Source organism: Podarcis erhardii, assembly GCF_964252035.2.
Source record: "Podarcis erhardii genome assembly, chromosome: 1".
Taxonomy (NCBI): Eukaryota; Metazoa; Chordata; class Lepidosauria; order Squamata; family Lacertidae; genus Podarcis; species Podarcis erhardii.
Genome location: NC_138497.1, coordinates 117303727 through 117447905, shown reverse-complemented (window position 1 = coordinate 117447905; position 144179 = coordinate 117303727). Strand labels below are relative to the sequence as shown.

At 43.8% G+C, this 144179-nt stretch overlaps 4 protein-coding genes across 12 annotated transcripts in view; all 4 read left to right on the top strand.

The window, feature by feature from the left end:
* The window catches only part of HOXD3 (homeobox D3), a 51836-nt gene extending 15322 nt beyond the window's left edge, over positions 1 to 36514 (top strand). For 2 of the 8 annotated variants that reach the window (XM_081842286.1, XM_081842288.1), the window contains exons 2-4: positions 900 to 926; positions 29581 to 30214; positions 33672 to 36514. In XM_081842286.1, the coding sequence (XP_081698412.1) occupies positions 29659 to 30214; positions 33672 to 34420 (1305 nt within the window). In that variant the 5' untranslated portion in view covers positions 900 to 926; positions 29581 to 29658 and the 3' untranslated portion in view covers positions 34421 to 36514. Of the gene's footprint in view, positions 1 to 899; positions 927 to 14267; positions 16903 to 17330; positions 20774 to 22653; positions 24897 to 25062; positions 30414 to 33671 lie in introns of those variants that run through there. The other 6 variants (XM_081842291.1, XM_081842293.1, XM_081842290.1 and 3 more) reach the window with 6 other exon arrangements.
* HOXD4 (homeobox D4) lies at positions 4799 to 7427 on the top strand. The gene is made up of 2 exons (XM_081849673.1): positions 4799 to 5540; positions 6090 to 7427. The coding sequence occupies exons 1-2, from the start codon at positions 5111 to 5113 to the stop codon at positions 6398 to 6400; spliced, it is 741 nt and encodes a 246-aa protein (XP_081705799.1). The 5' UTR covers positions 4799 to 5110; the 3' UTR covers positions 6401 to 7427.
* Positions 36515 to 67038: 30524 nt separating the features above from the next.
* On the top strand, positions 67039 to 70427 carry HOXD1 (homeobox D1). Of its 2 annotated transcripts, none has more exons than XM_081881216.1 (2): positions 67039 to 67858; positions 68823 to 70427. In XM_081881216.1, exons 1-2 carry the CDS (start codon positions 67333 to 67335, stop codon positions 69152 to 69154), a joined length of 858 nt encoding a protein of 285 aa, XP_081737342.1. In that variant the 5' UTR covers positions 67039 to 67332; the 3' UTR covers positions 69155 to 70427. The 2 variants fall into 2 exon arrangements, with proteins under 2 accessions (XP_081737342.1, XP_081737341.1); XM_081881215.1 differs by having other exon boundaries at positions 68820 to 70427.
* A 19351-nt stretch (positions 70428 to 89778) lies between these two features.
* On the top strand, positions 89779 to 128880 carry MTX2 (metaxin 2). Its single transcript, XM_081849581.1, has 10 exons — positions 89779 to 89994; positions 105215 to 105262; positions 106310 to 106356; positions 117452 to 117524; positions 120792 to 120868; positions 123972 to 124064; positions 124462 to 124500; positions 124852 to 124977; positions 126576 to 126652; positions 128361 to 128880. The coding sequence occupies exons 1-10, from the start codon at positions 89955 to 89957 to the stop codon at positions 128569 to 128571; spliced, it is 831 nt and encodes a 276-aa protein (XP_081705707.1). The 5' UTR covers positions 89779 to 89954; the 3' UTR covers positions 128572 to 128880.
* The last annotated feature ends 15299 nt before the right edge of the window (positions 128881 to 144179 follow it).

The following is a 144179-nucleotide window of genomic DNA, read 5'->3' as shown; positions in this document are numbered from 1 at the left end:
TTTTGTGAAAGAAACCAACCTCGGTTTAAGCCGGTAGATCCTTCATTACGTGTTTAATTTGCAGAGATTTCAAGGGCACTGCGTTCTGGCTGTTATTCTAGAAGGAGAGTGAAGGGAGGAACGGAACGAGAGATAAGATGATACATCGATGGAATGATTGCGCCCTGCTTTAAGCTGGTCTGGGTGTATATACAGCCCTTCTCAGGGATAGCGCAGGCAAAAGTGAAGGGGATGTTTTGCAAAATAGCTCAACCTTGGTTGTTTCTTTTTGAAAACATTGTTTAAACAGTCTCTCTCTCTCTCCACGTGGGTGATAATGTAGAATTTATTTGTTACAATAAGAGAAGAAAGACACAGACAGAAAAAGGGAAATCTGTTTAAGTAAACAATAAAATAGATTTACTGTAATAATGATGATATTTACAAGTTCATGTTGGGGAAATGGTATAGATTTTTAAGCAAGCGGGTTACTGACTAAATACTGGCCAGGGAGCTTCAGGGATACGCTGGTAAGGTTTCTGTCACTCTGGGATTAACCCAGTTGGAGGAAGAATCCTTTATATCTTTATCAGATAAAACATTTTATAGAAACATAGTTGAAACTAGCAGTAAGGATGATCGTATACAATTACATGATAACTCTGACTGAAATATTTAATCTGGCTGGCTTTTATTACAAAAAGAATTTAACAAAAGAGGCAAATCAGCAATTGGGAGGGGGGATTGTGTTGATTTGTCACCTTTATATGCAATGCCTGCCTGTGTCCTTAACATTCTCATAGCTAAATAGAGACGCAATGCGTGCATTCCGCCCCCCCCCAACTATCTATACATGGAAAAACAACAATACGAAATGGTTTTGTTTATTTTCTTTCTCCTCTTTCCCCCCATTGCAACAGGTTCGGGACAATGGAAGGGCGTCTACAGTAAGTGCACTTTTTTCCCTCTCCTTTTCGTGTGTGCAAACATCGCCTTGTCAACGTTTGAGTTTGTAAACAGAGATGGTGTGTTTCTGATGTTTCTGCAAGGCTGTTTTGTACTGGACGGCTCGTGGGGCTTCAAGCTTGCTCTCTCTCTCTCTGTCTCCCTCTCCCATCCTCCTGCGGTCTGTAGCTGCAGATCACAGCAAACGCTGATTGTGCAGTTTCTGGGGAGATAATTGCAGGTGAAGGTGCCCATCTTGTGCCTCTCTTAAGCTCTTTCCAGCTAACGAGCAGGATTAGCATTTTAACAGGATAAAGTCATGCCGCGTTTCCCTGTGCAAATGTTGAATCTATCATGTACCAGGGCAAGCACTTCTACTGGTTGGCTCCTCTTTTGGTGGAGATCCAAAATACGGATTGCGCTTGCCCTCTCGGTACTGCAGCCTTTGAGGATGAACTAATGCTCCAACGAGGAGTTATGCTCTAAATGCTGTTGTATCTCCTCCCCTTTTATTTTGGGCATAAAGGCCTGCTGCTTGCAATGGAAAGGTGCACTCCTAGTCAATACGCATAGGATCGCAACCAAGGCTGTGTTAATGACGTTATTGTTAGGCGTCAGTGAAGTGTTCCCGAGATAGAGTGGTTGACATTTATATGAAATACTGGAAGAAAGCAGATACAGACTGCTGTCTGAACGTAGGGGAAACAGGAGGTAAAAATAATACGAGAGGGAGGGTTGGATTTCAATAAAGGGGAAAAGAAGAAAGGCTATGATTAGTTCAATGGTTGCAAGTATATGTGGCATAATTATATGTGGAGCATGAGTTCTAGCCTGCTGTCCTGGGATACAATACATTACCTCCCTATTTAGAAAAAAAGGGAAACCAGTATAACCATATGTTACTCAACCTCTAAAAGCGATTATTTTCGGCACAACATCTTTCTGTCTCCTTTATGCTTTCCTTCCTTAGCTCTGAGCCATTTACTTTGCTAATTTTAAATCCCAGCCTGATACATCGATCTGCCTGTTTTAAAATCACAATATTGTGCTGTGTATGGCTTTTGGATGGCTTTAAACCACTAAGAGGGTGACTGGGATTTCCCACATTTTCTTCCTTCCTACTGAAATACCCCCCCCCCTTTTTGCCCTTGCCTCAGTTTTCTTTGGCCAGCCTTAAAACTTAACAAGAAAATAAGCACCACCTTTTCATTTTCTATCCTTCCTTCCTTCTTCTTCTTTTAAAAAATATTACTTAAACTTAGCTGCAGCATACTGATTATGAACCAGAATACAAAAACGGCCTGGTGGATCAAAAGAATTTGTACGGGCAGTTGAGCACGAGGTGAATGTTTAACGCTTTTGTTCATCAATAACTCCTTTGGCTTTGACCTGTCTGAGCAAGTCGCGCAATAAGGTGAAACGCAGGTCACAGCGTCTAACAAATATGAAAATCTGGGCTATTGCACAAAATATTCGAACGATTCTTTTAAAAAAAATGTTTTGTTTTGTTTAAATTAAAGAAAGCCCTTTCTCCGATTAGTCCTGTCCCAGGCCACCCCTTAATTCCGCTTTCCCCTAGAAGTAACATTTGAAACCGTATATTCTGTAGAATTGGACCGTTTTGCATTTCTTGCTTAAATACTTACTCATCAAAGGGAGCAAGAGTAGGGAGTACCCACGCATTCTTCTCATTAGAAATAAGAATGCCTCTTTAGCCAACTCAGAGAGCAGGTACTGATTCAGAAATCCGTAAAGTAATCCACTTGCTCTTCCATTTCTGTCCCAAGGAGACCACCTTCTGGAAAGAAAAAGCCACCCCTAATTCCATGAAAAGGAGCAGGTCGTTGCTTAAAAAGCCATTTGCTCACAGATGCTTAATGATATATATGCATACATGTCTATAGATACATATATGTGTGTACACACACATACACATATACATATATGTACACACACGCAGACACGTACATATATTCCCATTCACTCTCGCTCTGATTTATCCCAAGTTGGTTTGCTTAGAATACCCAACAGAGGGAGAATGGAAGGGAGCTGACCGCAAGACAACACAGAGGAACCGGGTCAGCCACAATGCATGAACTTTTGGAATCCTGTGTGTTGCCGTCGACAAAGTAGAAATAATGAAACGCTGGGATATGTTTGTAAATGATTTAAGATGACCTCTTGCCCTGCCCTTCACCATCAACACTATTGCATGAAAACCAAAGGACAGTGGTGTGGAGGTTCCCCCCCCCCTCTTTTTATAAGGCTCAGATACTCTCCGCAGTTAGGAGAATATTCAGCTTGAGGGTAGTGGCATCAAGGTAAAAATACAAAAATAGAAATAGAAATAATTCCATTTAGTTGTTTTCAGAAACGAATAGTTAGCTTTCGCCTATATAAAGGTCCCTTTGCATCAAGAGTTTTATTATGGGATTGAAAGGCGGATTGTTTAGATCAACATCATGCTATTGACAAAAAATAAATTAGCTGACAGCCTTTCTTTTTATTGAAACTGTACAGTTATTATTTGAATGGTGTGTTTTTTAAGCGCAAGTGCTTTAAATGCTGAAGAATCCAGAGCTATTGTCACGTAGATTATCTGAAAAACCCGTCGTGAGAACTCGTTACATCTTGAAAAAGACCAAAGTCACAAAAATGACACTTTTTTGGTATGCTTTCCTATGAAATCATTATATTTTTCAAATCCATAATTTCAGACCTTTACCCCAACAGAGAGTAGTATGAATTCCTCGCGAGCGAGTCAGAGGGATCACGACGCTACAGTGACGCTGCCTTTGTTACCCACCCTCTGTAGACGAAAGCAAAATGTTATTACGTTGTCTATATATACCCTGTAGAACCGAATTTGTGTGGTGTTTACATAGTCACAGATTCGATTCTAGGGGAATATATGGTCGATGCAAAAACTTCACCTTTCTGCAAATGGTTATAAGTTATAAACATAGAAGATGCTCAAAGACACATGCATGCTGGATGCTATTGCCTCACTCTGGTATACTAGGACATTAAAAAAAATAGTTCTATATTTGTTGCTTATTAAAAAAAAAATATTACAGTTATTTATATCTCACCATAAACCTGTTCGTATTAATATAATTAGTCTGCAAAGAATTTGTGAAAATGCTAATTGGCCAGTTAATATGTGCTTGCAGATAATAATAAAGGGTGGCTAAAGTAACTTTGATAATACCGATTTCTGTATTCGTTCCCATGCCCCAATTTTCTCCAGATTTTTATGTTAACGTTGGACGCCAATAGAAACAGTCGCCTCGTTTTCTTGTACTCTGAAATAAGGCTATGAACAATTTGAATATTGGAATTATCTTATTAAAGCTTTTTTTTTTTTAAAAAAAGCCATTTTTTTAAAAAAAAACAGCCATTATTTTTATTAAAAAAAAAAATAGGTTGAACTTTAGAGGTCTCAGGATAGTTTGTTATCTGCATGGAGTTTACAAAAACAGATTGTTTCGACACTTGCAATGTAAATTCGAAGCTAGTTACTTATTGCCTAATTTTGTTATGCCCAACTAGATGCTGGTAACTTTTGGTTGACCCCTGCCAAACAAAGGCAGAGGAGATCCATTGTACATCATATTGCCCTCTTGTTTGATGTCTTCTTCTGATTTTCTGTCCTTTCCCTGGTTTTCGACGCTTCCTTCGCTCCCCTTGCCTGAACTTAACGCTTTGGCTCTTGATTGCTGAAATGTAACCAACTAATGTTTTCATATGATCCCCGAAACTGTAAACTAAAGGGCATCAAAGGTTAAGAAAGTCAGATGAGACAAAAGGCTTTGATTTACCTGGGGGAGGGGGGGAAGAGGGCAGATGGGGTTGGGGCGTGGGTGTCAGGGAGACGGCCATCTATTGATGAATCGTGTTTTATGGTATTCATATCTCCTTTTGGAGGGAGGGAGAGGGGGGGAAACCACGCGAATCATCAGACAGCATGTGGGTCCACTTGATTACCCGTATATTATTTAGTGAAATTTGTGGAAATTATGAGGTGCACACACAAATCCGGTGATAAACCTCTCTGCCTCCCGATTGGCTGAGCAGGTCACATGGGCGCCTAACTTTATTCAGTTGACAGCAAGTAGGAGGGCTCTCTGGAAGGAGAAAAAAAGACAACACGAGAAAAATTAGTATTTTCTACCTTCCGAAATTAATGGCCATGAGTTCGTATATGGTGAACTCTAAGTATGTGGACCCCAAATTCCCCCCTTGCGAGGAATATCTGCAGAACAGCTACCTTGCTGAGCAAAGCTCAGACTATTACGGTGCCTCGCAAGGCTCTGACTTCCAGCACCAGGGAATCTATCCACGGTCAAACTACAGCGAGCAGCCCTACGGTTGTTGCAATGCCCAGGGCTCGGCAGTGCAGCCGCGGGGTCACGGGCAGGAGCAATCCGGCCCAGCGAGCCACTTCCCCGGGCAGGCTGAGCACTGTCCCCCGCCTCCAATGCCCGCCACGAGGACCTGCAACCAGCAGCCCAGCCTCAAAAGCCCCAACGGGTCATCGCCACCAACAGCAGCAGGAGCAATGAAGCAGCCAGCGGTGGTTTACCCTTGGATGAAGAAAGTCCACGTTAACTCAGGTAAGCATCCCCTTCTGCTACCCACCTCGCCCACCCCACCCCACCCCACTCCGCCTCCCCCTTCTTGATTCATTACCCCACCTCACCCCACCCCGCCAAAGTCCTTTCCAGGCTTCGCGACGCGGGTTGAAATCGAGGTAGCCAATTACACTCGCCATAAATTTTTATGGCCGGGGAAATAGGCCTCTTGGTCATGTGGTTGTGGGCATGAGAATATTCCATTTCAGAAAGATGCTAGAGATATTTAAAGGTCCGCTGTTTCTATAAGGGAAGAAGGGGGGGTTAGTGTGTGTGTGTGTGTGTGTGTGTGTGAGAGAGAGAGAGAGAGAGAGAGAGAGAGAGAGAGAGAGAGGAAGAAAGCATGGCCATCTGTTATTAGCAAATGTAATGGTGTATATAACGGCCACATGGTTACCAGAGACTCCTTTCTCTCTCTCTCTTCCTTAACGCCTAATGAGAAAGTCAAGACTAGGCTGTGGGTTTGCTGTTGTTGTTGTTTTGGAGGGTTGGTTGTTAAGCCCTGCCTGTGGTTTGTCTCTCCCCGCTCAGTGAATCCTAATTACACCGGAGGAGAACCGAAGCGCTCCAGGACAGCCTACACGAGGCAGCAAGTCCTGGAGCTGGAGAAGGAATTCCACTTCAACCGGTACCTGACTCGGCGCCGGCGGATCGAAATCGCCCACACGTTGTGTCTCTCCGAACGCCAGATCAAGATCTGGTTCCAGAACAGGAGGATGAAGTGGAAAAAAGACCACAAACTGCCCAACACCAAGGGCCGGTCCTCTAGCTCTTCCTCGGCCCCCAGCCAACACTCACAGACTGTCTCCAAGGAGCATCAGACAGACTTGACAACTTTGTAGGGAACTTGGAAGATGGTCCGTTTCAGACCCGGTTGATTCGGAACTGAACTGTCCAGGATACACAAACAAACAAACAAATATACAAACAAGCACCCAAACAAACGCACATGCCGGCTAAAAGCAGAAACCTGCACGTAGCAGCCAACAACTCCCAAATTGTCCTCATCCTGCTTTAAGGTACTGAAGACAAACCCAACGATATTATGGACTTCGTAGGAATAATGCAAAACAGCACAACCATTCACACTCAAACAAACTCTGCATCCAGGTGGTGAGAAAGTGATAATTATAAATAGATATATAGATATATATATATACAGAAAGAGAAAGAAAGAAAGACAGATAAAAGTATTTTTAAAATAAAACTCCTCTGCCGACACACAGCTATTGCACCATTACAAACGGAATCGTATTGTGTTGTTTCGTCTGGGATCTCCAAGGAGAGAGGTTTTTTGGGGTGGTGGTGGAATTGATTCCCTTAATTTCGTTATTTCTTCCTCCCCAGCCCCCAATGCCATTCCGGGTTGTGCATTTGGGTAAATCCTAAACCGAAGTCTCTGAAAACCTGTGAACTCTTCCCCTCGTCCCCCGCTCATCTCCGCTGATACCGTTAATTTTTTTTGTTTGTTTCTTAAGGGGAGGGGAAAGCGTTTCCATTCTTCTAACTTTTCAGAAATATTTAATACAAATATGATGTGAAACGGGTTATTTTATTGTTATTTTTTTGTACTGTATTAGCGTATTTATTTATTTCTTGTTTAGGAAAAAGAAAAAGTTAGAGAGACAAACCAAAAAGAGAGAGAGAGAGAGAGAGAACGCAAGTGTGTACTCTCCCTTCCTTTCAATGTTATTCAGTGTTTTTATCTCCCATAAAATAGAGATCTTTCTCTCCCCCCCCTCCCTGACCCCGTTTTTTTAAAAAAAATCTTCTGTATATAGGCAAATGTTTTCTAGCTTTTAGAGACGAGGAGCAAAACATTATTATCGTTTTTAAATGAAATGGATTAAAAACGTTTCCTTTTGTTCACGCGTTATACTTTGAGCCAAGGCGGGGTTGGAGGGAGGGGTGTTGAGTGGGAGGAGGGACAGGGCAAATTATAAACAAAAGGAAAGCAAAACGAGAAAAATGAAGTGAATATTCCAAGCGATTTGTGATATGGGGAACAAACAAACAAAGTGGCGTGGTGTTTACTATTACTATAATGTTTTGAATTAAACCATCGTGCTGGTTTTTCAAAGCAAAACAGACGAAACAAAAGCCCAGGAATGAACTGCATGTTTCGGATGGAAATGCTTGTGTTTCTTTTTTATTCACACCTAAATAAGAAATATTGGATCCGTTTAATATAATTTCAGAGGAAGCCGGTAGGCTTAGTGAGGGAAGAATATGCTCTAATAGCATAGCTCGGCATGCATCCATGCCTTTTATACTATTGTGTAGATCAACCCAGATTTGGCTGAAAGTATCTGAACCAATGCAAACCTTACATAAACGATGCTAAAACCGCCGTCCTTTCCAATTACAACTTTGGATAGGAACGAAGTAAATATAACACGCCTCCCCGCAATCAGTATGCTAAGTTTCGGGAAACTGAAAAAAGAAGAAAGGTAGATCAGCTTGTTTGTTAAGTTCGCATCCCTCTTAAATGAACAGCCAATGCCCAGGCATGTTGATTTCGACGAGAATTCTAGCACAACCCTAGACCTCCCTACTCAGAAGTAAGCCCCGCAGAAGTCAATAAGACTGACTCTCAGGTAAGGGTGCATAGGATCGCCAACCCACTCAGCCTACCGAGTGTTGCAAGAGAATTCTGAATTCCAAGAATTGACATTTCTGTGTTCTAGAATGGGGTCTTAGCGTGGTCTGTGTTGTTTCCTCCATGCCAAATAGCCACATTGGGTTCATCTTATAATCGCATAGCCCAAGTTCTGAAGGCTTTCCTTGATTAGAAAAAGAGATGGGAGGGGAGAGAAGAAGAGAGATGGATGTGTCTAAATAATAGGACGAGAGGCACATATTTAATGTAGTGGATCATGGAAGTCACGGCAGTTTGGCAGTTTCTTTTGTGCTTTTTTCCCACCAAAGTAACCAAGCAGGCTTATTTGGAAGACAGTCCTTAGACGATCAGTAGGGCTTACTTTGAGGTATTTAGGATCGGGGTCTTAGAAGGCTGTGTTCTTTTGTGTTGGGTCCTGGAGCCCCTTCTTTGTTCTCTCTCTCTCTCCTCTCTCTTTTTAGTTGAGTCTACTTCTCAGACTCTTACGGGGGCTCCCCTTGAGTATCTGCCCGTCCGTGATATTAAAGATGGATATTCCTGCATTCACTGCGCGTCATTGTCTATGACAAAAAGCGCCCAATTCATACATAGTGGAGACGTCTTCTTTTCTGACGCCTTCACGTTGAGAGGCTGAAAAGGTATTTAACTGAAGTTCGAGCTAAATTGTAGAAACAGGTTCATCCAGAGGACACGTTTTCCCCCCTTCGATTCGCCGTATTTCAGCCGGGAGGAATGACCTCTGAACCCTTAACCTCTTGGACCTGGAGTTCCCCTTCCTTTTCTGCTGGCACCGAAAAAAGTACCAAGAGAAAAACAGGGCTTGTTGTCAAGACCTAGCCTCAAATTTGGAGATCTAAACCCTAAAATCATTTTTTTAAAAGGGGGGAAGCATCCTCTCTAACCCCAGATTTTCACTGTGCTCAGATTTCATCAAGTCCCTTTCGAAATCCTCCTCTCAACAGAAGCTCTAGGTTAGATTGATTTAAAAAAAAGGGAAACCAACCGTTGTTTACATATGGCCTGTGTTGAGTCGTTTTGTCCCATGGAAGCGTGTTGTTTGGGAAAGAGAAGTCAACAACCCTAGCTTCCTTGCAGTCTAAAGCCCAAGGCAAGACTGCCTGAGCTTCGCGGGGCTTAGTAAACGTCTGGGCCCTGGGCACGTTGATTCGGAAGTAAATCCTGCGTTCAGTGGGGTATTCTCTAGTAACCGCGCAGAGTAATATCCTAGAAAGTAAGTAAGGTTGGTGTCGGTGGTGGGGATAATCTGAGAAACTGGAGGGAAGGAGAAAATGGATTTCCTTTGTGTGTCTGCGCGTCTCTCCATCCTGAACACGTTTCACTGGGAAGTTCTGGTCCATTGACTTTATTGGCTTGGACTTCTTCCTTAAACGTGCTCAGGATTGCGTTCGCGAATCCTTTGTATATTTACTCAGAAGTAGGTGTAACTGATTTCAGTGGGGCTCAATCTATGGCAAATATGGCCACTCTGCCGCTGAAGGTTGGTTTAGCAAAAGGGAAGAGGCAGTAATGCTCCAGGACTGCTTGCAAGGAAACAATCCCTATTAAACCCAGTGGAACTTGCTTCCGAGTAAACATGTTTCCAGTGGGGCTGTCAGTAGGACAAATTTGACTTCAGAATGTAGCTCATCCATCCCCAACCCAAATGACGTGAACTGAAGAACGTGTGAAGAAGAAAGGGGTGGGGGGCAGAACTCCGCCAAAGTCCTTTTGTAATGTAAATGTCCTCTGGACAAATGTTTGGTTCAAACTCTTAAAGTTGTGTTAGGGGGGAAAAAAACCCTTTGAGCTCTTTCTTCTTCTTCTTGAAGTCTTAAATCTTGGTCGCAGTGATGTTGGTCCACTCTTGAAAGAGAGTGATGGAAGTGGGAGAGTATCAAAGGGTTTCTGCTTGATGTAAACATTTGGCCAAAAATGATTTTAAAAGAAAACGACGCACACAACCTTACCATCCCATTCATTTCCTACAAACTCTTCTCACTTTTCTGGGGGTGAGTGGAGTTGTTGATGAAAGTAATTATAATGATGGTACTTGTTTTGAACTATGCAGAGATCGTCCTGCTACCACACTGAAGATTGTAGGGGAATCTTTTCTTTTCCCCTTGGAGACACAAAGTTGTATATTATTACCATGACCTCTGTGATTAAGCTGCGTTGTCTCTACGGCAGTTGTGACCCTGAGATGTTTTCTAGACTTTGCCAAATTTTTTTGCTGCCTCTGATTAAAGAACTATTTATACAAATTGTTTTCCGTCTAAGTCCTTTTTAAGCATACATGTTTGACACGCACACACCGAAATAAATACTGGTATTCTATTGTACCTCGATCAAAAAAAGCTTTGAATTGATAGCGACCCAAGAGAGGCGTGCTATCTTCTAATATCCTCCCTTGACATGTTTGCCATCTCATAGTAGAACTCTACAAACAGTAGCTAATGAAGTATGCAGGAAGAACCTATCTTATCCTATCCTGTATTGAGAAGTAAGTATCGCTGATTTCAATAGGGCTCATTTCCAAGTAAGGGTGCAAAGGCTTGCTGCCTTACATTGGAAACCCAATTATGTTTATATTAAACCCACTGGGTTCCACAGGCTTGCTTTCAAGTAAGTTTGCATAGGACCTTTTATAGTTCAGCCCAAGCATATTGACTCAGAAGTAAATTTCACTAATCCCAGCTGCAGTTGCTTCCAAATAAATTTATTTAGGGACACAGTCAGATTTGGAATGAAACCTCACTGTTTTCAGTGGAGATTATGGCTGATTAATTGTGGATAGGGAGGGGGGGCATGTGTATCAAAAGCTGTGGCAACCGCCATTTACATTTAAATGTATTTATTTTACATATTTCTATCCCGCCTTTCAGCCAGGCTCCCAGGATGGTTTACAAAAATAGGAGAAAGGAAGGGGGGAAATAAAAATATATAATAGGTGACAGCATGTTAAAATAGGCTGTGACTTTGCCTCCTTTCACTCTCTTTCCTAAGCCTTTAATATTATCAGATATATTTGACAGTATCCTACTTATTTCAGTTGGACTTACTTCCAAGTTTTCACCATGATCCCAAAAAACTTGTAACTAATTCCTTAAGTGCATATGCAGCTTGGGTGGCCTTTCTCAGACAGCAGGCCCTCCTCCAATCTCATAACAAGCTGATAGGGATTTTGAAAGCATTTTGTGTGTGTTTGTATGCAAACTCTCCCAACTTAAAAACAGGAATTTCCCTCCAGCTCAACAAAGCACCTAGGTGAGATTAATTAAGCTCTTTGGATCTGGTCCAGTGTATTGAAGATTAGAGTCCCAATTATTGCTAAAGCCTTTTAGTCAATTTTTAGGGCATCAAGTCTCAGTCTGAAAACCCATACTCACTTACCTTACTTCTGAGTATAGTGGGTGGGTGGTTGTATTCTCAGTATGGATATACTGTAAGGCACACGAGTAGCTGTAAGGGTAGCCCAATATCATTATTAAATGTCACAGATGGGAGCCTGAGGATGAAAGGTGATGGTATCCCTAAGGCCTCCTGATGAGCTCATGGCTGATACAAGCTTTGAATATTATGGTACATTGCTCTACACACCACATCTCATATTTGATTGGCAAAAGATGCAAACACACTCCCTCAGACTTAAAAAGTTTGCCTTCCCTGCTCTCAGGTGAATTGCTTCCCATAAATGCAATCCTATACTGTAGATGTCTTTTTAGAGGTAAGTTCCACTGGGTTCATTTGTACATACTCCCAGGTAACTGGGTAGTGGATGTGTTATAAGTAATGGATTTTAATAGGTGTTTTTTCCCCAGCTGAAAATCCAATGCCTGCTTACTTGGGACATATGTTTAACTGAACACCACTGAACTCACTTGCTTGAGAGCAAACACACACACAGAATTTGGATATTAGAATTCTAGCAAAATTAACTAATAAGTGGAATTTATTCTCTAGCTGTTTTTTGGTGTTTTTTTTTGGACTGCAACTTTAGACAAGAATCCACAAAACCGAGATGTAACCTACATGTCGCTGAAAAGTATGGCAGAACTCACCTTGGCTTTAATGGTTTTAACAGTTTTAATGGTGCTGGGATTAGTCTCACTCAGTTGATGAATGGAGTAGTTCCAGAATTAATGTGGCTTAATAATGTGCTGGCAACACAGGAGTCACAATCAAAAATCGAGGCCTTCAACACATGGATATCAATTGCCTTCTGTTGTACTTAAGAGCACAGTAATAGCTGATCAGACCAAAGCCCCACCTAGTCCAGCATCCTGTTCTCACAGTGACCAAGCAGAGGCTTATGGGAAGCCCACTGATAGGACCTGGTTGCATCAGCACTCTCCCCACTTGAGATTCCCAGCAACTAGTATTCAGAGGCATACTGCTCTGACACCAGTGATAGTACATAGCCCATGGCCATCTTGACTAGTAGCCATTGATAGCCTTATCCCACATTATCGTTGCTGTGTTAACTGATAGAAGGTAAGGTCAATTGGACCCATCGTACTTGTTTCTGTGTGATAGGTGGTATTGCTATATAGCAGGGTTTCCCAAACATGGGTCTCCAGCTGCTTTTGGACTACAACACCCATCATCCCTAGCTAGCAGGACCAGTGGTCTGGGATGATGGGAATTGTAGTCCAAAACAGCTGGAGACCCAAGTTTGGGAAAGCCTGCTGTATATGAATCAGAATCATTCTGTGGAGGAATAACCGCCCAAACTTGAAGTCCACACTCTGCAGATAGAAACAGGCCTCCCCCTTTTTTTGTTCCTAGGAACCTATTATCTTATATTCCTTAGGAATCAATCTGTAGACGACTTGAGCACTCAGAAAGTTCCTGTAGACTTCTAACATGAAAGGCTCCTCCTTCCTTCCGACATAAACACCCCTGACAGCAATAAAGCATTTATCTGTCTAGGAGGTCGATGGCGCTATTTTTATCGGATGTATTTTGATTTGTTTCCCCCTCGCTCCCCCGCCTTCTTCCCCCTTTTACACATGTTGACTTGTCTTCTCTTGGAAGAGCAGCCAAAACTGGAATCCAAAACCAAATCATCCAGCCTGGAAGAATGAAAACAAGGAACCCCCATCCATGTATTGGAGCGAAGTATGATCCCCCCCACCTTTAGACAGGAGAGACTGATGAGGGATTGTTGTGTGTTTGTTTGTCAGCGCACCGCCACAGCCACGAGTGGTAAAGATTCAGGACACAAATTTACGCTGAAGGCTTCTCAGCTGCCTTGTGCTCCTCCCGTTGCCATCAATTCCAGTTTGTATATTGCCTCGCCGCTAGTCCTTATGGTGCGGAAGCGGGGCGGGGCTGGGGGGGGGTGAGAGGCAGGATCCAGAACAAATCCTCTCTACAGTATAGTAAACAGGGACTTTTCAATGGAGCCCCTCAAGTAGCTTCCATCGGCCATGTTTGCCAAAGCTCCCCCCACCCCCGATTTCTTTTATTTTCTTTCGTGCGTGTGTGTGTCAGGAAGATGGTGGTAGTGGAGGAGGTGGAGGAGGAGGAGGAGAGGGTTAAATCTAACCATGTAGACCCAAATCATCTTTTGCTAGGGAAGAGTCACAGCAGACAGCCTCTCAAAGTGCAAGGAAGATGATAAGAATAGATTTTTCTCCAAGTCCTGACCACGTGATGGGCGAAATAATTAATTCAGCGCGTCCCTTAAGAAACACGGAGTCGTCATTAATCTGCCAAGCAAAGGACTCTATCAGACTTGAAAACTGAAGAGATCCCAAGAATATAATATACAAAGGGGCGCAGGCTCTTTCTATGCACACCTAGCTCTTTGGCTACAGCCGAAGGGGGGGAAATTACCAATAATAAAAGAAAGAAAGAAAGCGGAGCTTGGTAGGTACACATTTTCTTTCTTTCCTTTTATATTTCGAAATCCTTAATGAACTTAGCTGTCAAATGTTTGACAAATAGGGGCCCTTCTCCTCCTGATTTGCAACTCTGCCCTAGTCAGAAGCTGTAGTAGGCATATTGCGGGGGGGAGAGACACCCCAATGTTTACTCTTTATTATGAGATATTCCGGTACTGAATAAGGAAATGATCTTTCTATGTTCCACAGCAGAAGAGAAAGAGAGGAGAGAGAGAGAGAGAGAGAGAGAGAGAGAGAGAGAGAGAGAGAGAGAAGGGAGGTCTGGCCAAAAGCTGCTTGTGTGGGGAAATGGGTGAAGATTTACTGGTTGTTTATATCTTACTGGGAACAATGATAGCTGTCAGGGCATCTGCTGCCCCATTCTTAAATGGTGAGAAAAGGCCCTGATCTTCTTTTCAAGCGAGGGTCGTAAATTTTTTTTTCCTTTGCGTCATAATAGAAGGCTATAAAACGGAGTTGAAATTTTACCCAAGGCAGACTTTAAGCAAGAGATAATGAATTCTAAGGGCACTCCACCGCCGCCACCCTCCCGACCCGGTTAGGCTATACACTATGGTGCCGTCACACAAAGACGTGGGTGATTTCAGATGTTCCGTTCGGCATTATATTTGTGGGGAGGGATGGCGTTCTGGAACCATTGAGGGGTGGGATACCTGAAGATGGGGACAGTCCCACTGGAGTCGGCATTGGATATTTTGTAGAAGACACCCAGCCAGTCTGGGTATTGTTTTGTTTTGGGTGGCGGGGAAAAGACTCGCTTTAGCAAATGGGAATTTTGAACTGCAGTGCGTGTGTCTGTCTATGCATTTGTGTGTGTACACATAGATAGAACTATGCACGCAAATACATAGGCACATATACATATATGGGTGTGTATATCACAAAGCCAAGAGCTATCTTCCTAAGCCTTTGGCTCTTTGGAAATGCTTTGTTTTGTTTCTGGCAAGCGGTGTGGTCTTTCTTACGCGTTACTTGGAGAGCTTGTGTAATAATAATAATAATAATAATAATAATAATAATAATACATATTTTTTATTACTTCCGCTATGTGTCAGGACAAAGACAGAGTTTCCTGCGTTATGAATTATACATTCAAACAATAACGCATTAATTCAATTATTCAAAGATGACAAATGCTTTTGGTTTGGGATAGTGACTTAAGAATCAGATTTGCTCTTTCCGAATTTGTCCACGCGCGCGCGCGCGCGCACACACACACACACACACACACACGAGCAAAGTTTATATATATCTTTCTGGTTTGTCCCAGAAAGAATCCCAAACTACACAAGAGACAGAGCAAGAGACACAGACACAGAGAGGGAGAGAGGCAAAGAAACTCCGAACCTAAACGGAAAAGGCCCTTTAATGATAACGCTGATTCCTGCGTATCGCCCAGTATATTTTATCAGTTTGACAATTGCCGGGTTTATTGTTATAAATCATCGTAAGTAATTCCTGGAAGGGTGCGATGCTGATCGCCTGCGTTTGTGTGTGTGTGATGGAGGGGTGGTACGACGTGGAAGGGGGAGAAAGAGAAAGAAGGAGGCCCAGCAAGGACTGTAAATCTTTCCATTTTATTGCTCTATGAACATATGCTTGGACTGAAAAAGCCTTAGATCCTTTACGCAGGCACATCTCGGCCAAACTGGGAGTCCCCCTCACCTCCCGCCCTCTCGGTGAGCTTCACACTTGGCTTGCAGCGTTTTCAGCCTTAATTTCGTAGGGTTGTTGCTTGCTTGTTTGTTTTAGCCGCATAATTTATAGGTGGCCCTTCTGGAAGGTGCGATCTCCACCCCACCCCACCCCACCCCCCTGAAAATATTTAGAAGTCGCTTCTCCCGCTTCTTCTTCAGCATCCTTATTCCTTTTATCTCTGCTTGATTTTGTTAGTATGCGTTTCTTAGGTTAAATTATTTTTGGAACCAGCTTTTATTTCCGACGCGACAGGTTTTACAGCTAGACGAAGAGACATCTGACAGGAACTATATAGAGGGCTCCCAATTCAGCTCATATGCTTCGTTCCCACTGGAACCATCGGAGGCAATGGGATGCAATCCTGAGTACCTGGGATTTACCTGGAATTATGTCTCAGGAGCTTACTCCCCTGTGAGCATGCATGTAGTCAGACTCCAGAAATGCATAAAACGCGGCTGGATCCTGTGCCCGCAGGTTTTAAGTGACAGCAGATTCTTGAATATGAGTTTCTGCTTGAGCTTTGATAACAGGACTACAATTTATCTCCTCTTCCACCACCCACCCACCCACCCACCCCGTGTGTGTGGTGTGTGTGTGTTTGTGTTTAAAAAAAAAAAGACTGGTTTGCAAAGTCAGGATAAAGCAGAGTAATTTAGATAAATGCTACCACACACTTATGGTGCGTATTGTAAGGTAATACATTACTGTCAAGTTCCCCATGCTTTGGATGGTAATGAAATCTTAGGAGATTCTAGATTAGGTTGGGCGCTTTTATAGCTCCAAGTTACTTTTAGAGACACTAGACAAAAGAGCTGTAATAGTAATCATCGTCATCATCATCATCATCATCATCATAGTAACAACAACAACGCTGCGAAATAATCTGACTTGCTTCGGACATTATTTGTGTGACAAACTCGCGAGATGGTTGTATCTGAAGAAGGTTTCTACACAGACATAAATACAAGCGAGACTTAGGACAGAGTAGGACAGAGATCAGATGCTTCCCCAACACCAGGAGCTCTCTATTAAGCCATGAAGACAAGGTTGATCTTCAACCTTCATCGTAGACCAAACCCAACTTTGCCGAATTTGTTTGTCCCCTACAACAACAAGAAAGGTGAAAAGAACGAGATTATTCTATACAATGGAAGGGTAACTAAGACAGAGTTACAGCCACCCTCTATCGTCAGTGGATTTTACAGAAATAGCAAAGCAAGGCAAGCCCACACATCTTCCTTCATTATGAAACTATAAAAATTATTTTGAGGAGCAATGGGGAACAAGCCCCACCCCTACTATTAACATGAGGCCCCCCCACCCCGCAATTCGTTGTGATCGCGGGTTATTATAACCCTATAGAGATCCTGGAGCCAAATTTGCTGTGATGTTGGTTCAACTTGCCGCGAATATCCGACAAGGTCTGCAAACCCCCTCCCCAACCTCAACCCCAATCTCTCCCTCCCTCCCGCCGCCGCCGCCGCCCCCCACGCCCGCTCCTCCTCATCACCATCCCTACCTACTCTGTGAAATAGTTTGCTAAGGTGATGAAGCCAATGTGGATTTCTAAAGAGGGCTCTGAAAACTACGCTGTGTGTGTGATGCCCCTGGGCACTTGGACAGTGAATGGACACCTTGACTAGAGCAGGTTATTACGACTCGCTCCCCGCCCCACCTAGGAAGGTTTTGTGGGTGCCTTTGGCCCTGTGGGTTAGCCCACCCCAGCTCCGCAGCCACCTAGACCGAGGATACATGGGGGAGGATTTACAGAGGATAACCCGAGTGAAAGTTCCAGCCTTAATCAGAACCATCTCCTCTCTCAGGATCACGTGAACAAATATGCTTATATTTTAAGGCAGCGCCTGTATTTCTTATTACCGAAGGCTTCTTCGGCGGCTCTTTTTTTTTTTTTAAGATAAAATATATATAGCTATAATTGAAAAGATGATGCATATGTGGCCTCATCGCTTGTTATTTACAAACAAAGCAAAACGATAAGCTTGACCAGCTGGCTTTATTTTTTTATTCCATGGGGTTGATTGTGAAGGATTTCCGAAATTATTATTAAACCTAACGAACTCAGAATCCATTCGCCCTCTTTTATTGGAGCTGCTGCAATCTTGGCTTGCTCTTGAAAAAAAATATATTCTACCGGGAATACTGGTCTATGGAAATGCTCGAGCAGACCCGCAAGATCAGGTTTAGGAGTGTATTGTCTACAGAACAAAGGAGGAAGGCTATATCTTCCAAGCTGAAAGCGCGCAATTTCTGACCGAAGAGGACAGTTTTAGGATACAGGTAAGCGACTGCATGAGCTTGAACAAAGATGGAATCCTGAATCCCAGATCCCCTTTTTTTTCTGCCCGCCCCCCACTCCCCACCACCAAGGTAATGGGAGATGAAATAGAACGTGCTAGTAGTCTATAGAACTATATATATGCATGTATAGACGTAATAATATGTTTTGTTGTTGTGGAGGCTGTAGTGGTAGTAAACTTAGGGCTTTTCTGCGTTGCATTTCCCCAACCCAAGACATCAAGTGCTGGGGTGACCTGGAAGTGGGGGGAAAGAGGATTTTCCATTAGGCACTTCAAAGGAAGACATATATTTGTGTTCAAACAAGAAACCAAAAAGTAACAGTTTGGGTTAGGATTCATGTCCTATGGCAAGCATCCTATGTATTTCAATGGCTCTAGACTGCTCTGTTAGCCTCGGACTGTCAGACTTAATGGAATTCTCTCTCATTCACTGTGTGTGTGTATATACACATGCATATATATATATATATATATATATATATATATATATATATATATAAAATATTCTAAACACAACTAGTGGAAATCGTGTCACTGCCTATTGCTTCTGGTGGCTCTTTCTGGAAACGTTGACTCGCCCTTCATACTTCGCGTTTGTTTTACAATGAATCTGCCACCTTCTCTGAATTGTTCCCTCCCGCAAGAAACAAACAAAAGCAAAATGCTGGGGGGTGGGGGTGGGGAACCACTTTTTTGTCATACTTCTGAAATATTTTTCATGGCTCCATCTACAGCGGCGTTTCCTAGGGTCTGTGTATCTGCCTGTGTGTATGAACCACCCCATAATCGAAATAAATAAGAGCTACAACTCATCAGAGTTAGGCGCAACCAATCCCACATATAGTAACAAACAGTGCAGCCGCATCTGCGCCGCCTGTTTACTCGGAAGTAAATCCCACTGAATTCAACGGGACTTACTCACTAGGTGCCTTTGGGACTGCAACACAGGTGTACTGAGCTCTGTGCTGGACTGCGGCCAATTGCCATCAAGCAGGGATCACATTATTAAAAATATCGAGCGGGTAGATAGCTCATTTGTCTTTTACTCCGTTTCTTTACATCCAAAGAAACTCGATCCTGTTTAAAATCAGGGGCCTTAAAAGCCACTCCGGTTTAAATCCACTTTGAGAGCAATCTTGCACATTGAACTCAATGCAGATCACTCCCAGGTAAGTAAGGAAAGGATCGCTGTCTTACTTGGATTTCAGTCTAGATGATTTCAGTGGGAATTTACAACTAGCACTGCGAATAGCATCCCGGTATTCTTGAATCCACAGCATTTTTACCTGGAATAATCGAACTGATTTCAATGAAAACTTGCTGCATCGTAAGCGTGCAGCGTTCTGCTCATGCAGTCCAGTCTTAATGGACGTTCACTTAGAAGTTAAGTCCAACTAAGTTCAGTGGGACTTGCTCCCTAGGAAGTAATGCATAGCTTTCAGCTCATCGTATGATCATGTAGAAAAGGAATGAATAGACACATGATCTTTATGTCGTTCCCCCACGCAAGTTTCCACCACTCCGCACATCCTACACATAGTGTTAATTCGTATTATTTTCGCTAAACAATGGAAAGGGGAAGAAAGCAGCACTTTGGTAAATGTTCTGCGCTGGTCTCTATCAGAAGAGGTTTCGAAGCAAGCGACTTTCCCACCCCCACCCCCGCCCCATTCCACGCACCTTTAGAGTCCCTTTTGCCTCCAAGCTGCGGGCCTGACAAGTTAGTCCGCTGAATCCAATTACGACAAGCGGCATTTCATTTCTTTACGCGGCGGAGGAGTCTCCTGCTTGGAACTTCACCTAAAATTTCAATCATCTCTCTCTATCTTGGAGTGGGCGCGCTCTGGGGAATCCTCAGAGATCGGCCCTGGGGTCTCAGCAAATCCCTGACAGTCCTTGGGGGAGAGCTCAGGCTTGAGGTCTCTGTTTCTGGAAGCCGCTTCTGCTCAGGAGGCGCCCAAGGCTGCGGCAGAAGACAGGAAACTCGGGCGACAGTTTGCGCATCAAAACAAACCCCAAACTAGCATGTTAAACATTTACTTTTGCTTACTCTTTCTTTGTTTTTTTTTTGTTAAAGAGAGAGAGAGAGAGTTTCCCATCAGCATCTTTCTGCGTTGTCTTATTGCTGCTGTAGAAGGATTCAGAAGTCGATAATTAATTAGACACAAAATGAAAACTTACCACGTTAATCAACAGCGGGTAACAATGTCTGCCTTTTTTTGTATGTGCAAATAATGATCCTTCAGCTCAGGGGCTTCTCTGATGCTGACCACACTCCCCCTTCAACTTAAGCTTTCTTCTTATACTGTACACACGCACAGAGGCACTGCTTATTTCTAATGAACTGCGTTTTGAAAGGGGTTAGGGCGAAAAAAATAAATAAAACCACTTAAAGTTGACGTCCGCCCACGTGGATGTATTATATAAGACGTTTGCTGGGCACAGGCCTTGGAAGACCAAAGATCTGGTTAGAGCATCGTGTGTGACCAGCCAGCTCCACTTCGCCACAAACTCCACTTTGTCGGCATAAATTAGAGGTGGCTCGGGGAAAGAGAGAAGGAAGGGGCTGCTTTGCTTCCCAGTTGGGCTTGGAGAGGGATAAGAGAAGAAAAGTTGGAATCTCGATTCCTTGCCAGCTCTTGAAGGGGGCTTCCGCTGGTTGTTCATTAAGTGGTGAGTTATTGCTATACAAGCCAAAGGTCATTTCAAAGGCTTATGCTTGTTAGATATTTCTCTTTATAATGACCCAGGCTTCATGGAGGAGGGATTCCCCACCGCCTGCCCACTTGCCCTACCTACTAGCTCTGTTAATGTTCTTCAAAGTTCTTAGTTGGCAGATTTCCGATGCGAAATGGTAACGGTAGCCCCAAATTAATGGCGCGAGCTGGTTTTCTGGGGAGGGAGGGTAGGTAAATCACTCCTTAGCATCAGCAAAATAATAATAATAATAATAATAATAATAATAATAATAATAATAATAATAATAATAATAATAATCTGGCTGCGTCTTGCATGGAGCAGCCCTCGTGTGAAAAGTGCAGAAGGGCTGCTAAGAATCTGGAAGGGGTGTGTGATGTCCGGGTTTTTCTCCCTGTGACATACCCAAGCTCACTACATCCATACATAATGCATGAGCCTCGGGTTATGGCGCGGGGGTCTCCCTGCTAGCTTTCCATTCTTCGGAGTAGAATGCTGTTGCCTTCAACCCTGTTTTCCTTGTCTTCATACGCCTGATGCATATGGCTTTCTGGGGCGCGGGGTGTACTGGCGCTGGAGTACACCAAACCCGCTTTTTGTGGGTGCTTGTAAAGTTCCTGCTCACAACAACTACAATTTTGGGGGAGGTATTTCTTCTCCATTCTCAGCCGGGCACATAGAGATGCTATGGAGCCCTGTGCATGTGTGCGTGTGAAAAATATTCTGAAAGTTTGAGTTCAGGGCTTCTGCAATTCCTTATTTCCCCAAATGGTTAAATATTAAGGGGGGGGGGAGAGAGAAAGAAAGGCATGTATGTGTGCATGGATGCGTGTGACTCTGATTCTGTGTAGATTTGCACACAGAGTATATCCCAAGCTCAAAGTTGCTCCAGCACTTTGGGTATAATATTTCAATAAAAAGAAAGTTAGACATCATTTTTAACAAAGAAAAAGAAACCCGCTTAAAACCGTAAAGTCAAAGAGGACTGCAGCCCCTCTGCGCACCTATCTGGGAGCATGTCCTATTGCATTATACATGTATTAGCTCTGCCTAATATATACATTATTTATGATGCCCCTGGTTAAAAACGCGACGGGGGGGGGGATCCACTGAGTTTTCCCCTTTGTTCCAGGTACATCTCCACGTTTTTTCCAAAGGAATCTGAAGATCCTATCAAAAGTGTTACAGATAAAATACAGTACAAGAAAAAACGTAACTGTGGTGAGTGTTTGTTTTTTTAAAAATATGGTTTCGGCTACATTTGTTACTTTTCTTTCTCCACGTGAGGTTTACCAGTAGATGATGGATTTTAAATGGAGCAGGAAGCGTGTATTTGTGTGTGTGTGGGGGGGGAATCCTGGCAGTTCATCCCCCTAGGAGCACTAATACACATGATATAATGTAACTGACAATCGATTTTCAAAAAAAAAAATATTGTTAATATTCAGTGGCCTCAAACAAATACTTGGAGTACATAGATAAAAGGTTATTGCCACGGAGGTTATTTTGTTTTGCCTAAGCAGAATTGATATCCTATCATGCCGCTTCAGTAGATCATTATTAAAGATGGTGGTGGGCTAGGAAAAGCCTTTGATGAAGCTGTACCACAAGGATCCTGCTCGGTCCCACAAAACGCAGATGTCAGCGACCGTCTAAGGACATGAAACCAAAGGCTGGAGGAAAATGTAGTCATGATTCCGCACTAGCTAAGCATTTCAGATATCTGCCGTTGAACCCTGTTGGGTTTTAACGTGCTCCTTTTTTTAATGGATCATGCCCCGTTCCCCCAACTCGAGGTTTACTACACAGTTACGCTCGAAGTAGATTTACTCAAGGAGCATACATAGTGTCAAGCTAGCTCTCTTCCCAACACGACGTATCTTCCCCAAGGCTACAGATGAAGTCTATGCCTATATATATATATATATACAGTATATATATACATACACACACACACACTGTATATATATGCCCTTCGAGCCAATGTACTGAGAGAGCATGACTATGTTGTAGACTGCGAGTTACTGGAAACAAACAGATGAACAGAAGGAAGAGAAGCATCTACATATCATCATAACGCATGAGCTCCTGTGTACAAGCTCATAACACCGAATATACACAATGCCTCTGCCAGCATGGCGGTGATAGCCAAAATGATCCAGTAGGACGGTGATAGAATATGGCAGTTATGGTCAATTTACATCCATCACCCATTTCTCTCTCCCCCTCCCTCGAAGAATAGCTCATTTCCTCAGGCTCTTTCCTGGCGGCCGCAGCGGATCGCTCGGTTCAACCCTGCATTTCTTCCCAGCAAAGACCCGGAGAGTCCTTCCGTCAGTAGAAAAGGGCTTCTCCCGGACTCCGAACATACTTAGAGGTTGCCACGGCGCGGTGTGAATATCAGCCATGCTTTAGAAGCGGGGAAAGCGCCAAAAGGACAACGGCTCGGCCCTTTTATATACTGATCTGCCCCCTCGTAGGCTGCAAGAGAAGGGAATTTTTTTGCAGACTGGGGCATTCTTTCGCCGGTCTCCCCTTCCTACGCAGCCTGTCTTACACTCCGCCGTGCCCGGGTCTTTCCCCTCCCCCCCACCAGCCCCCTTCTTTTTCTTTCTCTCTCCTTCTCCTACTTCTTCTTCCCCCCTTCGCTGCTTTCATTCCTTACTGAAGCGTTTACTGCCCTAGCGCCAGCAAGTCATAAATTTTGCTACACAGCACCGTGACAGGTGCATTGATATGCGCAGTGAGAACTCCGGCTGCTTATTAACCACTCCTCCGGCCTCTCCCTCTCCCCCCCTCTCTCTCTTACTGCTTTTTATTTATTCGAGATCATATTAGGTATTGATCCGCAGCAGAATTAAGTGTAGTGGACGCATTAGTAGAGGACTTGCTTCGTATGAATATGCGGGTTGGGGATCCGATCGAACGCAATTGTCAGAGCCCGGGAACTTGTCAGAAGCGGAGTTTGGGGGCTCTTCTGTGGCACGTGGTGTTTTGTGCGTGGTGGTGGGGTGTGTGTGTGAGAGAGAGAGGGGTGTGTGGAAGGGGGTAGGTAGTTGCTGAGACTCTCATTCTCCGCCCCCACGCCCCGTAGTCAGTTTGATTTGGAGAGATTATTCCTCGCAGTGGATTGAGAGTAGTAGTAAGGGAACAATGGGATCCATTACTCTGCCTAATAGCACAACGGTTCAGACAAGGTTAACCTCTCTAGATGCTTGCAAAAGGAAATTCGAAACACGGGCACGGATATTTTGTGGCTTCCTAAGGCTCGGGAGCGAATTCTGCTCCCTGCTCTGCCTCCCACGCAGCTTGTAAACAGTTCGGGCCAAACCACTAAGTGCTTGGGTGTTACCTACGAAAAGAACCCCATTGCTTTTAGCGTATGACATCCTGGCAAAAGCAAAACGTGCCATTAGGGTTGTTGTTGTTGTTTTAAAAGAGAGAAGGGAAGGGAAGAAAATAAGGAAAGAGGGAGAAAATGTGTGCGTGTGTGTGTGTGTAGATCTAAAAAGATGAGCCACCAAACAGTAGAGCATTGTCCATGTGATTTATGGCCCTTTGCCTCCTTGTTAGGTTCAAGCAGAGTTCACAAGCAGTTGGTATTTCAGAAAAGAAATAAAGCTCCTCAGTTTTGCAGCAATATTCTCTCTGAAGGCTTCGTGCGCTATTTGGGAGAAACCTGGTTTTGTTGAATGAAGCAGGAGGCAGCGAGAGGGTGCTGGGTTGGAATAAACAAAAACAATTCAGAGCAGACTACCAGTGAATTTGTAAATGGCTGAGGGTTGAACTTTCTGATTATAGATGATCATTCGTGAATAAATAAGTGATTCAACGTGATTAGATACATGGAAGGAAATCATGTAACTCCTTATTGGTCTTTCTTCATCTTTGTTAAAAATTAAAAAATCCGTATCCTTCTTGTATTTCATGGCATTTTGCAACAAACCGTGTGTGTTTATAGATATAAATTTCTTCCAGTGTTTGAGGATAATACTTCATGCATCTGATGAAGGGGACTTCAAGACCAAGAAAGCTTATGCCACAATAAATGTGTCAGCCTGAAAAGTCCCACGAGACTTTGATGTTTTTGTTGTAACCAGTGGCGTAGCGTGGGGGGTGCAGGGGGGGCCGGCCGCACCGGGCGCAACATCTGGGGGTTAGGGAAATCCACGGGTTAGGGGGCGCAAATCCATGGGTTAGGGGGCGCAAATTACTTGCCTTGCCCCGGGTGCTGATAACCCACGCTACGCCACTGGTTGTAACAGACTAACACTGCTACCCCTTCTAGAAGTGCTCACTATATTTTAGATTTCTGAAGGAGGTGGAATGGATATATAGAATATGTCCTAAATTGTATTTTATTTAAAGTTGCCTTTTTAAAAAAATCACCACTCTTAGGCTGAAATTAATACTGCCTTACCTAGGAACGATTTATCATTTATCCTAAAAAGGTCTTTCCTCTGAGTGGACATGTATAGGATTACACTGTAAGGAACCTAACTGAAAGAATAAAAATGTGTCCAAACCAACCAACCCACCCAACTATTGTTCTCCAATTTAAAATGCAGGCACCTGGAATGTTTTGTAGGTTAAAGTGAGGGTAGTAGATTATGACAAAGATGAGAAAACATAGTAATTAGGAATGTTTTATGATAAATATGTTGTGTGATAAATTAAGTTGTAGCTATGACATCCATAAATGATTATTGGGGAGTCAGAAAGCATATAAGGCAAAAAGAAAGATATCCTATAAATACAAACAATGCAAAATTGTTTGGGGGAGGCTGCTAGTGACAGACATCAGCTTGTCTGGTATCATTATCAGAACACTACATTTTGTGATCATAAGCTGATTTATTCGGATGTAAACATCCAGATTCACCAGCACTCAGTCAGCTCCCACAGAGATTTTAATTTCATAGGATTATTTGGGGACCCAAAATGCAGGGGTTGAAAGCTGTAACCACACAATTAAATAATTGGAAATTGTGCCTTCAGGCTCAAAGGCTTATGAATTGCATCCTTTAGCAAACTTGCTTGAGGGGTAGCATTTCAGACAGCATTTGGAGCTGACAACTACTTGCTGGTTGTGATCTTAAAAGATGCAATTCAGTGCATACTTTAACTGTTAGGGGAAAGTCCCATACAAACTCAGTAGAGATTCTAAATAAAACAGGGGTAGGATTGGACTGTTCATCACTTACTTGTGAATAAATTTAAATTGAATTAATTCGGTATTATCTCTGAGGAATACATTTATAAGTGATGTGCTAGGAACCCAATGATCACTGATTGTAAATGACACTTTTCAGCTTTGGAAATTAGGAGTTTCAGAAAATATTTCCTAGACATCTCAGTTCTAAGCACAGATGTAAATTCAATGGACTGGCCTATTAAAAATATACTGTATGCTTCATACAAGGTATCCAAACTATACACTGATAAGCAATTATCTATTTATCTATTGAATTCTGCTCCAAAAAGCTTGGGTCTCCATACATTCCCCAATCCATTTTATCTCCAGAATTTCCCTATAAAGTAGTTTAGTTTGAGATATAGTGGCTGGCCGAAGTTACCCAGGGTGCTTCTGGGTTTAATGGAGAAAGGAACCCAAGTTTTTCCAGTCTAAGCCCATAACTCTGAGCACCGCACACATATTTTTATATTTTGGGCCACAGATATGTGTAAGCACACTCATCAGAATCTAGAAAATAAGGGGGGGGGAGTGGTCTTTCCCCATAATTGAAGAACAATCCCTTCTTCCAACACCCACAAAATGCAGGTTTTTATATACAGGAAATAGTGGAGATCTAATGCTACATAATACAGTAATAAGGGATTTCCCCAACCAGGAATCTTTCCTGCATGGTAGTAAACAAACAAGAGACCTTTGCAGCGAAAAACCCTGCCCTGCAAATCGCTTCTCTCTACTTTAGATAGCTTTTGCGTCAAAACAATCTGCAAGAAACCTTAGTTGAAATATCTCTAAAGACTAGGAGCTAAGGTAGCTGACCTATGTATTTCTTCTTTATATTGCAAATGAAAGTTATTGAATGCCCTTAGTTACACTTTAACTTCGTAGAAATCTTCCCAGGAAAAACAAAGCAAAACACCAAGAGACAGGATTTACAATAGAGATGGAATTTTCTCTGGTTTTTCAGGTTCCAGTTCTGGTTCAATCCATCATGTCACTCCTGGCTCACAAATAGTCGCGCGCATGCGTGACTTGAGGAAAAAATAAAACCCCAAGGGTGGGGGAGTGAAGAGACAAAAAAGGAACAACAACAAAATGTTGGTTAATATTTATACCAAAATGGCAAAGGGATAGAATGTAGAGCCCATAAAAAATGCCTCCGGGAAAATAAAGAGATATATAATAATTTGGTAGAAGAAAATAATATTGTAGAAGTGTTTGGTTTTCGAGCACCGTAAAAATATATATATGCAAAAGCAGTAAGAATTTGAAGGCTAGAAATGAAATCACTTGAACAAACTTATTTTTGTAACAGCTGATCCAAGGTAATTTAGCACGCCAAGCTAAATGATAATTCTTCCTTCTTTGCAAAATACCTGATCCTTTAAAAAACAAACATCCACACCCATTACATTAGGAATAACATCAGTTTATTGTAATACTAAAATAAAGTTATGGAAAGCCATCCTTTAACACTCTGTTTTTGGGAAATCAGGGGCAAACATTTCACTCCTCCTCACCCTAGCTGGACAAAGGGAGCATTGTACCTATGCCTTCCTAACTCTTCAGAGACCCGTTTATTCATTACTGTATTCGGCTTGGTTTGGGCATCTCTTTTAGCTGTAGAGTCACCCACCCCCTACACTGTTAGTTGGAGGCCGGTACAATTTATTTCAGAGTTGTACACTTCCAGTGGCAGGAGTTCAAAACCCATGCCACTGTGGCATAATGGCTCTGGGCCATTCATTTTTTTTACACCCGATTCCCGAAACCTATACCTGGAAGAGAAGAAAACCATTGATTCCAATGGATCGTGCACCCCGGTTAACTGTGTTTAAGAGCGGGGTGCATTGCTAATTGTTCTGGAATGCGCTCTTGAGAGAGAGAAGGGAGAGATGATTGGTTGTATGTAAGCGAGGCCAATGGTGAAATGCACTATACTGTATTAGAGAGCGTGCAAAAAACGTCCGTGAGAATTGGCAGGAGAGGGCACCCAGTTACTTTCTTGCTAGGGGAGAGGGAGGAGCAGTGATGAGGGAGAGGGGGAGTCATATGATAGTTTGGGCTGGGCAAGATTTCCGACAAGGGACCCAGCGGAAGAGGCGATGCAAGGATGCTGTATGAGGGTTGTTTACCACGTGGTGCATGTGTGAAAGAAACCGTGGGGGATGGGGACTGTGTGCAGGGAAGAAATAGAAAGGCTACCGTTCTGTGCAGAGTTATGCTACTTCACTGGCCTTACGCACTTCCTGCCACAACAAAATGCTTTTCTAGGGTGCTACGCTAGAGCCGAACCACCCTTCAGACCCCTGGAAACAGGGACGCCAACTTAAATAAAATATGGGGGGGGGGGCGCGCAGGTAAACCCCGACCCACATAACTAATCACATGACATGGCGCGCATACACTGTTTAAATGACAATGTCTATCAACTTTGGGAGGAGGGTTGACTCCCTCAAATATTTTATTGGGGGGCTGAAGGGACCTCCTCGGCCCCTAGGAGTTGGTTCCTATGGACCCTTACTGGCAAGGGAGAATGGGTACGAAGATCGAGTGTATGCATGTGTGCGACAAAGCAACTTTCCCCCTCTGTTGGGGAGATCGCTCGAATCTCAGAACACAGCTGGCCCACTGTATCTGTGAGCATTATAAATAAGTTTGCACCTGTCCCGAGACAGCACCTTCGCCGAGCCCTCTGGTTTTGTCCGTTTTGTGCACGCTTGAGAAGGGGCGAGGGGATGCACGGATTGCCTCTGGATTCCATCCAAGTGTACACGCGTGTGTGATTGTCATGGCGCGGTCAGGAGTGCCACATGATCAGAACGTGCCCGAGCCTGTGAGCTTGGCCCTAGTATAGATCATGAACGTATGAAGAGAATCTATACTGGTTCCCTGGTTGTGGAATGCTTCCCCCAGGGAGATTCGCCTGGTGCCTTCATTACATATTTTGAGGCGCCAGGCTAAAACGCTCCTCTTCAACCAGGCCCTTGGCGGATTAATATTCCACAGCCTTTTAAATATGTCTATGGAAAGGCGGAGTTATCGTTTTGATGTCTTGGTTTAAATATTTACACGCATTTTATCTTGTATTTTATTCTGTGAGCCGCCCTGAGATCTTGCAGGAGGGCAGTGTATTAATTTGATTAATAAACAATTAATAAGACTTGTGAGAGGCGTGCCAAATGAGGCCACGGAAGTGTTTTATGAGGTAGCCTTGTGAACATATGACTGGCATGTGTTTGTGCGTGTGGTGTGAAGGTGAAATCGAAAGAGCTTGTGCGGTGTGTGATGGCGAAACTGGAAAGGAGTGTGAGAAGGTGAAATTGGAATGGAGTGTCTGTGTGTGTGTCGTGAAGGTGAATTTGGAACGGGAAATGTGTGTGTGAAGGTGAAACGGCAACGGTGTGTGTGTTTGCATAAGAGGGCAGCTGTTCCTGAGCCCTTTGCCCTCCTAGGTAGTTGCCAGTGTGAGGAAACCACTTCCCGCTTTCCCCTCAGGCGCGCGCCCTCCCCGCTCCCTCACTGACGGTTGTCTCGTTTTCTCTCTTGTCTCTGCCACCCGCCCCCATCCCGCTTCTCTCTCTTCCAGGTGGCTTCTGGGGCAGCGACTGGCCGAGGCCCGTGGCGCGAGGGAGGCCAGGCCGCGTGACGGGGTGGGCGGCGGCCCATGTTATTTGAGCGGGCTGCCGAGGCCTTGGCGACGGCGGAGCCCACCATGCAGAAGGCCGCCTACTACGACAACGCGGGCCTCTTCGGGGCCTACGGCGGCTACAGCAAAGCGGACGCCTACGGCTACCCGCCGGGCCCTCCTCAGCCCTACGCCCAGCCCGCCCTGGACACCGACTACGCAGGCTCGGCCTGCTCGCTCCAAGGAGCCGCCGCCGCCGCCATCCGGGCGCCTCCGGCCCACAAGAGCGCCGAGCTGAGCGGCAGTTGCATGCGCCCCGCCGGAGGCGCCCAGGGAGGCCCTCAGCAGCCGCCGGGCCTAGCCGAGCAACAGCAGCAGCAGCAGCAACCGCCGCCTCAGCAACAGGCTCCGCCCCCCGCGCTGCCGTCGCCCTCGCCGCCCAGCAGCAACCCCGCCCACTCGGTTCCCGCCAAAAAGGGCAAAGGCGGGGCCAACGCCTCGGGCGGCTCGGCGGCCACGATTAGCAAGCAGATCTTCCCGTGGATGAAGGAGTCCCGCCAGAACTCCAAGCAGAAGAGCAGCTGCGCCCCCGCAGGTACCCAGTCGAGCTCCACCTCCTGGGGAGCAGCAAGGCCCTCTGTGCCCTTCAAGGGGGTTTCCCTTGGTTGCTCCAGTCCAGACACACCGCGAATCAGAGATCAAGAGGCAGGAAAGAGAGAGCAGCAGCAGCAGCAGCAGCAGGAGTCCTGCCAAGCGAGGGGCTGTAGCTCCGCTTGGCATGCAGAAGGTCGCAGGTTCGATTCCCGAGTGCCTCGCTCAGTGGTGCTGTTCAGAGCCACTGCCAATCAGGGTTTAGGCAATTTCAGGGGTGCCAACCTGAATAAAATATTGGGGTGGGAGGGGGGAGACACCCAGGTAAGCCCCACCCTGCATAATCATTCACAAGATGCGGTGCGCACACACACCATTTGAATGGCAATGTCCATCAACTTGTGGAGGCAGCCCCCTCAAATATTTTATGGAGTTTTTATGGCCCTTAGGAGTTTGCTTCTATAGACAATGCTATGAAGTGGATCGAGCCCAGTGGCTTGGGTTTGGGTTGGATGGACCCAGCTTGTCACCTGCAGAGCTCAGGGCAGTTCACAAGCTAAAAACAACAACGTAAAAGCACAAAATACATTTAAAAAAAAACCCTGGAAACAGTAACAGCAAAAGCCAAGCCTGGATAGTTCAGTTGGTGTGATCATGGTCCTGATAATGCCAAGGTTACAAGTTCAATCCGTATATCGGACAGCTGCATATTCCTGCATTGCAGGGATCTTCACTGACCACTGATCATCCCTGGTCTTGCTAGTTAGGGATGATGGCAGTTGTAGTCCAACAACAGCTGGAGACCCAAGTTTGGGAAACCCTGGCCTAGATGATTCTCAGGGTGCCTTCCAACTCTATGGGTCTATGAATCTAATCCCCTTCCCCTCCACCAGCACACCAAAGGCCCATCTAGTCCAGCATGCTGCATCCTGCAGTGTCTAACCAATGACAATGGGAAGCCTCCAAGCAGCACAGAGCAGCAAGAGCCTTCTTTTGCCATCTTACCCAATAATTGGCAAACTGTTCCTGAACTTGGAGGTGGTGCGGAACCTTCATGGCTAGTAGTCATTAATATGGGTGTACCCAGTCCCCCTTTTTAACTCCCCACCCCCCCCCAATATTGAAGGGAGGAGATCCATCTAGAACATCAGAGACCAGGCTGTGACGTTTATCTGACTCCCCCAGCCCTGCAAGATACAAGTGAGTTGAAGACATCTTGCTGGTCTTTGGGAGAGCCATGCAAATGGAATGACTTGTCTTGGCAACATTTATTTCCTCCCCCCTCCAGCTGTCATTTGAACGTTCAGCCAGAGGGCGAATTCTGTGCAACTTCAAAGCCTACATTGATGATTTCATGTAGAAATTGCACCAGCCGAAAGATTTCCTCCTTTAATATTGCCCTTCCCTTGCCCCTTCTCAAAGAGGTTAGTTACCCAAGTGCATTTAAGGGGTAAAGTCTCATTTAAATAGATGGGAATTGGTTTTCAGTAAGGATTTTAGTCTGGGGTAGGAAGAGAAAAATTAAATAAAAGTGCAAGGGCGGGGAATGGAATTTGACAAACTCCCGCTCTTTCGTCATTTCAAAGTTTAGGCTCGCAAGGATCCCCACTGCAAAACGCATTGCTAGAAGTCTTATTTTAAGAGGTGTCTTCTTTATTGAAAGTGTCATTTGTTTAAGAACTTTAAAAATTGCTAAACATAAGAAATATCCAAAAAGTGTACAAAATGCAAATGACCCAACACAATAAAAAATGAAAATCGATACAACATACAATATCACCAATTTGCATTCCAAGTGTCCAGCTTTCCTCTGGCACATTGCAGTCATCCACAGACCATAGAGCTTCCTTCTTCCCACAATTCCCACCATTTTGCAGCTTATCCATGGTGCTTTACATCAGATTCCAAGAAACAATGAACCAATAAATCCCCATCTTTATTCTAGCAGGCCGGTCTCTTCTCCAGATCCAGAGTGGACCGACCACCCTCCCTCTGTCCCTCCCTCCCTCTGTCCCTTACTTGCTTGCTTACTTACTTACTTACTGTACTTAACTTACTTAGCGTTTAGACCGCTCTTCATTCTAAAAAACCGACAGAGCGATTTACAATAAGCACAATAAAGCAATAAAAGTATCAAATCAGTTATAACTCCCCCATCACAAATAAACAGTAGCGGTTCTGAGACCTTCTGTCCCCAAGCGTGTGTGGCCTGCTTTTGGCGACTCTGTCCTCTGAAACCATCTTGGTGATGACAAGGTGGAGACCCAATCATTCCTCCCCTTATTTGGCATGCAGAAAGTTTACAGACTGTCTAAACCCGAGCAATGTCAAAGGTGTGTACAAAATGCAAACACGCAGTCTAACAAAACGTGTGTTTATTATGCAGACACGCTGACGTGGTCGCAGATCCAACCACTGCGACCTTCTCCCCTGTCTTGAAATGGCTGCTGCCAACTTTCCTGGGGAAAGGGAGCCTGGAGAGTTGTAAACCCGGATTCTCCCCCACCCCGCGCGCCCGGCGCTCTTCCTATGGGAATCCCCACTTCTGCTGTCCTGCTAGTTAGAGCACCGCCTCGGAGCTAATGAACGCGCCTGATTTCCTCTTGTTAGCTGTACCAGAGGCGGCGGCGGCGGCTCCATTGTCTTCCAAGTTTGGAGGCCGGGGCCTGCTCCTATTTGGGACCAGCCAAGAGAACCTTCCTGGGCTCTGTCAGGGATCGATCGATTCTTCCAATTAAGTTAGATGATTTACAGCTCTCTCATCTGGAACTGTAACTTTCCTAACCCTCTGAGAACCCCGGAGTTGGGGAGATCGAACCCCATTCTCACTGTAGACACTGGGCGACGGAGGGAGGGAGTTTTGTCCGCAGCTGAAAACCTCGACTGTAGCACCGCCCGTCTCAAGAAAATAAAATAAAATCCAATGAAATCGAAGGATTTGGGGGAAGTGTCGTTTGGATCACCCTGTCCCTAAATCACGCCTCTCCCGTGCGGATATGAGGCAGCGACCCTCGCTAATTAATGGCAATTGTGCACGGGGAGGACATATCCCGGTCCTTTCCCCGTCCTGTTTCAGTTCGCTTTGAATGTCCAGATTTAATACTTTGGGGAAGGTGTGGAATGGTGGGGTCTGGGTGGGTTAAAATTTCAGGAGGAGAGGGACCTTCAGGAAAAAGAAGATCGTGAACAGCTAAAGATGTTCCACAAATAGAGGATTCGGGCAGGTCTCCCGCAGTGTGGGAACTGCGTGATAATAGCGATTTGTGCGCCTCTTTCGCTCCGCGCCCCGCAAAATTGGCACCTACTCCTCTGCTGCCCCGGAGTACCAAAGCATTTCCCGTCCCTCCCCCGTCCCTCCCTCCCTCCCCCGGCCGCTGCAATGTTAATACTCTCAGGCTTTGTAAATTAGCCAGCCAGCCAGCCAACCTCCTCTCTTTCTTCTTTCTCTCCTTTTTGGACAGGAGAGAACTGCGAGGACAAAAGCCCCCCGGGCCCCGCTTCCAAGCGGGTCCGCACCGCCTATACCAGCGCGCAGCTAGTGGAGCTGGAGAAGGAGTTCCACTTCAACCGCTATCTGTGCCGCCCTCGCCGGGTGGAGATGGCCAACCTGCTGAACCTGACGGAGCGCCAGATCAAAATCTGGTTCCAGAACCGGAGGATGAAGTACAAAAAAGACCAAAAAGCGAAAGGAATTATGCACTCCCCGGTAGGGCAGTCCCCAGACCGGAGCCCGCCTTTGAGCGGGCCCAACCATGTCGGATACTCCAGCCAGCTGCCCACTGTCAACAGCTTGAGCTACGACGCCCCGTCGCCGACGTCCTTTGCCAAATCGCAGCAAAACATGTACGGGCTGGCGGCTTACACGGCGCCTCTCAGCAGCTGCTTGCCCCAGCAGAAGAGATACCCAGGCGCCGAGTACGACCATCACGCCATGCAAAGCAACGGCGGCTTCGCCAACCCCAATTTGCAGGGCAGCCCCGTCTATGTCGGAGGGAACTTCGTTGATTCCATGCCAGCCTCTGGCCCCATGTTCAACATCGGCCACCTCTCCCATCCTTCATCTGCCAGCGTGGACTACAGCTGCGCTGCTCAGATCCCAGGCAACCATCACCATGGACCTTGTGACCCCCATCCCACGTACACAGATCTCACTTCTCACCACACATCTCAGGGAAGGATTCAGGAGGCGCCCAAACTGACGCATCTGTAGTAGACTGGAACGCATTCAGAAAGAAAGAAAGAGAGAGAGAGAAAGAGAAAGCGAGAGAGAGATTGAAATGCATTCGCGTTTAAATTACCTCACTTTGCCCCTGATGTTGCAGTATTACTTTGAGTATTACAGTGGGTTTTTTTGTGTGCCCCTGGTAGAAGCTACCTATTTCTTGTTTTCTTTGGCGACCGAGTCCATGAAAATTATTTCCGCCCCATCCCCCATCCCTTGTTGTCCTCTTAAATGTTTTAGCCGTTTAAAAGCATGGCAGTGCAATATCCTTAACAAAAATAAATAAATCTAAACATTCCCTCAAGGGAGTAATAATTGGTAACGATGTACTGGAAGGTAAGTTGTAGAAATCCATTAGAACTCGGGGAAAGTGAGTCCTGATGAGGTGTTTACAACATTTGGGACCAAAACGGAGACTTATTTCGAGAGTTATAATTTATAAGATTTTTTTCTCCGGTAATGTGAAAGATTGCTTTGGACTTAAATAAGATGTATTTATTATTTTAAGAGGAACCCTCTTTTTTTTGTATCATTGATTATTTAATCTTGGTCTTCAATGTATTTATGTGGATATTTGTAGAGTTTCTTCACACACCCTTTCCCCCTTAACTTGGGAAGATTGATTCAGGTCTTTGGTGACTATACATTTTCACCTATTTAGTATATTTGGTCTGAAATAGAAAGAGTAGTTTTGAACAGTTGTAACAGTGGCTGGTGTTTGTAGTTTATGTAAGGATTAAGCAAATTGTAAGTCATAGATTAATACAAAAACTGAAACATTACACAAAAGAGCCGATACATTTTTTATTTTAATATATATCTATCCATATATATCACATGTTTATTTATTTCAGATTGTTTGGTATGGTTTTACTTAGCATTAAAAGCTACCTTATATCTCATATATTGTTATATTCTGCTATATAGTGGCCAGTTGACTGTTTGGTCTTTGACCAACTTCTGCATACATAAATTGGTTCCTTCCTATCTGTTGCACACACCATTTCGTCTGGTTGCTTGTTTATAATTTTAAAGTCTAAAATATGCAACACCTTCAGACTGACATTTAGGAGCAATATAATACTGTTGATGTAATTAGGATTTTCTTAGCAATTCAGGCTAAAACTGTTGTTTCAGTTATTATTTTTGTTACTATTATTATTATTATTTATATGATATGATATTTATGCTAACCATAAATCAATTTTGTACAAGTCACTGGAAACGCGAACTTACTTTTGCTGAACAGGGAGGGGAGGGAAGAAGAAGAAGAAGAAGAAGAAGAAGAAGAAGAAGAAGAAGAAGAAGAAGAAGAAGAAGAAGAAACTTTGAATGAAATATTGACAATCAAGTATCTACAAAGGAAAGACTGCGGTAGGGTTTAGGAGACGAAGTCCTTCTGAAATGCTCAGAATGGCTTTCGAGATAGGAAATTAGGTCTATCAATATTTAATATAGTCTTCTGTAGCAGACATTGGTACAATCCTTGTGTAAACTAATGTTTCTGCCCCAAGCCTAGAAGGGACAGGAAACGCAAACATCCTCCCCCGCCCCACTCTTCCTCTTTATTTGTATGTTGCATTTAATCTCTTACTGGGTTTTATAAAGCTTTTCTCAACATGAAAGTGGCATTAGGTACACGTTAGAAGCGATACATGCCCATTAATTCAGAAGGAAGCATCCCTTATCGCTTTAAAAAGCACTCAGTTAAGATTCAGATCTTTTGAAGTCCCACAGAACAGTAGCAAAACCTCACTTTTCAGTTTGACTAATAATGCAGCTCCATCTCTCCACGTCCTATGATGGCAACTACTGCAATTCTTTTTGTGTGTGAGAGGTTTTTACTCCTACATTTGTGTCTGTCTAGACAACGAGGATGGATATGGATATATATAGTATAACATATGTATATATATATATATATAATATTCACCTCGTTATCTTTTTTAAAAAATACCATGTTGTTAACTGAGAGAAGAGGGGGAAATGTATCGTTTTGTTAAATCTCACTTTTACCCAAGTGTTGTAGATCTGTAAACAAAACAGAATAAACAGCTTCAAATGAAGAAATATTTTAACCACTTCCAGATCTAAAGTGGCTTTCTATGGCAGTTTCTGTTTCTTCCAGCATTAATCAGAATACAATAACTAATAATACGCACAACTGGTGAGCTGCTACAACCACAACAAAATGATTTTCTAATATGTCTTCCAGGGAATTCCCGGCAACTGAATTGATAAATAAATAGTGCATGTAGATTTTATTTTTATGTTCTTCCTGTGAGGGCATATTTCACATACTACTATAAATCAAAACAATGCACAAAGAGTCGAACCCTGTGGGCCCTTTATGGTCTAGTGTGTCACTCAGAAGGCATCCGCTGAGTCTGCGGGACTGGGAGGCCCAACGTGTTATCCACAGCTTAATGTTTTATGGGCTCGACTTCAAATGGTGCCTTGGCTGGCTTGCATTATTATTCCCTCTTAAAGTCAAGTAAAGGGGACACGATAATTTATAAGCATCGCTGGGAAGGATTATAAACTAACACACACACACAGTCTGTACATACGTAGAAAAATTGGGATAGCCTTTCTCAAAATATTCATAGCACTCAATTGGCACCCTCTCAATGGGGATTTGAAGAGACTGTGCTATACATATATACATTATAGCCTTCATAAGTGAGTCTCGAAATCATACATTTCAGGACAAAACAAAATAAAAAAATTCCTTCCAGTAGCACCTTAAAGACCAACTGAGTTAGTTCTAGGTATGAGCTTTCGTGTGCATGCACACTTCTTCAGATACACTGAAACAGAAGTCACCGGACCTTTCTAATTTCAGGGGTTGTGTAGGAGTATATTGTTAGAATTGGCATAGGCCTCCCTTTAAAGCGTAACCCAATTACTGTACTGGGCAGTGACGTCTCCCCTTGGCTCTATTTCTGGTCCCCCCCCCCTTGACTCAGGAGGCCAGCCCCGGAGGAACACGCCGAGGCTAAGCAAATTACTTGGCCAGAAAGCCCCATTGATTAAATTGGCGCTTACTTCCAAGTAAACAGCTGTGGGATCCGTGCCCGAGAACGAGAGAGAGAGAGAGATGGAGGAGAGGAGGGACTCTTCATAGAAGTCAATGGCAACTCTCCCACGGATTTTAATGGCTCTGCTTTAAGCTCAAAGACGTTTCTGGCACAACATCCCTTTGGCTTTCGCACGCATTTCGGATCGTCATAAATGATATACAACCCGTTTCCACACCTAACATAAATCTTGCTCCGTTTAGCTTCCTGAATTGCTGGAGTGTTATCTGAATCAAATACAATGTGCTGTAAGCGGGTCCAAGAATATTTCTCTCTCTCCCCCCCCCCCGCACCCCTTTTTACAAAGAGTCAACAGTCCTTCTCCCCCGGAGCATCTAAGCCCATGTCTTTTCAAGAACATCAGGAGGAAGGTTGCGGGGACTTGCCTTTAAATGCATCTTCATTTTAGCTGCGCCAGATTCCTGGCCAAAGCCAAGAATGTGCTTTTGGAGGACGCCAACATTATCCCCCTCCCATTTTTTCAATGGTTAAGGTGAAAAGAAAGAAAAATAGGGACGAGGCTACCTTAACAAACTCCCTTCTCCCTTCTTAAGGGGAAACAAAGTCTAAATTTTGAAATAGTCTTCCTCTTTTGCCCTTGATTTTATTGCGTAGCGCGCCTTCGCTTTTAATTTAGACTTACCCACTCACTGCACCCCAAAGTGGTAAACTCGATTGTGGCTTATTGTGGTATTGCATGTGGGCAGAAAGAGGCTAGGGCGACAAGGGAAGATCCGCGTGGGTGTGAATGTGCGCGCGAGAGAGCCTGAGAATCAGAGGCACATGCCCCCACAACCCCAGTTCTCTCTTTAGGGGTGCAATCCTAAGAGAGCTTTCTGGAAAGTAATATTGGGTGAAGTCAGCTGGGTTGACTTCTAAGTGAACTTGCTTAGCATCGGCCCCATAAGTCACCAAGTCACATAAGTCACCATTTGTTTTCCTCTCCATTCCCTTCAGAAGGGCATCCACCCCCACCCTCCTTGACTAGGCATTCCTACTCAGAAAAAAGTACCATTTCGTGGTACTTACTCCAGGGAAAGAAGCGGGCATGGGACTGAACCTAATGTTTTGACACCCAAGGAGCAGCCAACACGGATCCGTAGTAGCCTCCTGCCGGTCGATTCGGAGGCGATTCCAGGGCTCCGGCTGTTCTAAGCAGGGGAGGAAGGCAGAGCGAGGAGCAAAAATTTAGACTAGATTTAGCTCCCCATTTTTATTCGCAGGTATCAGCCCCTCCGAATGGGAGGAGAGGGGCCTTCAGTCCGTTCCCTGGTCTTCCTCCTGTGCTTTGACGGGCTTTGATACTCCCACACTTAGGTAAAGAAACAAGGCGCTGCATCTTTCCCGGGTCTCCTTCCTCATTGGCTTGGAGTAAACCCTGTAGCTAAGCAACGTCCGTCGGATAGGACACCACTCGACGGGGTCAGTGGGGGATACGCTTTGCTGAAGGTATTTGCAAGGCGACGTGGATGCTACAGCAGCCTACCCGCTGCATAGAGGCTGCCCGCCCGCCTGCCTGCCTTCTCTCGTTGGCTCCTTCCCCCTCCCCTCCCTCTCTCCCTCTCCAACTGTAACAGAGCTGTGTGCAAACAAAGGGGCCTGGTAGCCATTTTTGCACAGGAATAATAATGCAGAGGTCGCCAACGGAACAAAGCAAAGAGGCGCCTCTTTGGTTTAGAAGGTCCGCTTGCAAAGCACAAAAGCGCGCACGGTTTATTTGCGGCGTAGCATTTAGACGTTAGACTGGGAGGCCTCCCTTTGTGGTATGGAGGATCTTTAAAATATAAAAATAAAAGAAAGGAGCCGCCGGTGAAAAGAACTTAAAACACACATAAGGCAGCTCTCCCTTCTCTTTGCCCTCCAGAAGATAGTGCGCACTACAGGGCCGAAGTAGCCAAGACGCGACCAAGAGAGCCTTAGGCTCCAGTCCTATATACCTGCTTACTCCTGAGTCTAAGCGTGCATTGTCCTGTTCACACTGTTCTAGCAGTAAGCCGCATTGAACCCAGTGAGTATACATGCATAGACCGTGTATTTCCTGCCTTTGTGTACTTACTCTAGAGTAAGGCTTCCTGAACCCAGTAGGTCTTAATTCTGAGTGTACATGCCTAGGTTTGGGTTCTACAAAGCATTTCAGATACTTGCCAAGGCTGATTAGTACTCCTTTCTGATTCATGGAAGGCTGCACTCCGGCGAACGCTTCCTTAGGATCAAGTCCTATTGGACTCCGCTAGGCTTCCTTCCTTGTCAAATACAAAGAATCCGCCGATCCGGCTTGAGTAGCACCTAACTAGCATGAAACCCAGGAGGAGGAGGAGTGTTGGAGAGGATCCTGCCTTTAGAATGCTTCTTCTTCCCAATGTCTTTTGGATCGGGTGGGTGTGAATAGAATCCCTTAAAGCAGGGATTCTATTACTGGGTACAATCCAGTCAAATTTAAGCCCTCTTCCCCCTTTGGTTTCAGGTAATTCGAGGCTCTCCTATCCTATACTGTACATGTTTAGTCAGAAGCAAGCCCCCTGTTTTCACTGGGGCTTACTCCCAAGTAAATGTGCGTGTTAAGTCCCATTGAACATAGCAGGATAAAGAGATATAGGGGTCGGGCTGCGCAGGAAGATAGCTGGATATTTCTTCGATTTCTAGCATAATAAATAAATTGCAGCGCAATCTTATGCATGTTTACTCAAGGAGTAAGTGGCAGCGTGTTCAGTTAGGAGGGATGAATGATCGAGACGCAGATCACGCCATCCGTTTACGAACGAAGGTGTATATAAGCCTTTCTGAAATTTCACATCAATTGCAATGGTAACCGAATGTGCGGCTTTATTTGCTCCCATTTGTAAAATAGCTCTGCTTAAATAGACTCTGCAGCGTCTCCTCAGCTTTTCCAGAATTTATTCAGCTAGTCACGTGGCCGACCTCTTGGAAAGAAAGGCGGCTTGAGAAATGAGCCTTTTAAAACCAGCTCCGATCCACCGCGGAGATAAACTAAAGTATCGCCGTGTCATTTAAGATGATTGACATCGCGATCCAAAACCTGCAAGTCAGTTTTACTAAAATCTAGGGAATATACTTCAAAGCAAAGTTGCCCTGGATCGGAATATCACTCACTGGACTCAGGGCTAGTTCGAATTTCGCTAGTTCGCAGCCAGGCAACTTTGGGAAATATTAGTGGCATATAATGGGGTTTTGACAGGAGTCTTCATACTTTACATTACCGAACCAAATTCATTATTTGCAGCTAAAAGCGGTTTTCTGTAAAGGGTTCACAAGGGTGTTTACACCAGTAATATTATTTCTAAACGCTGTCTTGATTAGCGCTGTGAATAATAATTAGTTGCATGCAAATGACCACTGGTCCATCTGCAGATTAAATGTGGACTCCTTTCTGGAATTTTTTTCCACGTGCAAGTGCTGTGAGGGTAGTTCTCAGCTTTCTAATAAATCTCTTGATGCTGCCCCGGCAATAAAAATAAACAGGCAAGGAAACAAATCATAACGTTTCTATTGATTCAAAATACAAGTGACATATATCACCCCCAATTCACGTTTAAGACAACGTCCCCAGCAATGAATGCCCCTCCGTGGTCCTTTAATCAGTAGAAACATCTATATTCATTAAATTCCCTTCTCAAAATAGCACTTATTTTGAGGCATTAGGACGTAGACACATGTGCACTAGGTGCGGTTACGAGACACCCATTTTTTTATTTTTTATTTTAAAAACCACACACCGCAATTATGTAGAAGGATGCTTCACTAGAATTGGTGGAACCCAAGTACAGTGGTACCTCGGGTTAAGAACTTAATTTGTTCCGGAGGTCCGTTCTTAACCTGAAACTGTTCTTAATCTGAAGCACCACTTTAGCTAACGGGGCCTCCTGCTGCAGCCGCGCCGCGGAGCACGATTTCTGTTCTCATCCTGAAGCAAAGTTCTTAACCTGAAGCACTATTTCTGGGTTAGCGGAGTGTGTAACCTGAAGCCTATGTAACCTGAAGCGTATGTAACCCGAGGTACCAATGTAACATCCTACCTTAAACACAAAAGTAAAGGTCAGAAATAGGATCCGAGAGTGCTCAGTTTGCTTGGGACAGGGAAACATAGAGTCATAGAGTTGAATGGAACCCCGAGGTTCATCTAGTTCAATTCCTTGTGCAATAGGACGAATCCTGCCCACAGCCATAACTAGGTGGACTCGAACCGCCAACCTTCTGGTTAGCAGCCAGACGCACTAACCCATTGCGCCACAGGATACAAGCGCAGGGTGGTTTTCAGTTCCGTTCAGCATTGTAGGATTCTGGCTGTTACAACCTGATCTTACGCCTAGTTACTCAGAAGCAGTCCCACCGGAGTCCAATATCATATGACCTATTGCCAAGTAAGCGTACAGTACTTAGCATCGAAGCCTTGGTGGTTTGGCACCCAATCGTCACATACCTCTCGTGGGAGAGTTCCACCAAAGGCAATGGGGCTGAGCAGAGTGATTGAAAACGACCCACCCCAAGAGATTTAGAATTCAATTGAGTTCAACAACCAACACGTAAAAGCAGCAGCCTTTTGCTTGACAATAATTCCAAAATCTTTGCGTCTGTTAGCACCAACCCAAACGTCACTACATGGTGAGCTATAGAGAAAGCGGCTCACTTGAACTCAGGAGGTTGTATCCAATGTTAAAGATAAAGGGACCCCTGACCATTAGGTCCAGTCGTGACCGACTCTGGGGTTGCGGCGCTCATCTCGCTTTACTGGCTGAGGGAGCCGGAGTTTGTCTACAGACAGTTTTTCCGGGTCATGTGGCCAGCATGACTAAGCCGCTTCTGGCGAACCAGAGCAGCGCACGGAAAGGCCGTTTACCTTCCCGCCGGAGAGATACCTATTTATCTACTTGCACTTTGACATGTTTTCGAACTGCAAGGTTGGCAGGAGCTGGGACAGAACAACAGGAGCTCACCCTGTCGTGGGGATTCGAACCGCCGACTTGATCGGCAAGTCCTAGGCTCTGTGGTTTAACCCACAGCGCCACCCGCGTCCCTGTATCCAATGTTAGGCCCATGGAAAAAAATGCACATGGCTAACCTGAGTAAATTTATTTCAGTGGGTCTGCTCTGTGTCGAAGTTACTTGACGCCCACTCAGGCATAGGATATGGGTGCCAAAGTGCTTCCCCCTGACTAGTTCCCGTCCCGAAGTGTGTTTCGAAATGGTGGGGACGGGGAACTGATATCACCCATCCTGAGCACGTTCCTTGGAAGTGAAGTCCCACTGGTGGCACTGACAGGGGCCTGTGTTCAGGTCGGAGTCAACCTCAACCGCCTAGTCCAGACTTCCAGTGCTAACCCCCACCCCAGCCCCCTTTGCCCTCGCCCGCCGTCTCTCTGCTGTGTGCACGGTCTCTAGCTTGCCAGCTGCCTTCTATTATTTTCTGTCCTGGAAAGTCTGTGGAGCTAAGCTGGACCGCTGGGGATTTTTGGCAGGGGCTAGGAGGTTGCTGGAGGGAAGGGCAAGGCACATTCGAGCAAATGGGGAGAAAATAACAAGAGAAAATAAATGCCAAGTCATTTAGCACAGTAGTTGTTGTTTTTTTTAGCTTCTTGGAAGCAAGGCTGCCTTTGCCAAAGACTCTTTGAACTGCATTCATTTGGGCTGTGCCAAAGAGCTTCAGCCAAAGCTGAAGGGGCCGGATGTGTAAATACTTGTAACCCTTCCTATAAAGTTATTTACGTAGGCGGAGCGGGGGGAGGAAAGAGTCTAATTGCGCGCGCGCGTATTTAAATCCTCCAAGTGAATGATTTATTTCTAAGCGGGGCTTCTTCGGTAATGAGGAATGCGAGGCATTTTATTTGTTTCCATTTTCCGCGCAGAGGTAAAACTTTTCCTAGGCTGTACTACTTCAGGTTGCAGATGGGGTCTGTTTTATTTTATTCCCGCACTCTTCTGAATGCATGCTTGAAGAATGCCTCCCCCCCGGTGTGGTGTAGTCCAGGACAAACCTTAGCTGTTAGATTTCAGCGTTCCATTCTGCAGAACATGGAAACCGAACCCACCCACCCCACTCCCAAACTCTACCGCGCAAGACCACGATTACGCGCTGCTCCAGCCTTCGCGCGTATACTAAATCATGTGCACGGTGCCCACCCAGGTGCATACGAACCAACTTCTAGGGGCTGAGGTACCTTCGGGCCCCCCAATAAATATTTGAGGGTGGCCGCCCCAAAGTTGATGGACATTCAAATAGGGCGCGAGCGTCTTGTGATCGATGATGCGGGGCAGGGCTTACCTGCCCTCTCCCCCATATTTTATTCAAGTTGGCACCTCTGCCCGGGTGTAGTCTCAATCAGGGTGGTAAATAGATGGATTCCATCACCTCCTCATCTGTCCTTTCAGCCAATCATTGGGGCCTCGTCACGTGGGGATTCTGCCCTGGACTCCTGTGGTCATGAAGTTGTGGTGATTAATGAGCGCAGAGAGGACCATTGTCTAGTGCTTTGGGTGGGGCAAAGCCATCCGTGCCAAGATGCCTTTGATCAGGGGCACCACAACACCACTTAATGTCAGGAGATGGAAATCCACCCATCCGGTCCCAATCCGGATCAGCTACGTCAGGCATGCCCAAAGTCCGTTTCGGGGGCCTAATCCGGCCCGCTGGTCGGTTTAATCCGGTCCCTATGGCAGTTTATTACCTGGGGTTAAATCCTTAAAAAAAACCTCAGCAACTTTGGTTGGCCCTTTGGTCGGCCATTCACTTCATCAAATCTGGCCCTCTGTGAAAAAAGTTTGGACACCACTGAGGTACGTAGACTAGGAAAAACTCTCTCTTTTTTGCCAATTATTCTTTATTGATTTTCTTTATTGATATAACCCAGTTATACAAATTATACATTTTATTTCCAAATTAATACAATTAATGCAAAACAGAGTCAGCTTGCTATACGAACCAAAAGAGCTCTGGATCCCAGATCCATTCATTTAAAACCCTGCCGTGCTGGTCTGTGGTGTGACAGAAGGAGAAGAAGAGGCTACAGTACTGTGCAGAGTTAGGCTACTTCACTGGTCTTCCGCGCTTCCTGCTACAACTAAAATTCTTTTCTAGAGCGCTACGCTAGAGCGTTGTGGCAGAACTACCCTTCTGACCCTTGGAAGCAGCGGTGCCAACTTGAATAAAATATTGGGGGGGGGGTCCCTCAGGTAAGCCCTGCCCCACATAATCTATCACATGACATGGGGCGCACACAGCATTTGAATGGCAGTGTCCATCAACTTTTGGGGAGAGGAGAACCCCTCAAATATTTTAGGGGGGCAAAGGGACCTCGGCCCTTGCGAGTTGGCTTCTGTGCTTGGAAAGCAGATTTATTGTGGCACACAAAGTTTGTGCCACAATAAACCGGTTCAGGCTGCTTTTTCTTATGTACAGCAGTCCACGATTAGGGTGGCAGTTGCAGTCGCCTCATCCAAACCACACTGTCAGAAACATTGCAGCTTGAGAAAAGGAAGCCCCCGACGTCTTTCACCAGGCTCCGTTTTGCCTTCCAAGGCGCAGAAACCAGCTTCCTTCCAAAAACCAAACAACCCCCCCAACCACACACAGCACAATGGTTTTAAAAATAAATAAATCAAGAAGGTTCTGGCTTGGAATGGCAAACGTTTGCCAGCAACAACACCAGGCCAGGCACACTCTTGGAAAGAGTCTCCTCCTCGCGCAATCCCAGAGCTCCGGAGCCTGAAGCCGAACAATAGCGCGCAAGAGTGCGGGGTTGGGGGGGAGATATTCGCTCTTTCCACTCTCGCTTCATTGCGTGGCCCGAGACGAGTTGGCAGAGCCTCTTTGTGCGACCACGTGGCAGGCACCGCGCTCATTCATTAACCCAGCGCCGCCTCTGGAAAGGCGCGAGAGCTTGGCCAGGCCTCCGCGACTTTGGGGGCCTCAGCTACTTTCATCAGGAGAGAGACTGAATGGTAAGTTGATCGCCAACAAGCAACAAATCTCTTCCTTGGTTATTAACCAAGGGAAGCCGCGTTTTCCAGTGGGGAAGGAAGGAGGGCTGCGTGTTCTTCCTTACTGCTGGGAGCAGGGCAGTCGCGGTGAGACAGGAGGGCCAACGGGGCGGATTAAAAAAAAATATTTTTTTTTTAGTTCTATGAAGAGTTCATCAATCACTCCGTGTGTGCACTTTTCACTCGACAGCAGCCCCTCCTCCTCCCCCTCCCGCTCGCGTCCGGGGCCAGATGGGATTCAGCCAGAAAGCACGGCCAGGAGGAGCCAGGGAGAAACGAACGCGCCGTCTAATATGCACCTACTAATCTCTTGGCTGGGACTTGCCGCTCAGAAGGTCGGTGGTTCGAATACCCGTGACGGGGTGAGCTCCCGTTGCTCGGTCCCAGCTCCTGCTAACCTAGCACGTCACAGTACAAGTAGATAAGTAGGTACCACTCTGGCAGGAAGGTAAATGGCGTCCCTTTACCTTTAATCTCTTGACTCCTGGGCTGCCAGCAGGCAGCAGCGAAGGTGCAACCAGATTCTTCTGCTAACACAATCAGATGTAAGCGGGGTGGGGTGGTGGGTGGTTTTGAAGAAAGGGGAGAAATCTCAGACTTAGTCAAGCCACCCAGGGAACTTTCCACCACTGTAAACTGCAAACCCGGCCCGGACAGCTTCTCAGGACTTGCTGAGTAGGGAGAAAACATACTGAACATAACCTCCAAGGAGATCTATTCATTGGACACACAACCTGTGCGTGTGTGGCCATGGGCGTAGTCAGGATTCTTGTTCGGGGTTGTGGGGTGCAGCTTGGCTATGCCCATGCATATGGCATAGCCCACTTGGCTTCGGCAAAGGTCTGGATTTTCATGAAGAGTTGGGCTTCCCGAAACCATCGTGATGCTCACCAGACTAAGAGGACGAAGTGGCTTGGCTGTTCTACCCCCCAGCCTACAGTCCGCAGGTCAACAGGAGAAGCAACAGCCCTGGTGAATATGAGAGCTGCAGTACCTTGGTTCGTACACTGGGAGCGCTAGAGACTCTGCCCTCCTTTCCTGCCTCTTCCTTTCCCAAAGTTAGAACTCTCAGCCGAATAAAGGATTTATTGGTTTAATGATCCACACTTCCATCTTTTCTAGGAAAAATGTGGTTTCAGGGTATTTCTGTTTGGTAAAAAAAGGCACATCTAGCTCCACTAAGCCCCGAAGAAGAAACACCCTAAGTTTTGTCACCACCCAATTTACTCCAAATACTTCTTTCTTACACATATAATTATTGATTAACTTGCCCCACCTTTCTTCCAGGGAGATAAAGGCAGTGTGTGTAGTTCTTCTCCTCCCTCCATTTTATCCTCACAACAACCATATGAGGTAGGGTAGACTCAAGGTCATCCACTGAACTTTATGGATGAGCAGGGATTTTTGAGCACTGGCACTGTGGGTTAAATCACAGAGTCTAGGACTTGCCAATCAGAAGGTCGGCGGTTCGAATCCCCGTGATGGGGTAAGCCCCCGTTGCTCGGTCCCTGCTCCTGCCAACCTAGCTATTCGAAAACACGTCAAAATACAAGTCGATAAATAGGTACTGCTCCGGCGGGAAGGTAAACAGCGTTTCCGTGCGCTGCTCTGGTTCGCCAGAAGCAGCTTAGTCATGCTGGCCACATGACCCGAAAGCTGGACGCCGGCTCCCTCGGCCAGTAAAGCGAGATGAGTGCCGCAACCCCAGAGTTGGTCACGACTGGACCTAATGGTCAGGGGTCCCTTTACCTTGACCTTTACTCCCAAGTCCTAGTCTGTCACTCTAACCACTATACCACTCCTCCCTTAAATCCAAATACCACATGAAGTACAGCTTCAACTAACAGTTGATATGAAATGTAGTGTCATTTCAAGTATGAAAGGCTTTCTCCCCCTTCAAGGATTTCCAATACATGTCAACAAAATCCACGTGCGAAGAAACAAAATAAAAATAGGCTTTTTGGCCTATCATTCATTAAAATGCCCATGAATATGCTTTTTCCAGAGAGATGTGACATAATTTCTGCCGGCTCACCTTTCCAAAAAGTTGTATCACTTTAGGTGTTCAGCCCAACCCACAGCCTCCCACCATATGAAAAATAAAATAAATACAGAACTATTCTAAATGTTGGGCGGCATCACAATCCCTAAACCTTATTCCATTAAACCCCGCTAACAGAAATAGGGAATTAAGAAGAAAATATTAACCATGACCTTTCCTTCTAACTGACATTGTAAGTTATCTCGCATTTCCTTTTGCATTTCAAAAACGGAGTTTTTGAATAATGAAGCCCTACGCACACAAATCTTGGCCTGAGTCCCACTGAATACAAGTAGACAGGCATAGGATCACATTTTAGGCTGCAGTCCTAAGCACAATTGCTAGGGAGTAAGGACCACTGAACTGAGACTTCCTTCTAGGGAAACATGCTTCTAACATGCAGTCTTCTAATAAGTCAATGGTCGAATGGAAATATAATTTAATGTAGTTAACTAACAGATTTGCTGGTTAAAAAGGCACTTGGTTAATAGGCCTGTTCCTTTTCTTGTTGCTCATCCAAACTGTACAGGGATAAGAGAAATGTATGTTACTGAAGTCCCTAATTTGCTGCACCAGCATGTGTGTGCTTATGGTGGGGTTTGCCAACTGCTGACTCAGTGTAATGGGTGCCAAATGTGTCATTATAACAACAGCATTAAAGGCAGATGAACTGATAGAACACATGCTCAGAACTGGAGCATTAGCATTACTGAATATTTCTCTGAACGCTGAAACACTCAGGATTTTGAAAAGGAGGGAAGGAAGAGATCTTACCAAATAATTTGTGAACAATCTTTTAAGTCACTTTTTTTTAACACACACACTTTTTTAATGGAAGCACCTATCTTCTCAGACATGTTTTTAAGGAGGATGTGTACGAAGTTCTGCAAAATCAGACATGGGTCATGATCCTGTACATGTTTACACAATTGTCCTACTGAGCTGAGTGGGACTTCCCAATAAGCCTGAAAAATAATCATTTTATGAAATCAGCTTTGTGTCCCGAGGCATGGTTGGCTGTGAGTCCTGTAAGATCTGCTCCCTGCCTTGCTGGCCTTTTCCCCTGGGAGGGTGGAGCCCTGACTGACTCCAGCTACAAAGCTGAAGCTACTGACATGGCCAGAAACCATATTGGCTGTGAGTCCTGAAAGACCTGATCCCTGCCTTGCTGGCCTTTTCCCACCAGGCCTGGGAAGGTGGGGCTCTGACTGACTCCAACTACAAAAGCTGCTGAACAGACTTGTGTTGTGGCATTGTTTATGGTGCTTTGTTGAGTTTTATTGTTATTGATATTAATATTAATGTTTGTGTCTTTATATTTAGATCTTATAATTTATGTAGAAATTGTTTCAATTTGGTTGTATGGAAATATTTGCAAATAAATAAAATGCATTAAAAAGTAGCTTATTTTTAATTGATGTAGCAAACATTTTCTCCTATTTCTGACATCCTTTTAAGTTTTCAAAATGACGCCTAAAAACAATAGGTTCAGAAAGATGCCATTCAGAGTCCCATGAAGCTGATGCTAGAGAAACACTAGTAAAATTTCAAAAGGCCACAGTAGAGGAAATTTTAGTAGGACCAACATTCATGTTACAAGGAAAGAGCAAATTTTTGAATTATCCAGAATGAATCACACCTAGGACCAATGATTCACATAAAGGTTTTGCTTTATTTATATTATAGGGGCATATACCTCAGTCTGCAGCCACATTGGAATGTGAAGTGCCCAAAGCGGTTTAAATAATAAACCAGTAAAGCAACCAAGACAACAATAGGAGCTCTATCTATCTGTCTGTCTGTCTGTCTGTCTGTCTGTCTATCTATCATCTATCTATCTGCAAATCAATTAAATACAAAAGGCTATTGTTGCATGCCACCCCAATCTCCAAGTGGTGTGAGATTTCAGGGGTTCCAAGTGATCATCCAGGGTTCATGTTTCCTTTTGGGAATGAGGCACAACAGAGACTGTGGTGTCTTTATGATATATGGTTTACTTACACATAAATACAACCTGAGCCATGATGGAAGGATTCACAGCATTCATAGAATCATAGAATCATAGAATCATAGAGTTGGAAGAGACCACAAGGGCCATCGAGTCCAACCCCCTGCCAAGCAGGAAACACCATCAGAGCACTCCTGACATATGGTTGTCAAGCCTCTGCTTAAAGACCTCCAAAGAAGGAGACTCCACCACACTCCTTGGCAGCAAATTCCACTGTCGAACAGCTCTTACTGTCAGGAAGTTCTTCCTAATGTTTAGGTGGAATCTTTTTTCTTGTAGTTTGGAACCATTGCTCCGTGTCCTCTTCTCTGGAGCAGCAGAAAACAACCTTTTCCCCTCCTCTATGTGACATCCTTTTATATATTTGAACATGGCTATCATATCACCCCTTAACCTCCTCTTCTCCAGGCTAAACATGCCCAGCTCCCTTAGCCGTTCTTCATAAGGCATCGTTTCCAGGCCTTTGACCATTTTGGTTGCCCTCCTCTGGACACGTTCCAGTTTGTCAGTGTCCTTCTTGAACTGTGGTGCCCAGAACTGGACACAGTACTCCAGGTGAGGTCTGACCAGAGCAGAATAGAGCATTAACAGCCCAAAGAGCATTAACAGCCCAAAGATTGTCCTGCTTCTCCCAGAGCTGGCAGCCTTGGATTCAAGCAGAAATCACCCATGGCTCTCTCTCTGCTTTTCCAGCATGAAGCTCCCCCACATCACAGCAAGCTCTGCCCTCAAACTAAGAGCTGCAGGAGGAACCCCCACTCCTTTTCCACCTGGCCCAGAGCCTCCTTTCCTTTGTTCTCCTAATGACCCATCTCCCAGGTGATCACCTGAATGCGGGAAGCTATCTGGCTTGATTAGCTTCTAACATTTACCTGATCCTGGAGTTTAGAGGGGTCAGGCACTGCTGAACTTCTAACACGATTATAAATATTTAAAGGTGAAATCCTATACACTCTTATGCACACTTTTGGTAAGTCCCAGTGAATAAAATTAACTCCTGGGAAGATATGCAGAGGATTTATGCAATAGCAGTAAACATACACACATTCCTACCTGCTTCTTGGAATCCTCTGTCAGTCTCATGAATGGTAGTGGGAACTGCCACACCTTTCCATATTGTCACAAGTGTGAGTCCCCCTGATTGTATCATATACTGTCTGTCTTCTACTGCAGCTCTCCTCCACAATATCAGGCAGTGCCAGATTTATGTATAAGCTAAATAAGCTAAACAAGCTATTCTTGGGAGAAAAGAAATGACACACCTAGACAGCATCTTGCCAACAAAGGTCCGTATAGTTAAAGCTATGGTTTTCCCAGTAGTGATGTATGGAAGTGGGAGCTGGACCATAAAGAAGGCTGATCACCGAAGAATTGATGCTTTTGAATTATGGCGCTGGAGGAGAATCTTGAGAGTTCTATGGACTGCAAGAAGATCAAACCTCTCCATTCTTAAGGAAATCAGCCCTGAGTGCTCACTGGAAGGACAGATCGTGAAGTTGAGGCTCCAATACTTTGGCCACCTCGTGAGAAGAGAAGACTCCCTGGAAAAGACTCTGATGTTGGGAAAGATGGAGGGCACAAGGAGAAGGGGACAACAGAGGACGAGGTGGTTGGACAGTGTTCTCGAAGCTACCAGCATGAGTTTGACCAAACTGCGGGAGGCAGTGGAAGGCAGGAGTGCCTGGAGTGCTCTGGTCCATGGGGTCACGAAAAGTCGGACACGACTAAACAACAACAAAACAAGCTATAGCTTAGGGCCCCACTCTCTTGGCCCCCCCCCCAAAAAAAATTAAAGGAAATGAAACCTGGATGTACATTTCCAAAATATAAAATAAAAAACAAATAAAATAAAACCTACCTACAGCAACAGTGTTTTGTGTTGTGTAGGCCCCTATGATCTAAGTAATGGGCCCCGCCTGCTAGCCAGCTCCCTAAAATATCACTGGTTTGCTCATTTCTATACATAGGGTACCTACATTCTGCATGGACTGGTTGCTTGGCAACATGTGCAAAAGGCTTTAGATACCTATTAGGTCCATAAATTACCATATACCATAAATCCAACACAAAAAACAGCGACAATTTGTTGTTGAGAAAGGACAGTGAGACATATAAAGGGCCCCATTACCTTCAGTAGCTTAGGGCCTCATGAAGCCTAAATCCGGCCCTGATATCAGGCTACTTTGTGTGTGAAGAGGGAGCACTCACACAAACGGTTTAATTTTGCTGGAAGTGCTGGGATGTAAGCAACACCCCCTTTCTTGTCCTTTCTGCTACCTCACTGTGATACACATGGAGACCAGGCTCTTGTGGCTTTCTCACATTGTGTCCTGCAAGCTTTTTGTATCCCAGACATTCTTCTCACTCTTGGTCTCTTCTGTGCATCTGCACCTGCAACCTTGAGTGTTCCAGTCTTGTCTAAGCTCATTTCCTCTGTGGGAACCTTAATGCTGCGACCAGGGCTGGCCCAATACATTCTGGCACCTGCTGAGGTGAACCACAAAATGGTGCCCAGCGAAGAAGGGGTGAGTGAAGATCTACATCAGGAACGAGGGGTGAAGGTGGAGAAAGATCTGCATCGGGACCTGCTTCTCCTGTGAACCCTGCTGCCTGAGGCAGTCGCCTCACCTGGCCTCATGGGTGGGCAGGCCCTAGATGTGCCTTTGCACTTTCAGGTTGCAAACCTATGCAAAGTTGCTTGGATGCAAAGGCCGCCAAATGCAATGGGGTCTTTTTCTAAGTAAACATGTGAAGGATCAGACTGCGCACTGGACTGCACAATGGACAAACTGTCTTTTTGTAGAAGGACACTCACAGTGGCGACTCAGATGTTGTGCACAATGCAGCTGTTGTTACTGAAATGATGTTTTGTTTTGGAAACTTACTTTCTCACACTTTTTAGAGGGCAAAAATGGTTTGCCGGGGAGAAAAAGCTTTCCACCCTGTCTAGGCCCATTTCCTTTCTCTAGTTCCATATTGCCTTTTGTGATATAGAGGCTGGATAGCTCAGTTGGTTCAAGCATGGTGCTGATAATGCCGAGGTTGCAGGTTTGATCCCCATATGGGACAGCTGCATTGGACTACATGATCCTCAGGGTCCCTTCCAACACTATAATTCTATTATTCTAATTCCCCCCCCCCCCCAATAAATTTTTATTTGATTTTCAAAAATATACACATACAACAAAATCAGTTCTAAATTCAAGTGTCAAGATTACTCTGAATCTCCTGACTACCCCCACTTCTATGGGTCCTTTTGAATCTATTTTCAGCTGCATATCACTGCTTCTCCAAGTTTTTGTCTTTCTGAGTTTTCCATACATTCTGTTCATTACAAGTGTATTTAAAATCCTGCTAATGTTTTAATGTGCTTACAGTGATCTTGTATACAGTGGTACCTTGGGTTAAGAACTTAATTCGTTCTGGGGGTCCGTTCTTAACCTGAAACTGTTCTTAACCTGAGGTACCACTTTGGCTAATGGGGCCTCCCGCTGCCACGCGATTTCTGTTCTTATCCTGAAGCAAAGTTCTTAACCCGAGGTACTATTTCTGGGTTAGCGGAGTCTGTAACCTGAAGCGTCTGTAACCCGAGGTACTACTGTATAAATTAGAAACTTTTCCCATTCTTTTTTAAAGTTCTTGTCTTCTTGATTTCTGAGCTTCCCAGTTAATTTTGCTATTTCGGCATAGTCCATCAACTTGATTTGCCATTCTTCTCTGGTTGGGATTGTCTCTTCCTTCCATTTCTGGGCTAGTAGCATCCATGCGGCTGAATTCTATTCTACATCAGTTGTGTCAAAGGACACATACTTCCTCTTCCTTCAAACCATATAGGATATTTTTAGAAGTTCGTAAGTATGTGTGCCTTACTGAGGCCTTGCTTTATCACTCCAGAGAAAATCTGAACAAATGGTTACTTCCTTCACAGTAGGGCTTGATGACCATTTGGTGAGCCATTTGTCCTCCACCTTTTCTGCTTCTTTAAAAAAATTAATCCATGTGCTTCATCATTCCTTCTTCAGAGTATATCAGCTTCCTGTATTTAAGAGAAAATAAATGTTAGCTTTCTATCAGCCCCCATCAAATTTCTACCACAACATCATTAAGGAAGACAGCTTAATTTCTGAGCTATATGTATATCTGGTGAGATATACACAGTTTTTAACCTATATACGAAGCTCATTTTTTAAAATACAAATGTTCTTCAATTTCACATTTAACACTGTTAAAATTAGAGTACACTTCAGTCCTACCAGATTGCAGTGCCACTGTTGCTGATGGCTAGGGGGTAAAGAATCCAGTAAAATAATAAAAGCATTATATATATGCACACAAACACATAACACACATTTTCAACACACACTATAGCAAAGTAAACCATCAACCATTGGTGTGTGGTTTAGGATATGTCATTTTCTTTGCCTAAAATATGTCAGAAGTGGCTTCTGGCCACCTTACTGTTCCCCTATGAACCACAAAGACCACAGAAAGTTGTAATAAAGCCTTCCTCTTTATAACTACAGCCACCGTTTTATATTCTCCCAAAGCATTATTATTTTTCCTTGTTCTTTTTTGAAGCCTCATGTTTTACTAGAAATATTGCACAGGATGTGAAAACTATCATTTCGATGCTTTTGTTTTAGCCAGGACATTCTAGGATTTGTGGGATGTAATCCACTGGGAGCAGTCAAATACAACATTCCTTGTTTTAATAGAGTGGACAGGATTAGGGATATTTCGTCCAGCCAGTCAAAACTTCCTGTTCCTCCTGGCTGGAGCATCCTTCCTTATGCATGTGATAGAAGGTGGGCGTGACCTAACCTGCCCAGGTAACAAAAGGATGAGTCACGCAGCAGACCTCCCTCTTTTTTACTTCCTTTTTCGTTTGACCAGCTTCTAGCTAGGACTGCTCTGCTTTCAGCTAGCAGAAGCACTGTGATTATTCCCCCATTTGGGGTAGATCCACATGTACATATTTGTAACTAAGTCTGCCTTCAGGGATCACACTGAAGTAAACTTCTTTTATTGACTTTGAATGAGATTGTGGTGTCTTTATTCTTTTAAGAGGGATTCAAGGGAACTTACCAGGAATGTACAATTCAGTCTGAGACAGATTGAATTGTATAATAGTGAGAGGCTTACACAAGCCTGCAACCAGCTATCTGCTGTGCATGTAAAAAGGGGAATGTAAACTTTGCTAAGTAAAGGAACTTGCTGGTGCAAGTTAGGAAGGATATTAATAAACAATATATCCTCTCCTGGAACCCTGAACATTCCCACAGGATTCAGCTTCAGAAATTCTTTTCACCGTAAGAATGTATGAAAATAATCTGTTCCAGCATCCTATTCTTACAGTGGCCAACCAGATGCCAGTGTAGCATAATGTTTAGAGTGCTGGACTGGGGTCTGTGAGATCACAGCACTCAATCTAACCTATCTCATAGGGCTATTGTGACGATTAAATAAGAAGGGGGGAGAACCACATATGTCACACTGAGCTCCTAGGAGAAAAAAGTGAGATATAACTGCAATAAAGTACCTGAATAAATGAGAAGCCTGTAAACAGGACATGAATGCAATTGAACTATTGTCAGGATTCAGCCGCCAAACAGGACAAACCTCAACAGAATGGCTTAGAAAAGGCATAGACTGAATTGCCAGCATTTTAAAAAATGCTCCAGGTGAAGAGTTCGTCTTCCTCACTAATGAGTCACAGAGCAGTCAAGGATTATATAGTAGGGCATTGTTTTCAAAGAGAGCTGAACCTTGGTGTTCATTTCCCTACAGTCAGGCAATGGTAACAGGCAACGCTATAAAGTAGTAAGAATGGGCAGCTTGAAAAATGATCCAGTCTGAGATGCCATCTTTATTTTTCAGTGCTTTAGTCATATTTATATCCCTCATTCTCAAATGAGTATAAGGCTACCTCATCTTACCCTCAGAACAACTCTGTGAGAGACAAGGTCATCCAGCGAATTTCATAGCACAAGTACGAATATGGACACAAATTTCACCTACTACTTTGACTAGGGACGTGGGTGGCGCTGTGATCTAAACCACTGAGCTTCTTGGCCTTGCTGATCAGAAGCTCAGCGGTTTGAATCCCTGCCATGGAGTGAGCTCCCATTGCTCTGTCCCAGCTTCTGCCAATCTAGCAGTTCGAAAGCATGCCAGTGCAAGTAGATAAATAGGTACCGCTGCAGTAGGAAGATAATGGCGTTTTCGTGCGCTCTGGTTTCTGTCATGGTGTTCTGTTGTGCCAGAAGCCCTTTAGTCATGCTGGCCACACCAACCCGGAAAAGCTGTCTGTGGACAAAATCTGGCTCCCTCGGCCTGAAAAAGATATAAGTGCTACAACCCCATAGTCGCCTTTGACTGGACTTAACCATCCAGGGGTCCTTTACCTCTTTTTTTTATAGGACTAATGGCTTATCTTCCAATATATGTACAGCACTTAGAAGTGTTTACGTGCTTTGTATGCATTATAAAATAAATAATAATGTACCCCCACACTAAGTTACAAATATGTGTGTGTGTGTGTCTCCTTTTGAACAATTTGAATGATAAATTAGTTAAGTTAGTTAAGTCAGCTAGTTTATATCTTCTTAGCTTAACATCACAGAATTGTAGAGTTGGAAGCAAGGACAGTCCGCCCATGAGAGACAATGTGAGGTGACCGTCTCAGGCAGCAGGATCCCCAGGGGCAGCAGATCCCACTGTAGATCCTTATTCCTCCCTTGTTCCCAATGTCAATTTTCGCTCACCTCTTCTTTGCTGCTGGGGAGGGAGACGGCATTTTGTGGTTTGCCGCAGGTGCCAAATTGCATTGGGCCGGCTCTGGCTGGATGGGACACGAAGGGACCCAACTTGCTAATGTTATTTATGCTTACTCAGAAATAAGTCCCATGGAGTTCAGTGAGGTTTACTTGCATGTAAGTGTACTTAGCACTGTAACCCATAGTGGGATTACTACTGAGTGGGATCACATTGTAAGGCTGCAATCCATGCACATTTACCTATAAGTAAGCCCCATTTACACAGTGAGGCTTCAACTCTATAATCACTCACCTGGGAGTAAACTCCACTGAACAAAATGGGCTTCAGTTTTAAGCAGACATGGGTGCGAATGAGCTGTGGGAAGTTTTAAGCAAACGCATTAGATTGAAACTAAATAAAATAAAATAAAGAAATTCCTTCCAGTAGCACCTTAGAGACCAACTAAGTCTATTTCTGAAATTATTTTGCTATCAGGAATCACAAGACAGAGAAACCAGTAGGAGTTGTCCCCTGTAGAACTCATGAAAGGAGGAGGATGGGGGCCAGCCTAGAGTTAGTAGGCTCTGTCTGATGTTGGCTCTCTGTCTTCACCTACTGTTGGGCTCTCTGTCTTCTGCCCTACCAGTCCCAATGGGTATCAGTCACCATGGCAATAGAATGCAGTGTGGTTTCACCTAGCCTCTACCAGCATTCAATGTGGAGTTTCCCCCAACATGAATGGTTGTTTCTAGACTCATTTTGCAGCTTTGCTCGCATTTTCACCCACCCTGCTCTTCAAGGCTGGACCAAGACATTGTGTGTCTCATGCAGAGGAACAAATTCGGCCCACCACAAGATGCAAGGGACCCAAGAGTAGTTGAGTTATTTTGGCACTGGAGGTGGAAAATCCCAGAAGTCCTCAGGCAGTACAAGTACAATAGGAAGAGAATTAAACAACTAGCAATTTGCTTCCCTTTCATGACACCCAGAATCAGCTGCCTGAGGCAGCATCACTTTCCTCATGGTAGGGCTGGGTTTGCAACAAGGATGGAGGCTACCTTTCTGTAAATGGGAAGGGTCCTTTGCGGAGCCAAGTCTTCTTCAATACACACTGCAAGCGACTTCTCTACCTAAGTGCTCTCTATCATGTGGCCTTTTGTTTCTTTTACTTCTACGACAGCTGGAATATACTTCTTTGAAAAACAATCCCCCTCGGCACTAGAATGACACCAGTGCCTGAAATGACAGAAGAGTTTGCAAAACTTCAGACCACAGTCGTAAAACCCCTTCATTCAACTGGGCCTACTGGGAATAATTTAGAAGTAAATGGTATCACACCTGAAGCTACAGACCCTACTTATAAACAAGCTGCTGGGTGCACACATTATATTGACTTTTTGGCATAATCATATTATTCAGAAATATTTCCCAACCAAGCTCAGTGGGCTGCACTCTTTAGTAGGAAGCTGGTGTAGCTTAGTCTGAGCAGCAGTTCAATGAATCATTGGTTCAGATCTCATGTTTGCTATCATGGGTGTACCCGGGAGGGGGGCGAGCTGCCCCCCATCAAGTAAATAAATAAAAACACTTAACTAAAAGTAATAATAATTATAATATTTGAAACTGAAATGCTCGCTGAGGTCACTTGTACCATTGAATGGTCATTCAGAACCTTCTGGATAGTAAAGACCTGACAATGGACTTTGCTTACTGAATGCGCACAGAAAAGCTGCATTGGGAAAAGGAGGAATTTTGAGAAGGAAGTGCTGAAAAGGCTTTCAGCAAATCCAAGAAATCTTGTTTTAATTTAGATTTTTTAAAAAATAAAAAGCATGTTCTTTGTAATTTTGCAAAATATACTCATTAACCACATGAAAGGTACTCCCTGTTGTTCATTTCTTATTTAACTTGCTAGTTTTCAAATGACTGAAGATTTTGACAGATTTTTCTGAGCCCTTGGGTCAAAAGAAAAGAATTTAAAACAACTGAGCCAGACAGAGGATGGTGACAGGTGGGTTTCCTGCTGTCCCTAACATAAATCCTGGCTATGCCCATGTTTGCTATGAGTTCACTGGGTGGCTTCAAACAATCCAGTTTCTCTCCACCTCAGCTCCAAGTGGGGATAATAATACTGACCTTATAACAGGTTGTTGGAAAGATAGCAATGCAATTACATTGATGTGAATACTCTAAAACTGCAATAGGTAAACTCGGCCCTCCAGATGTTTTGGGACTACAACTCCCATCATCCCTGACCACTGGTCCTGTTAGCTAGGGATGATGGGAGTTGTAGTCCCAAAACATCTGGAGGGCAGAGTTTGCCTATGCCTGTTCTAAAACAGGGATGGGGAACCCGCAGCCCTCCAGTTGTTGCTGGGCTAGAACGTCCTTCATCCCTGACCAGGCTGGCTTCTATGATCCAAAGACATCTTGAGTTGGAGTCCAATAAGTTCTGGAGGCAGGACTGGTGTGTCCCATTTTGCTGCTTGAGGTGAAATGGGAAGTGCCACCCTGCCCTGCCGCTGCCTCCGCTGCACCACGCCACCTGCTCTGCCACCCGTGTGGGTGCTGTCTCAGGTTTCTGCCACCTAAGGTGGCTGCTTCATTCCACCTCATGGGTGGGCCAGGCCTATCTAGAGAGCAGCATGCTTTCAACCCAAGCCATACATGCTAGGCTCTAGGGTTGCCTATGATTGCAGCCTTATTTGTATGGCAACAAGTTGAAAGCTGTGATTGGCTTGCAGCATAAGGCTGGCTCCTTACCCTGCAGGAGCACCCACAGAGGCCAAGAAACTATTAAAAAAAGTGATGCCTCTATGATTTAGAAGCTCTGTTAACTGATAGTCTGATCTTATTGTTTACACCAAAGGAAATGTGTTCAGTAGGACTTGATCCCAAGTTTGCATTCATAAAATAGCAGTACTGATCAGAAACAGAGTTCACCAGTGCTCAACAGCGGAACTTTGCAATATGTACACTCAGCCAAGCATATGTTAAGTTATGACGAAGAGGCTTTGAGCATGCTCTGCTGGTTATTCCATGCATAGACATGGCTCCCTTTGCAGCGGGGCACTGCAGGGTTTTATCTGTTATGGCACCCCAATTGAAGACCTTGCTTACATTAGAGGTATAGCCTACTCCCTCACTGATATCACTTTTTCCCCTGGCCTTCAGGGACTGGTGAAATGGCTAGCTATTTCGTTAGGTGTGGAATTTGTGGGATGTGATCCATGAGAGGCAGTGAAGTACAGCATTCCTTGTAATGCTAGAGAAGACATGCGAGGGAATGTTTGGTCCAGCCAGTTGAAACTTCCTGTTCCTCCTGGCTGGAGCATCCTTCCTTTTGCATGTGATAGAAGGCGGGCGTGACCTAACCTGCCCAGGTAACAAAAGGACGAGTCACACAGCACACCTCCCTCTTTTTGACTTCCTTCTTTGTTTGACCAGCTTCTAGCTAGGACTGCTCTGCTAGCTCTCAGCTAGCAGAAACACTGGGATTATTGTCGAGAATGTATAATCTGCTGTTGAAGTGGAATACTGAGGATGAAATGGTAAAATCGGCTATGATAAAATGGGCACAAGATGTTGGTCATAATATCATGTTTGTTAACTGGGAAAAGTTGTGGACCACCGGTATGAAATTCACGGCATGTAATGCCTTAAGAGAGAATATTATGAAAATGATATATAGGTGGTACATGACCCCAGTCAAACTTGCAAAAATCTACCATTTGCCCGACAATAAATGTTGGAAATGTAAAGAAACTGAAGGGACATTTTTTCACCTTTGGTGGACGTGCCTAAGGATTAAGGCTTTCTGGGAGATGATATATAATGAACTGAAAAAGGTATTTAAGTATACCTTCTTGAAGAAACCAGAGGCCTTTCTTCTGGGCATGGTCGGCCAATTGGTGCCAAAGAAGGACAGAACCTTTTTTATGTACGCTACAGCAGCAGCAAGAGTACTTATTGCAAAGCACTGGAAGACGCAAGATCTACCCACCCTGGAAGAATGGCAGATGCAAGTAATAGACTATATGGAACTGGCTGAAATGACCGGCAGAATTCGAGATCAAGGAGAAGAGCAGGTGGAAGAGGACTGGAAGAAGTTTAAAGTCTATCTACAAAAACACTGTAAAATCTTTGAATGTTGAGGACATTGAAAAGGAAAAGAAGGGGTTCTAGTGACTGAGTTAAATAAGAGCACAAAGGGAGGTATCAAGAATCAAAATGAACAAAGATTGAGCTTGCTGAACTAATTATTATATAGAATACAAGATCGGGAGGCGGGTGGAAGTAAGGAAAATAAGGTTTTGAAGGTTATAATTGGAAAGTGAGTTTTTTTAGTTAAAATCTCCTTTTTTTCCTTCTTTTTTTGTTTTTGTCTATGTTTTCTTTTTCTTCTGTACTTTTTCAACCCGGGACTTCTGGGTTGGCGCCATTGCCGAATGGCGGACTCTCTCCGAGCTCCGGAGGGAGCCTGCCCGGCAGGGGCTGGGTCTTACCGCGCCGGCGACGCGGGGACCCTCAAAAACCATGGGCGCTGAAACCCATGGACATGGTGACTCGGCTGGCACCTTTTGCGCCCCCCCGACCCGCGAAGGAGCCTTTTTAAAGGCTGCGGAACGGGTGACAGGGGGGGGTGGTGCTTTGAGTCCTCCGCTTCCCCTGCCGAGCGAAGCCGCATGCCATTCGACGGAGAGCGCTGACTTCTTCTATTGAAAATTTGGACTTAAAAGAATAACCCGTGAGTAATTGGAACCTGGACTAAAAAGGGGGATAATTTTTTTTAAAAATTCGGAGCGAGCGGGGGAGGCGCAAAAAGGAAGTCACCCCCCCCCCCGTTGTAGAGGAGTTAAAGTAATGGATTTGACAACTAAGATTGAGAACCCTATTTTGACAAAGTTACTAACTTCGCGATGGAAAATTATAAGACTGAGCTGGAGGAGAAAAGTGGAATTGAACTAACCCCCCCCCCCCCGGAATCCTGGGAGCGATTTGTGAGAGCGCCGGGAGAAGAGAAAGAGAGGTTTTGACAGCTGTCAAAGAGCTGTCAAAGCGGAAGAACAAAAATGAGAACTTTGTTACGAGGACTTTGCCGGTTACATTTGTTATAAATTGGATACAAATTGTTTAAAACAAGGAATAACAAGTTATTTTGACTGGTGGGCGTGATCTGGAAGGGAACTGAGTTATTGCAATCCACCTAGAGGAGCTGAGGGATATTACAAGTATTGTTGGCTTGGAATCTGAATAGAACTTTTTATCTCCTGGGAAACTGCAGAAATGGAACACTATTTTGTCTACAGAGGTCTACACACTAAAGGAGACAATAGATTTATCTATTGAAGAATGGAAGGGACTTGGCATAATGTTTTGTTCCTGAATAACAGAGCCTCTGCAGAGGAATTAGAAGCTTTTGGAATTAGAACATTTGTGCAGGAGAGCAGGAAAAAAAAAAAAAAGGAGGAGAGAGATCAACAAGAACAACAAGAACAACAAGAATTGGATAAAGTTGGAAGTGGGAACATTTGGGACATCCAGATTTGAAAGGTCTAAAGAAATAAAATTGGAGTTTTTACTCCTAAATATAAAAATCTGGATGGAAGAAATGGGCCTTTTTGAGATAGACTCCTTCCAAGATTGGACATTCCAAATTAAAGATGACTGGTAAAGGACTATGGTCTAGATAGATGTGGGAACTCCAGGAAGACATCAGACGTTGATGAACATTGGGAACGCAACCGGGAAAGGGGGGAGGGAAATTTGGAATCCAAAGGGCGTAAAATTATATTTGATTATTTTAATTATATTTTATAATTTTATCCTAATTAATTATATTTGATTATTTTAATCTGTATTGTGTATCAAAGGGGGGAACGCGTGGAAGGGAACAGGTCGATTTTAGGGGATGGGAAAATATTTTTTAAACTGGGCTAATGATAATAAGTTCAAAATCTGGGATAAGAACTTGCTGAATTTATTTGTAAGAATTGGAATACAAGAGGGGGAGGGGAGGGGAAGTCCTGGAAATATGTTATTGAAAATAAGATTTTAAATTCGGATGTTTTTTTTTTATTTTGTTGTAATTGGAAATTTCTAATAAATATTATTAAAAAAAAATGTTTGTGAAAATTTGCTTTTTTGTGAAAAATGCAATAAAAAATTATTTTTTTAAAAAAAGAAACACTGGGATTATTCCCCCATACGGGGTAGATCCACATGTGCATATTTGTAACTAAATCTGCCTTCAGGAATCCAACTGTGAACTGATGTGAGTAAACTTCTTTTATTGACTTTAAATAAGGTCTATATTAAGAGGGATTAAAGGAAATTTGCCAGGAACGTACAATTCAGTCTGAGACAGATTGAATTGTATAATAGTGAGAGGCTCCCACGAGCCTGCAACCACATATCTGCTGTGTATATATAAAGGGGAATGTAACTCTCCTACATAAAGGAACTTGCTAGCGTAAGTTAGGAAGAATATTAATAAACAAGTATACCTGAAGGAGCGTCTCCACCCCCATCGTTCTGCCCGGACGCTGAGGTCCAGCGCCGAGGGCCTTCTGGCGGTTCCCTCATTACGAGAAGCAAAGCTACAGGGAACCAGGCAGAGGGCCTTCTCGGTAGTGGCACCCGCCTTGTGGAACGCCCTCCCATCAGATGTCAAAGCGATAAATAACTACCTGACATTCAGAAGACATCTTAAGGCAGCCCTGTTCAGGGAAGTTTTTAATCTGTGATATTTAAATGTATTTCTGGTTTTTATGGAAGCCGCCCAGAGTGGCTGGGGAAACCCAGCCAGATGGGCGGGGTACAAATAATAAATTATTATTATTATTATTATTATCCTCTCCTGCCACCCTGAACACTCCCACAGAATTATGTACTGCTAAAAATTGTTGGACCAATTATTTATGCTTATTGATCATTTTAAGGTTTTATTGTTGGTACTGGATATCAACCTGGGAAGCTTTGTTGAGATGCAGTTTAATATTTTCTTTCTTTCTTTTTTAAAAAAATATATATATTGAAAGTTCAAAAAGTAGATAATTATATGTGCACTAAACATTGTGAGATGTAAATAAAAGAAGAGAGTAAGAAAAAGAGAAACAGATCCCATGTAGAAGGGAAAATAAAGTGGGGAGGGGGAAACCCCCCCAAATGTATACTTTACAAGGTTGTTATTGTACTTCACCAGATCTTAACCCAGTGCTTTTTTTCTGGGGGGCAGGGCGCAGGGGTACGCATACCCCTAAACATTTTGTGAATCTAATGAGAGTACCCCTAAACATTTTTTTAAAAAAGAAAAAAACACTGTCTTAACCTATCACAGTATTTGTAAGAATGGATTCCAAATATCATTGAATTTGTCCATGGCAAGTCTGTGTTTATTTTTCCAATTCATCAGTATCAGTCTTTTTGCTGTAGCCAGGGCACGAAGAGTCCACTTGTATAGCCTTTTTGTAAGGTTTCATGTGCTGGGTATATAATTCAAGAATATATTTTGCTCTGTAAATGTAAGATTGTTCCGTAAAGTTATGGGTGATATCCAACTGTCATATCCAGAGTATGATAAAGAGTGGATATACAACTAGTACAAAAACAACTACTTGGAATACATTACCCTTACTACTGAAGCAGACATCCCTCCCCAGGGAAGGCCTTCTATGCAGGGTCCAAGACATGGTTTTCAATCAGGTGTGAATGGCAGCTCTTCTTTTTCTGAAACTACTGATTTTAAATACAAAAGACTGAGGGGTGGGGGGTCTTCTTGTGGGATGTGAAACACAGAGCAGTCAAATACAACATTCCTAGAGTGGCCATGTTTATACCAGCCAGTTGGAACTTCCTGTTTCCTCCTAGGCTGGGACAAACTTCCTCCACATGTGACCAGAGGTGGGCGTGACCTTACCTGTGCAGGTAACATATGCACAGGGCTGGCCACTATCTCTCTCTCTCTTCTCCATCTTGCTTTCATTGTAGAAGCATCAGCTGCTCAGCCTGATACGCTCTCTTGGCCTCCAGCCAAGTGAGGACAAAGGAACTATCTCCTTATGGGATAGATTCCAAGTGTATATATTTTGTAACTTAAGTCTGCCTTCTGGGATCCATCTGTGAACAGAATGTGTGAGTAAACTATTTACAGATAGGTAGCCGTGTTGGTCTGCCATAGTCAAAACAAAATAAAAAAAATTTCCTTCCAGTAGCACGTGAAAGACCAACTAAGCTAGTTCTTGGTATGAGCTTTCGTGTGCATGCACACTTCTTCAGATGTGTATCTGAAGAAGTGTGCATGCACACGAAAGCTCATACCAAGAACTAACTTAGTTGGTCTTTCAGGTGCTACTGGAAGGAAATTTTTTTTATTTTGTTTTGAGTAAACTATTTTATACCAAGACTGTGTCGTGTGTATTCTTTTTAGGAAGGAATAAAAGGGAATTACAAGGAAACTTATTTTAGAGACTTAAGCAAGCCTGGCAACAAGTTATCCACTGTGTAAGTTTAAAAAGGGAATGTTACTCTGCTAAATTATAGAACTTGATAACGCATGTTGGGAAGGATATTATTAAACAATATATCCTCTCTTGCCTCCCTGAACATTCCCACACTTCTTGCATAGACACCTGGATTCAAATACACCTCCAAAGTAGAAGTTAGACATCATCAGAATTATGCTTTGAAAAGCCAGTACTTTGTTACTGTTTAGAAACAAATCAGGATGATCATCTGAACCTTTGGGTGAGAAGGGAGTAATTTTCTGCTGTAGCAGGAAAATACCCCCCCCGTCTGCCCCCCCCGCAAGAAAACCGGGGAGGGAGGAAAAAAATCGCCATTTGTAAGCCCACTTCCTTTCTCTTCTACTATGCCAACTGAAAGCAGTCATTAAAGCAACAAGGCTGTTATTATTATCAAGGGAAACAAGGAATCCCATTAACATCGCGAGGCCTCACATTCACTTCCAAAGACCCACAGAGCACTTACTGGCTGGCCGAGGACCATTAATAGCTGCTCCGTACAGTAGCGCGCATTGTTGACACCATCCTGGTCTGTTTTGGCTTCCGGATGCTTTTTAGCCTAGCTCAAAGAGTCATTCGAAAGCACACGCGGGGGCGGGCGGGGGGGGGGGAGAGATGATGTGCTTCAGTTCTTGGAGCAAAGACAGAAGGAAAAGGTTGCAGCGAACCACCCTTACTCCAATAACTTACTTTCACTGGAAACCACAGTGCTGCCGTTCACATCAAGACAGGGAGGACCGAGGACTTTAGACTGAGTGGAGAACTTCGCCCACCTCACTCCCCTTTGAACTACAGCTGCTGCAGAGTGGAAGCACCTGCTATATTATGTTCCGGAAGAACCTCGTCCCGTCTTAATGTCCAGCCTGGCAGGACGAGAGCTTACACGTCTTTGGCAGGGCAGGGTAGGATAGAAGGCGGCAGCGGTGCTGGAGCGCGCCAAGGTTTGGAGCTCCCCGCTCCAAACTGGAGTGAGGGAGAAATTGCTGAAGAATTGACTCAGCGCAGTTGAGGAAAGCAGTTCCAAGAAGTTCAAGTTGACTCCCAAGTCGGTGCGCGTAAAGAAGACTGTAGCCTCGTCAGCCTAGAGGTGGAGGAACCCCGAGCCGAGGTTATTTGTTATCCGTTCTTTGGGAAGCGAAGCCAGAGGTGGCACCGAACAAACTATTCAGCCTTTCGCTCATCAGTTAGCATCAAGGACTCCCTAAGAGAGAACAGTGTCAAAAAATGTGTGTGTGTGTGTGTAGCTGGGGCAGCGGTGCCAACTTGAATAAAATATTGCGGGGGTGGGTCCGGTAAGCCCCGCCCTGCATAATCACGGCGTTCATCATGGGGCGCTCGCACATGAATGGCAATGCCCATCAACTTTGGGGGCTCGGGTCCCTCAACTATTTTATTGGGGGGGGCGGACACGAAGGGACCTCAGCCTCTAAGAGTTGGCTCCTATGAGGTGGAGAAGATAAATGATTGCTATAGCAGTTCTTAGAGCCCCGACCCTATTAGGTGCGCCTAAATTCATCAGTGGGCATTAAACAGGATTAAAGTCCCATTTTTTAAATTAATATTTTATTTCATAACCATTCCTGTTAGATGTTGAGACACAGCGATTTGGCGAAGGCAAGCGGATAAAGAGAGGATTCTGTCTGGTAATCCCGTCCTAACTCTGAAAGCATGTTCTGTAGAGTTCACTGACATCTACTTTCAGGTCAAGGGGACCTCTCTCTCCCCGCGCCTAAACTTAACACCAGACTAGTTCTCACTTATTTTCCAGCCCAGAATAACCTCTGGCTTGGAGCCTGAACACGGGCACTCTTCCATTCATTCTTGGGGTGGGGTGGGCGAGATGCTTAATGGAAGCGGACTAGTTAGTTACCCTCCCTCCCAGCTGCTTCCCAGCCCTCCTTGCCCTCCGCGCGCGCCTTATCCCTTGTCCCAGCGGCTTATCCCTTGCTGAGAAGGCTCGCCCGATGGACTCGGATGGTGATCCCGTTTGCACAAAGTCAAACTTTGGTCAGAGTCCCCTCTCTGTAAAAGCAACCTCATTCCAGCGCTAATGAGAGAAACGGATCTCTTACTACACTTACCCGGCTCTCTCTCTCTCTCTCTCTCTCTCTCTCTCTCTCTCTCTCTCTCTCTGGGTCCCTAACCGTCCTCGGAGGCTTAGGCATGACTAGGCACCTCCCTGAACCCCCGCCCACATCGCTGCTGCTGCTTCCTGCATCATCTTCTCCGTTGGCAAAGTTGTGGCTGGTGATGCCCGGGACAGGTCGGCTGCATCCCAGGTCGCGCGCCTAACTCGCGGCTCCCATTGGCCAGCCGGCGAGCACGTGCCAGCTCCCCTGGCTCTATATTAGGGCACTTATTTACCCTCCCAGCCGGCTTTACCATGGTTGAGGGAGGAGGAGGAGAAGGTGGTCCAGAGAACGCAGCGGGCTCCGTGGCTGCCTCGTAGTCGCCCTGCTGCCCCTTCTCCGGCGCGCTCTCCTCTTGCTCAGGGACCCGCCATGAACTCCTTCCTGGAGTATCTCGCGCGGGGCGGAGATGGCTTGAGCTTGGCGACCAAATTCGGGAGCTCCGAGCCCGGTGGCGTGGCTCTGCGGCCGCCCTGTCCCCTGTCCGCAGGCGGGGAAGGCGCCTACCCCACGCCGGCTGCAGGAAGCTTGCCGGATTTCTCCCCGCGCTCGGCGCAACCGCAGCAACAGCTGGCGCCTTGCGCCCTGGCGCGCAGCGCTTTCGCAGCAGCAGAGTACAGCTTGCTCCGGCCCGAGGCGCCTTACGCGGCCCCCGGCGGCCCAGACGAGGCCGGCGCTCCCCTACACTACGCCACCACGTCTATCTTTGCGGGCGGCGGAGGCGGCGGCGCTTATCTCCAAGTGGACTACGGCGCGCTCAGCGACACCTTCCAGCCTTGTGCCAAGGATGCGCCGCCCCCGCCGCCCCCTTCCTCGGACTTCTGCGTCAAGGCCGGCTCCCGGATCGCGCTCAGCACCTTCGAGTGGATGAAAGTCAAGAGGAACGCGCCCCCGAAAAGTAAGTGTCGCGCCTTGGGTGGGCGCGCCAAGTGAGCTGTGGGCTGTCCAATACTCGGGTCCTAGCGTAGGAGGCAACTCTTAAGAGTCCCTTCGCCCCCCAAAGTTAATGGGCATTGCTATTAAAATGGTGTGTGCGCGCCACGTTGTGTGATCTATTATGGGGGGCAGGGCTTACCAGGGCCCCCAATATTTTATTCAAGTTGGCATCCTTGGGTCCTGGGTTCTGAGCCTGAAACCGACATGTCCCACCTCCCTCCTGGTTCTGCGCTGGTTAACTCGGAAGTGAGCCCCACTGAACTTTGTGGAGCTTACTCCCAAGTACCTGTGCAATCTTCCATTCTGGAAACAAGTTCTGCTGATGTTGACGGTACTTTTCTTCCATTCAATGGAAAAGGGTTTTAAGATCTGGCGGGAAATGAAAGGAAACTTGTTCAAACCCTCGTAAAGCAAGGACCTGGGGCTTTCTTTTTCCCCGATGTAAAAGAGCCTTTCCTGAACTTGGATCGCTTCCATCTACCTGCTTCTAAGGCTGTGACCCTAAGCGCATATCTTTGGAAGAGCAGCTGGTTGAAAGCCAGGAAACGCGTTTGGGGTGGGGGGTTCTTATTGCTTAACATAATTCATGTTCAACGGACGTGGCGCACGGTGCGCATCCCCACATTGACTTTGAAGTTAAAACAAGCACACGTGGCGGTTCTTCCGCCTGAGCCAATCCGGGTTTCATAGAATTGTCGAGTTGGAAGGGACCCTGAGGCTCATCTAGTCCAACCCCCTGCAATGCAGGAATATGCAACTGTCCCGTACGGGGATCAAACCTGCAAACTTTGGCGTTATCAGCACTACGCTCTAATCAACAGACCTGGGTGCATTCAGACGCTGTGTGGTTAGAACCAGCGCCGGGTCCCATGATTTGGGCATTAATTCCCTAACAGTTCCCTAACTCTCTTCTTACCCCATAGCAGGCAAGCTCTCCACCTATGGATCTCCCAGCCCTCCCAGTGCTGTCCGGACCAATTTCAGCACCAAGCAACTCACGGAGCTGGAGAAAGAGTTTCACTTCAACAAGTACCTCACCCGGGCCCGACGCGTGGAGATCGCCAAATCCCTGGGCCTCAATGACACTCAGGTGAAGATCTGGTTCCAGAATCGGAGGATGAAACAGAAGAAAAGGGAGCGGGAAGGGATGGTCGTCCCTTGCGCTGCGGTGCCTTTTCACAGCCCCACCTCCGAGTCGAGCCCGACACAGCCAGCGATGCGTTCTGCTCCCTCTTCTCCAGCCAAGGGCTCGCCCTGACCGCTGTGGAAACAGAGAGGCGTTAGGAACAGCAGGAGGCTGAAAAGACTCAAGAGAATTAAACAACAACAAAAACTCCAGATAAATCCGAAAGCTCTGAATGGTGTTAAATCGTGCACATTCTAAGACGAGGGGATTGCTTTGTTTTATTTAGAAAGACAATCATTGCACTGATGTTGTTGCACTCCCCTTGGGGAAAAGGCTGGCTTTATCACGTGTAGAATGAAGGACGTTTGCTGCTTTTACGCAGAAGTCGCTCAAGGCACAAATGGCACCGTCTGACTTGTTTACAATTTATTTATTTGCATTTCAGGGAAAGCTGCTCTTAGGCCGCAGTGTGCTGCTAAACTTTGTAATTGGCCTTGCTGAGTTTATTTGACCTTAGGCTTGCTTACTCACGAGGAAGTCTCGTGGGAAATACTACGGGCAGAAGATCTTAGGCTTGCTCAGCTGGACCTCTGATTGTTTTGAATCTTTGTGTGTTTTCCTTTTTTTTTGTATGTGTTTTGGAAAGAACCCAAGGGTGTGTGTGTGTGTGTGTGTGTGTGTGTGTGTTGTACAAAAGAAACCAAAGATAGAGAGAGAGCCATGTGCTTCATAAAAGGGCTGCTCTCTCGCCTTTGAAAAACTTTCCTTTTCAAACTTTAGGCCTTGGTTCGAAATGTCTTTTGAAATACTCCAGGCCTTCCCAGTGCTGCTGCTTCGAGGTGCCTGCATGTAAACGCAATCATTAGCTAGAAAGCAGTGGTGGGTGACTTGAATTCCTTTTGCTTTGGAGGGCTCGGCTGTGGTTCTAAACAAATCTGTGCTCTCCGGAAACATCCGATGCAACCAAGTGAGGCTTTCAATAAGCACGTTGGCTTAAGATGGGGTTTCCAGTGTAATTAATGTCGTGCCGGTTTTTTTGTTTTTTAATATAAATACTTGTTTTAATTTTTCATTAATAAATGCAATTTCTTGAATGTTATGTAGCAAAGCAAAGAGATTCTGAGATGGATGGACTTCCTTTCCATTGATTGTCACTCTTTGCTTTTGGTTTTGTGTTGGCTCAGCAAAATGCTTCTCTTAATTAAGTTTTCAGCTGGTATCTCAAAACAAAGAACTTCTCTTTATAGTTCCTCAAATAGCCCGCGAGGTTCTTTCTTCCATTCCTTTAACAACAACTCCTCGCGAGGCCTATTTTAGTTTTTCATGGCGATCCTTCGTGTGATAAAAAGAAGTGGAAAAGAAGGTTGTGGAATAACAACCAAAGTTGGCACGGGCAGCTGAGGAGTAAGGAGGCAAGAAAAGGTCCCTTCTGATTATAACTTCTAGGTAACTCCTAGACTTGGATAATCTTAAACTGGTGTCCTGGTAAAGACCTTCTGGTTACGATATTGGCCACTTGATTTAGCACAAAGTCTTCGACATTGCCCCTTAGGAATTCGAAGATAAATCGCAGAGTAATCCTAACCATGTCTACTCAGAAGTAAGTCTTACTGGATTCAATGGAGGTTATTACCAGGTAACGGGGTTAGGATCTGCAGCCTCTCCCTCCCCCCACTTCTCTTTGTGTATGAATATAGGGCGGTGTCAGTTAAATAATGTATCCTGCCTTAATCTTTTGGGGGAAGCAACCCATGACTGATGAACGGGAATAAAACATTGTGTCTCAGGTAAACATGTAAAGTGGGGGTGGGGATCGGATCCTGTTGTGAACCCTTTTAAATGAAGACCATGACTTTAAGAAAAAAGTGAAATTTAAGAATAAAGTTTGACTGGGAACCCATTTATATATGTCGTTTAGTTATACCGTTGTTGATGATGGTGATTTCTAAAGGCATCTGTGCATCAACAACTGAATGCTAGTCATTTTTTAAAAGAAGGAGCCATGCCAGACTCAGGTTTTCAAGGGGTCTCTGGGTTCCCATTCCAGGGCTTTTGGAGATGGCAATGTTCCTTTGGAGGGGCACCAAGGTCTGCCCCCAAGGGAACGGTTCTATAGAGCGGCACGACTCATGCCTCGTGCAAGGAAGTCCACAAGTCCTTGGATATTAACGCTGACTATCACTAACCTATTTCCAAACCATTAGGAGAAAAAATCTCAAATCCAAGTATTTGGGCACAGGCTTGCAGTCGCAGCGGAAGTAGGTCCAAGCGGATCCGGTTGGCACTTACTTCCGAGTAAACTTGAGCAGACTCGGCAGCATCTGGGGGCACCAGAGGGGAATCTGTTGCTCCGCTGCTGCTGAAGGCATGGGCGTAGCCGGGGCGGGCGGGCAGGGGGTAGCTGCCGGCCCTAAAACAGTCAAAACCAATACAAAACTGAGGTTCTGCCCGCCCTAACAAAAATCATGGCTACTCCCATGGCTGGAGGCCGTTCATACCTGGAAGAAGCTCTTCGATCTTGCACACCCCATTGCCTTAGTTCGTTGGAACCTTTTCTATAGCAAGCAAAACTATAGCAAGCAAAAGCTGGCGCACAACCTTTTCTAGAAAGAGGTGGGGTGATCTGACTGCTACTTATATTCACACGCACAGCGCGATCCTAAGCAAATTATGGAGAAGTTTGTCTTACTGTGTTCCGAGGGGGCATCATCGAATACGGTTGCAATCCTAAACGTACCCATTTAACTTAATTTTTAATGCTTGATGTTATATTATGTTTTTATACGTGTTGGGAGCCTCACAGAGTGTCTGGAGCAACCCAGCCAGATGATGATGATGATGATGATGATTTATTTATTAAGTTAAATAATTGCTTCTGAGAAACCTCGTTTAGGTTCGCGTTGCCTCTAGCTTAGGACTTCAGCTTCAAATCTGAAATTACAGACACCGCCTTTGTTTTAATTTAGGGGAAATCCTGGAGCACAACCTGATCATTCTGATCGCTGGGAGAGGCAAAGAGCAGACAAAGAGCCCGCGCGATGTCTGCCTAAATGCAGCAGGAAAAAGGGCTTTAATGTGCAGGGGAATATATTGTAAAATATACGACTGCTTTCCTGCCGTCTTAGGCCCTTGAAGGAAGAGGGGTCAAACAGAGTTCATGCGAGAGAAGGGAGGGGGTGGGCTCCCTCTCCTGCCAGTGTTTCCTATGAGAGGAGCACAGGTGGAAAAGGCATTGGAGTATAAGCCCAATCGTGGAACCTCAGGAGTAAAGGTGCTGGCTTGAGCTCAGATGTCAAGAGAAGTGAAGGGCTAAGCCTGTTGCCCTCTCTATCTTGCCCCACATAAAATCACAGCACTGATAGGGGGCACCAAGGCTCATCTAACCCCCTACAATGCAAGAGTTGCTGGCAGGTGACCATCTACCTCTGTTTTTTTTTTTAAAAATAACCACCATTTAAGGAGCATCCACCACCTTCTGAGGCTGTCCGTTCCACTTTCAAAGAGGCCACCCTAAAGTTCTTCCTAATGTTTAGTCGAAATCTCATCCTGCCTTTCTCTTTGTCATTGCTTCTGGTGTCTCCAGGCCAGTCCACAATAACATCTCTCTTAGTTGCAAGATGACAGGGGGTTAAGGGGCCGATTTGGCTGCATTACATAGACTTGGGTGGCCAACTTTTTTGGGGTGTGTGTGTGGACTTCAGCCAGCTTTGCCCAGCTTGATATTCAGTACCCCATCTGTGCAGACGTGAGGGCTGGGAGGTGGGATATTGCAGTCAATACATAGAGCTTCCATCTTCTTCATTAGGAAATCTGCCGACTTGGGAGCTGGGTGTGAGGGTCTGCATTTGGTGCTGCGTAAGAAAACAATGGTGCTGTTAGGTGTACTCCCCCTCCCACTGCCCCCACAGGAGGTAGTTTACAATGTGGTTTTGGAGGATCCTATTGGGAGACTTCACTGTCCGTGTTGGGACGGCCTTGCTTTGTCCAGGGCAGGACTTCATGGCCACGATGACAATGATGGGGTGTCTCTGACTCCCCCAGTAGGAGTGAAATCTGACTGTGCCCTGTACTAGCAGTATAGAGGTGTAATCTGAAAACTATTTTATTTGCTCAGGACTTGGGGATATAGTGGGTATTATTACTGACTCTGCTGCTTCTTGTCTTCAAACTGTGGATGATAATGCTGTTTGTTTTTGTTTTTAAAAAAGTTTTATGATTGTATTTACATTGTGGGATATAAAACTGATGAAATAAAATAAAGTTGCTACATAAATGAAGTGTCTTGTGCTACTTGAAAGGTTAAGTCTTCCCACTCTACAATTATAGGATTCTGTGACATAGGCATAGCCAGGATTTATGCTGGGGGCAGAACCTGAGTTAGTCAAGTATTGTACTGCTCAGAGTGGCTAGGGCAACCCAGTAAGATGTGTGGGGTATAAATAGTAAAATAATCATTATGGAATGGGATGTCCCTATTTTCATCGCAGAAATGTTGGAGGGTATGTAATTGAAAGGGGTTCACCGTGTGACAGGCTGTACAGCCAGCACATTCCTTATTTTGTTTCTCTGCAACTGCTTAAAAACCCAGCTACCACAATGCTACAGCAGACCTATTGAAAATGGTTTGATAGGTACCTCACAATGGAACAATGACAAAGCAGGAGAGTGCTGAGATGTTTGGATTCACTTCAATACTCCTTGGCCAGGGCCAGCCTAACTGCATAAAGAGCTCAAGCAGTTGCTTAGGGTGGCAATATTGTTAGGAATGCTGATGCAGCACGATGCACTCTGAAGAACTGGGAGGGGTCTTGGGAGTTCATGGAGCTCAGGGTAGAATTCTTAGTATCACCAGGTGAGGCTGGGAAAGACCCCTTCCTGAAACCCCAGAAAGCCGCTTCCAGTCAGCGTCAACAACACTGAACTATATGGACCCATAATGACCTGACAGCTTCATATGTTCATACATGACACATCTTTATGTGTCATGTACAAAGTACATGGCAAAGTACCCTGGATTAGTCTTGGTTTGCTACTGTTTTTTGCCTTTATGGTTCCCAAGTGGAAGACACATCGGCACGAAGAAGGTTATGAGAACAGGAGAGTGGCAGGCAGCACTGTTGTTGTTTAGTTGTTTAGTTGTGTCTGACTCTTCGTGACCCCATGGACCAGAGCAGGCCAGGCACTCCTGTCTTCCACTGCCTCCCGCAGTTTGGTCAAACTCATGCTAGTAGCTTCGAGAACACTGTCCAACCATCTCGTCCTCTGTCGTCCCCTTCTCCTTGTGCCCTCCATCTTTCCCAGCATCAGGGTCTTTCCCAGGGAGTCTTCTCTTCTCATGAGGTGACCAAAGTATTGGAGCCTCAGCTTCAGGATCTGTCCTTCCAGTGAGCACTCAGGGCTGATTTCCTTCAGAATGGATAGGTTTGATCTTCTTGCAGTCCATGGGACTCTCAAGAGTCTCCTCCAGCACCAGAATTCTGTAGCTCCCTACAAAGTGCCGACCTGATCAGCTGCTCACAGTTGCCTACAGCCAACTCTAGACTCTAGGCAATTTCCTATTACCCTGAGGGTATCTTTCTTCACTCTTTGACCTCAAGGCAGGATGGAAGAGCTGGTTCTCCAGAGTGCCCATCGAAGCACTCTGCTTCCAGAAGCTCTGAAGCACTTAACCCTCGCCCCACACTGAGGCTACAGTCATAAGCACACACTTTGGAACAAGTCCCAATGAAATAAGGGGAATTTCTTTGTGCTAAGTGTTGTGGCCCACAGAGAAGTGCTTCATTAGTGCTTTGTAAATGTGTTTCAACTGGCTTAGTGTTAGGTTAGCTGGGAAATTTGACATCCCTCAAACAGAAGAGCTGTGTTGGATCAGATTAATGGACCGTGCAGCCCAGTGTCTTGTTTCCAGCAGTGGACAGGCCGTTGTGGAAGTCACAGTCAGGTAACGATTGGCTTTCAGCCAGAGAATGGCTAGAAGTCATTGCAGGTTCTAGAGTCCAGGAGTCATTGACAGTTGCTGAGTGACATTGTTAGGTAACTTCCACACAGTAAGAGAATTATTATAATTGGAATCTGTGGAGTTTCTATTGAATTGATGAATAGCTGAATAGACCTAAGGACAGAATGATGCTCTTCTGCCTTCCTGGTATCTAGAGATAATGGTCGGGGAGCATTGGGAAATCTCTGTGTTGCTTCCTCTCTGCTTTTCTATAGACCAGTCTCAAGTCTCCAAAACCACTCAGAAATTCATGTATTATAAACATTCTAACAATATTCTTTGAAAATGATTGCTTTAAGCTTCGAAGATCCATTGGGATGCTCTTATCTCGCCACTTTTATGGCTCATATATACATCTTTTGCCAAATGATGATTTGTTTTGATTTTTGTGTGCTGTTCTTCCAAGAAGAAAGTTGAGTTCAAAGCAGGTCACAACAATAATAAAGCACAAGAGAGATAAATGACAGGTTAGTCAATATATCCATATGAACATATCAAATGAACAAGAACATAGTGAAACAGCGACAGGCAATTTAAATACAAAAAAGGATGATCTCCAACATTAGTCATATTCAGAGTAAACCCAAGTTATTCAAGCTCATTGATTTCACTGGGTTTTACTCTGTGATTAATATCATCATCATCATCATCAATAATAGTAGTAGTAATAATGAAAAAAGGATGTATCATGAAATCAATATTATAATTTCTAATCAAAGAAGCTTAAAAAATAAATAATTAACAGAACTGTATAAATAATATAAAGTGGGGAAGCTAATGTGGTACCATTCAGATGCTGCTGGAGTCTAATAACTACAATTATCACCTACTAGCATGGCTATTGGGACACGGCTGGCCCTGTGGGTTAAACCACAGAGCCTAGGGCTTGCTGATTAGAAGGTTGGCGGTTCGAATCCCCGCGACAGGGTGAGCTCCCATTGCTCGGTCCCTGCTCCTGCCAACCTAGCAGTTCGAAAGCACGTCAAAGTGCAAGTAGATTAATAGGTACCGCTCCGGCGGGAAGGTAAACGGCGTTTCCGTGCGCTGCTCTGGTTTGCCAGAAGCTGCTTAGTCATGCTGGCCACATGACCCGGGAGCTGTATGCCGGCTCCCTCAGCCAATAAAGCGAGATGAGTGCCGCAACCCCAGAGTCGGCCACGACTGGAGTTAATGGCTGGAGGTCCCTTTACCTTTACCTAGCATGGCTATTCTTTTGCACAAGCACCACTGAATGGAAATAGCGCAAGAACATAGTAGACACGTTATCAATAGTGGGCTGTCATGGGCCAGCTCTCAGATCAAGGGTGGAAACCTATTCATTTCTACACTGAAGGAAGTCCCTCTGTGGGGCTCACTTCCCAGTAAATGTGCGTAGGACTGCAGCCTTCCACTTTCCCTTATGGTGAAATAAAGTGGACAAAATTGAGAACCGATAGCCAGTAAAACTTGGCGAGCTCAGACAGTTCTTCCTTGGAGTTCCCGTTCATTTCAATTGCCTTGTGCAGAAGGGCTTGACTGTGACTATTATAGACAGTGGTACCTTGGGTTAAGAACTTAATTCATTCTGGAGGTCTTGTTCTCAACCTGAAACCGTTCTTAACCTGAGGTAGCACTTTAGCTAATGGGACCTCCTTCTGCCGCTGCACGATTTCTGTTCTCATCCTGAAGCAAAGTTCTTAGCCCAAGGTACTATTTCTGGGTTAGCGGAGTCTGTAACCTGAAGCGCCTGTAACCCGAGTTACCACTGTACCACCTTTACTGAGACTGTTGCACAGACTTCATTTTGTACATCTTCCTAGAGTGAGGTTGCCATTATTCCCATTTTACATTTTGGGGAAAGAAGGGAAAGCTGTAATACAGGAATTTGCCAAAGGCCACCCAGTAAGTGGAGAAGGAAGCCTCAAACTGAGAAAGAGCCTTCTGACATGCTGCTCTCTCCCCCTCGTGCCATATATTTCCCCGAATAAACAGATACACATGTTGACCTTGTAGTGGGGACAGCTCTATATCCATCAAAATGACACAGCCCAAATATTGAGACTTGCCTGTAAATTATGACTGAGCCACGCAACTTTTCTTACAGCAGCCGGTGAAGGGATAAGGGATGAGAGAGGCTTTCGATGCCAGGCACTCCTTAAGGATAATTTCTTGCTGTGCGATACAGGCAGTTTAATGAGGCCTTATTTCCTGATGAACAACCCAAAGTGTATAAGTGTTAGCTACTGCTCCTTTGCATTATTCTGTCAGTGAGGGGGACCCAGAGGAATGAGATAATGCAACTCATGTGCCAATTCCTGAATAATTAAATTAAAAATGTCTGTAATATATATGGGCATATACACATGAGACAAATAAATGATAGATAAGGGTCTAGCATTCAATTCATACAACATTAAGCCCAGCAGTTGGGTGCCGCATATGTTCTACGGATGCCAAACAATTGGAAGCAGGTTGTAGGTTATGCTGCAAGGAATTAAAGCCTGGCTCAGAATTCTCAATGGAATCGGAACTCACAGAAAAGGCTTCTGCCATCATCTCCGTGAGTTCTTAATACCTCTTGATTCTCATGTTTATAAGTCTATAACGTTTAGTTGTTTGGTCTTACTTGCCCTCCCCAGAAGCTCTTTTTAAAAAAAGCTATTTTATGTTTCAGCTTTCTTATATCTTACCAGATCACTCTCCAATGTTATACAGAATCAAGGACACTCTAGATAAGAAAAGACTCAAAATGATAATTAGGGATGCCTGAAGATTATAGATAATTTAGTAAAGCAATCTGGCCACTAGATGAATTGAGAAACACAGGCCAGGAGCATAGAAACAATAACCATGCTGGTGCAAAAGTATGTTCCATTTGTATCAATAGATCTTACCTCCAAACATAATGTGTTTTAATAGCAAACTTGAGTGACTGAGTGCCTATTGGTATGGAAATGTAACAGGGCAAATAAGTAATGAGGTTGTGGTTTCTGAATACCAGGGGAACATTTTAGGTATGGAGAAGTGTATATATTTTCACATTAAAAGACAACAAAACATTTAGAACCCCCCCCAAAACAACAACAACAACAACAACCCAATGATCTGTGAGCTTCCAGGGTTTAGGACATATCAGTGGCAATTGAGCTTATAGAGATAAAGAAATACCCCTTCCCTCCTAGATGTTTTGCCAGCACAAGAGGATTGAATCATACATAGTACTAAGTACCTGTTCTAACTGCAACACTTTTCCAATGATGGGAATATACTGTAAGTTTCCACTTGTATAAACACTGAAGCAGCTTTATATAAAACCACGTTTCACATCTGAACAAACCAGTCCACATGCAGAGAACGGCATTTCTTTTTAGTACAGAAGCAGAAGGTCCTTTCTACCACGACACCGGCTAGAGTGAGGACCATCCTCTGAGAGTTGTCATAATTTGCTTCAGCAATAAACCTATGATCAAAAACAGGGAGAGATAGAACAAGCAAATGGATGGACTGATGGACAGCAGACAAAGAAAAAAGAAGGTTGAAATATACAGTGGTACCTCAGGTTACAGATGCTTCAGGTTACAGATGCTTCAGGTTACAGACTCTGCTAACCCAGAAATAGAACCTAGGGTTAAGAACTTTGCTTCAGGATGAGAACAGAAATCGTGTGGTGGCGGGAGGCCCCATTAGCTAAAGTGGTACCTCAGGTTAAGAACAGTTTCAGGTTAAGAACGGACCTCCAGAATGAATTAAGTCCTTAACCCGAGGTACCACTGTACTCAGAGTTGAGTGTGAATTTCATGCAATGAATGAAACTTTCCCCAAAACGTCTAGCTATATATACATTATTTACACAATGGGCCCTGCATGATTAGCTCATTCCGGGCTGCTCCTGTAGGCCAATCAGGTTGCAGATTCACCTCCTCCAGAAGCCTGATTGGCTGCTCCTGCAGGCCAATCAGGTTGCTGATTCACTTCCATCAGGAGCTGGATTGGGTGGCTCCTGCAGACCAATCAGACTGCTGCATTCTGGATCCTATTGTTCTAGGATTCAGCTCAGTACATAACAAAGGTAGAAGAAGAGAAAGATGAAAACAGAGAGATAGATGGGATGACTAGAACCTTGGGGTCTCCCATGACAGAGGTCTGAGGTTCTCCAGAGACACTTGACCTACAAGTTGACACTTGTTACTTAGTGCTACATTAGAGTACTCTATAATGTAACACTATTTAAGTAACAAGATGACAAAGGTATATTTGCATCTAAGTCATACTCAGAGTAGACTCAGTGTAAACAATGGATTTAAGTTAGTCATGGCTTTAATGGCTCTACTCTGAGTATCTTAGTAAGATGCAATCAATTACCTCCTCAACTGCCCTAATCAGTTGTTCCCTTCCTTACATTAGTTTCTGCCTTTGTGAAATGGTTGTGAATGAAGAACTCGGTGACACAGTGTGTACCTAGTGAGTTGTAGTGTCTGGCAGCTCACCAACTAAAGAGATTCTTGCCTGGACGAGTCAAATCTGGATTCACAAGGACCAATCTGCAGCATGAGATTAACTGGAAATTATTTAATGGCCAAACAAATATAGTTTAAAGGTATAGTGTGTACATAGTCATAGTCGTATGTTGAGGGTCACTAGGATTATAGCCGTTTCCAGACTGTTAATATTTTTTGGGTGGGATTCAATCTCATACTAGCAAATTCAGGTAACACAATTAAACCTGATTTGTAGCTTTTGTACAACAATTCCTCTTCCCTCCAGAACCAGACTTTTTGAGATAAGGAAAATAATGGGGAAACCCTGTGAAGTATGGGATAAGACTTCCTTTGACACAACGTTGTCTAACCTCCCGGCAAGTGAAACAAAGCGAAAGCTCATTAAAACAGCAACATTGTCTAACCTCCCTGCAAACAAATTGAAATGAATGCTCAATAAACAGGTCATCTGGAAGCACCCTAAAATAAATTTCTCTGCAGCAAACTAGACTTTCCAAGATTCTTTAAGCCATGATAGATTGGTGCAGAGTTATTAATGAAAAGGGCAGCCTGCTCTAAAGTCCAGTTAAACTAAAGCACTTGAATTTGTCCCATCTGGACACTTAATTGTTACAAATTTGTCATTTTAGCTGGGAAAATTAAGTGAAACATTCAAGTTCCTCAACTGATTGGCTCAAATAGTTTCCAGGGCAAGTAATATCTGAACATTGATTGTGACATACATTGATTAAACTGGTAAACTGGATTAAACACAGTGTGTGCACCTCAATTCAATGCACACTTATCCCCACTGACTTCAACGGCGCTTACTAACAAATAAGTGTGCTGCTATCAGGTGGTACGCCAAAATGGCTCGAAATACGTCAAGGTGCTTAGTGAAGAAAGTCATCATTGCTACTTTCACATATTAACAATTTAACATACCTGCTGCAAGAAGCAAAGTTACAGGGAACCAGGAGGAGGGCCTTCTTGGTAGTGGCACCCACCCTGTGGAATGCCCTCCCATCAGATGTCAAGGAAATAAAACAACTACAGTGGTACCTCGGGATGCGAATGGAATCCGTTCCAGAGCCCCGTTCGCATCCCGAACAGAACATAAGACGTGACTGCGCGTCTGCGTGTGAATGGGTCGCGTTTCGCCGCTTCCGCGCATGTGCGTGACGTCATTTTGAGCACCTGCACATGCGCGAGCGGCGAAACCCAGAGTTAACGCGCTCCATTACTTCCGGGTCACTGCAGAGTGCAACCCAAAAGTGCTCAACCTGAAGCGTATTTATCCCGAGGTATGACTGTATCTAGCTTTTAGAAGACATCTGAAGGCAGGCCTGTTTAGGGAAGTTTTTAATGTCTGATGTTTTAATGTGTTTTTAATATTTCTGTTGGCAGCTGCCCAGAGTGACTGGGGAAACCCAGCCAGATGGGTGGGGTATAAATAAACAATACATTATTATTATTATTATTATTATTATTATTATTATTAGGGAATGAGGGGTCTTTGACCCAACCCATAAAATATTTGAGGGCCCCACCCAAAAAGTTGATAGGCATTGCCATTCAAAAGGTGTGTGTGTACTGTGTCATGTGATAGATTATGCAGAATGGGGCTAATCCGCCCCCCATATTTATTCAAGTTGTCACCCCTGTTTGTAAGTGAAACCCATCACATTTATTTCTCCGCAAGAACACTTAGCAACGATTCCCCAACTGCCTGAAGCATCTTTGAGCAGCGAACACACAGTGAAATAATAGGCAGCTGCTTCACATCATCCCTGTAAAAACACATGGTGACCCTATGGTGGCTTTACTCCTTCTGTAAAAGGGTGGGCTAGGTTTTATTGTGCAACTGCTTTTGAGATTGCAACGACTGAAGATGTGCCAGATAAAAGGAAGGGGGCTTAAAGGCATGTTTGTTTTCATACACATTCAGATGATACAGAATAATGACTATTTCTTGTACACATTCAGATATCCTTGGAGGAGGAGGAGGATAGACAAGCAATAAGCAGATTGCCAAACTATTAAATCATTTGTTGTTCCTTTGCATTGTTCCCATGTGGCAGTCAGACTTAAAAGACACATTTGACAGGCCAATGGTGGATAACTCAGTGGGGAGAAGTTCCATAGTGACAGCAAAGGGAATAAACACCCATAAGGCCAGCCAAATGGCCACACATCACAAACAAACACAAACAATTTAATCTTATTCAGGGTGGCTTTTTCTAAAAATACCCATTGCAAACAACTTTATATATTATTGTGATGTAGCTTCAGATACATGCTGATGGATGAAATTTTGGAGAACCGAAAGAATCGAAGGGAGATTATGTGAAATCAGCCACCAGCAGTCCTGTAATGCTAAATCGACACATGCCATAGTCAGAATATGGATTGTTGCAACAATGTCTAAATTAACATATTATAGAAGAACAATTTATGATCAGCTAAATGGATTTTTAGAGCAACTGACTTTATTTGTGATGTATCGGAGCAATACATTTCAGGATAACACAGCACTTTTGCATTACTATAATTATATATGTGTAGGATGCTCTTTAATTATATTTATGTATAAATTTTTTTAATGAAAATATATTCTTTTTCTTCTAATCACAATCAAAATTCTTCTTCTTTAAAGGCACAACACGACTCCAGATTGCTTCCATCTCCCAAACTCAAGCTATTATTAGTGAAAGTCCGTATAGCATAAAAGTTAAGAGTGTCAGGCTGGGAAGATGGGGGGCGGGGGTTAAAGCCCCACTCAGCTATGAAGCACACTGGGTGACCCTGGGCTCATTGCCTTATCTCAGCCTAGCCTACCACACAGAACATAATAAGACATGCTGGGCTCACCCTATCCTTTGGGCTATAATTTATTTTCACTGGTTTTAATATTGTATTTTTAAATAACCACGACGCACCCTGGGACCTCATGGCAAAGGGTGGGCAAGAAATCTAACAAGAACAAAAACACCTGGATGGCTCGGTTGGTTAGAGCGTGGTGCTGATAACACCAAGGTTGCAGGTTCGATCCCGAGGTGGGACAGCTGCATATTCCTGCATTGCAGGCGGTTGGACTATCAGCGGTTCTCAACCTGTGGGTCCCTGGATGTTGTTGAACTACAACTCCCATCATCCCTGAGCTCTGGCCTTGCTAGCTAGGGGTGATGGGAGTTGTAGTTCAACAACATCGGGGGACCCAAAGGTTGAGAAAGGCTGGACTAGATGATCCTCAGGGTTTCCTTCCAACTCTGTGATCCTATGGACATAATATGCCAGAGAAGGAGGAGATTTAGGTATTAGAGGATTTGCAGGATAAGTATATAATAAATGAAGTATTGCCAGTAATGTAGGAAATCTACTTACCACCAGCATTTAATTTACAGTACAGTGGTACCACAGGTTAAGTACTTAATTCGTTCCGGAGGTCCGTACTTAACCTGAAACTGTTCTTAACCTGAAGCACCACTTTAGCTAATGGGGCCTCCTGCTGCTGCCGCGCTGCCGGAGCCCAATTTCTGTTCTCATCCTGAAGCAAAGTTCTTAACCTGAAGCACTATTTCTGGGTTAGTGGAGTGTGTAACCTGAAGCATATTTAACCTGAAGCGTGTTCCGGCGGCGCGGCAGCAGCAGGAGGCCCCTTTAGCTAAAGTGGTGCCAGTGGCGTAGCGTGGGTTATCAGCACCCGGGGCAAGGCAAGTAATTTGCGCCCCCTAACCCGTGGATTTGCGCCCCCTAACTCGTGGATTTCCCTAACCCCCAGATGTTGCGCCTGGTGCGGCCGGCCCCCCCTGCACCCCCCACGCTACGCCACTGAGTGGTGCTTCAGGTTAAGAACAGTTTCAGGTTAAGTACGGACCTCTGGAATGAATTAAGTACTTAACCCAAGGTACCACTGCACAGTTAAATGGCAGTGCGGGAATTGTTAGGAACCATTGTAGATTACTATGGATTTAACAGGTTAACTGTAATTATTGGCACAGCAGTGAACCCTGCAGCTCTGTAGTACTGGATTCAATGCATGTCATGATCAGATTCTGACTGCTGAATGTGCACTGCTTCACATGAAGTGGCATATTTCATTATTGCCAGAAATGCCTGAAAAAGAACTGAAATGAGGTAACGTGTCAGATTAATTTGATATTTCCAGTATAAACTATATCTACCATCTATGAGAAGTTATTGCAACTCCCCAGGGGCTCCCCTCACCATTGATCACAATCCAAGATTTAAATTAGAAGAGATGAGCAGTTGGCTGAAAAGGCAGATGCTGATGATGAAGATCTTGACACAAGATTCCTGTCACATGGACAATGCGGGGCCTTTTATTATGTCTTTTTTTTTTGTCAGTTGCAGTAGGAAACTGGACACAAGATATTATCAGCTGGGGGAAAAGTCCTTTTTATTCATGCCTGATCTGAAAGGGCGAACATTTAATTTATGTGATTGAATTCTGAGTGCCAATCTGGGATAGAGCTTGGTGTCAGGCACCCAGGCCTCGGGGCAAGCGGCAAACAGAGAGGCAGAAATCACACAGGCTGAAGTAAGTGCTGTCAATTGTTAGAAGTCAACAATTCTGTTATGGGTGGAAGGGTAAAGCCCAAAGAGGGTCTAGGAATACAGATAAAAACCAGTGCTTTTTGGTAAATTGAGGAAAGGACAGAGCTCAGCGCAAAATATGTGGTGTGGTGTAGTGGTGAGAGTACCTCAGAGACTAGGGTTCAAATCCCCAAACAGTCATGAGGTTCACTTGGTGACCTTGAGCCAGTCCCTGTATTTCAGCCTACAAGAAGCATGCATGTCATCTTGAGCTCCTTGGAGGAAAGGTGAGATATTAATGTAATAATAAGATTCATTTATGTTGTGTGCAGACTTAAAAAGAGGGCGGGGAGGGGGGATCAGCTCGCACATTGCTTTTCTAGCCCTGAATACCTGAAGGAGCGTCTCCACCCCCATCGTTCAGCCCAGACACTGAGGTCCAGCTCTGAGGGCCTTCTGGCAGTTACCTCATGGCGAGAAGTGAGGTTATGGGGAGCCAGGCAGAGGGCCTTCTCGGTAGTGGCGCCCGCCCTGTGGAACGTCCTCCCTCCAGATGTCAAAGAGAAAAACAACTATCTGACTTTCAGAAGACATCTGAAGGCAGCCCTGTATAGGGAAGTTTTTAATGTTTGATGTTTTACTGTGGTTTTTTAATTTGTTGGAAGTCATGTTTAAATTGTTGGAAGGCAACCCAGTCAGATGGGTTGCAACTTCTCCTTTTCCTTCTCCTCCTTCTCCTCCTCCTTAACTGTAGTCTGATGGTGCACAGGCAACACTTGTTGGTTCCTCTTTTCCAACAGATTGCCCAAGAGATGACAGCAGAGCTGGAAACTTTGTCAGCCAATAGCATCATGTTGGTTCTCTGATATTGTCTGACTTAGTCCTGGCAGACCATGGACCCTGTTGAGGGTGGCCCAGATATAATATTAATAATAATAATAATAATAATAATAATAATAATAATAATAATACAGTGGTACCTCTGGTTAAGAACTTAATTCGTTCTGGTGGTCCGTTCTTAACCTGAAACTGTTCTTAACCTGAGGTACCACTTTAGCTAATGGGGCCTCCCGCTGCCGCCGCCGCCGCCGGAGCACGATTTCTGTTCTCATCCTGAAGTAAAGTTCTTAACCCAAGGTACTACTTCTGGGTTAGCGGAGTCTGTAACCTGAAGTGTTTGTAACCCAAAGCGTTTGTAACCCGAGGTACCACTGTAATTGATTTATACCCCACCCATCTGGCTAGGTTTCCCCAGCCACTCTGGGCGGCTCCCAACAGAATATTAAATAATAATAATAATAATTTATTATTTATACCCCGCCCATCTGGCTGGGCTTCCCCAGCCATTAAAAACATCCCTAAACAGGGCTGCCTTGAGAAGTCAGATAGTTGTTTATTTCCTTGACATCTGATGGGAGAGCATTTCACAGGGCAGGCGCCACTCCCGAGAAGACCCTCTGCCTGGTTCCCTGTAGCTACACTTCTTGCAGTGAGGGAACTGCCAGAAGGCCCTCGGCGCTGGACCTCAGTGTCCGGGCAGAACGATGGGGGTGGAGACACTCCTTCAGGTATACTGAGCCAAGGCCATTTAGGGCTTTAAAGGTCAACACCAACACTTTGGATTGTGCTCAGAAACGTACTGGGAGCCAATGTAGGTCTTTAAAGACCGGTGTTATGTGGTCTCGGCGGCCGCCCCCAGTCACCAGTCTAGCTGCCACTAGCTACAACTAATTCTGGATTAGTTGTAGTTTCCGAGTCACCTTCAAAGGTAGCCCCACGTAGAGCGCATTGCAGTAGTCCAAGCGGGAGATAACTAGAGCATGCACCACTCTGGCGAGACAGTCCGCGGGCAGATAGGGTCTCAGCCTGCGTACCAGGTGGAGTTGGTAGACAGCTGCCCTGGATACAGAATTGACCTGCGCCTCCATGGACAGCTGAGCCAAGGCCGTTTAGGGCTTTAAAGGTCAGCACCAACACTTTGAATTATGCTTGGAAACGTACTGGGAACCAACGTAGGTCTTTCAGGACCAGTGTTATATGGTCACAGATAAAATTGCCTTCTGTGAAAAGCAGGCCTGTGGTGCATGGAGAAGCAAGATAATGCCTGCTCCACAGAACTCCATAATTACACATTCAATACTAAGCAATGTTGTGGCTGCTGCTGCTGCTACTACTATTACTACCCACGTTTTATGTAATGCAATTAAGCAACAATAAATACTGTGTGCACAGAGCTTCCCTGAGCATAGATGTGCATGGACCAGCCCCCGCTTTCACAGAAATGCAGAAGTGCCTTAGAGTTCCACTGTGCACCATGCCATAAAAGCTTCAACAGAAATGGCATAATTTATACAGCCCACAGACTGCACTTTATTCCACCAAGTGACACCTTTGTCTTTAAAAAACTCAGATATAAATACTGAGTGGAGAACAAACCTTTATTTAATATATAAATAGCTACTCTCCATAAGGTCACATACCACTCTTCATGGTAGATACAACCTGAGGTGAAATCCCCATAAAAATTTCTCATTAAATTGCTTCCTCCCTCTCTCCTTCATTGAGAGCTGCAAGATTAGGCCGGAGATAATGACTAGCTCACTGTGAAAATATAGTGAGAAAGAGCCATGTTGAAATTAGATCTAGACAATGTAGTAATGAAAAGCACTGGCCAATATTGTAACGGATGGGGATATTTATCATAATTCTGTTCATTATGATGGATTGTTGGTTTGAGGATTAGCCACATAACTATCCAACAAATGGAGGCAAAGCATATGTTTGAAGGTGATGACATTTACAACATAAGTCATGACGGATGTAAAACCCGTTAGTAACATAAACAGTGTTGGCTTCTCGAATATTGCTGACAGTTTAATTCTGCTTCTGCTATTAAAATGAAATATGAAGTAAGAGGGATAGAAAGCCTGCGGACATTGGAATTATTGGGGTATACAGCGTCAGCCATGCCGTTAGTCAATGCTGGTCAAAGTCAGATGCATGAGAGGTACTCAGGAATCAAGGTGACTTGATGTATACAGCTAAATCATGCGGAATTGTAGGGGTCCAGTATTGTGGTTATTCCATAATGTGGAAGGAACCCATAAAATAATTATGCAAGAGCAGATTTTCATAAAGATACAGAACAACAAACTGTATATTCTTAAAATTCAGTCATGCATCAATGATCTCATCAGCGCAGGACTTTGGGTCAAAAGTCGCAGGGCCCCATCAGTTTTTTTTAAGGAACTGGAAATAACATTACCAGCTAAAGAGCCTCACCACAGAAGACCACTAGGTTTCTCAAGGCAAATCTAAAAAAAAAAGTAGTATAAACACCGACAACTGGGAAACACTGGCCTGTGAGCGCTTCAGCTGAAGAACAGCCTTTACCAAAGGTGCCATGGACTTTGAAGACGCTTGAACTCAAAACGAAAGGGAGAAACATACTAAGAGGAAGGCATGTTTGGCAAATCCTCACCGTGATCAACTCCCGCCTGGAAACCTATGTGGAAGGATGTGTGGATCCAGAATTGGCCTCCACAGTGACTCACTGTTAAGACCGTATTCATGGAAGATACGAGCGATCGCCAAAGAAGAAAGAAGCTTAAAATTACTAAATTGTGTCATAATATGAATATAATTTGAGTAAAAGCCTTTCCAGATAATCACTTAACAAATTCAAGAAAGAATAGGTGTGTATGGCCTCTCACAGCTGAAGTCAATGGCTTTGGATGTCTCACAGTGCAAATGGGAACAGAAAAGTGGCTCACCTTTATCTCTGGCCCTCATTGGCAGTGATCAAGTTCTCAATGCAGCAATGATTCAGACATTATAAAGATACACGGGGGAACAGAAAATGTGAGCCACTTTTCTGTTCCTGTTTGCACTGACTTCAGCCACTGCCTTTAGCTGTGAGAGGGCACACAGACCTATTCTTTTTTCTTCTAAGAAAGTTTTGATCTACGTCAGTGAGTGTGTAGGGCATGAGCAGGACGATTCTACTCAGTGGTAGCCCCATAAGGTTATTATTTTATTCATTTTACAAATTTACAAACTGTTTTACAGCCCAAGGCGACCAAGATAAAATTGAAAAAGAAACTTCAAAGAACAATTTAAATCATTTCTACAGACTCTAAAAAGAAGAAAACCATTGCAACAGATGTACAATTGATATTTCATAAATGACATGATCACACTTCAGGAAAAGCCTTCTTAGGCAAAAGCATCTTCAGTAGGTGTCTAGACATCATGGCACTGGGTGTCTAATTTTTGTTCATTCCAGAGGGCTGGAGTGACAACACTAAAAACCCTGTTTCTACTACAAACTAAATGCACCTATGGGGCATGGGATACTCTCAGCCGTGAGTGACCCTCCTGGGGAGTGGAGTTGCTGAGCTGGGATATATATTGGAACTCATTACCTAAAACATGGGTGGGCAATTTTTTTCATCCTGAGGGCTGCATTCCCTAGAGAACAGCTTTCCCAGTACAACATGTCCGTGGTGGGCGGGTCCAGACCCAAAAGCATTGGAGCAATGTGATTCTTACCTTTGTACAGTAGGCTACATTCTAGCCACAAAAAACGCAGAGTTTTCTAACTCCCCTCATTTCTCCATCTAGGCAAGCAAATGGCATTATTACAATTCCAAGGACAAAATCATGCTAGGCAAAAAGCACTTGAGGAGGGGATGTAGCAGTGCCAGTGAGGACTGCAACTTGGGAAAGTTGGCATGGACTGGGAAGCGTCCTGAGAGGTCTTGAGGTCTGCAGTTGGCCTGTGGACTGTAGGTTCCCCACTCCTGACCTTAGCATCAGCTTTCATATTTTTAAGAAGTAATGTAAGGCCACCAAAGTTGTGATTCAATGTGGTGTTATTTCTTCAGTGCTCCCTTTATTCTTGCTTTGCTTAATGGCAGTTACATGCTTCAGATCAATGCTATTTTGTTATGAAGTTTTTATTTCTGGGTTACATTCTTACAGAGTGCTCTGCATGCTGCTTTGAGCAGCATATCTAGGACTAAAACTCAACTTCAGGCTTGCCTTTCCATGCTTAATTTCCAAAAAAGTTTGTGTGTGTGAGAGAGAGAGAGAGAGAAAGAAAGAAAGAAAGAGAGAGAGAGAGAGGAGAAGCCAGGATGCAAAACTTTGCTTTTCATCCTGGAAGCTTGCTAATAATCACCGTCCTTCCCAGAGAGGTAGCTGAATTAGTCTATCACAGCAAAAACCAGCATCTCGTGGCACCTTAGCAACTTAAAAAAAAAAAAAAGACGTAAGATTTCATGGTCTTCATAGAATCATAAAATTGTAGAGTTGGAACGGGCTCCAAGGGTCATCTAGTCCAACCCCCTGCAATGCAGGAATAAATTCAGATATATGAACTGTTTTCAGCAGAGCAAATACTTGAATTCAAATTGGAACGGCTGAACAAATACTTGAGCGTACAGGGAAAACAGTGGGGATGTATTATTATTATTCCTAGGTTTCACTCTCAGCGTTGGGGTTCCAGAAATAATAGCTAATCATCATCATCATTCCCGGTGTTTCAGGCAGGTTTTGCGGGCAGAGGGGGCTCAGGCGCGGTGGCACAGAGGGAGCATTGCGCTTTACTGCTAAAGCGCCTGAAGTCCCCCCAGGCAGCCGTGCGCGCTCTTGCCCCTCTCTCTCCCTCTCTCTTTCTCCAGGGCACCGACGCCGCCAGCCGGGCGAAGGGGTGGAGCAGGCCCCGGATGCACTTCCCTCGCAGGGTTGCCGGCGCAGCCGCAGTGCTCCGGTGGGTGCCCTTAACCTTGCGCGGTTTGCGGCGCGGCCCGAGGATCCGGCGCACGGTGTGTGCGCGCGCGAGAAAGAGAGGAGAAACAGAAGGCGACGCTCGCGGGGGAGCTGCGCCCGCCCGCCCGCCCGCCTCCCGCGTGGAAGCATGTCTCTGGTGGCGGAAGCTTTCGTTACGCAGATAGCAGGTGAGGAGAGGAAGAAACGGCCGTAGCGTAGCGGGGGCCGGAGTGGAGCAGCAGGGGCCGTGGAGCAGCGCCCGGGCAAACTTGATTTTGAGCACGGATAGAGAGAGGTGCGTTGCGCGCGCCCTTCCAAAAAGGCGCTTTGACCTGGGGGGAGTGGCTGGGCTGTGAAAGGCAAAATGGACCCCCTGTTTTTCTTGGGGTCTTGCTTGCTCCCACCTGGTCGGGCTACTTTGAGGGATAGTGCTTGAAAACCTGCCTGCCTCTCTAAAAAAATAAATAAAGCAACCGTAGGGACTCCATAGGAAATCTAATAGGCCTTAAGAACTGTTTTGAGTTCTCATGGTTTGGTTGCCATAGCATCAGCAGGAGCCTCTGCTTTGGCTACTTTGTGGCTGTTCCCTGGAGTAAAGTCATATCTGGAGTCCCAGTTTGTGGCTAGGGTCTCCTGTGACAGTGCTGGATTTACATACAGTATAAACAAGCTATAGCTTAGGGGCCCCACTCTCTTGGGGGCCCAAACTTTTTTTAAAGGAAAAAAACAACAACTGGATGTACATTTCCAAAATATAATTAAAAACAAAATAAAACCTACATACAGCAACAGTGTTTTGTGTTGTGTAGGCTCCTATGATGTCAGTAATGGGCCCTGCCTGCTAGCCTGCTCCCTAAAATATCACTGGTTTGCTCATTTCTATATATAGGGTGCCTACATTCTGCATGGACTGGTTGCATTGGCAACATGTGCAAATGACTTTAGATACCTGTTAGGTCCATAAAATACCATATAGCATATATTCAACACAAAAAAACAGTGACAGTTTGTTGTTGACAAAGGACAGCTGGATATAGAAAGGGCCCCATTACCTTCAGTAGCTTAGGGACTCATCAAACCTAAATGCGGCCCTGCCTGTGGCTTCTGGAACTAGGAGTGCTAAGACCCAGTTTAGGCTGATTTGCCAGGTGTGGGATAGCCTGGCCACAGTGACCTCATGTCTGGACTACATAGTGTGCTGTATGTGGGACTGCCCTTGAAGACAATCTGGAGGCTGCGGCTAGTGTGGAATGTGACTGCTAGGCTGGTGAGCTCTGGCAGCCTGACGGGGCCATCTGAAAGCCCTGCACTTTTTGCCAGTGAGCTATTGGGCCCAATTCAGTACTGGAATAAGGTAAAGGGACCCCTGACCATTAGGTCCAGTCATGGCCGACTCTGGGGTTGCGGCGCTCATTTTGCTTTATTGGCCGAGGGAGCCGGCGTACAGCTTCTGGGTCATGTGGCCAGCATGACTAAGCCGCTTCTGGTGAACCAGAGCAGCGCACGGAAACGGCGTTTACCTTCCCACTGGAGCAGTACCTATTTATCTACTTGCATTTTGACATGCTTTCGAACTGCTAGGTTGGCAGGAGCAGGGACTGAGCAATGGGACCTCACCCTGTTGCAGGGATTCGAACCGCCAACCTTCTGATTGGCAAGCCCTAGGCTCTGTGGTTTAGACCACAGCGCCACCCATTTCCCTGGAATACAATGCCCTAAATGTCTTGGGCCCAAGTACCTAAAATAACGCCATTTCCATCTTGAACTACGATCGGCTGGTGAGATCTTGTTAGTGCTGTTGCCACTTTCTATCAGCCTGTGACAGGGCCTTTTCAGGGATAGCTTCCTGTTTGTGGAATGCCCTCCTTGGTGAGGTACATCTGCCTCTCTTGTTTCCAGCTTTCAGGAGGAATCTAAAAAACGTTTCTTGTTTACCCATGTGTTTGATGGTTGAAAGGCACTGTTCTTGGCAACCTTGAAATCACTGGTTGACAAAGTGTTTTTAAAATGCTTTTAATAATGTTTTTGGTCTTGGTGTGTTTTCTGCCCTGGGCTTCTTTGGGAGGAAGGGTGGAATATAGTGTAAGTTGAATGAATGAATGAATCCAAAAAGCTGGAACAAATGGCTTGCCGAAAACTTTTTTATTGCACCAGGCCTACACAGGCAATTCAGAAAGCATATTACCACAATGGTTAACTGTTGTCTGTTTTTAACTTTTTTATATGCTTTTCATTGTAAGAAAGGGAAATTTTGCCAGGCCAAACCTGTCCTCCAAGCTAACTAGCAAATACTGCTCCAGCAGCTGATGATTTAGGGTTTATGTCCTGATCTTCTGTAATATGTACCCAGAGCAACTATAAAAAAGAATATTCAAGAATAAAAATTTTTATATGTGAATTTATTTACATAGCCAGATATTATTGTTTTGATAATGTTACACTTAAATCCAGTTTATTTTTTATTTTTTGTAAAAAAAAGAACCTAGCCAGAAATTACACCAAGGATATGTTATCCAAATCTCAGTTAATCATCAAGTATGTCGTTTTCTTGAATCTGGATATAATTCACAACTTTTTTCATTTGAACTGTTTAAATGGCCCTTGTGGTCTCTTCCAACTCTATGATTCTATGATTCTATGAAATCCCTCACCAAGTGTTCATCAGTAGAGGCATCATAGTTGACTACAGCATGTTGCTTGTTCACACTATGTGACTGCTGCATCAGCTCACAGCCACATTTGCCAACAAAAATAATCCCTTGTGGCAGCCTATGACAGGCATCTCCTATATGAGACATCTCCTTTGAAAAGTGCTGAAGGAGCATCTCCACCCCCATCGTTCAGCCTGAATACTGAGATCCAGCTGCAAGACGTGAAGCTACAAAGAACCAGGCAGAGGGCCTTCTCGGTAGTGGCACCCGCCCTGTGGAATGCCCTCCCATCTGACTTTTAGAACATCTGACTTTTAGAAGACATCTGAAGGCAGCCCTGTTTGATGTTTTATCGTGTTTTTAATATTCTGTTGGGGAAACCTAGCCATATGGGTGGGGTATAAATAATAATAATAATGGATTATCACAACTTTCTTTTTAACCTAGGATTGCTAATAAGTGTGAGCCAGTTTACTGGTTGTTAACAGGGCTGGCCAACTCATGAGGCAAGGTGAGGGGACCGCCTCAGGTAGCAGGAACCACAACAGCAGCAGATCCCAATGTATATTTTTATTCCGCCCTTGTTCCTGATCTAGATTGTCACTCACCCCTTCTTCCCTGGTGGGGCTGGTTGTGCCATTTTGTGGTTTGCCTCAGGTGCAAAAATGTCTTGGGCTGGCTCTGGTTGTTAATACATTCATAATCAGCCAATAGTTCCCTGGATTAATAAGACTCATTAAATACTAGCAATGATGTACCTGGCTTTGCTCAATAATTTTAAGAATCCAAAAGTTGAGGGCAGTTTTGAAGGTTCAGTCCACCATCTTAATTCAAAATGGCATCCAACTGTATCCAAACATAGAAGAACTCCTGCTCCTTGAGCTTGGGTCTCCAACTGCATACAATCAAACAACTTGCTAAAACATATAGTTGATTCCCTGTGAAATACATGGATAAATACTTAAATAGGTAGTTTGGTTAGTTTTGTAATTTACAATGTAGTGCAGTGATGTGAAGGGAACTTAGTTGGCCCACTCAGGCCTCAGAGGTTGGCCAACCAGGCTGCTTTGGGTGATTGCATATATGATAGCAGTCCACGGGAAAGTTATTGCCACTGCTCAGGAAATTGCCTTACCTAAGAATAAGTGACTATTTCTGTTAAATGTTTGTAAATTCTTTTCTTGTAAGGTACTCAGCACAATGCAAGGCAGTTGCTTTGCTTAGAAGCTGATAAATGTTTTGGATACTTTGGAAATATCAGCAAAATAATAATCCTTTTGCTGTTGATACCTACTGTTAGAAGATTAAAATGGATCCCACCAAATCTTCCGGAAGACCATCTCCTGGATTGTTACATAAATCTGCAAAATCCTGTTGCACTGCAAGGACATGTTCACCATATGGCCCGTCATAATCTAGTGTTTCAGAAGTGAGTGGAATGAAAAATATTAAGAGCCAATCTGTAATATTGGTTATAGATACAGTGGTTCAAACTTTTGCTGAGCCATAAGGCTCTCTGGATGGCCTTAGATAAGTCCCTTTTTCTTTGCTTGACCTTCCTCCAAAGGTGTGTCAGGATCATAGAATTGTACAGTTGGAAGTGACCACGAGGGTTGTTTAGTCTAGCTCCCTGCAATGCAGGAACATTTCCCCCAACGTGGGGCTCAAACCCACAACCCTTAAACTGAGAGTTTCATGCTCTACTGACTGAGCTGTCCTGCTGTGAGGTCTATTGTTGTGAGAATATAATGGGGATGGATGAGCAGAACCTTGTATACACCACGCTGTGCTCCTCTGAAGGAAAGGCAGGATACAAATGTAATAAAAGAATTGGATATCCAGTACTCCTTCATATATACTGCATTGAACATCTGAAGGCAGCCCTGTTTAGGGAAGTTTTTAATATTTGATGAATTATTGTATTTTAATCTTTTGTTGGAAGCCACCCAGAGTGGCTGGGGAAACCCAGCCAGATGGGTGGGGTATTAAATTAATAATAATAATAATAATAATAATAATAATAATAATAATAATAATAATTTTATTATTTATTATTACAATAGTTGAAGTTCATGTATTCATCACTCTAACCCAGTGGGGCTTTAGTGTTCACACAGATGTCATTCAGGAATAGAAATAAATGAGAATCTGAATAAGTACCTCTTAAAAGGATAATGGATTTATTTTCTGTTTCTCTGTTTTCTGTAATACCAGGTCCCTTATTTTGTATGCATGGTGGTGCAGTCATAATTGAGAAAGTTTTTATATCGGTAATAAAAATGAAATTTGATTGGCTAGTAATAGAAGGTCCTGTTCGTGAAAACAATCACTTTGTCATGCAGTTCCAATTAACTGAAACTGCTGTGGTGATATAGCAGCTATAAAACATTGATCTTCACTGCATGTGCATTAAAACTGCTCTAGGGTGATTATATTATATTTTAATTTTTTGAAATGTATTTAGGAGATTTTTCTTGGCCCAACATTGGGTCATGACTTTTGTCTGGATGTTGACTCCCCGCCCCCCCCCCCTTTTTTAATGGCCTCCATCGTCTCTGGAGAAAGTGTATACAGTCTCTCCCGGTCTTAATAGCTTTGCTTTTCATGCTTGTTCATCTGGACTCCTTTAAAAGCACAGAGAATGTTAGTTTTCTAAAACATTGCCCCCTCCACTTGGGAAGTTGCGTTTGTTTGAACATGCTGAGCAGAGTCTGTTGCTCTAATGCACTAATGATTAAATATAAAATGATGACCAAATCATTTATGAAGCGATAAGAGGCTTTTCGCGATTATGTTGACTGGGTAATGAAGAAATCATTTGCTTGCGTTTCTTTCTGCAAAATCTTACGGGTTTTAGCTGCGGATCAGCACAACACTGCTTTCTCACACCAGGGAAGCAACGTATTTTCCTCTGTAATGTTATAAATGGTAATTGTATGCCTTTATTTCAAACTGGTTGTCACACAAGGCAGTGCCGTGTTCTGTTTTGTGGAGACGTCTAGTGTAACCTGTTCTCCCATAGACACGTGACGATTTATAGAGATTAATCGTATATGTATCACTCTCAGGATAAGAAAATGAATTTCCCATGCCACTTGGAAAGTGAACATCTTGGTTTTCAGATGGTATCAGACCTTAATCTTTCTTAAAGCAGCAACTTTGCTGAAATATCAGCTCGATAGTGTTAGGCCAGAAAAAAAAACTGTTGCAGATGTGATAGATTAGTGGATGCAAAGAAGAGAGAATTTTCCTAAGCTCTCGTTCGCTCTTTGTAAATGAAAAAGAAAATGAGGGGATTTTCTTTTCTGTGATTGCTGCAGTGGGTGGCGAAGAGGGACATATTTATTTACCAAAGTTGAGAGATTTCCTTTCTAATCTTATACTGTGAGAAATGACTTAAAATGAAAACAAAAGCCAGACATTCACTGCATGCTGGCTGATCCGTTATGTTTGCCAGACGTTCACCTTCCGAGCATCACAGAGTTGTTTAAAAATAAATCTCTTCCATGTAATTTTGATGTATGAGGTTGAACCCTGATTGCACTCATAATAAATATGTAGAATGCCACACAAAGTGCTTTTGTAGACAGAAAGCTACCTCTCTCCAATAAGGATTCAAGTAACAAAGCAGACAGGATAACAAATGTGCCTATGTTAAACTAAAAAAACACAGTATTAAATTGACATGTTGTACAATGTCTGCGACCAAAGTGTTGAGAAAATTTGGATATAAAAGGCAATCCCTCAAATACACAGAGATATTGGAAACCTTTTCATTTAACCAGTTATGTAAGCTGCATTTCCAACGTTTCTAATTTATATAACTTCTCCAAGGCTGAAATGGGTTTTCATTGATAAACCAATTCTTCAGATTCAGTAAAGGCAGCCTACCTTGAACAAATCTTTGGCAAGTGTCTGTCACAAACCATACTCAAAATTTGAGAGTACCTCTGTGATATACGCTGCAGTACATACCCATCATTTGGTGGAGGTTTGCTATTCACTATTAACAGTCTATTAACTGTACAATCCTATACATGCCTAAAAGGTAAAGGGACCCCTGACCATTAGGTCCAGTCGTGACCGACTCTGGGGTTGCGACGCTCATCTCACTTTATTGGCCAAGGGAGCCAGCATACAGCGTCCGGGTCATGTGGCCAGCATGACTAAGCCGCTTCTGGCGAACCAGAGCAGCGCACGGAAACGCAGTTTACCTTTCCGCTGGAGTGGTACCTATTTATCTACTTGCACTTTGAGGTTCTTTTGAACTGCTAGATTGGCAGGAGCAGGGACTGAGCAACGGGAGCTCACCCCGTCGCGGGGACTCGAACCGCTGACCTTCTGATCGGCAAGTCCTAGGCTCTGTGGTTTAACCCACAGCGCTACCCGCGTCCCTATACATGCCTACACAGAACTAAATCCTATGGAGTTTAGTGGGGCTTCCTCTCTTGAACTTTTGTAGGAATGTAACCCAAATAGGGCTGAGTAATATCTCGTTTTCCACATCAAGATATATCACCAGCTAAACATTGTGATATACCAATATATCACACTGTCTGAAATAAGTATGGAACTATGTAGAGCTGAACAGTAGGGCTGGGCGATATATGTTTTTCAACATTGCGATATATCACCAGCTAAGCTTTGTGTTATACTGATATACCATGATGTCTGAAATAAGGATGGAGCTGTGTAGAGGCACTGGCTGGCTTCACAGTTTTTCCTGCATTGTGATTTTTGCATAGCGCGCACACACACACAAACACATATATGTTGCCAGGTCAAAAATGAAAAACTGATATCACAATATAGACTTCAAACTGGTTTTGAGTGATATATAGGCCAACCCTAACATGTGTCATGATTCATGATGTGTTACCAGGTTAAAAATTATGAAACCAATATCACAATATGGGCTTCAAACTGGTTTTGTGTGGTATATTATATATCGCCCAACCCAAAGCCCGAGTTGCAGAATGATCAACAGCACAGCATAGGAAGGCAAGTAGAATTGCAAGCCGGATTATAGCCTATAGAGCCAGGTATCCTCCCTGTATCTGTCCAAGAGGGCAACTGGCAGTATGAAGAGCACATCTTGAGCTGCATACTGGGCCATAATATCAGATACCTGACAGCAGCATATAAGCAAGTACAGTCGTACCTTGGATCCTGAACGCCTTGGTACTTGAACGTTTTGGCTCCTGCACGCCGCAAACCTGGAAGTGAGTGTTCTGGTTTGCGAACGTTCTTTGGAACCCAAACGTCCGACGGCGCTTCCGCGACTTCCGATTGGCTGCAGGAGCTTCCTGCAGCCAATCAGAAGCCGTGCTTTGGTTTCCAACCATTTTGGAAGTGGAACGGACTTCCGAGGTACGACTGTACTCTGGTTTTGGAATCAGACGTATATTAACAAACTGGCACTTAGGTTTATGAGGAGAGGGAAAGAGCAAAGAAAACAAACTCATGTGAGCCAGTGGAATACTCTTAAGAATAATTGAACACTTATCTTGTCGAGTAGGCGACCAGGTTGTTACCCGTTGTTTTTTTTAAAAGGCCATGTGTTGGATCCAGAATTCACTCCTGTCAGTGAGAGCACCCCCAAGGGCAGTTGCATTCAGAGGATGCCCCTGCTAGTGGGATGGGAGGTTACTTTTTGCTAGTTTTTTCCTACCCCCGGAAGCCCCCAGTGCCATAGAGGGTTGAGTGACTTTCAGGCCTTTGGTGGCCCTGGGGGTTGCAGGTGGAGGGGGAACCTGCAAAAGTCGCATTGCTTCTGTCTGCCAGCTTGAGTCCTCATCTGTATCAAAAGCCTTCCCATTCTATCTGCAGAAGGTGAACTCTGGATCCTGTGCCATGTTTTTACTTGTACAGTGGTACCTCGGATTACAGACGCTTCAGGTTACAGACACTTCAGGTTACAGACTCCGCTAACCCAGAAATAGTACCTTGGGTTAAGAACTTTGCTTCAGGATGAGAACAGAAATTGTGTGGCGGCGGCAGCAGGAGGCCCCATTAGCTAAAGTGGTACCTCAGGTTAAGAACAGTTTCAGGTTAAGAACGGACCTCCAGAACGAATTAAATTCTTAACCCGAGGTACCACTGTACCATGATCCCAGTTGAGTTTTGGGCATGGGGTTGCATCCAGAGAAGTGAGCAGGAGGGAAATTTCTGCTGCTTCCGTTTGCAAATTCTTGCACGAGAGGAACACTCTAATAGATAGGTTCTGTATTATGCTCTGCAAGCAGAATAGCATTTTGGGATTTTGTTGAGTGAAAAATGTAAAAAAATCGTTTGTGAAAGATGTACTTCCATGAGCTTAAGTTCTCCTTTCTTATGTGGGAAGCTACCTTTGGATCCAAACTATGGATTTTAACTAGAATTTGTCATTGGGCTAGCAACTGATTTACTGTGCTATGCTCGGTAATTACTCAGAAGTAAAGTTCAGTGGCACTTACTCTCTCTAAGTGTGTATAGGATTGCAGCCTCAGTTAGGGCGAGGAAAGATGATAGATGTGTTCACCTACTTCTGAACCCAGGAATATTTTTCATTTTCAAAATAAAGTGTATGTGTGGGGGAGGGGTTTGCTACATTTTTAAGAGCCTTTGAATCTCCATCTCAATGAACTTGTTTTCTTGACCCTTTCTGGCGAAAGGTCTGAGTACATCTTGAAATTGATCGTGCCTTCATATAGGTATTTACGTTGGATGACGATGATGAGGCAGCTAATTCATAAAGGGATGTATTTGTGCATTCTTTATTGATCACTCCTAATGGATGAGAGTTCTTTTTAACTGTTGTTCCAAACTGACTGCAGGCTTATTGAAGTAATAAAGGCTAGTTTAAAATTATCAGCATTTTCATGTACCTGTGAGGCAGTAGAAGTATGGTTTAAAATTAACTTTTCTATTTTTAAAGGATAGCAAACAGGTGGTAGATTTGCCTATGCATCTTTCTAGGAAACAGGTCATTAAAAAAAAAAATCTCCTGTGGAATCCATAGCCTTCCAGTCGTTGTTTGACTCCAACCTCCAGCATTGCTAAATAATAATTATTATCATTTATTTATTTATTTATTTCATAAAATTTACGCACTGTTTGATTGAAAAACCCTCACAGTTGTTGCAGATATGGCCATCTCTAATGGCCACAGGTGACGGCAGTTGTGGTCTAGGAACATCTGGAGATGTTCCACAGGTTCCACATCCCTGCCAGTGTAAGTCCTGCTGGGACAAGTGCTGCCTGCTGACCCAGCATGACCCCTGCTCAGTTGGGTTGTGAAAGTTATGCTGCGCGATCCCTGGCTGAGCCAGGATGAAGATGTATTGTTGGTGTGGTCCATTCTCACTGAGGACAGTCCAATATCTGTCCATTCCAAATTTACTCATCCTGACTGATTTTGGGTATGGATTGTGCTGTAAGTCTTCCTAGCTGATGCTGAGCTTCACAAGCGTATTGGCAAGGCAGCTACAGCAATGGCTTGCCTCGTCGAAAGGGTATGGGCGAACGTGATGCCAACGATCAATACCAAGAGCAAGGTTTACCAGGCTTGTGCGTTGAGCACGTTGCCCTAAGTGAGTTGTGGGCAATTTACAACCTCCAGGAGCGACGCCTCAATGCCTTCCACATGCACTGTGTCTGGATGATTTGGGGCATCATATGGCAGGACAAAGAGGTGCTTTCCCAAGCCCACATTCCCACATGTTTGCACTCCTGTCTCAGCAATGTCCACGCTGGCTCGGTCATGTCCGCAGAATGGAAGATGGCAGGTTTCCCAAGGATGTGCTCTATGGGGAGTTGCCTTCAGGCACCAGGCCTGTTGGCAGACCAACCCGGCACTATGTCTGCAAATGAGACATGGAGGCTGGCAACATCAGACCTGCCATTTGGGAATTCCTTGCAGACAACTGCAATGCCTCGAGACAGACAATCTAAGTTGCGTTCCCATAGCAGTGACCAGAGGAGGAATGACTGGTGGGAGGAGTGTGGCGTTCGTACGGCGCCCCTGGTCGTCTCACGGACTATTGACCCGTACACCACTAAACCACTGCCACCAACCAGATTCCCCCTGGTAAAATCACTTCAGTCTCAGTCAGCTTCTCAATTAATAAAGAAGAGTGTATTTTATTTCAGACACAAACAAAACTTTTAAGGCATTCCAAATGTTGTTGCTCTTTACTTTCTTAGTCTTATATTCCTCTCTCTATCTCTTCTACCTCCCCACACTCAAGAACCCACTGGCCTATCTCTTTATTACCAACTGCCTTTCCCAACCAGCCAACTCACTAAATCCAACCAATTACCCACCCACAACTCCCATCCAACTCCTCCTCGAACTCCTCCCAGAACTGGTTTTATAGTCCCACTGACTCCACCCCCCTGGGTCCTGACTGGGCAACCTGGTTAACTATTTCCCCTCTCATATCTGTTAACGTCACAAGGAGTGCAGAGAGAAGAAATGGCATGGTGTATCTGCAGCCGCACAACCAGATGCCTTCATCTGCCCCAGCTGCAACAAAACATGGCTCCCCTATATTGGTCTCTACAGCCACAGCAGGTGCTGTAACTCTCCAACGGTTTGATTTCACCCGCCAAAGGTGCACGCCTCCATTGTCTCCTGAGACTGATGGATGCCAAGCCAGACTTCCTAGCTGTGGAGAAAGATCACACAGATCAGTCCATAAAGTTCTCTTCTCTCCTGTGAATAAGGCATTGATCTATTTTGCTAGCAAAGGACTTCTTTTCTCTCAAGTCTTAATTTCTACTAGCTGGGATGGCCAGAGGTCAAACTTTCATGTGTTGTCCACCTTCGTGCCGCAAAACGGGCAACCTGTATGGGCAAAATAACAAGAATATTGTGCTTGCTTCAGGTATGTATGTTTGGGAAAAATAGACATGTTTTTGTGGTGGAAACAGGAAAAGGAAGGACCTTGGTGAAATGCTACAAAGCTTACAGAGGTGCTGAGGTGTCTCTGTGGAAATCTACGTTCGATCTTTACATTTGCGAATAAAACCAAATACTACAAAATGCTCCAAGTCTCCAGTCTTCCAAAGGAATCCATATCCAAGCCAGCACTACTCCTAAAGCTTCTTATTGCTTAGAGCAATGAGCATCATTGCAAGTCATTCTTGACGCTTCCCCCTTCAAACTAAAACCAGTTTTCATTTCTTGAGTCACCAGCCATGTGCTTGGCTTTCACCCTTCCCCTCCCTTCCCCTGGCATTAGTGTGATTTAGGTGAGATGGGCAAATAACAGCTAAAGACCGAAAGAATCTAGTTGCTGAAGGATAAACTTGGTTTGACTTCATTATTAGACAAATGATAAGTTTGTGTGGACTTATTATAACATTAATCAACCTGATGGATTGGAAATATGACAGAACTGAAGCAGCGTGTAATATTAGTGCCTATTATTCTACAAATTATGCCTTCACCTATTGTTCGCAAGGCAAGAGTCATGCTGTATATTAAAAAATGTTGTGTGCACATTTTCCCCTCTCTTGTTAAGATACCTCCCACCTCTTCACAGTTCTCATTGTTTTTCTTGCTCTCGCTAATTTGGAGGCTGCTGCCTTAAATCCAAAGATCAGAAAAAGCATGAGTAATACTGGTGAGCTGTCCTTTGTTTAAAATGATTTGATTGCTTTTATTTGGGTTTATAGCCAACCCCCCATTCCAGAAGCTCAGAATGGGCAACAAAAGCAACCCCCTCCCAGAAGAAAAATAATAATGGTATTCGCTGAAGTTTCTCTATGCTTCTTCTGTTTAATCCTGACCCTCAGAGGCTATTCTAAAAACCGGCCATGAAAATCTTCTGAATGCATTAATACTTCCATCAGCTTTATGGACTGGCAACTCAGTTATGCTGTCTATTTGTATGGGTGGAATCTAGAGTGGTCCTTCAGTTCATGGTGAAAACAGGGATCCTGTAGAGGCTTCCCGAGGAAGGGGGAAGGAAAAGATTTCAGTTGATTTTTCCTTCCATGACTCCCATGCTGTTCAGAAGGATCCCCCAACCTCTCTTCTTTCAAGGGGCACAGGAATTGTTTATATTATTATTAACTGTACTTATTAAAAACAAGCTTCTAAAACTAATTTTTCCTGTTCAGTACTCCGTAGAAATCTTTATACAGTACATTTGTGTTGCCTCTCTCATCTCCAGAATTTATTTCTCCAGGGTGCAAGCTTTGGTGTTAAAGTAATAAATGTTGTAACGAAAGAAAGTTTCGCTATAACACTTGGATATGATTAGGTTTTTTCCAGGCGCATAGAGTTACAGATGTGTGTGAATGTATTTAATATTAAAGGTCAGGCTGCATTTGCGATACTAGATCCTTTACGGTCCCGTCCAACTTTTCTGAAAAGACAGGTTAGTATATTGCAAAAAGTGGAAGGGGCAAATAATTATACACTAGAGTGGTTTTGTTAGTATTCTGGTTTCTGGATCATGTAGAGAGTAATGTTTCTGACTGCAGCAAAAGCATTAGTTGTGGTAATTAAGTTGAGCCAATCATTTAAAGTTTATTTTATATATGAAAATGATTTGTATCCTGTGTATCCAGCCAAGTGGTATCTAAAGCAGCTAAATTGAACAGTATCTTAATTTTTACTCATAGACAACGCATTTGAATGCGGATTAGTTCAGTGTGCAATTCGGGCATTCAGGCCACCATGCCTTTTAACCACACACTGCAAAGTGTACGGCGGCTGGCAGTGCTAGCCTATCAGTACTGCTGATCAGTTGTGCAGTGATATACATTCATATGGTGCATGATGAATTGGTGAGACGCAGATTCTCAAGAGTAAAGACAATTTATACTCCCTTGTTTCCCCTTTTAATATAGCATAGCGAAGAAATGTTGTATGTAACTGCTTTTCACAGTGGGTTCTAAAAAGGCATGTTTCCCCGCTCCCACAGTTTTCATTGGTTAAGTCATTTCATTATAATTTTATCTTTAAGTCGCCTTTCTGCACACACACACACAAACAAACAGTAAACAAACAAACATGCCAAAAGTGGCTTACCAGAAAGAGAACAGCAACACATCTCAAAATCAACAGTCGGAGGAGCAATTTCATCATAACAGGAATAATGAGACAGCAGCTTAATAGCAAATATATCAACAGTGTACATTACACATCCCGGCAACAGCAGAAACAACAAGGGAGCTTGATAGTTTTAGTTTGGTCCTGTAAACGCACCTCCCGTGATGTTCCTCCCGCATATATTTCATGTGAATCTTATCTTTATGAATGGCTCCATATGTGTTTAGCTTTCCGGACAACTTTTTAAAGTAAAGCTGGTTTAAAACAAAACAACAAAGCAAAGCAAAGCACACACTAAACTTTTCTTCCACTCCCAAATTCTCAGTTGTTCTTCAAACATTATTCTCCTGCTGCTTCGCCTGTTAAGAATATTTTGGCACCTTCTTCAGAAGGTGTACTCCCTTGCGCATGAATGCATCCTCCTTCAGCATATTCTTCAGTTTCTTTAACACTTGATGGTGTTTCATTCAAAACTTAAGTGTGTATTTTGACGCTTCCTCCCCCCCTTCATCCTTTTCTCAACCATGTCAATATCAATTTGATTAACTCTTCTAAAACATGTCATCTTCGCCAGTAACCTGTTTGCCACTTTATCTAGGCTTCACCTTTATATGATCTGGGTTTTAATTTTGCAGCGCTAGTTTGCCAGGCCTTTTCCACTTCATTGAGGTGGAAACTGAATTTGGCTTAAATGCATCTTTTGCAGGGTTGTTGTTGTTTTTAAATGCAAATGGCGTCAGCTGAGTGGGGAGCTGGTAACTGACAGGGTCAGAGAAGGGTGGAATCTTAACCATTTTGTCCTGCTGGCATATTGGACTCAATCCCTCTTCTGAAGCTGTTTGCAGAAAGGAGAATAAAGGGGTTAGGGCAATTGGATGTAGATGGGCTTACCTGTAGTGGGAGGGTAGAGAAGCTCATGACCACATGTTGTCGTGATTGGTAGATATTTTGTGGTTTTGCCATTTTATATTGTTTTGATTGATTTATTGTGTTTAACATACTTGTAACAGTCAGTATCCAGCTAAACAGATCCACTACTGGATCTGCTTGTGAAAGGATCTGCTTGTGAAAGGATTTCTGCTTGTGAAAAGCAACTTTCCCTCTCCTCTTCCCTGCCCCACAGCTTTCCAAATCTGCTCTGGATGATTGGAGGAAATCCCCAAAAGTGATTGAGGATAGGGAGGAGAAGTTCTGTGGTGCAGATGGAAACCCTTGTACTAACAGATCTGTTTAGCTGGATACCACCCATTGTATCTTTCTTCTTTTGTTCACCGCTTTGGGGTCCTTGGGCCCCAAAGTGGTATATAAATATATTATAACAGTAACATACTCTAATGGTTTGGCAGATGTGCGATTTGATGTGTGTCATATAATAGGCATGTTATGGTGCTTATATTGGTAAATGTTTATTAAGGTGCAGATCTTGACGCCTCACCTGTCTAGGACAGGGTTTCCCAGACTTGGGTCTCCTGCTGTTTTTTTGGACTACAACTCCCATCATCCCTTGCTATCAGGACCAGTGGTCAGGGATGATGGGAATTGTAGTCTCAAAAAACGTCTGGAGGGCCGAGGTTGAGGAAGCCTGATCTAAACAGAGAGGGTTCTGGTGTTTTTTGTTTTTGTTTTTAATAATAAAAACCCCTAATGACTAATGCTCATTTTGGCTTCTTTAAATTCTGAATGAATCCAATTCTTTTCTTTCTCCTTCTGCAGCTGCAGAACCTTGGCCTCAGAATGCAGCGTTGTATCAGCCGCTGAAAGGTGAGTACTTTATTTTTTGCACTTAAGGGGGGGGGGCTTCATTAAATATGCAGCGATGTAATTAACTGGAGCCTGGCGGGTGCGAAGGGGGGGTAAGTGGGGAGAAAGAACCTTGTTAAAACGAGCATCCTTTGTGGTGGTCGTCCGGCCATAGGTTTTTGCTAAACTTGTACCTGCCAATATAAGCCAGCTATTCATGGCCTTATAAGGTCCTTGGTTTATTATTGACTCATTATATTGGCTGCTGTAGGCAGTGTAAAATGATGTGGTTTGCAGGCCCAGTTGGCAGATTTACTGCGCCAATAGCTGAGGCAGCAGATTTTTGAAGTCTTGTGGTAAAGTGGGCTCCCGGTAAAAAGGAACTGTTAAAATGTATAGGCTAGGATGGTTCAGGCTCCCTTTAGCAGCTCTTCATATATCATCAGATCACATTATGGCCCCCATTTGGGGCTCAGCAGCCTGCTACAGTTGTCAGAAGACTGCAAAGTAATGAAGACTAATAGGTAGCAGCCCTAGTCTTCTAAGCATGGGATTTTTATTGCTGTGTACTTGTCATCCTTCTTTTGTGTGACAGACCTAGACACAGTGTGCAATATTAACTGCAAGCTGGTATATATATATATATATTTCTGTATGCTTTTACTTTTTAGCAAGAGGAATTATGAAGTTGTTTGTTTTTATTTCTATTAGGAAATGAATAATTGCCCGTTTATTTTATTTTTTTAAAAGAAAAAGCCCAAGGCATGCGCACACACAAGAACTTACACACACACACACACACACACACACACGCATATTGGTTAGGGATTTTAACTGTTGGGACCATACGATAAATTGCAGGGCAGAGCTAAAAGAAATATTTCTGAGACCACAGGCTTCCTAAAGCTACATTAATGTAATGGGGCATGTGATTCGTGTTAAATCAGTTTGTCTCCTTATGTTTGTACACCATTTATTTTTGCACCCCCAAATGATCTGCAATTATCCATTGGGGAAGGAGTCATTATTTCCAATAATTGTCCTGCACTTTATTTATTTATTTTACAGACGAACAAGTTTTGCTTTCTGATAATGCTGCTTGTCTTGCTGTTCAGGTAAAAGCATCGTTCTACTTTCCTACTTGGCACGTGTTAATGTATCCGAGAACAACTGGCCCCATCCACTGAACATTTCATTAATGCATGCCCTACTGAAATGAAAAAGGACTTTTGCACCATTGTGTTGTATTGTGTTCCCATTGGATGTTCACGGGCAATGCTCTTTTCTCTCTGGAGGCGGAGCAAAAATGTGAAGCAAAATATTTTATCGCACTTCAGCTGCGTCTAGACAACGTGGTAAGCCACAAACCAGGGCTTACTGTGAAAGAGTTGCATGCCAATACATGCTTCCGAATTGTTCCCACCGTGATTGTGTTAGCATGAGTAGGAATAACAAACCATGAGCCTTGGCGTTCTGTGAGGTCCGAACCAGCCCTTGTGGTTTGTTTCTCTCTAAGCGTGCTATGACCCAGAAGCCAAGAACAAACCTTGGATTCAGATTGCGGTTTCTTTGAAAAGAAATGTCCCTATCGCTGTGCATCGCATTAAGTCCTGGCTCATGGTTTGCTGCTTCCTCTTGCATTAGGGGAGGAACGCGCTGATGGATGATTGGGTAGCATGAACTCGGATGCCATTCTGTCATGGCAAGCTATGGTTTAGGGCTTGTCATGGCATCCAAACAGGACTGCTGTCCCCACCTTAGGCGTTGTCAGTGACATTTGGGCCAATCATCCATGACAAGACGTACTTTTTGAGAGAGGAGCAGCAGGACACAAGGTAGCAAGCAGCAATATTGTCCCTAACACAGGATGAGCTCATGTATTTTATCCAGAACCGTACGAGTACAGCATTAGATGTCTTGCAATCTGCACTGACTCAAAGCAGGGCCTTAAGTGTAGCTGCCCCTCATAGACTCAAAGAATTGTAGAGTTGGAAGGGACCCCAAGGATCATCTGATCCGGGGGTCAGCAATCTTTTTCAGCTGTGGGCCAGTCCACTGTCCCTCAGACCATGTGGTGGGCCGGACTATATATTTTTTTGGGAAATGAATGAATTCCTATGCCCCACAAATAACCCAGAGATGCATTTTAAATAAAAGCACACATTCTACTCATGTAAAAACACGCTGATTCCCGGACCGTCCGCGGGCTGGATTGAGAAGGCGATTGGACTGCATCTGGCCCACGGGCCTTAGGTTGCGTACCCCTGATCTAGTCCAACCATCTACAATGCAGGAATCTTTCGCCCAGCCTTGTTCTGTGGAACATTTCTTCCAAAATACAACACTAACCCCAGCCTTCCTAGCTGGATGAATTCTCTGCTATGAGTGCCTGTTTACTATTGGTGTGTGTTTTTTAAAAAATCTGCTGCTATTTTGCATATAGTTTTAAACTATTTTTAGCTGTTTTTATTGCCCTCAGTCCATTGCCTTGGGATGTGTGTGCAAGGAGATAAATAGACAATAATATATCCATATACAGTGGTACCTCAGGTTAAGTACTTAATTCGTTCCGGAGGTCCTTACTTAACCTGAAACTGTTCTTAACTTGAAGCACCACTTTAGCTAATGGGGCCTCCTGCTGCTGCTGGAGCACGATTTCTGTTCTCATCCTGAAGCAAAGTTCTTAACCCGAGGTATTATTTCTGGGTTAGCGGAGTCTGTAACCTGAAGCGTATGTAACCTGAAGTGTATGTAACCCGAGGTACCACTGTACACCCCCCCTTCCATATCTGTAGGCTTCCCACTGATGTCATTTGGATATTTATCCTCTGCTATATTTTATAGCTGACCCACCCACGTTCATGCTTTTGCAGTCAGAGGAGTATTTGTATACAAAATTAAACCCTTATACTCTGTAAAAGTTTATATGCAAGAACTAGCAGCCTCTGGTGCCTTATTCAGAATTAAAATTGGGTAGGATGCCCAGTTTTTCCATAAGCATTTGCTGAAGAAGTGGTTTGGATTAGCATTACATGCAAACTGAGCCAAAGCCAAAGTGAAAAAGGATATTTTATGTGCCATAGAGGGAAGATACAAACTTAATACTACTTGGAATTGTACTACAGTCGTACCTTGGTTGACGAATGCCTTGCGACTTGAACGTTTTGGCTCCCGAACACTGCAAGTGCAGAAGTGAGTGTTCTGGTTTGCGAACGTTCTTTGGAACTCGAATGTCCAATGCGGCTTTTGCAGCTTTCACGGCTTCCGATTGGCTGCGGGAGCTTCAATCAATTGGCTGCAGCCAATCGGAAGCCTTGCCTTGGCTTCCGAACATTTTGGAAGTTGAACGGACTTCCGGAACGGATTCCATTTGACTTCCGAGGTAGCACTGTACTTGGAATTTGAAACAAACAGATGTGAACCACCCTGAAACCTCTGTGTATAGGGTGGTGTATAAATTCAATAAATAATAATAATAGTAATGTCTTCAGAGCTGAACAGTGCTGTTAAAAAGGTGTTTCGTTTTCTCTTTTCTCATTTATAAATGGGGGGAGGGAGGGAACAGTGATGTAACTGTTTGCAGTGTTGAAAAAACAAAGTTCATAATCGTTGTGAAATGTTTCCATGCTCTGTATTAAAATGACACTCTAAAACGTAAGCAAAAAGACCTAAAACCGAGGGTGATAGCCAGTCTTAGTTATACTCAAGAGTAGACTTCATGAAGTCAATGGACTTGAAAGTCTATTGATTTTAATAGGTCCACTCACTGGACATTGATCTAGGACAAGTGAGTAAGAACTAAGTGAGATTTACAGCACAATCCTATACATGACTACTCGGAAGTAAGTCCTACAGAGGCAGGAATCCTAGGCACATGTACTTGGGAATATGACCTACTGTGTCTGAACGGGAGTTACTTCTGAGTAAACATGTACAGGATTGTGCTTATCAGAAGGCATACAAAGATGTAAAGGTTTATTAAAAGTAATACATAACAATAAAGCCCAAAATGTAAAAAGTCACATTCAGAGAAATGTTTGAAAAAAGCAAGAAATTTACATGTTAGTAAAACTATGCTGCAATCTTTTTAAAAAGTGTTTTTCAATTTTTAATTCAAAAAGGGGTGTTAGATGGGGGAAGTGAATAAAGTACATAAATAATACTAATTTTGATGGGTGACAATGATCACAAGCACCCCCAATTATGGGGCACAATTGTAGTTAATAATATTGATTTCCACTAATGTGGAAAGCGCTGTTATTTTGATAAGCAAATATTAGTGTAATATATAATCATTTTAGCTAATCCTTGGATAAAGAAGTAGATTACACCATTAAAAGTTTTAAACCCTATATTATAGTTTTTGGAATACACATGTGTATATAGAGCAAGTGTTAATAATTACCTTCATCAGCATAATAATATTTTTTAAAACAAGGTCCCCGTCCCCCCCGCCGAAGGAGTATATTGTTTGATTATTTCCATTTTGTTGTTCTACACATGTCACTTAGATGATAAATTAACCATAATATATTAAAAGAACGTCTTTATCTTCAATATTCTTTGGTCTGACAGCTGATAGTAGCCATGACTATAAATATGATTTCAACAGATATCTGATTTTAAACTTTATGGAACAATTTTCTTTGATGTAAGGGGATGGTATCTGTTTTAAGAATCTGTATTAAGAATACATTGCTGATTCCTTTTTTTAAAAAAAACCATACTTATTTTTCTAAATAATAATCCTGCTCCAATCTGTTAAGGTTAGTTTACTAGCTATTTTTAAGCAATGACTAATGAAAATATCAGTCTGGTTATCTCTTTCTGATGTTCAGACTTGCATGTTGTGGTGGAGACAATAGAAATTATTATTTACTTTATTTATTATTTACTTTATATATATAATTTATATACCAGCCTATACCCGGAGGTCTCAGGGCGGTTCACAGAACAAAACAATCCATTCTTCTTACATCTTGGTTAGATTGATGTGAAATTTAGTTGCGGTAAAAACGTAAAGGTAAAGGGACCCCTGACCATTAGGTCCAGTCATGGCCGACTCTGGGGTTGCGGCGCTCATCTCACTCTATAGGCCGAGGGAGCAGACAGCTTCCAGGGGTCATGTGGCCAGCATGACTAAGCCGCTTCTGGCGAACCAGAGCAGCACACAGAAACGCCATTTACCTTCCCACCGGAGCGGTACCTATTTATCTACTTGCCCTTTGACGTTGGCAGGAGCAGGTTGGCAGGTTGGCAGGAGCAGGGACTGAGCAACGGGAGCTCACCCTGTCGCAGGGATTTGAACTGCCGACCTTCTGATCAGCAAGTCCTAGGCTCTGTGGTTTAACCCACAGCGCCACCCGCGTACCACCCATAATGTGGAATGTGTTTCTTGTGGAGCTGCTTGATATATGGCCAGGCCATACAAAAATTGCCAGCTGCCAAGGCGCATTTCACACCTGGCTATCAGCCACTTGTGATCAAGTTAAGATGCTTGGTCACTGGAATGGCTCCTGATGCCTCCTGGGTATCCATGGATCCCCAGCTAGGAGGGTCAGTTGTTTGGGATTCTGGGAGCTGTGGTCCAATAACATCTGGAGGCAGCTGGTTGGGAAGGTCATCTTTTACAACAAGAGCCCCTTTCAGACATTTGGAAGGAGGGAGTTTCTGAAAGTATTTAGGAAGAGAGTGGCAGGCTTTGTCTCCCCACCCCTGGACACGTTTTGTCATACATCTGCAATGCACCTATACAGTGGTACCTCGGGTTACATACACTTCAGGTTACAGACTCTGCTAACCCAGAAATAGTACCTCAGGTTAAGAACTTTGCTTCAGGATGAGAACAGAAATCGTGCTCCGGTGGCGCGGTGGCAGCGGGAGGCCCCATTAGCTAAAGTGGTGCTTCAGGTTAAGAACAGTTTCAGGTTAAGAATGGACCTCTGGAACGAATTAAGTACTTAACCCGAGGTACCACTGTATAGTTAAATGGCAGTACCAATTCAATATGATCCACTTCTGCCTTACTGTGCGAATAGCTAACAGTTAAGGAAGGCTGCATGAGTCTACTTTAGGTGGTCTTTTTCCTCATTCTGATTTCTTGCTGTTTAAAAAATGGGATATGCTTGACAGTGTGAAAGTTTTAGACTGCAATCCTAATCAGCTGGGCTGGCTTCTGAGTAGACATTGCACTATTAGTATTGTTTCAGCTGTTCTTTTTCCATATGTTCTTCCTGCTTGAAATCAAGGGTAGAAGAGCATCTTGAAAAATAATTCCCAGCCTCTCTTTTTCTTGCCAAAGTGCAGGGTTTTCAAATACTGGAGAAGTCAGGCTCTTGTCACTTAGCTTTCTGTGGGTTGTATCCAATGTAGAAGCACTGAAATTAATGGACATGGCTAACTTACACAATTAAAATTATTGGACCTGTTTCTGAGTAGAATTTAATTGGATACAACCTTTTGTCTTTTTTTGCACCATGAACTAGGAACACTCTGTAATAACATTGTTAGCATCTACAGTGGTACCTCTGGTTACATACTCTTCAGGTTACATACACTTCAGGTTACAGACTCTGCTAACCCAGAAGTAGTACCTTGGGTTAAGAACTTTGCTTCAGGATGAGAACAGAAATCATGCAGCGGTGACACAGCGGCAGCAGGAGGCCCCGTTAGCTAAAGTTGTGCTTCAGGTTAAGAATAGTTTCAGGTTAAGAACAGACCTCCAGAACGAATTAAGTTCTTAACCTGAGGTACCACTGTATTTGCCAAACCTCCATTGAGGGACAATGGAGTGTGCCCCCGGGGGTGAAGTCAAACTGCTGTGTTAGCAGCACCAAAGTGACTGCAGTGTGTATGGATTTGAAGGGAGCAATCTCTTGTCAGGGACTTCCTTATAGTGAGTCTCACCTAGCACAGGCAGTCACATCCCACAGGCCTGGACAGAAGTCCCTTGTAGCCCCTTCTACCTGAGATACCGTATTTTTCGCTCCATAAGGCACACCGGGTCATAAGGCGCACCTAGTTTTTAGAGGGGGAAATCAAGAGAAAAAATATTATTCCCCCCCCCCCAGCCCCAAAGAGCAAAGAAGCCAAGACAGTGAGCGGCATCCATCCTGCTGGCTGTCTTGGCTTCCACTTTAGCCCCGCGCAGCCTCTCCAGTTTAAGGAGCTCCGTTTAAGGAGCGTGCGGTTCCTGCGGGCTTTTCTACGAGGAGGGAGAAGGGACTGACTGGCTGCGTCAGTCCCTTCTGGGGAAAAGCCCGCAAGAGCCGCGTGGAGCTTGTGTGTGGCTCTTGGGGGCTTTTCCTGCCTGCCTCCCCGCTGCATTCGCCCCATAAGACGTAGACACATTTCCCCTTACTTTTTAGGAAGGAAATAGTGTGTCTTATGGAGCAAAAAATATGGTAATTTGCAACTGGCAGTGCAGCAAATTGAGATGTTTCCGAGTACAGTGGTACCTCCGGTTACAAACTTAATTCGTTCCGGGGTTCCATTCTTAAGCCGAAACTGCTTGTAACACGAGACGCGCTTTTGCTAATGGCGCCTTCCGCTGCTACTGTGCTGCCGGCGTGCGACTTCTGCTCACATCCTGGAGCAAAGTTCGCAACAAGGGGCATCTACTTCCAGGTCAGCGGAGCTCGTAACCTGCAGCGTTCACAAGGAGGACGGTACATAACACGAGGTTCCACTGTATGTCACCCTGCCACTAGCCAGCTGAGAGGCCCTTCAAATCAGTTGTGTATGTCACCTGCCATCCCCATCCTCTCAAAGGTGGGCCATAACATTACTAAAAGTCATTGCAACAGGATGGCATGGGCACTACCCAACAGGAGACCATGATATTAGCACAACCGTATTCTATGCAGTGTTCCAAACTGCATTGTTTCCCAGAGTTGAGGGAGTAGGAATAGATCCATCTGTTCCGCTGCAACAGAAACATGATTGAGGAAAATGTTGCCATGTAAGAGGAAGTCTCAGGACGCATTTGAAGGTCAGCAGCTTGCTTTTTGTCAACAATGAAAAAGAAGACTGTTTTATATATTACTATGCAGAAAAAAAGACAACTCTGCAGGCAACCTGGTCTTGGTTTTACTGATTTGTGACTTGTAATGTGAATTTATGATTTCAACTTTGTGACCTGAAACTGTGCTTGTTGCTCTTCACTATGGAGAGAGAGAGAGAGAAGGAGAGAGGGTCTGAACAGTATAATGAAAGCCTGACAATCTATTCTTTAACCAGAATAATAGCTGGAATTCTTCATGATTAGAAATACAGTATCAACATAATCGATTTAACAACATTACATTGTAGCTGAAAATAGACTGAAATCCCTAGCCAGGCATCCACTGTGTCTGAGCGAAACATCTTTCATATGGTTCTAAGATGAAATTACCCCTGAATGAATAGCATCTTCATTTATCTTCAAAACCTCCTCTGTGTTACCAGTGAGTCTACCCTTCTCACATTCTGCAGCAGGAATTACATTATACCATTATAGCAGCATTCCAGTGCAGTGTAAAATAAATTGTTTTGGAAAATGAACCTGGCTTTGCAATAAATTACATTTACAGGTACAAAGGAATTTGTTACTTTGTTTAAAGTAGTCACAAATACAATTAAACTCTTAATTTATGTTAAACTACAAATGTGGCTATTACCATAACTGGATTAGGAATATAATCTGTCACTCCAAGTACGATACTGAACAGTTTTCATTTATAATTGCAGACAGACTTTTCACTTTACAGGGTCTGCTACTGCTTGATAGGAAAGCTGGAATATTTCGTACATTTGTCCAGGGTTTTTTTTTAAAAAAAATTCAGACACACTTTTCCACCCCAGATAAATTGGAGAATAATCCCTCAATTGTCATTACCCAGCTTCCCCTTTGTTGTGCTTTTCATGGAGGAGAACAAGAGGGAAAAGCAAATCCCCTTTTTTTCTCCCCTGTCACGCTGGCATTTTCTGGAGCCGCGTTTAAAATATTACTCATTGTGATTTAACTTGAATCTGTTTCAATATATTTGTAAGATCAATAGTGTTCAGCTTAAAAAAAACACTGCTTAGAAGAAGAAGAAGAGTTTGGATTTGATATCCCGCCTTTCACTCCCCTTCAGGAGTCTCAAAGAGGCTAACATTCTCCTTTCCCTTCCTCCCCCACAACAAACACTCTGTGAGGTGAGTGGGGCTGAGAGACTTCAGAGAAGTGTGACTGGCCCAAGGTCACCCAGCAGCTGCATGTGGAGGAGCGGGGAATCGAACCCGGTTCCCCAGATTACGAGTCTACCGCTCTTAACCACTACACCACACTGGCTCTCCCTTGTTCCTTTAGGGTAAAGGTAAAGGGACCCCTGACCATTAGGTCCAGTCGTGGCCGACTCTGAGGTTGCGGCACTCATCTCGCTTTATTGGCCGAGGGAGCTGGTGTACAGCTTCCGGGTCATGTGGCCAGCATGACTAAGCCGCTTCTGGCGAACCAGAGCAGCGCACGGAAACACCGTTTACCTTCCCACCGGAGCAGTACCTATTAATCTACTTGCACTTTGACGTGTTTTCGAACTGCTAGGTTGGCAGGAGCAGGGACCGAGCAATGGGAGCTCACCTCGTTGCGGGGATTCGAACTGCCAACCTTCTGATCGGCAAGTCCTAGGTTCTGTGGTTTAACCCACAGCGCCACCCGCGTCCCTCCTTTAGGGTAGTGATGGCCAAACTCAGCCCTCCCTCCAGCTGTTTTGGGACTACAATTCCCATCATCCCTGACCATTGGTCCTGTTAGCTAGGGATGATGGGAGTTGTAGTCCAAAAACAGCTGGAGGGCCAAGTTTTACCATCACTGCTTTAGGGGCACATTCTCTCCTATCACTGCCCAACCCATGTTTGAATGTTTGTGGAGATCCTTATGCTTTGCTACTGTGCATGAATCTGTGGACCAGGGCACAAAGGGTGTGTTAGCCAAAGTGCTTCACTGCCACCTTTCTCTTCATTTGTGTCTCCCTAACGCAGGTGGCGCTGTGGGTTAAACCACAAAGCCTAGGACTTGCCGATCAGAAGGTTGGTGGTTTGAATCCCTGTGATGGGGTGAGCTCCTATTGCTCAGTCCCTGCTCCTGCCAACCTAGCAGTTCGAAAGCACGTCAAAGTGCAAGTAGATAAATAGGTACCACTCTGGTGGGAAGGTAAGCGGCGTTTCCGTGCGCTGCTCTGGTTTGCCAAAAGTGGCTTAGGCATGCTGGCCACATGACCCGGAAGCTGTACGGCGGCTCCCTCAACCAATAAAGCGAGATGAGTGCCGCAACCCCAGAGTCGGCCACGACTGTACCTAATGGTCAGGGATCCCTTTACCTTTACCTTTAATTTTCTATTGTGGCAAAAGAGCCCTCTCTGGGATTTGATCCACACGGCGCAACCTAGACAGGACTTTGCTTCAGATGTGGCTAGAAGAGGCCAAACAGATGTCTGACAGTCCGGGGTCCCCCAGTCCACAGTTTCAGATCTTAATGATTCTAATCCATTTGTAGAGCCAGGATTTAGCCTTTAGGCAGCACAGCTGACTAACGTTAGGGGACACAGGTGCATGTCACCTTCCTATTCTATAGGCTGACCTATCATGCTTGACCTTCATGCTTGACCACTGGTGTTGGTGATGGGGAAAGAGCACATTTCTCTGTGCTTCATAAGTTTAAATGCATAGTGGGCTGCCATTTAGTTTGTGGGTAGAGTTGGATGAAAAAAATCACCATTGTTTGCAAATAGATTTAAGCCTGGAAGGATAGCTAAAAGCAGCAGTGTTTGCACTGGTTGTGTTCTCATTCATTCATTTTAAAGCTGCAGGAATCATTACTTCTGAACCATGAAACAATAAATGAAAGACAGTAAGCGAAAACACACTTCTTGTAAAAAAATTCTCATTTTCAGTATGGTATATAGAAAGGGAATATAATTGTTGCCAACAATTTATTTGCATGCTGCTTCTCCGGATTATGCTCAAAGCAGATGACCAAAACAGTATATGCAAGTGTTAAAAAAGAGCTCAAGTATGTAAAATATATTTCATATCGAAATCCTTACTTGCAAGCTAGCAGAAGCGTAATAATTACAAAATTTCCTAAACATATGAAAAGTACTCCTGTCGAAAATGAAACAGTTGCCGATATCTGCATTTAGCTAACAAATTTATTCACAAATTCATCCAAATCACTAAGGTATCCGCAATAAAAAAATGCATTAATTTTGAAGCGTTACAATTTAAACCAGTTAAACTTACTCAAAGGCAATTAAAACAGCAGGCTGTCTTGGTTATGCAAAAGTAATTGAATAAAGAATACAGACCATCTTTGATACTAACGTATTTGCTGTAACAGCAACTAGAGTAGTAAAAATGGGGATTTTGATGTGCAAAATGTTGGAACCTTATACTGACAAGTCCCATATTTGCCTGCTTTGGCAACCAGCTTTTAGAAAAACCTATATTGTGGAGGAATGGCAGACGCAGTTGATGGACTATATGGAACTGGCGGAAATGACTGGCAGAATCCGAGACTTGGGAGAAGAAAAAATGGAAGAGGACTGGAAAAAATTTAAGGACTATTTACAAAAATATTATAAGCTGTATGAATGTTAAGAAAATGCACTTTTTAGGAAATATTAGCCCCAGCAATGGTAATTAGGTGAAATTAAAATTAAGGCACAAGAAAAGAGAGGTGAAATTAAGAAAAATCTTTATTGCATTACGTTTTAATCACAATATATAAGATCATGGTCACAATAACTTTGACTTTGGTAACATGAAATTGAAAGATACAATAATGAACTGAAAGATACAATAAGTAATGAAATAAGATAATAAATAGCTGAAGACTTTGTATTATGAACATTGGGTTATAAATATATTGAAAAGGGTAACATGACAAAATGAAAGATACAATAAGTGATGAAATAAGATAACAAAATGCTGAAATTGGTATTATAAATAATGCAGATTCGGGAAGATGTGGGGAAGTCCAAAAGATTCTGTAAAAGAAATATGATTTATGAAACTTTTGTATTTTATTCTTTGTTCTTTTTTATTCTGTAAAATTAATAAAAATATTTAAAAAAAAAAAAATAGAAAAACCTATATTGTAGGTTAAAACTCCTGACAATTTTAATTTTTTTAAATTTTGCCTTCAGATGACCAGTGCAATCTTTTCATTTGCTCTGCTTTTCTTTCCAGGCCTTTTTGCAAATGTGCAACCTGCCAGTCCAGGTGGTTTGTAGGGCAAATGCTGAATATATGTCCCCATCTGGTAAGTGCAACACTCATTTACATTACACCTGTGGTTGGAAACTATGGCAACAGTATCTCATCACGCAGACCATGAATGCATGTGAGCTTGCATCTTGTTCTGCTGGAAAGGAATGAAAATAATGTGTTTCTACCTTTTTATTTGCTTGCATTATAACAGTAGGTTTAGGGCCAAGGCAGACAGTTCCATGTGTTTAAGTACCAAATGATTCAAATCATAGTGAATGGGGTTGCGAGAGTTTGATTTTTAACTTCAAAAGGAGCCCGTGGAGAGCTAGATATTGGAAAAACTTAGAAGGCGCCTCTCTGACAAACCAGTACAAGAAGTTATGGCAGCTAGAATTTGATGAAAAACAGGCCAGCCTCTGAAGCTGGCTTGGGAATTGACATGCATGGACCCTTTTGTGGTGGTTTGGTGCAGTTTTATTACATTCACGGCTCCAAATTACTGCAAAGGACTTCACTCTTCCTATCAGCTTTTTTGACTTATCTGAATATCATTTGCTTCATCCTTCATAGACAACCAGAGCTTTGACAACTGATTGGAAATTGACCCTGTTTCCGGACGCAGACTTCATCTCTTGTAGAGGGCGATATAATGATAAAAATTAATTTACAGAGGGAGGACCCATGCGTGATATTGTTTATTATCAGAGAGGAGTTTCCCATATTGCTGGAGTTTTATTACAGAGCTAGCAGCCTGGAAGTGGCCAGCCCGAGGCAAACATAGTTGCACACTTGTGTGCATTGATTGTAGTAAACCAGCTATGCCAACTGCAACGTCTGAGTTGGGTCTTTATTAGTTGAGTTGATTAGAAGTATTGTAAGAGTGGACTCGATGAAACAGTGTGCCCAACCCCCTAAATTTATCACCTGGAGGTTTTCTTTCCTTGGGACCTGAAATCAAGAGGGGAGTCTCTGTTGCTAAACAGGCTTAACTCAGTAATGTTCATTCCTTTCAGTGGGTCTACACTGAGTAAAAATTACTTGAATTATCACCTTTTGGCTATGAAAGCCTCTTTCCTTTTATGGGATTCTGTTCCTGAGGGTTTCATGGTTGGCTCTGCTTTCGTTCTGTCCATCTGTTAAGAGCCTTCTGAGAGCACTGAAACGCTGACTCCTGCCGCAGAAACACCAAAAGACCATTCTTTATATAGTAGCTTTGTGGAAGTAATATCTGGATCGATAAAACCATTGAGAGGTCTGTAAGCTCAAAAAGACCCTGCATTATTTTTGCAATGCATGCCATAGTGCAGATGCATCGATTCTTGTGACTGCTACTTTGAACCTGAGTAAAGCTCTATAGACAGCTAGACAGTATTAACTATTCAAGGGGCTGTGTTTGCATGTCATGCAAAACCATATTTTCAAGTTGGTTTGTTTCAAACAAGCCATAGTTTAATGTTAGCTACAGTGTCTGCTGAAAGACAAACTGTGGCTAAGCAAAACCAGAAACCAAAAGCTTACTAACTCCTCTGCCTGGGAGGAGCAGGGGGAGCAGACAAGTCCAAGAATTGCCTGTGTTCATTCATGTTGCACCAAACGAGGAGTGGGGAACATGAATAGCACTGGACTCCATTTCCCATGAGCCCCAGCCAGCAAGGCCATTGGATAAGGATGATGGGAGTTGTGGTCTAGCATTGTTTGGAGGGAACTACTACCCTTGGTTTAGTGTAATGTGCAAATGTGACAATTATGCCTTTAAAACATTAAATCTTCTTTCTTGGCAGCAATAAAAAAATAGAACAAGGAACGAAGTCCTTCACCAAATACACTGATTACTGAAGGAGTGTCAGGATTCCATACTATCTCAACCTTAGATATCTATGAAGTTCCTTTCTGTGCTCAGTTTTCTCCAGCTGAGCAGCACCAAAGGTTGTACATGAAACTAAAGCCCAAGCCCTTGTTGGTACAGGAAGGCCATTTCTGTTTTACAGCTCTCACACTCAGGCTAGGGTTCGAATCCTCCTTCGGCCATGAAGCTCAGTGGGTCACCTTGGGCCAGTCACCATCTCTTCGCCAGCCTACCTCTCAGGGTTGTTGTGAGGCTGAAATGTGGAGGAGAAGCATGTACACCATCTTGAGATCCTTGGAAGATAAAGGTGGCCTATAAATGCAATAAACAAAATTAAAAAGTATATAATACACACACCTACACACCTAACGGGTGTAGTTCGCCTGATTAAGTGGTGATACCTTGACAAAACAGACACACAACAATATTCAAGGCTAGAATATTCAGTTTAACCTGCAAGTAGGAGTTAACGTATGAGCAGCAGATAATATTATAAATAAAGGAAGATTAGAGACAAAAATGGGTGGAATATCAGGAGACGTAGAAGATCAAGGTTGGCATTGAATGCCATGGAGAGATGGATTTGGAAGTCTTAAGGAAAGATAAGTGATGGACAATGTATGAAGTATGTATAAAAGTTGTAAAACAATGCATAAATAATAATAATTTAAAAAAACTGGCACACATTGTGAAAGCTGACCAAGTGTAGAATCTACTTCCGTGGACGTTTCACTTCCACGCTTGCAGCAGATATGACATAGGTGTCCTAGCAGTCTTTGATCAATTGTTACTCTACTGAGTCTAATCGGTTTTGAAATGCCTTGAAGAATACACTGACAACTAGTTGACGGAGTCGAAGGGTGGCAGTCAGTTGTCACTGCAGGCTTACAGCACAAAAATGAGGCAGATATATTGGAAGATGGGCAGCTCTCAGGGTCAGTTGTGTGCTATATCTGAAGACTCTTTTAAGGTGCGCTGCAGCAAACACCCCCCACATTTCTCTGCTGTGATTTTGGCACTTAACCAGAAGTAAGCATGGGAAGCTTTTGCAGGGAGATGCCCATCTACTTCTTGTGTATGTGGCTAAGGGTGTTCAGAGTTCCTTGATTCTGCTTATCGGGTATGCAGAGGGTCAGGGTGGGCTGTGCAGATCACAGAATGAGTATGATGGAGAGCATCTCATTGCAAAAGTACACAAAGTGATTCAGATATCCAACACTGATCCACATGTTTAAATTGCTTCCAAGCGTTTGCGTTTCATGGGGCTTTGTATTTAGGATGGGATCAACAATCACTGCCTGGAACAAATGCCAGAAGTATAATTTCCATACTAGCTATAAAGGCACAGAAGCTTTGGCCCCCCCCCCCCAACATGGCATTTGTTGAACTTTTGCTGATTTCATCTAGCAACCTCTCAGATTTAATTAGATCAATGAGTTAAAAGTGTTCTGTTTTTTCTTTTTTCACTTGCAGGGAAAGTGCCCTTTATTCACGTAGGAAATCAAGTTGTTTCTGAACTTGGCCCCATTGTCCAGTTTGTAAAAGCCAAGGTAAGGTGCATATACGAAACCTATTTTTCCTCAGCAAATTCTTGTTTTAGCAGTTGGGCTAATTAAGTTTGTGTTGATAAAATTATCCTGAGAACCAGAGCTCTAGAAGACAGGATAGCATCATTTATTTTGCATTGTAAGGCTTCTTCTAATGGCTCATAACAAAAATAATTTATTAACAAGCTTTAGGAAAGGTTCCAGTTTAGCAGAGAGAGGAGGGGAAAGGAGGGAGAGTTTTCCAGGCCCACATCTGCAGAAGGATATTTTTGTAGCTGTTCATTTAAACTTTTTAACTCTTGAGGGCAAGATTTGACTCCTCTGTCATGTCCCTTATTCTTTTCTCGTCAGCTGAGGAAAACTGGTGCCCTTAAAATCCAGGACAGAATCTTTTCTTGGTGCGAAATATTGCCTGTGCGAGAGAGACATTGACAGGGAGAGATTTTGTGTGTGTGTGTGTATGAATACAAAGTAGGTAACATGAAATGCTTTTGTTTTTGTCCTTTCTGTGGACTAGAGGGGCATGGATATATCATTCACGTGTGCACCTGTATTTTTCTGAGTGCTTCCTTCTCAGAAAGAGGTGCCCACAGGTGGTACAGCTTCAGGCATGCTTAGAGGAAGCTGATCACTCGGACTCATCCCAGTCTTTCTCCAGACCTGGTCACGGCACTGAAACCATCTTGGTTAACCCTGGTTAATAACATTAGTTAGGACAGGTATGCGGGGAGTGTCACCCTGTTCATTCTCCTTGAGCTTTTGGAGCCTGTTGATACTGTAGAGAGAGGAAAAAAGGGGTTGGGGGTACCGTGTTTCAGTGACTCTCCTTCTACAGTGGTGCCTCGCAAGAAGAAAAGAATCCGTTCCGCGAGTCTCTTCGTCTAGCGTTTTTTTCGTCTTGCGAAGCAAGCCCATTGACGGTTTAGCGGATTAGCGCTATTAGCGCTATTAGCGCTATTAGCGGCTTTTAGCGGCTTATCGGCTTAGCGGATAAGCAGATAAGCGGCTTAGAGGCTTAGAAAAAGGGGGGGGGAGGGAAAAACCCCCGCAGGAACTCGCAAGACATTTTCGTCTTGCGAAGCAAGCCCATAGGAAATTCGTTTTGCGAAGCACCTCCAAAATGGAAAACTCTTTCGTCTAGCGAGTTTTCCGTCTTGCGAGGCATTCGTCTTGCGGGGCACCACTGTACTTCCATTTCCAGAAAGTCATTATGGGGGACTGCTGTTTGGCACCATGGGAGTTGTCCTGTGGTGTCCTACAGAGTTCCACCTTGTCCCGAATGCTATTTCACATCTGTATCCTTGTTTCTTACCTATGGTCCATTGATCCCTAGAGGGTCCATGGATGGGCATCAGGGGTCTGTGAGCCAGATGCAAGAAACAATAACATAAAATGTTTTATTTCCTTCCTGTTACTTTGAAGTGCTTTTATTTCAGCTAATCACAGAGTCATTTAAGCATCTAGTAGACGAGCATATGTCTTTGATGTCTCCTGTCCTTTTTCTGGAGCCTTTTGGCTAATTCTGTCCCTGTGGCCAAATTTCATCATGGTTTATTCCAGTAGTTACTTGTCTGTCTTTTTAGTTGAGATACTAAAGGTTGACAATTCTATATATAAAAAAACTTGAACGCTGCTGTTTTTATCAAAGGAATGTGTTGGAATGTTGTCTGAATGGGAAAATTCCTTGAACAATGGCAGTCTTCCTGTATGTGTCCGCACATATACCAGGCCTTCCACAGTCTCCACCTAAAAATATTAATTGGTTTAGGTGGGGTTTTAGCTCTTCCACATATTTATGAATTATTCTTCCAACTATAGCTGCATTCTGAAGTCCCCCACCAAAAATTTTTTTTTTGCAAGGTAATAATAATAATAATAATAATAATAATAATAATAATAATAATAATTTATTTATACCCTGCCCATTTGGCTGGGCTTCCCCATTCATCAGACAGTCTGGTTCCCTTCCAGTGCTGCAGTTATTTGAAGATGGGAGCCTTTGAAGTTCCAGTAGCCCTTCTGATCCTGCGCTCTTGTTTAGAAGATTGCTGCATGTGGGTTCCTGCCATTTTGGCAGGCCTGGAACTTGCACTTACGCCTTGGCTTCCACACACTAGTTCTTACGGAACAGAGATTCACTTTGTTTGAATCTTAAAATTCCACGTAATCAATGTTCACGTTGATTCCTGCTTTCTTTCTTTAGCCCTGTGGATCAATGCCGGTGCGTTTTTATAAGGCATCTGCATCATCATAATTTACTTAGGTTTATTTACAAGGAGGCTGTGGTATTTAGAAAGGCTACTTGGCTTGAAAGCAGAAGCAAAACAGGCGGATAGTTGGAAATCCTGCATACTGGTGTACCTTGTGCTTTTCAGCTTTAAAATATTGCATTTCAAACTATAGGATCCAACATTGCACTAGCAGATGTGACAGGATTTCATTTCACTTCCCTCTTGTCTTCAGCCTCAACTCCCCAACTCCCTGGATCAGATTTTTGGGGTGCATGGGGTTTTCAAGGTGGGTGGAAAGAGGTGGAAAGATCCCTGTGAGCAAGCAGAAGTCCATTACACAAGCAGGACACAATAATTGGGTATTGCCCAGTACTTTTTGTAAATATATAAGATTTATTATAGAGCTGTATATATACAGTCGTACCTTGGATCCCGAACGCCTTGCAAGTCAAACGTTTTGGCTCCCGAACGCTGCAAACCCGGAAGTGGGTGTTCCGGTTTGCAAACGTTCTTTGGAACCCGAACGTCCGACGTGGCTTCTGATTGGCTGCAGGAGCTTCCTGCAGCCAATTGGAAGCCGCGCCTTGGTTTCCAAACGTTTAAGTCGAACGCACTTCCGGAACAGATTCCGTTCGACTTCCAAGGTACCACTGTATTAGGAACATTGCAGTATTCATTTCATTTTTCTCTGTGAAACTTCAATTGCCTTTATGATCTACAAAGCAGCATTCTAACGTGTAATGTTGCAGTGCAGGGAGCTTTTGGAGTGAGCCAGAGCTCTCGACTTGAGTGGGCTTTGGAAAGGACCCAAACGGATCGTTTTCCCTGCCCTTCCTTTTCTCACCCCCCCTCTTCTCTCTCTCTCCTTGCCTAAGGGCCATTCACTTAGTGATGGGTTGGATGAAGTCCAAAAAGCTGAGATGAAAGCCTACATGGAATTAGTCAATAATATGCTTTTGACAGCAGAGGTATGGCAAAACACTAGTAATTTGTCAGTCTTGTGAAATGAATGATATTGGGGATTGGAGGGTGGGGTGGGGGGAAATAGAATGCTGTTTTCTTTGTGATGCTGCAAGCGAGTTCCTACCTACTTTATTTTTTAATAAAACACAAGGGTGGGCTTACGGTTCCAGCTAGGTTCAAAAAGCAGCACGCCGCTAATTTACATATTGCAATCTCAATTCCGTTTTCTCTGTCAAATGGGATTTTGTGCCTGCTCCATGACAGAACTGGCAACCACCTTTCTGTGTTCTAAATATGATTATTAATGGCTTGCTTGGTAGGGAGGGAAGACAAAGCTGCAAGGAATAAGCTGTCTGTGTAACCTTACATGTTATGAAATTTTAGTATTCCTTGGTTTCCTAGCTGTATCTTCAGTGGTGTGATGATGCTACAGTCCAGGAGGTGAGTGATTCTGCAACATTTATCTTAATTAAATTTTAATGAGAAAACACTTTTGCTCACAATTGCAAGTCCCTACTCATAAATGAAACATAGAGGTTTATACCACTAATGATACCATATTTTTTTCACTTTAATTTCGCTTGCATACACATTTTGGGGGGAGCTCTATGTCATTACTGGATGCACTGGTTTCAAAGTGAAAATGTTTTTAATATAATTTTAAAAGCTTTTTTTTTTAGCTGCAAGTTATAAATAATTGCATAAAATGGTGTATGAAATCAGTGCCGTGGCAATAGAAGCCACAGCATCTTTTTTTCTTTGTAAAAGTGACATTTCTTTTCCACTTTAAAGATTACCCATCCAAGATATGGATCTCCTTATCCTTGGCCCTTGAATCGCATTCTGGCCTATCAGAAACAATGGGAGGTCCGACGTAAAATGAAAGCTATTGGCTGGGGCAGCAAGTCACTTGATCAGGTCAGTCGGTCCTGCGCCAAACCTGAATGGGTCATACAGTAATGAAATATTTAAAAACAAGGCTTCAAGGACGTGTTGGTTTCTTAGTACATGTGCACACATGTGCACACACATACACATATGTAATCCATAATCTTAGAGCAGTTGCCACATGATTCAATAAATTTTGTCAATAAATTGTATGAGTTTCAGGCTGCAACCCTAAACAGAATTCTTGCGAAATAAGCCGGATTTGAGCACAGTGGGTCTTAACCTCTGAGAGACCTGCATTAGCTCCCAGTACATTTCCTAGCACAATTCAAAGTGTTGGTGCTGACCTTTAAAGCCCTAAACTGCCTCGGTCCAGTATACCTGAAGGAGCGTCTCCACCCCCATCGTTCAGCCCAGACACTGAGGTCCAGCACCGAGGGCCTTCTGGCGGTTCCCCCACTGCAAGAAGCTAAGCTACAGGGAACCAGGCAGAGGGCCTTCTCGGTAGTAGCACCTGCCCTGTGGAATGCCCTCCCACCAGATGTGAAGGAAATAAACAACTATCTGACTTTTAGAAGACATCTGAAGCCAGCCCTGTTTAGGGAAGTTTTTAATGTTTGATATTTTATTGTGGGTTTTTTTCTGTTGGGAGTTGCCCAGAGTGGACGGGTATAAATAAATTATTATTAATTATAATAATTTATTAAGCATGCGTAGGATTGCGCTGCTTGGTCAGCTGATTTACATCTGCATGTATATGAAATGGTTGGGTTGAATCCAGAGGAGCTTCCTCTTCCAGATCCATCTTAATTATTCTTAAGAAGGAAGCTTCTTCTGTGCTAGCAAAAAGAAAAAAGAACAGAAAGGCCACTCATTGGAAATAGAGGTCCCATCCGCACCATATGTTGAAAGCACATTTGAAGCACATGGCTTCTCCCAAGAATCCTGCAAAGGAAATGGCATTGTCCATGGGGATTCCCATGGTGATGTCCTCAGTATCCTCCCCACGGCGTGTTTCAGCTGAATTAGGAATTTTGCCTGTTTCCCCTATTTTAATAATTAAAAGCCGTCTAAAGAGCTAGCATAAAAATGTGGTTGGAGAGAGACCTGCTCATGAAGTTCTTCAGTGTGTGCAACCGGGACCTTTTCTTTCTGGTGGCAGAAGTTGATCAACTGCTGCTCCCCTCCGGACTGAAGAGGTTCGGAGAGGGGAGGGCATCAAAAGTAGAACTGGAAAGTCCCAATGTGCAGAAATGTGACCCTGTGCATCTTGGTTAAAGACTAGCTAAAGCTATAGAAACGTGCCAATTGTTTTAGTCGTTCCTGTTCGTTGTATTGTTTCTTTGGTTTGGTTTTTGTTTTTATACAAAAGCAATGTATGCTGATAAATACCCAAGAGCTGCTTCATGCAGTGTTTGTACCAGAATAAAGAGCGATTCCCTTCCCTGAACCACGTTGGGCACAAAAACGAATCTCTGCATACCTGCAGCGCTTTTCTATTTGAAGTCCAAATTACTCCGGTATCTACAATCTGTTCTAAACACGCAGGTAGTTTTGTATGGTCCTGTAGCCACCTGGCAAAAAAATAAAAAATGCATTCTGCTTTCTGTTTATGTTTGCCATTTTAGGTGCTAGAAGATGTAGATCAGTGTTGCCAAGCCCTTTCTCAAAGGCTTGGAACGCAGCAGTATTTCTTCAATAAGAAGTAAGTTGCTTTCATATTTATATTAAGGAGTTTTTAGTTGTTGACGGTTGTGGAGTGCTTATTGAGCCTAGGAAGGCAATCCCTCTCCCCTCCAAAAAAACTTGCACCTCCTTTCCCAAATGAATGGATGTGTGGAGTCTGTTCTGCCACGTCTTTCCCATCTTTCACCCCACCCAACCCTCTCTTATCTGAGCCACATCCAAGGGCAAGCCAGGCGTTGTTTGCACTGCTGGAACTAGGACTGTGCCTAGGCTGGGGAAAAGACTTTCTTACCCTATAGCTCGGTGGCAGCCAGTATGGTGACCCTTCAGATGTACAGCTCTCATCATCTTGTATTTGCTCTTCTGACTGGGGTTGAGGGGAGCTGGTAGTCCAACAACATCTAAAGCAGGCTTCCTCAACCTCGGCCCTCCAGATGTTTTGAGACTACAATTGCCATCACCCCTGACCACTGGTCCTGCTAGCTAGGGATCATGGGAGTTGTAGGCCAAAAACATCTGAAGGGCTGAGGTTGAGGAAGCCTGATCTAAAGGGTGCCATAGTTTATCAGTCCAACACTGGCAGTGTTTACTGCAGATAGCCCCTGCAAGCCACAAAAGGAAGCTCTGCTGTATAGCTCTGTGGTATGTACGGATAGTTTAATTTGAGCCCTGCTACTCCCTGGCTTTAGTGACGCGGGTGGTGCTGTGGGTTAAACCACATAACCTAGGACTTGCTGATCAGAGGGTCGGCGGTTCGAATCCCCGCGACGGGGTGAGCTCCCGTCGCTTGGTCCCTGCTCCTGCCAACCTAGCAGTTCGAAAGCACGTCAAAATACAAGTCGATAAATAGGTACCACTCCGGCGAGAAGGTAAACACTGTTTCCGTGTGCTGCTCTGGTTCGCCAGAAGCGGCTTAGTCATGCTGGCCACATAACCCGGAAGCTGTACGCTGGCTTCCTCGGCCAATAAAGCGAGATGAGTGCCGCAACCCCAGAGTCAGCCATGACTGGACCTAATTGTCAGGGGTCCCTTTACCTTTACCTTTACTCCCTGGCTGGGCTTAGGATTGCTCTGCCCATACATTGGTAGGTTTGAAGTTCAAATATTGCTTTGAGAATGGTACAGCCGCCTTTTAAAATGCAAAAATGATTCCAGTACTAGGAAGCCCAAGTTACATTGATGATAAAATGTGCCGTGTGTGGAGTAATCCCGGAGTGGATGTGCTGTTGCCACTGCTTCCGTTATTTCCTACGCTGTGGAATTGCTTTGACAACCAAATTTGAAGCAAAGAGTAGAAATGGGTACATTTTTTTATTTTGTGGGTGCCAGAGGAACCAGGAGAGGTAGTAGACAACATAGGAAGATGTCTTCTACCAAGTCAGATCACTGGTCCATAGAGCCCAGGACTGATGGCACTGATTGCTAGTGGTTCTCCATGGTTTGGGGCAGGAGAAATTTCCACCCCTACCTTGAAACACTAAGCGCTGGACGTGGGGATCTTTGAATGCAAAGTATATACACTACTACTGACCAACACCCTTCCCTGAGGGTTGTTGTTGTTGTTGTTATGAATCCCCTCCCTGATGGTGTCTGGTAGAATTTTGTCCTTTAAAATGACAGTTCAGCACACTCTGTGGTCTATATGTGGAGCTTCTACTGATGCTTAGTATGAAATGCAATGGTTTATTTGTCTCTTTTCAGAATATTGTTTTCCCCTTTACTCCTAGGCCAACTGAATTAGATGCTTTGGTGTTTGGGCACCTGTTTACAATCCTTACTACCCAGCTGATCAGTGACGAACTATCGGAAAAAGTGAAAGGCTATGGCAACCTCATTGCATTTTGCAGAAGAATAGAGCAGCACTACTTTGAGGGGTGTGACAAAGACAGCTTGGCAACTGTTCCATCTCCGACGTTGAGGCAGTCATTGATGACCTGAATGTTCTTTGGTGGCAGAAATTTGGCAAACGGATCTTTGATTTGTGCATTGTTTAAAAGAGACTAGTAACGACTTTGGAAAATTGGATGCACTGCACACTTTCTGTTTGAAAACTGCCAAAACTGTTGTAGCCCAAGAGTATGCCCTTGTGACTAATTCTACAAACATACATTACGATGAAATAATTAAGAGTGGGCTTTGTTGTAATATTAGCCTGCATGCTGTTTTAACATAACTCTAAAGTGTCCTTGAAAAACAACGTTGTATCAGAATTCAGCAACAATAAAATTTATGACAACTCTGCAAAAACCTTTCTGTAATCTTTCCTTTTGCATTCTCTTGGGGTCTTCAGATTCTTACTGCAATTTTCATTTTATTCTGTAGAGTTAAAAGTTGAATACATGATTCAGATTCGCCCAGAATAAAATATTTCGGCTTCTATATCTAACCAGTCATCATTAAGAAGGATTAAGAAGAAATTTATTACAAGCCAGATTTAATAAACACCCTAGCTTCATCTCCTTTCCTCCATGGCTTGAAGTACCATGAAAGTTTCTGCTCTGCCTTATTTTTTGTATATTTCTGTAAATAAGCACAGTATGCAAATAAGAGTTTGCTAACCTTTCCTCTAAATCTTGTTTATTACATGCTGGGTTTAGCTGATCATTTAGGCTTTGCCCTGCTTCAGGATTATTAGATTAAAAACAAACAAACTCTCAAAAACTTAATCAAAATAGAACCATCAAATCCCATTCAGAGCACTGTCTTCCTTGCCTCATTTTTGCCCTTCTCAGATTGATAAACCCAGCTAGCTCAGCTTTGTCACTCAAAATCAAAGGTGTTTTCCGTGGGTTTTTTTAAAAAGTGCTCAGATTTGAGTTCTTCATAGAAAAATAATTATTCAAATATGGAACAACCACCATAGGTTCTAGCCTATGCTTCCCGTGTCCAGTTGATTTTATTCTTTATGTAACGTGGTGGCTCTCTTGGTTGTTATTTTTCTTGTGTTGGTGTTGTTCAGATATGTTTCTTGTTTGAATCACCAGTAATCTCTTGGATGCCAGTTTGCAGCAGAAAATGACTGCATGTCTTGTTCAGCAGCACCCCACCAACCTTTTAACTTCTTCTTAAAGTCTGACACTATGCATTAACTCAGTTTGGAAGTGTCTTTCAGATTAGAAACCCCAGCTATCTAGAAACGATTTAGCAAGAGAATACTGATCTATTATAAGCAAATAAAGCATGCACAAATCTATTTGAGCCACTCAGACTGCACTTAAGGATATGGAGATGAGTGAATTATGTTGCAAACTCAATAACTAAAGGAAGATGAGCTGCAAGGCTGTAAGACTATTGCAGATAAATATTTTTTTTGTAAACTAAGCTGTCTTCTTCTCAGTCCCCTGTATCACCCCATTTTCCGTTGCTCTAATTGAGTTATCAGAACACTCCGTTTGAATTAGGTTAAGAATCAGGAACGCTTGTTCAAAGGATATAGGACTAAGTACTTCCTACGCTCTTTTAATTCGGAGGAAGTGGCATTCCAATAACTAATGCAATCATGTTGCCTTGAGTGTATGCCTTGTTTAAAAAGCTTAGCGTTTCGAAGTTTGGAAAATTAATTTTGAAAGCTAATCAAACTGCCGTATAACGAAGTTCGGAAGCGCCATTGAATTGCAATGTATTCTTACAGCAGCAAGGAATGGAAGCTGTGCACACTTCATACCACTGATAGTTAGAATTGTAATCTTTAATCAGTGTAATTAATTCATTAAAGGTTTAGGCTGAAATTTAGACCGACAATTGATTCATCAGGTTGTTACTTGCACTTCAGGAAAGGCTTCTCGTACTCTGTTGCCCAACACCCCCCCCCGGCACTTGCTAATACCCCGTCCCCATCCCCAGCTTGTCCATGTTCCTGTGAACATTGGGGAAGAGGCCTGCATGGACTTCATTCCTTTCCTTGAAGACTTGCCTGATTCCTAAAGCAGTGTCCCCATGTAGGAGACTGCTCCCCTCACTTGAGGACAATACTTGTGCTCCGTCCTGGTTCCCTTGGCAGCTTAAATTGTGCTGACGAAGGGGTGGAAGTAGGCTACTGGATGGTGTCATGGTGGATGTAGATGAATGATGAGAGGAACTAGCTGGGGAACCAGTAAGGGAAGAAGGCTCACGGAGCCAAGGGAACGGTGGTGGGGCGACAAGTGCTCAGAGGGAAAAGATGGGGAAGAGGAGCTGTTGGAAGCTGAATTTGGGACAGAGTGTGGAGGAGAGTCGTCCAGAGTTAGAAACTGGAGCAGGTGAGCAGGAGGAAGGAGGCCAATAGGCAGAGAGGAGTTAGGCTGGTGAAGACTCACAGGCATCTCCCTCTCCTGTTGCAACCAGCTTCCCTCCCCACATCTCCCAGAACCAGAAGAGGGCTGAATAGGGTGGAGCAGTGGCAGGCTACACACAGGTACAGTCTCCGATTGCTTGGAAAAAAGCCCTGGAGTGGACTTAGAGGAGGAGGTGGGGCAATTGCAAACCAGTGCGATGGTCAGTGATCTACCCTGCTGAAAGTCAATGTTCTGCACCAGTTGCATACTTCTTGAAAATACCTCCAGAAGTAACCCTATACAGAACCAATTCACTTACCTGGTGTGAGCATATACAATGTCCATGAGTGATATTCAACTAAGATATACTTGGACTAAAATTGAAGAAGTTAGTGTGCATGAGTAAGTCAGGTCCATTAATTTCATCAATATTATCTCATTGCATAAAATTTCTACAACACTTGATTGTTGTTGTGGTGTTTTTTTAAAAAAACCCACAGTTTACAGAAAGAGTAAAACAATATAATTATTGGTAAAAATAGTTACAAACAACAGTTTTAAACACCCCAAAAATTAAAACCAGCAATAAACTAAAATTAGATTGAAAGATACACCAACATTCTAGATATCTGGATAGACCTGTCTAAACAAAAATATTTTTAGCAGGCACCAAATAGAATAATAATAATTAATTTATACCCCGCCCATCTGGCTGGGTTTCCCCAGCCACTCTGGGCAGCTTCCAACAAAATATTAAAATACAGTGTACAGAGTACAGTGAAGGAGGCCATCTGATGTCAACAGACAGGGAGTTCTAAGAGGTAATATAAAAAACTCATGTCTACATTACAATATATGTTGAATTTATGTTTTGTGGTACAGCGGAAGAGCTTAATTTAAAGGCTTTCTTAGGCTCCCTTTGGGTCTATTCCTCTGATTTAGCTGAAACATTCTTCTTTGAACTAGCATTTGGCAACCAGCCTGGAGATAAAGGGGATCTCATTTCAGATACTCTGAAAAGGTTTCTGTACTGGTACAAGGTCCTGGAGTCATTCTTGCCTCTTCCCTCCTTCAGTTTGACCCTTTTGTGTCCTTTTGCATGGACATTGCTGGAGCATGTCAAGTGAAGCTCTTTGATCCATGCTGACTTCATAGTTTGTAAACTGCTTGGAGGTTCATTTACAATCAAGCGGTGTGTGCGTTTGATTTTGATAAGTTTTTAGCATTTTAATTTTTGTATGTTTTAAAGCAGGCACAGGCAAACTCGGCCCTCCAGATGTTTTGGGACCACAACTTCCATCATCCCTACCTAACAGGACCAGTGGTCAGGGGTGATGGGAATTGTAGTCTCAAAACATCTGGAGGGCCGAGTTTGCCTGTGCCTGTTTTAAAGTATGGTTGCGAATTTTTCTTACTGAAAAATTCAATAAGAAAGCTTTGAGGTTTTCTACAGCCCAACAACATGTAGATTTTTTGAAAAAAAATAAACATGCATAGATAGAGTAAAATAAATGTTACAGTCATCACATGGAGGAAAAAATCCTGTTGTTTAGAGGTTGTTCTGAAGCAGGCTTCCTCAACCTCAGTCCTCCAGATGTTTTTGGCCTACAACTCCCATGATGCCTAGCTAGCAGGACCAGTGGTCAGGGATGATGGGAATTGTAGTCTCAAAACATCTGGAGGGCCGAGGTTGAGGAAGCCTGTTCTGAAGTTTGCATGAATAAGCCAGAGTGGCAAACTCAGCATGGTAGGGACAAGGAATGCTGGCGGGCAGAATGCTGGTTGTCTCAACTTCTGATAAAGAAGGAGGGATGGTGGTGCGAGAGAGTAAGGTTTAGCATGGGAAGATGGAATGGCAATCCTGAACTCTTCTCTTGCTTAAACTACATCTACCTAGATCAAGCATAGGCAAACTTGGCCCTACAGATGTTTTGGGACTACAACTCCCATCATCCCTAGCTAGCAGGACCAGTGGTCAGGGATGATGGGAATTGTAGTCCCAAAACATCTGGAGGGCCACGTTTGCCTATGCCTGACCTAGATCCTTTTTCTCCTAATGCAGCTTTGAGGTCTTAGGCAAAACCTTTAAGCTAGAAAAAAGCATTTTTGGCTGGGTGGTGTGGTGGGGGGAGAAAGAGAGAACAGGCATTGTTTTCCCCCTTTCTGTCCATCCTCTGCTTTATAGGAATTGGGCATGGTCCTCATTCTAGCCCATGGGATGTGTCTCCATCATGGCTACTTTGCTGCATAGACATCACCTAAAGGAAACACTTGCATGGGTACCAGTTCCCTTGGTAGCAAATTGCATCATGATTAATAGTTAATTAGGGGGCATCTGAGCAACTTGCCTTGAATAGATGGATGTTGTCTTGAAAGCAATGAATGGGCCTCTAAGCATGTTAATGATAATTAAGCATTTGCATATTACTTATTCCAAAGGGCTTCATAACCATTCTGCAGTTGTCAAGAAAGTAACTGTTTAGGGCCCAAGCCATAACCTGTGTCAGCATCAGAGTCAACTTCTGCTGCAGTTTGGGCTTTATTCACCTTTATTGCCTTTATTGCTCTGGTGCTTTTCTATTTACATATGTATCTATCCATCTTTACAGGATGCATGCGCAAAGAAAAATCCTGATAGATGTGTGCCAGTATTCCTGTTCACAGGCAAATATACTTGGGAGCAGTGCACTGCTAAAACAACACTCTTGCACCTTCCTGAGTGTTAGGTATTCCGTGGTCTGTGTTTGCTTGAGTCTGGACTAAGGATTCTGAGCCCCTGTGCTCTGATTTGATACATGATATCCAATCACAGAACATTTCAGGATTTGGGCCTCTGCCATTGGCCCTTAAACTTGTGAGTTATGATTTGCAGCTTGGAAGTTTAGACAGCCAATCACGTTGGGAGTGGGAGTGGCCCAGGCCTTCAGAAATGTATATAAGCAGTTGCTTTGTCCCTGTTGTCCGGTTCTGTTAGTTCAATAAAGGTTCTTGTTGTTATCACTGTGTCTTGCCTCATGGGAACCCACCTACACTTTACTGAGTACATCTCCGCTGCCACTATGGCTTAAATGGCAGACCCACCTACTTACGAGAGGAAGGGGAGAAACGTGTCACTTGCATTCCAGAGGCAAGTTTGGGTGGGAAATTCTCCAGTAAAGAACGGGGTTTTGTTTTTTTGAACAGATGCCTTGAGACACATGGCCTCTGTATATGTGTGGAGAAACAAAATGTCCTTACAGGTTTTAGGCTACTTAAGCTAAATAAAAGGTTGTGGGCCTGTGATAGAACAGATCATCTTATTCTGACACACAAAAGAGCAGTTTTGCTAAGAGCCGAAATATTTTAGAATTTCTAGGTGGTTATCAAAAATACCCTGCCTGTCTGTCCCAACAACGTGACCCCTCAAGTGGATGGTGAAAAACTTAAGATAAAATGCTATAAAATCAAAATACACAATATTAAAAGGAGTTTAGTAGAAGCTGCTACAAGTGGCAAGAGCACATACAAAACTCATGTATTGAAGCCCAAATTCATGATGCAACTCTTGATGCAACTGCTTGTGCAACTGCTTGTGGGCATCTGGTGTTAGCCACTGTGAGCACAGAATGGTGGACAAGATGGGCTTTTGGCCTGATGGGAATTGAAGTTCAACAATCTCTGAAGGGCCATAGGTTTTCCACCAGTTGGTAGGGAAACTACTGCAGCACTACAGCTGGATTTGCTTGGTGGGTTACATCTGTGCAATTAAGCTGGGTTTTTGAACCTAATTCCAAAGAATCAAAGAACATTATTTTATTCATTCCTCCTTACTTCCCAATGTGACTTGCTTCAAATTTCAATGTCCCAGTTCCTGAAATCATTTACCAATGGAAAATTCTCAGATTCTTAAATTTAATATTTGGAAACTTAACGCAAAATTTTCATTTCACTATCACTGAAGAGTTGCTTAAAAAGTTGACCTGCCAACCCATACCAACACGCTACTGGAATGTCTTAAGTCGGCAATGAATAGCGTTTGTTAAACTAACCCACAGTTGCCAGACAGTCTTCTCTTACTGTTGAGTTTTGGTCAACATTCAAGCTACAGTAAGGAAACCTACAAAAAGGAAGTTTATGCAGGTTTGTGTCAGAACACAACATCTAATAAGACATTAAAAAAAAAAAACGTTTTTGTGTTTGGAAAGCCAGTAGGTAAATCACTTGATTGGAACCAGATTGATTTCCCTCCCCCCATCTCCCCTTGGTTGTCCTTCCACTTTAAAAAGTTGTGCATCACAGTGGATTAATCTTCCTTTTCTCCTTATAGCGTTAAGGGTGTTTTAAGAGGCGCCAGACAACCCCTGGTGCCCTTTGCTACCCTTCCCTTCAAATTCATTCATCCTGGGTTTCAAATTGCTGTTTTGCTGCACTAAATCTCATCTCGCTGCCAATCTACCCACATACACACGCGGGCCGCATGCACACACATGCGCAGCTGCACACTAATTCCAGCGGGTCAAAATCTGACCTTGATTGGAAGAAAATCTATCGAGTCAAATATTCACAGCAGAACGCTTCTGCCTGGCTACATGTCAGAAGCCATCTTGCTACAAATGCTTCACACACCTTGGAGTGCAGCTTGTGGAACTGATGAGGTGAAGAGTACTGCACAGCATTCCTGCGCTGGTAATCACAGGCCTGAAGAAACACATACATCATCTGCCACATGGGCTGGCGTTTCAAGTTGGGGGGGGGGGTTGTAAAAAAAACCTTCACATTGTGTAAAGCGTTGGACAAATGATGGCCATATGCATGTTTGTCTCTACACAGATGGCTCTGCAGCCTTGGCCTGGTGGGAGGGGAAGGAAGGAAGGCAAAAAAAAAAAGGCTGAGCTAGGCTTTCAAGGGAGAGGCAGCTTCGTAGTGGTGACACAGTGTATGTCCTTTGCAAAATAATAATAATAATAATGGAGGAGATGGTGACATAAATTATTTTGCAAATCGGTTGATGTACGCAGGCCATTGTCCTTGCAATAATCCGCACCGCTCTGTCAACTTAAGGTATGAACTTTGCCACGACCATTTTGTATCAAGCTTTCACTTGGGCTGGTTTTAAGTATTTGTTCTTCTGAGAACCAGTGAAACACCGATCTGAGTTTATTATGTTTAGTCAAAATACCACTTGCTGTGCATTGCTGAAACTTGGAGGTGATTCATGTGTGTGTGTGTGTGTGTGCGCACACACACACACACACACACACCATAACTACACCTTAAGCACACACTACCTCAGAGGAATCTGCTGCATTTAAAGGCGTGTCTATACAGCCAATCTCAAGCTGGTTTGAAAACTGCTTAATTGTCATGGTTTACAACAATGGGAAATTAGCTCTGCCCAAGGCATGATGGAGAAAAGCAACAACCAGGAAAAGATAGACGTAGCATTTTACAAGGACAGGAAGAAACATCACAGACAGAATAATTGCCACACACAGGAAGAATAAGAATATGTGCCCCATCTGTGGTTTTATAAATAATTTAATGTGTCAATACGAATGGAAGTTACTAATATTGCAGTTGTTGCATAAGGGATTGTAATCTTGACCGGAGTGTAACTGAAATTAATAAGATTTTGGAATGCAGAAATAAAGAAAATAATCAAACCATCAATTCTAGCATGCAGGGGGCCACCTAAATTATATAATTTGGTATCTGAATGGTATCTAATTATATTAGAATTTGGCATTGTTATAATGAGGCTATTATTGGACTGTAATTGAAAACTAATAAAATTATTAATTGTCATGGCTCTCTTTCAGAAAGGATTTTGGAGGTTTTAATTGCATGAAAGCACCAGGGCTTCCTAACCAGGTTCCCAACCACCTTCACATAGCCTTCTGAAAAGAAACCAGTTTCAACGTGTTTTTATAGCATAGGTGCTAGCAGAAGAACAGAATTCAAGTGTTCTGGATCAGACTAATGTTTCATCTAGTACAGCATCCTGTTCTCACAGTGACTGACCAGAGATGCGTGGGAGAAGCCTGCAAGCTGGACAGGAGTGCAACACCACTCTGCCCACCTATTATTCCCAGTAACAGTTATTTAGAGGCATAATGTGTTATGTATAGTTGTTTAATTGCACATTGAAATGGAAAATGGCTCTGTGTGTGTATTGCTAAAGGGAACATGGAGAATTCAATTGAAGCTAAGTAAGAGCTCTCTGAGTACCTAATGGGTTGATAATTAACTGTTGATATATCTCTGCTGCTCTCTCATATGGTGTTTAACTTTAGATCACATGAGAGGGGTATTCAGTTGTAAATCTCCATTTTGAGAGAGTAGTCTTTGTTCTCAAGCAGCTGGAGATCTGCTAATGAGTCTCTTCAGGAGAAAGCAGCCTTAGGCTAATGGAGGCTGGAATGGGGGAGAGACCGAGTTTTGATTTTAGTTCTGGATGTTATTTTATATTTTTAAGATGCTGAGCATGTGCTTGGACCTGACATTATGCAACTATTTGGATGTAACATTATTTGTTTTTGTGACTGAATAAAGTTCTGTTAGTAAAGTGTTAGAACCATATTTATGGACTGGACAATTTTTATTCCAAGAGGAGCCAGTTTTTATTCATCCTATTCCTTCAAGCTGCACAGTATTTATATCTGCAGTCCAATGCCTCTGACAGTGAAGGTAAAACATGTGCCCACAGCATGCTTTCTTTTTTTGAGACTGATGCATATTATTCAATATGCCTACATACTGTATTTCTCAAGGCCAGAGAAAAGTGAAGATGTTTTTAGTGTTCTTTAGCTATCCTCAATGATGATGTTTAAGCATTAGAAGGTGCTGTGTTATGGTACGGTGTCTGGAGGCAGTTTTGGGATGGATGAGGGTAAACATCCCAAGTTAGACCCCTAGTCATATGGAAAACCACAAGGGTTGGGAAAGCTGGATGAAGGTGGACAATTTCAGTTACAGATAGGTAGCCGTGTTGGTCTGCCATAGTCAAAACAAAACAAATTCCTTCCAGTAGCACCTTAAAGACCAACTAAGTCAGTTCTTGGTATGAGCTTTCGTGTGCATGCACACTTCTTCAGATACACTGAAACAGAAGTTTCCAGACCCTTCTATATAGTGAGAAGGTGGGGAGGGGTATTACTCAGAAGGGTGGTGGGAATGGGTGATTGGCAGATAGCTGTGATGAGCCTGTTGACGACTCTTAACGACTGCAATAGGTCTTACAGGAAAGACCTGTAAGACCTATAAGACCTATTGCAGTCTTTACAGGAAAGACCTGTAAGACCTATTGCAGTCGTTAAGAGTCGTCAACAGGCTCATCACAGCTATCTGCCAATCACCCATTCCCACCACCCTTCTGAGTAATACCCCTCCCCACCTTCTCACTATATAGAAGGGTCTGGAAACTTCTGTTTCAGTGTATCTGAAGAAGTGTGCATGCACACGAAAGCTCATACCAAGAACTGACTTAGTTGGTCTTTAAGGTGCTACTGGAAGGAATTTGTTTTGGTGGACAATTTGTTCAGGATGTGGCTGCACTCTCTCAGAAGAATCAGGTACACAGCCTTTGGGTTCCCCTGAACACAGCAGTGTTAATGGAGGCTCACGCGTTGTTGGTGGCAGTGAAGTGATGCAGAACTTTTTCCACAGTGAAAAATTGTCTGTTTCATAAGTTCATAAATAATGATAACTCCAAATGCAATATTAGGGAAGCCTGACAGTTTGAAAGTTGTAATTATCCCCTCACCCCCAGGTGATTATGGCTAGCAAGTAAAAGAGAAAATGCATTTATGTAATGGAGTTGGATTTGTAAGTTGGGGATCTAGAGGAATAAAAAAATGACATCTCAGCAATTTTCAGTACGTTTAAACAAATTCAAACACTAGTAGGAGAAGTACAGATATTGCCTTGAAAGGCTTCCATTAAAAAAATCTGCATAATGTCACACGACATTAAGGGCACGTTAATCCCTGCCCCCAAAATATTTCTGGTCACATAATTTCTGGCGTACTAGGACAGAATGCTAACACTGCATACTTTTTTTTAAGCTTTCAAAATACAAGTAAAATAAACATTCTACGTTTGTCACTCTCTAGGGGGCATCAGAAAAATTCTGATGCAAGATGAACATTTACTGATGCAAATCAGCACATGCAGATTAACCTAATTTGCATAAAATACTCTACTGCACTGTTCCCAGTACCCATCAATTGGATCTTTGCTGACAAGGGCCTCTGATGCAGATCTTAAACTAATATGAATGGTACAATCCCCTACATGTCTAAGTTGGAAGAAAGCTCCTTGAGTTCAGCGACAATTACTCCCATGTAATGAAGCCCCAACCAATGTCATTATATCAGACAGCTGCTTTTTACTTTCCTAAAAGTAACCCTCCTTATTTTTTGTCATGTCATTCAACAGAAGCTAGGTGGTTTTTATTCATTTTTACCGCTTGTTTCTCATGCAATGATGGTGCTCCGTATTTCTGGCACAAAACCCTCATTTGTATACAAAATACCAGTGTAAATTTATTGATTTTATATTTGGCTTATAAGTGAGGATTAACAATTAAGATCCACCCTCTATTGTGTGGGCAGGTAATCCCTCCCCTTACCTGGCCTGGTTTCCCTGGCAACACTTCCCCCAGGTGGGATTGGACAACTCGCTGGGGTAGGCGGGGACCTCCAGGTATCCCACCTGGGGGAAGGCAAAGCCTATGCTGATGGGGCCACTCCAGATCCAGGGCTGCACGCGTCCACGCAAAAGGCGCCCCCCGTTTTAAGTGGGGAGCGGTCATTGTCATTACTCCACCCCTCTGGTCAGGCCACACCTGGGTTTAAAGAGCTGTAGTCTTCATTTTTAATCTTCTGGCTGGTTGTGACACAGTAATATGGAAAGTTCTTACTGCTATCCTTATGCCTGTGATTATGCAGTTTATATTTTATATTTTAGATGTTGTAAGCTGCTGTGGCAAAATGCACACACACACACACACACACACACACACACACACACACACACGAAGAGGCATCTTCAAGAGAGTAGCTATCATGATCTAGGAAAGAACAGTCCTTACACTGTAGTCAAGGAACAGGCAAACACGCATTCCATTTTGTTTGTGTGGAAATTACCTGCAGATTCTGGTCAGCAGAGAAGAATCTCATCTTTTCTGGCAGACCTTAAACTGGAAGGGTTTTTATAGTGTTTGTTTCTTTGAAAGAACATCGTCTTTTGTTTTGGGCAGTCATTATTACCATTGCCACTTTATATCCTCCTGATAAGTGCAGGCACTAAACCAGATAAATGCCTTGCATGCAAATTAAGTGTGCAAGCCACTGAACCTTGCACACGACCAGAAATGCTTCAATAATATTCATACTAATAATGAAGCTCTGTCCAGGGGAGGGGAGACTTTAGTAGTAATAGCTATTTTAAACCTCAGAGATTTCTAAAAATGCAAAGGGGGGGGGGAATTAATGAGTACTAAGCGAAGAATCAGCTGCTTAGCTTTGTCCCTGCAGATCATGAATTACTAGAAAATTACATGGTGTAGAACATGGTTTATAGACAAAAGATACCTCTTTTTGTTCAAATGGTAAACCTAACCAAAGAAGGGAAATTAAAAATGCAATCATTGTAGAGCTGGAGTGAGGAAAGTCCAGCACACAGGCCTGGCATGAGTTCCAGTTTGGCCCTCAAAGTTATTCCCCACAAACCATGCCCACCTGCCCCACATATGTGAAATCAGGTGTGGGGCACGTAAGGACATAGAATCATAGGATTGTTGAGTTGGAAGGGATTCCAAGAGTTTGGGTTCCAAGAGTCCATCCATATGAAGAAACAATCAGGAGCTTAAAGAGGGTTCCTAATTGTATTTTGTCAAATCATTATCCAAGATGTCCTGTATTGAAAATATTTCCCCAATATTCCTTCAGCATTTTATACCTGCCTATGGCATACAGAAAAGCCAATGGAGTTATGGCTAGTTCTTTTGAAGCAAGCAGTACCAGAACTTGACAATACTGTTAAATGCACTGGTTGTGTCCATGGTTGTTTTCACATTTTGTCACCTAGAAGGAAAACTGGGCACATATGCAGGGCCAGATTTAGGTTTGATGAGGCCCTTAGCTATTGAATGTAATGGGACCCTTTATATGTCCAGCTGTCCTTTGTCAACAACAAATTGTCACTGTTTTTTGTATTAAATATATGCTATATCAGGCATCCCCAAACTCGGCCCTCCAGATGTTTTGGGACTACAATTCCCATCATCCCTGACCCTGGTCCTGTTAGCTAGGGATGATGGGAGTTGTAGTCCCAAAACATCTGGAGGGCCGAGTTTGGGGATGCCTGTGCTATATGGTAATTTATGAACCTAATAGGTATAAAGTCATTTGCACATAACAAAATATGTATTTTATCAAAGTAATTGTTGAACTGAAATAGAATTAAGAAGAAGTATATTAATAGTGATTTTTTTTGGAGGGGGGGCAAGAGAGTGGGGCTATAGCTTGTTTAGCTTATACGTAAATCCAGCACCGCACATATGCCAGAGAGCTCTAAATCGCAACCGCTGAATCTCATTCAAGTTGCAGTGGATTCTGGGGCTTGTTCTACACTTAGGCGTCATGGGGCAGTGCCATTTCACACCAGCACTTCTTGTGTGAAATGAAAGTGTGGAACACACCCAAAATTCCTGTTATACATTGCAGAGGAACAATGGGACTGGTAGCAAGCTGTCTCATTGAGGAATCCTGATACTTCCACATATGTGGTTCACTAGAAGATAGTCTTTAATGCGTGGCAATTTTTAATACGGCTAGTTAATATTTGATATTTCTCATGAAATGCGGTTTCATTTCCTGGTGAATTTGAATGAAAGAACACGTTAGGTGTATGTAACGGGCTCCAACCTGTATCTATATTCTGCTTTCTTTGTGAGTTGTTCTGTGCTCTCTCAACTTTGATCTGCAATTTGGATTCTGAGTTGCTCCATAGGAAACAAAGCTCTGCATCCTCCTTACATTATAATGGGCAATCTAAAAATGGCTAGAACATTTCCCTCTTGGCAAAAGTGAATGAAATTTACAGGCATAGGAACCCCTCCAGTGAGAATTATGCCTGCCAAATTGCAGACAAACAGGTCCAGGAGATTTTTGTGGGGAAAGTTAAAAGGGATTAACTATTTTTCATAGAACTTTATGATGGCGTCGGTGGTCTCATGCTCTTTCTTACCTTAATATAATTAGAGGTGGCCAAGTGGAGCATCATACTGCTTCTACATCTTTTAAAACTTTGCAGCTTCACAGTACCCTTCCCTTTCCAGTGCTTCCTCATGTCCTCTGCTGGGCCCTCCAGGTCTCCAATAGGTCTTACAATGCGAGGCTCTCTAGAATGCTGCCTGCAGAATTCTGAAGAGCTTTGGGCTTTTATTTTGTTTAAAGAAAAGCAACATATAATTCAGAAGCTTAAATAAAGCTTTGAACTTTTTAAAAGTAACTTTGACTCAGCAAGGGTGGGGGTGATGATACTACTTTGCCTCATTATTTCATTCTCACACAGACCCAGGACACATCTCTAGAATATCTACAATTTCAATTCAGTGGTAGACTTTAGTATTTCAAATTTCCGTGGCTTCCTGTGAGACACGAAAATCCTGTGCCCCCCCCCCGCAGCCTCTTCCACTGGATGTCATAGTTGTCGTGCCAGTTTTGCGTCTGGTGCGACTGCATTAGTCGGGCTCCCTGAGACCCCCCCCATTGTTCAATTAGTGTTTGACGGGTGACACATTTGCCAGAATAAAAGCAGTCTGTCAAAGTCAGACCAAGCACAAGACACTAAGAAGTGTCAAGAATGTGGAACTTTGCATCTAGAAACTCCTTAATTCAAAAAGTAAGCATGAAAGAAAGCTGGCAAATTTATCTAATCTGAAATATTTCTAAACATGCCCAAGGCTTTATCAAGTTGTGCCTGTGGGATTTTTACCCGCCAAGTTATTCTTCTATAACGTCAGTTTCATCTCCAGTTAAGATTCCTGCCATGAGCGTTACTATAACTTTTGGGCTAAATGCTTCAGTAAAGATCCTGTATATAGCCCCGTTTTCTTTTCTCCACAAGGATATATATCCTTATATGAAATGTTCGGCAAACTGGCTGGAAGAATTTCTCCCTGGACTGGGTGATTTATAAAGAATACGCACTGATCTGACAACGCTGGATGGATTATTAAATGTAATTCACTGTAGCTTTAGTGTCCTTTTTGCAGTGCTTCATCCCTAGATGCTGAAAAATACCTTCGCTCGAGTTGGATGGCCTCTTCTTTTTAATATCCTTGAGCAGATGGGACATAGACCAAAGTCCCCTCCTTGAATAAGAATGCACGCGCCAGTTTCAGCAGCCAAGATTCTTATTAATAGCTTTGAATTCAAGGGCTGTCGCCTGGAACAATGGTAGGATTGCAAGGGACTTCTCTCTGGTCATCAAACCCAAACCTTGGCACTGTGGTGGGACTTGGTAGACTTACACAGCCTTTGACAAATGCTTATCCAAGTTCTGCCCAAGAACACCCTTGGAATAGTTCCCACAAGCGTTCTAGGCAATTTATCCAAATTCAGGCAAGAAGGTTTCCTTACAGGTTAACTGACAGAGACCACCCTTTGTCTTTCAGATCACCACTCCCTCTAATTATTGATTTACAGTGCAGTTTTACACATCTGCTAAGAAGTAAGCCCCACTGGGTTTATTGGGGCTCACACCATGGTAAATAGATATAGTTTAATTCCTCAATTAATTTATATTCTGCCCTTCCTCACAAAGGGAAACAAACAACAAAAAATAAGGAGGCCCATATTATTTGCCATATGATGTCTGATTTTAAATGTTTACACACACAAACAACCACTCTTGCTATTATTTTTTTGCAACATGGCAGTATATAAATATTTGAACAAATAAATAACTGGATTTATTAGCCATCAAAGACTGTGAAGTACAGGTCAGTTTTAGTCTGGCATGTAAATGGCAACGGTGTTGGTGCCAGGCAAATGTATCTTGGGCATGGGCTCTGCAGTGTCGCCATTGTAGGATTCTTGAAACTACCAGTGATGTTTCCTTGAACTCCCCTTTCCCATCCCAAAAGCTCATTTGACCTGTGAGAGGGGACATTGCTATTGGTGAGAAGCTCCCAAAGAGGAAGGGAACCCGTTACAAGATCTTTCTCTTCTTTGGATTTCATCGGATGTCTATAGCGGAGTTGCACTGGCTGGCTAGAGCAGCCCCAGGGCATCGAGGCCTGGAGAC

Excerpts from the sequence above, each read along its gene's own strand:
- HOXD1 (XM_081881215.1), top strand. The coding sequence starts at position 67,333 with ATGAACTCCTTCCTGGAGTATCTCGCGCGGGGCGGAGATGGCTTGAGC. Across the intron at positions 67,859-68,819 it reads GAGGAACGCGCCCCCGAAAA|CAGGCAAGCTCTCCACCTAT; the intron begins GTAAGTGTCGCG and ends CTTACCCCATAG.
- MTX2 (XM_081849581.1), top strand. The coding sequence starts at position 89,955 with ATGTCTCTGGTGGCGGAAGCTTTCGTTACGCAGATAGCAG. Across the intron at positions 124,978-126,575 it reads GCAGCAAGTCACTTGATCAG|GTGCTAGAAGATGTAGATCA; the intron begins GTCAGTCGGTCC and ends TTGCCATTTTAG. Across the intron at positions 126,653-128,360 it reads CAGTATTTCTTCAATAAGAA|GCCAACTGAATTAGATGCTT; the intron begins GTAAGTTGCTTT and ends CTTTACTCCTAG.
- HOXD4 (XM_081849673.1), top strand. The coding sequence starts at position 5,111 with ATGGCCATGAGTTCGTATATGGTGAACTCTAAGTATGTGGACCCCAAA. Across the intron at positions 5,541-6,089 it reads GAAAGTCCACGTTAACTCAG|TGAATCCTAATTACACCGGA; the intron begins GTAAGCATCCCC and ends CTCCCCGCTCAG.